Source organism: Neofelis nebulosa, chromosome 3, assembly GCF_028018385.1.
Source record: "Neofelis nebulosa isolate mNeoNeb1 chromosome 3, mNeoNeb1.pri, whole genome shotgun sequence".
NCBI lineage: Eukaryota > Metazoa > Chordata > Mammalia > Carnivora > Felidae > Neofelis > Neofelis nebulosa.
Window position 1 is genome coordinate 195,006,032 of NC_080784.1, and position 121,896 is coordinate 195,127,927.

The following is a 121,896-nucleotide window of genomic DNA, read 5'->3' on the forward strand; positions in this document are numbered from 1 at the left end:
TATGATATTTGCTTTCAGGCTTCATCTGTCATATTGGAGGAGGGAGAAATCTGGAAGAGGGGAGGAACAAGATGGGTAATTCACACTCAAACTTTTAAATAAAATTTCCTTAGACGTATCACATTTGCAGTTTAAATTGTTTTTCTGTTGCATGAGTGGTTTAACCACCCCCCTCCAAAAAAAAAAAAAACATGAGAAGGAAGACAATGAAGCAAACTGAATCATTGGTTTACAACCTACAATGACCATGACTTTAGCTGGGAGTGTATGAGAGTACTTCCTTAATTCTGCCATCTGGCAAGGTTTTCCATGTGATTAATGAGAGACCATTGCACAACATTACCAGGAGGGAAACAATTCCAATTATGCATAAAGTGAAACCATAATTACTATGCAAATGATTTCAGTAATGTAATAGAATGGGATATCTGGTCATTACAGGGCAGACAATTCACAATGCTAATTGGGGTTAGTGTGTTTTGAGAAGGTAAATAATATTAACAGTAAAATAAATCCAAACTAATATTAGGTTTGATTTTGCCTATAATCAAGGGGCATGGTCTGGCTTCTGAAATTACATGTATATTAAAAAGATAAACCATACTTGCTGTAGGCATTTTACTTCTCTCAGAAGTAAAACGACTTTGGGTTGAGACACTGGGAACAAAATGATACCGAGATGAGATTTAGCATTTGAGAGGGGGGTCAGCTGTTGAGGGTCTTTGGGCCAGAAGATCTGAATGGAAATAGACAAGCTTTCATTCTCAGAGTTGCCCAAATAGACCTGGGGCAAGAGGTGATGCTCAATCTGAAGAACAGGGGAGGACAAAGAAAAAGGAAACTGCTGATCAGTCATCCACTTGAAACCTTTTTTTTCCCCCAGTCTCTTTTCTGTTACCCAAGTATAAGTCCTACATCACCACCCACTTGTTCTGTTATGATCACTTTCAAATCAGTTTCTTCTGAGTCCCTGCTCCTCCCCATTCATGCTCACCTCTCCACCATGCCATGCTATGGCAGCTCATGAGGTCCTTTCCTTCCACTGCTGAGTCCCACACATTTTACCTCTGGGGGAAGTACCCAAAGCCTCCTTCATCAAACTTTTCTCTCCCCATTCTGCACAGCCACCAGAAGGGCACAGAACCTGAGGTTGGATAATCAGAGTCATTCCCCCAAGACTCTTACAAAATGGAGCCCATTATCCCAGCAGCAGTGCCCAAATTTTGAGCCCGTCCAGCAGCTTCCCCCGACCCTGCCTGCACAGCAAACATGACATCTGTTTGTGGCTCCTCTCATCCTTTTTGGGCCAGGTGTTTTAGCTTCACTCCCATTCCCTGATCCACATAGCGTCCTTCTAACAAATTCCCCTCCTAGATGATCCTAACCAGCACTGGTTTCTGTGGATTTCCAAAAAGGAACCATAACTGATACGCTTCTCCTGAGAAATTTAAGCTAGATCTACATGGCATTCAGTGGATGGGCATGAGAAGAAGGTCATGATCATCTTGTAAATTGGTGCTGTTTCTAGAGATTGTTTGTGGTCATTTGACATTTGGAAACATCCTGTGAGTACACGATACCATCAGAAGCAGTGGAAGCAGTGGTTGAGAACCAAGCTCTCAGCATAGACCATGTGGGTTTGAACCTCACTTCCTCCAGTTGAGAGCTTGTGTGGCCTTGGGCAAGTTGCTTACAAGGAAAATGGAGAGAGCAAGAATACATTCCTCCAAGGATTGCTGGGAGAATGAATGAGTTATACATGCGGATTTCCTAGAGCAGAGCCTGATACTGGCAAGCATTGTGAGCATGTAAAATGTGATTATTAAGATTTCCGAAAAATAGCCTATGGGGGCAGGCAAAATAAGATTTAAAGCATAATGACTCAATACACTTACTTGACATCTGTGTACAAGGATTTATGCCGCTTCCATAGTAGTTCCCCTGGGGCTACTGATATCCCATGATACTGCCATTATTCAAGTTTGGGGGGAGCTGGGGGGGGTTTTTTGGTTTTTGGTTTTATTTGCCGGTTCCACAATTTCTTTTTTAGAACTTTGTTTACAGCTGCTGTACATAGATTGTAGTGCACTTTTTCCAGTTGGAAGGGGATTCAGTTACTAAATACCAGGAGAAAGTTACTATTAGAGCAGGTAGACGGTGTGTGACCACTACTCCCAAGGTCGCCCAAGCCCTGCCAAAAACCGAAATTGCAAAAGTGAGGATACATGCCTCTTTGCTCCCATGGGCCCTACTGGCTCAGGGAACCCACGTCTTTTGGTAAAACTGCAGGCATTTGCTCGTCGGACAGCAAAGTCACTAATCCAGAACCTTAAGTGTCCTCGCTGCCCCTTATGGGGTCTCAGATGACCAGCAAGGAAGCCCAGGCCTGGGACATACTCCTGCCTCCCCTGCTCCTAGAAGGCACCAATCAGTACCTGCTTCTGCTGCTGCTACGTCTTGGTCCTTCACTCCTAGCCCTGTCCAAAACACTTATCAGGCTCTCCAGAGGTAGCCAGAGTTTGATGCATGTTAACTTGAACACTTCCCAAGAGTCAGATCCATGGGTCTAAAATTTGAGAGCTCACTGGCATCTTGGGAAATTTAATCCTCTACCCAGCTCTCAATTTGAAGATAATGCCCCCCTCGGTACTCCGAGTGAGACACTTGACCTCCCAGCTGCCAAAAACAGCAGGAAATGAGTCCCCAGGTCTCCCCCCTGGACTCCACCACACACAGTGCTTTGCATTCAGGACTCCCCGGTGCCCACAGGTGTCTTGGGTCAGGTGTGGTAGTGGAGGATATAGTCAAGGCACTGGCGTCTTTCAATGCATGTTTGATTCAGAGAAACAGTGGTGGCCGACCGGAAGCTCACCCAGTCATGTTCTGATCCCAAGTGGTGGTCTAGTCACCAAGCCCTGCAGAGGACACAAGCGGTTGGTATCATCTTCTAGGATAACTCATCTTGGTGGTGAGCAGCTGGCTCACCAGCGCTGCAGTCCCTGGGAAGGTTCTGAGTTCCACTGGCCAGTCTCTTAGAAGAACGCTCGCCTGATTCCCTACAGCCTCAGGCACCAGTTGTCTCCGACAATAGCTGCCATCAGTGACAAGTATGGCTCACTGAGTGAGAAGAGGCTTGGGAATAGAGTCATGGTTAAACCTCTCCGCAAAAGCCAGAGCCACTCAGAAGCGGGGCTACGGTTGGGGCTCTCCTATAGAAAGCACCTAACACCAGGCTAGTAAAAGGTGCCAAGTAACTGCCATTCTGAGTTCTAAGTTGGGAGCCAGATGTCGGGAGCAATTATCTTTATCTCCATAAAGTACTCACTGAGGGAGGGTCACTTCAGCAGAATGAGCACCAACACCACCTCCAACCACACATTGATGTGAAAATAGGGTAAGGATGGGACAGAGCTTAATTTGGGGCTGCAGTAGGAGAACATTTAGATGTTGCAAAGTGCCAACCTACTATCCTTTCCTTTTAAGACAGGAGCAATGTCTCTAACTAAGCATATTAGTTCCGGCACCCAAGGCAGTGTCTCTCATCCAGTAGGAGCTGAATAAATATTTGTTCAGGACCAGTCCCTCTCTGTAAAAACAATTTCCAGGCCTTCGGTGAGAGATTCTAAGAGATAGAAAGACATCTTCTTTCAGTCCTGCTAGTCCCTGTCTACTTCTGAATTGAAACAGTGACAGTCATGATCCCTTTTCTCCTTCATTTTTCCCCTAATTTTTTTCTAATCTTTTCAAGGAGATAAAATGTAGTTTAAAAACTAACAACACCAAATAGAACATAATTAAATGTCCAGTGAGCTCCGTGGAAAAGAAACATGGCTGTGCCCAGAGGTAAACAAGAATATGTGGCCAGGGTGGTTCTCCATCCATTTTCACTGTACCCAACCTAAAAAGGCCCATCTCAAACAAGACCAATGCCAAGCCTTTCCCTACACCTCTTCATCCCCAAATCTACCTCTTATCTGACTCATCAAATCTCCATGGTACAGTTTGGTTTAGCTGTTTTGGGTTTGTTTGTTTGTTTGTTTGTTTGTTTTCTGCTTTAGCTTTGGGTTTTTTTAACAATATAAAAAAATAAAATCAGTATAGAAATGTATAGAGTAAAAACTAAAAATTCCCTCAGCCCTCAAGGATTGTTTGTGTTTCTCTTATAAGATTTCTTTGCTTTCCCTTTTTACTGTAATTTTTTTTTTAATTTGACTTCCGTCCCACAATTTGGAAGTTCATAGAAGGAAAATAATGCATCTTATTCACTTCTGATCTACTTCAGAACTAGTAAAATTTGAGATTAAGTAGAACCTTAAAGCATGGATAGGTTTTAACAGGTAGGGAGGATAGGGAAAGCTATTTGAAACTGGCATGCTATCTCACACTTAGGAGAAAAGGTATGTTTGTGAAATGAATGAATGAATGAATGAATGAGAGATTTATCCTCTGTGGTAACCAAGTAATGGATTGAGATAAATTCAGGATTAATAAAATTTATGAATAAAAATTTTCCTAAACAATGTAAGAGGAGAGGGGCGCCTGGGTGGCTCAGTTGGTTGAGCCTCTGACTTCAGCGCAGGTCACGATCTCATGGTCTGTGAGTTTGAGCCCCGCATCGGGCTCTGGGCTGATGGTTCAGAGCCTGGAGCCTGCTTCCGATTCTGTGTCTCCCTCTCTCTCTGCCCCTCCCCCGTTCATACTCTGTCTCTCTCTGTCTCAAAAATAAATAAACGTTAAAAAAAATTTTAAAACAAAAAAAATCAAAAACAAATAAACATTAAAAAATTTTTTTTAATGTAAGAAGAGAGGAAGGAAAAGAAAAAAGTAAAGCAAATAGTCTTAGTGATCATGTTTTCAGCAATGTTGCTAAATTTAAGATGGTATAAATTAACAATTTTTGTTTCCCAGTTTTTGACACTGTCTCCTTCCTTAATTCCTAAATACATGCTGAATTACATGTATGAAAATTTTATTTCAAAATTTTAAAGTATATATTCTTATAGAAGTTTAGAGTTTCTCTTTTTCTCCTTGTTTTGGTTTTGAAGGGATACCAGCCTCATAAAATGAATTTAAGAGCTTTCTTTCTTTCTCTATTACTGGAACAGTCTGCATAAGTAAAACTACCTTCATGATGTGGTAGACTGAATCTTGAAAATTGATCCGTGGGAGTGAGGGAGCGTGTGTGTGTGTGTGTGTGTGTGTTTATTTTTGAAACTTGATTCAATTTCTTTGATGTTACTAGGACTCTTCAGATTTTCTATGTCCTCTTGAGTCATTTCTCAAGCTTAAAGAACTTTATTGGCATAAAGCTGTTCATGATATTCTCCTATACTCTCTTTGTATCTTTATTTGTTTGTAATCCCTTCTGTAGCTGCAGTCATGATTCCTTTTTCCTCTTAACAGCAATTAGCATTTACCACTGATATTAATGCCAATCAATATTGCTGGAAGTTTATTCTGTTAGTGTTTTCAAAGAAGTTGTTTTAATTAATGTTTATTGGTTGTCTATAATTTTTTGTTTCACATTTAATTATTTTCTGTTCTTATCTTTAATATTACCCCTTTCTCTTGTTTTGGGTTTATTCTGACACTTGTTTTCTAGCTTTATTTGTAATTTTTAAATCTTTTTTTTGTCAAATAAATGTATTAACTCCATAAATGTAAAGTATTATAATCACTAAACCCCATTATCCCTTATTTGTACTGGTTTTCTAAATATTTTATAATATTTATTACAATTTGGTCTTGCGATATACATTATTGATTACTGTGGTGGTTTTTTTCATTTTTAAAACTATGGGGACTGTCTATAGTATTGATTGCTAGTTTGATTGCCTTTTAGTAGAACAACATAGTCTATAGCGTATTTGTTTTCAGGTGTTTGCTAAGACTTTTTGTGGATTTATACATGTTTATTCTTTAATTAATGGGATCAGGGTGGTTTTATTATGCCTATTTTATTATATTGTCCAAACCTCCTAAACTCTTTAAAGATGCTGTCTGCCTTATTTATCAGATTCTAAAAAAGATATGTTAGACTCTCCAGGATTGGTAAGAATATTCCCATTTCTCCCTGAAATTCTCTCAGTGTTGGTTTAAATATTTTGAAAATAAAGCTGGTAGATGCAGACGAGTTCAGACCTATTTTAGTTTCCCAGAGAATTGCTTAATTTATTGTTCGGTGATGACTTTATCTCTTACAATGATTTTATTGCCGTGAAAAAGCTAATATTAATTATTAATGTATTTTAAGACAATATTAATAATTCATAATTACTAATGACTAGGCTCATATTGATATTGCTATGACTACTTTTTAAAAAAAATTTTTAGCTTGTATAGAAGAGTGTTACAGGAGCCAAGGAGGGTGGTTTGGGCTCACCCCCGTTCAAGCCAGCTGCCAGCCCATGAGCTCAGCATCCCCTTGCTTAGGCCACCCACTCTGGTGAGGGACAGTGGATGCATGCCCTATAATTGCAGTCATTTCTCTTCTTCCCTGCATGCCCAGGTGGAGACGAGGGCAGGGCCCACAGGCTGGGTGGATAAGACATTGCTAATAAACACACCTTCATTGGCTAAAGACCATTCCAGACACTGCAAGAGCTGAGAGTCCTTCTTCTGACCAGGGTCAGCATTCCATCTCTTCCCCATCCCAGCTCAGCCTTATCAAGGACAAGGAGCACGTCCTAGTGTCCAGGATGCTTGATGGCCATCAAGGCACTTCAAACTCAGCTCAGCTCAGTCTGGAAGAAAGCCTGAGACCAGGGGAAACCACGGCACCCATTTGGGTGTATATTTACGCTATAAAGTGAGGGAGGTACATTTTTTAAAAGTCTGAGGTCATTTCTAGTTGAGGAAAATGCTTATTGCAATAGGTGACCTGCTCTTCATACGGGGAATTTCAAATCCGAATTATGCTGAGAAATTAAACAAACAAATCCTCAGAACTGAACACAAGAAGGTTGCAGTGAAGGGAAATGATGGCAGGGGGATGGATATTAGGAAATTCTACGGTGGAGCTTGGCAGAGCAGGAACACTTTTCTTCAAACGCTGAAACCAATGACGACGTTTTTTTTCCCCCAGAAAATTCCCCTTTTTTTCTGAACTTCCACCTCTCTGGCAAATGAAACATAGCAATTTTCAAGACAAAGCAAGCTCTGTGTAAGTATAAAACATTTTAAAATATACAACATGCTTTCGAATTTTATTTTAGTCCTCCAAAAATCTAACAAAGTAACTCTTCATCTGTTTAAAAAAAAGACTGAAAGATATGTGTTATATAGACCCTCTATTTGTAGGAAATCTTTCCTATACCAGCTTTATAAAACTTAGGAGAATCCTAATACTTAACCAGAATTCAGGCGCAGAAAGCACAAAATCTGAAATCACCAGCACAGCCCCGTGGCTATTCCACTAGGGGGCAGCATATAATAACGAATAATGGTACTACAAGGGCATGAAGCGAAAAGCTACTTTCATAACAAATGTCAGTCCCACAAAGACTCTGAAAGAATATAAAAGAACTTGAGTAACTTTCAGCTTAACTTTAGAGTCCTGTGGATCTATTAGAGGCGTTATTTTACTCCACACATTCACACTTTCTACTTTAAGTACAAACTCTTGAGACTGAAGTATGATATGGGTAGAAGGGTTGGATTCTCTGACACATCTTTTCTTCATTTACATTTAAACTAAAGGAAATGAAAACCGATCTCCTAGCCAAGACAGCTTTCAACAGATACCAAGAATCAGTTGGGGTGCCTGAGTGGCTCAGTCGGTTAAGCATCCGACTTCAGCTCAGGTCATGATCTCCCGGTCCATGAGTTTGAGCCCTGCGTGGGGCTCTGTGCTGACAGCTCAGAGCCTGGAGCCTGTTTCAGATTCTGTGTCTCCCTCTCTCTCTGCCCCTCCCCTGTTCATGCTGTGTCTCTCTCTGTCTCAAAAATAAATAAAAACGTTAAAAGAAAAATTTAAAGACTCAGCTATAATAAAGCCTTTCTCAAAGTCAGATCTTGAATTTTATTTGGAATTAATGATCTAGAAAAGAAACTCAAGATTTCAGGGAAACATACCAATCCAACTGAGAAGTTTAAGGCCAAAGGTCATTCTACAAATTCGGGGCATGAACATGTTTTGCTCGGCCTGAAGTGTGTGTGTATGTGTGTGTGTGTGTGTGTGTGTGTGTGTGTTTTAAGAAGAGTCCATATTCGAATTCACACTCTTTCATACAAAACTCCAGATCCCTGGGTTATCTGGAGCATACAGAAGATCCCATATTTTCACACGCAACAAGAGGCTGGAATCAAACAGTGGCTGCTCCTTTTTGACCAAGCAAGAGCCCTTAAGTTTTTCTTATCTCCTCTGGCTCTATTATCTATTTCCTAGCTATATTTTTTTAATGTTTATTTATTTTTGAGAGAGACGGAGAGAGACAGAGTGCAGGTGCAGGAAGGGCAGAGAGAGAGACAGGGAGACACAGAATCTGAGGCAGGCTCCAAGCTCTGAGCTGTCAGCACAGAGCTCAGCGTGGGGCTCCAACTCGTGAACCGCAAGATTCGTGACCTGAGCTGAAGTCGGAAGCTTGACGGACTGAGCCGCCAGGGTGCCCCAGCTATATTTGTTTTCTATTGTTATGTAACAAATCGCCACAAACTTAGAAGCTTAAAACAACACCCACGCGTTAGCTCATGGTCCCGTGGATCAGAAATCCAGGCCTGCATTTTCTGCCCAGGGGCTTGCAAAGCCAACATCAGTGTGTTGGCCAGACTGCAACCCCATCTGGAACTTAGAATCCTCTTCCAAGCCTATGGTTGTGGCAGAATTCGGTTCTTTGCAGTTGTGGGCCTGAGCTCCCCATTTCCTTCCTGGTTCTCAGCAATTCCTATCAGCTGCCTGCGTCCCTCACCATGTGATCGCCTCCCTCTTCAAAGCCAACAAGGGAGAACTTACCACGCACTAAATCCCATTCAGGCCTCCAATCTCTCTGCAGAAGTAGCCCGGTCCCCTTTAAGAACTCAGCTAGTTAGTTCAGGCCCACCCAGGTTTCTCTCCCTTACCGAAAGTCAGTGTGCTAGAGGACACAACCTAGTCATAAGAGTGATGTCCTCCCTCAATCACAGTTCCAGAGATTGTACAGAGATTATAATGGAACATGCCACTGTGACATGAGGCAGATCTCAGAATCCGATTTACTGCACTTGGCGAAGAGTCAGTTTGTCATTTATTGTGAAACATACACTCTTCCTTTTTCAGAATAGAGTTTAAAGGAAATGGAACTATTTCTATGCAAACATTTCTATTAAATGATAAGAAAGAGAAAATGATGAGTGGAAAGGCCACATAGTTCGACAAGAAAACAAGGAAAAGATTCTTACGTGTTTCTAATGAAAATAAAAAGGACTATTTGTAGACTGAGGCCTCGTGTTTCATTTACGGTACCATCCGGTTGCTTTGGGGGTTTCCGTCTGGGACCTCTAATTTAAAGCATCTCCTGACATCCATCGCCACTAAAACCCTCTGATTCCCTCTCAAAACACACCCCATGGGACTCTTGGCCCCTCGCTCCTACTTCTCCCTTTCCTCTTGACGTTGGTGTCTTAAATCTCCCGGGTTCGCCAAGATGGAGAGTTTCCCTATTCCAGTGCTTCTCAAACTGTCTTCCGGCAAAGGAACTTTCTTCCCCCAACCCACCACAGACGGATGCTTTTGTAAATCGAAATAATGCGGTGAAAATAGAATGCGCTTACTGCTTATGTTCTTGGATGTTCGAGCAATATTAGACTGATGTTAAAGTTTCTAAACTTTATCTCACTAAAGGCTGGTAAGCCACGGCTCATGGACAGCTACCACTCCACTGACCACACAAAGCTCACGATGAACTTTCATCAAAGAAATTTTCAGTGCAAATCCTGTGTAGTATCTAATTACATATATCGCTATGGCTGTGATAGCTATCTTTTCTTGTGGAATTATTATGTGCCTCTGTCAAGTATTTTTCTCGTACTTTATTCACATTATCTCCTTTGGTCCTCAAAATCTGCTGATGAGTGAATTCTGTTATTTTATAGGTATGCAAACCAGGCACAGATAATGTAAATAACTTGGCCGCATTCACACAGTCCGTTCTCAAATACCATGCTCTGTGGCCACTCGAGTGGCCACAAGGGTTGTTAGAAATTGTACCAGAAACTAGAGCTCAAACTACAACTCCTCTGTCTCCTAGATACATGACATGGGCCAAATTATTTAACTTCTCTGAGGTTCACTGTCTTCATTGAAATGCAGTATTATAATCTGCGGCTCACTGGGAGAAAATAGGGAGAGATGGTTACACGATATAATTTGTATTAGTACTTTACAAATTGTAAAATTCTCTTCCAGCATTAATTATACACACACATATCCATTTTTTTAAGGTGATATTGGCATAGTCTCTAACCAACGTCCTTCAAAAAGCCTCTTTCAAATATGCTGTACTGGTGAGGGCTCAGCAGGGGAAGAAAACCCACTCTTCCATACAGAAACAATTGAATACCGGGAACAGAGTTGATGGAAATATTATATTTATATTATATTTTTATATATTATACAATATATTATATATGCATATATATAATATATATATACACATACATGTACCAGAGACATAAGAATATTTTGTATCTATAAATAAATATATATAATTATAAATATATTTTTACATGTAAGTAAATATAATATACGTAATACATATGAATATATAATAAATAAAATATATATGACATATATGGATTCAACACAAATAGCAAAGAATCCTCAGTCCCTCCACCTTACAAATGCTTCACATTTTAATCTTTTGTTCTCAGTTTTGTTCATCTGTTTATCTTCCTGCCACCCTCATGGCTGCACTAGTCCAAACGTACCAATATAGCTTTCATAAATACATTGATACCAATCATCTGATTTACATAAAAATGCTGTCAGCCATAAGCTTAGCATAGCAGACACTGGGACTTAAAAGCCGATCGCCATAAAATAGTTAAGTGCAGGGGACATCTCCTATTTATTTTCACCAGATGAACAAGGACCTGGAGAAGGTGGAAAGCATAGGGCCAAGCGTGGAAGCGGGGAAACTGGCCTTGGGAAGAATCCAGGAAACCAGTTCACAGAAATAGGGAGGAAGAAGGGCTAAAAAGAGAGGTGTTTTGAAGGGGGTGCTGCAGAACTGGCCTATTGTCCCTGCAGAGCAGGAGGTCAAGGGGACAGGGCGGGGTTGGGGCTTGAGGGGAGAGAAAAAACTTTGCAGTGGGCCATGGTGAGGGATTGGAAACCAGCTCACCACGGAATGGCAGTCAGTCCTAAGCCGGCTCAGGGCCAGCTGTTGGGAGAAGTCATCAGTTCCTGATGTTCCCGATGGGTCTGGAGGCAAGATCTGTCTCCTCTGAGAGTCTTGGTTCTGCTCTCCACCTTTCATATGCAGACATACTAGCATTGGGAAGATGTGTATCTTACACACACATTTTAGATCTGCAGGTGGTGAGGACCGGGAATTGTTACTTTGTGTTACTCTGTGCCTCTAACTCTTCTCCTCTCTAGTTTAGCATCTCAACCTGCAGCCGCTCCTCAACTAACACTCATTCTGCCATCTTGGCAGCTTTCTCTTGGAAATAAGATAACTCCCGACGAGAACTGGTACATCTTCAGGTTACCTTGTGGGATGGTTAAGTTTGTGTCATCTTGGCTGGGCCACAGTGCCCAGATATTTGGTCAAACGTTATTCTTGACGTTTCTGGGAGGTGTTTTGGGGGGAAAGTTTAACATTTACATCAGCGGACTCTGGGTAAAGCAGTTTGCTCTCCATAATGTGGGTGGGCCACATCCAAGCCGTTGAAGGCCTGCATAGAAAAGGACTGACTTCAGCCATGCAAGAAGGAATTCTGTCAGAAGAATGCCCTTGGATTCTAATTGCAACTGTTCACTGGGTCTTCGGACTGCTGGCCCACCCCATCAGACTTGGGGCTTGCCAAGCCTCCGTAATTACATGAGCCAATCCTTAAAATATATCTATAGATACATGATTAGATAGACATGCAGTTAGATATGAAGATTAGAGACATACAAATGATAGAGATAGAGACAGACACATCATGTCAGTTCTATTTCTTCAGAGTCCTGGCTAATACACTTTATGAAAAGTGTTTTCACATCAGCTACCCAGCAGGTGCATTATGAAAGTTATTTGTGCCAATCAGCTTATACGGGCTTTTCAAAATTCTTTCACGTGAAAAGGGATATAAACTTTTGTGATCCCTTCTCCATTTCTCTTTGCTAATTTTCAAACGCCAAAGCCCACAGCAGCTACTGAATGCTCATATCTGATATGAGTTACACAGAGGTAGGCTAAGCCTCAATTCATTAGTAGCACTTGTAAAAAAAAACAAACACACACACAATAATTAATGACCACGAGCTTGTTTATTCCCCGACTTCCCCTCTGATCTTCGAATAAGCTGCTTTTCTTCAAATAATGCAGGGTTTCTAACCTATCAGTTATAAATATTATTACAAAGTGGATTTGAAATTCAGCAGCACATCTAGAGAGAATGATGAGGATTCTGTTGGAATAAAGATGACTAATGATGTATTATCAAGAGCAGCAGCAGCTAAGGCTGGTGCAATTGGCAACTCACCCACGTAGTTCCAAAAACAGACCGCCTCGTTGAGATCCGTGATGTAATACTAGCAGCCTTCTGATGGAGAACTCTCTGGGTCTTCTCTTTGACCCAGTTCACTGACAGAGCTTTACTTTCAGGCAAACAACCCTGGGTTAGGATGAGAAGTAAATGGAGAACAGCATAGCTAAGCTGTATTCTCTCTCCTTTCGAATCTACTTTATGGAGGGCTTAGTTTGGGGGACAGAGCTGCCTCCGATCATAGGCACCAACACAGTCAACCCAGATTCTGAAATCACAAAATTGCTTGTCCTTGCTGGAAAACACCTGCTACCCTATGCAAACCCCCCGCCCCCCCAGCCCCATACCATCTCTTCCTCTCCTCTAGTCCCTGCTTGGGACTGCGCCAAGACCTTCCCACAATTTCCAAGCCAAAAGATCATGCTTGGCAGAGTGGAGGTCCTCGGAAGCCCATTTCGGAGCCATCGCTGGCATGTATTCTGATTGGCCAGTATCCCTGCGCTACTGATCTGTAAACGTGTGACGTGTTATACCTGGCTGGTAGGGAATGTTTTGAACATTCTTTTTATTTTTTTTCCCCCATACAAAGGTTTTTAACTAACCTATATTGGCTCCTGTCATTCCAAGCACCACGATCAATCTTCTCTCTCTCTCTCTCTCTCTCTCTCTCTCTCTCACACACACACACACACACACACACACACACATCCTTTACTCCTCATGACAACCTTGTGATGTAGGTGGTAACATAATAATCCCCCCACCCCCCTCAAAATCATATTAATATTAGCTAACATTCTTTGTGCTGGATGACAGGCCCTATGCTGGGCACTCTACACGGATTCGCTAATTTAATCTACAACGATGTCATGAGATATAGGCTTTTCTTTTTTATCCCCAATATCTAGATGAGTCAACTAGCACCAAAAAAATTAAGTAACATCCTCAACACTAAAGAGCCGCTAGGAACAGAGCAAGAGCACTCACCAAGGTTTTCCCACCCACTGCATTCTCCGTTCTTGCCTTACAAGTTGATGTTGGCAGAAGTATTGAGTAACAGGGCTACGGCAGTGCCTAAATGGCTTAAAAGTGGATTAAGCTCTCGCTTTCAGCTTTAGCATCGGCAACTTCTACATTTCACAGCAGAAAGGCTAGCATTCCAACGGCTAACTGATCTCTAGATGCAACTGTGCTCCTGTTGTTCATTGGCAATTCTAATCTCCAAAGGATGGGCATTTTACCATAGTGACTCTGTGTTTTTATTATACGTCGTATTTAAGGTGAAAAAAACTGTGGCTTTGACTTCCTGGGGCTATCGCAGAGCAGAGGAGTTGCTGGAGATTTTCTCTGATTCCTGCCCCCACCCCACTTTTCCCTATTCCTATCCAGAGGGGAATGCTTCACCACAAGCTCTGGGACAGGACCTATGCCTATTTCATTGGATCCCCAGCCACAAATCTAGTGCCTAGAACATGAGAAAATAGAAAACGTTGTTTTAATACAGGAATAAGTACGGATGATAGGGATGCCTGGGTGGCTCCGTGGGTTAAGTGTCTGAATCTTGATTTTGGCTTAGGTCATGATCTCACGGTTCATGAGGTTGAGCCCTGTGTTGGGCTTTGTGCTAGCAGCACAGAGATTCTCTCTAATCTCTGGTGCTTGAGATTCTCTCTCTCTCTCTCCCCCTCCCCCTGCCCTCTCTCTCTCTCTCAAAATAAATAAACTTAAAAACATTTTAAATAACATCAATGTCTCCAAAAGAGGGTGTGCCTTCAGTCATGACAATTATCGTACTTCCCACAATATATTTTCTAAGTCCCTTGGGTTAAAAAGTCACCATATCCAGTATACGACATCTGACACCTGGTTCTCTCTTCATTCTTTCATTTCAACAAGCATTTACTGAAATAATCATTCATTTATCTAACAAGTGTTTGTTGAGCACTCGTTATACACTAGGCAACGTGCTCAATTCTGGGAATACAGTGACGCATGAGAAGTAAGCAAGGTCACTTCCTCAGGCAGCATATGTTCTAGTTGGGGGAAGGAGGTGGAAATGAATGCATTCAGAAAACAACTCCGAAAGTAATACGCAATATACTTATCAATTGTATGAAGGGCTATGAAAAATAAAATAAATGAGGGGGAGAGATGGAGAAACTAGGAGTAGCAATGAGAAGATGACCTTGGGCTATCTAAAGGATGAAGATTATGTCACCGTGCAAAATGGTGGGAAAGAGCATTGTGGGCAGAGAGAAGAGTCGTACAGGTGCTTGGGCTCTTGAGAAACAGAAAGGAGGCTGATGCTGCTCCAGTCCAGTGAGAAATGGGGAGGGGCAGGAAGGAGAAGGCAGACCTTGCAAGACTTCATGGTACTGAGTTTGCCTTTTATTCTCAGAGAAATGAAAGGCCAATGGAGGGGAATGAAAAGAATTTTATGTCTACTGCAGAGAGGACTGAAGAGGGGAAAACAAAGAGAGGGAAGTGATGGTGCCTTAGCAGTAGAAATGGAAAGAGGTTGATGGGTTCAAGGCCAGCATGAACTGGGTGTATTGGATAAGGACAATCTGGCCTAAGCAACTGAGATAGGAAAGAGTGGAATAGGAACAGGTTACAATCAAGAATTTTTGCTTTGTACATATGAGCTTTCCTTCGCCTACTGAAGACCCAGGTGGGGCTATCAAGTAAGGAGTTGGATATACAAGACTTGAGTTCCAGGGAGAGAGAGAGATTAGAGCTGGAAGTAATAAATTTGGGTATCGCCAATAGATAGATGGTATTAAAACCAAAGTGATATGTACAAGGACTTGTCTCTTTAAACACCAGTTACAAACAATGCTAATCCCATGATCCTGAGCAAACACACGACTTCTTCATGCCTCCATTTCTCATCTGTAAAACAGAAATGAAAGTACCACTCTTAGGGGCATTGTGAAGATGAATAAAATAATCCATGTTCCCTCCCTAGTCCTGGATAAGCACTACATGAGTGTTAATGTAATTTTTCTCCCACAACTGACTTCACACTTGCTCTTGGTATGACTGCGTTAAGACAACTCAAGTCTGAGTGCCTTCAATGGGGTCACTTGGACATGCTTGCTCTACCAAATTCTAGTGGTCTCGGTCAGTGCCCTTCCTGCCCTTAATCTTCATCTGCCATCTCAGGCAGCTTTGGCCACCCCCACATGTTCATAATTCTTTAGGCAATAAGAAGGCATCAGTCTCGGGGGTGAGGTGTCAGTATTCCCTCCTGGCAGAGATTCCCCTTTTTTAGGTTTGCTTTGAGGACCATCCTAACTTGGCTTCAGGAATAAGCCCTCCTCTCTTCCCCCAGAGTTGGGAAGATCAGAGAAATGCCATTATGCTCTTACATCCGTGAATCCCATTTAAAGCATCTTCTCAAGCTTTTCCCTACATAGTTGAAGGTGGTTAATGGAATTGATAGTCAGAGGACCCGTTTGTTCATTTCAAAGTCCCCCACAAATGTGTCCAACGTTGCTCTTTATAATGAATTTGTCATACAATGTAACTAGTTTTGGTCATCAGCCAAAATTCCAACAGAAAACATCCCATTTCTCATCATTTATACCTTATTTTTAGTTTTTTCTTAGGATCGGATTTATTAGCTCATTATGACCTCCAGGCAAATAAATACTGGCCTGAAAGTCCAAGAAAGATTTAGGAAGAGTAACAGTATATATATTATTGTCTCTTCTTTTCTTACGCTTGTGATACTGGTTACAAATCTGCATAAGACATTATAAATATCTGTACTACAGAGCAGTTCATAGAAAGGGTCATCTGGGTGATGTTTGATTTTAAAGAAGGGTGGTAATTAATTGCTCCTTCTCCTCAGAGTTCAGAACTAATTAAGAAATGGAGTCATATGCATGGAGACCCAAACATAAGCCTTACCATTCAGAAAGACTATTGGAGAATGTTGCTTATCCTATAGCAAATGTAGGCTCCCCATCTCCCCCCCCCCCCCACCCAATTCGGCAAGGCAAGATGACAGCCTGTCTTCAGAACCCTGCCATATGCAGTCAGGGGCCAGAACTGCACGCCTGTCATTGGCCAGCAGAGCCCTGAGAGGCAAACAGGTGGCCTCTTTTGAAGGCAGGGACACACAATCACACATGCTTGCACAAGCAGACATCGGACTCCCCTGCCTTCCAAATCAGGACGGTAAGAGAGGAGAGAGATACCACAGCGTTCCTTGTGTCTCTTCCTTTCCTTCCTTCCTTTTTCCTTTCGCGAAGGAAAGGTAGGATGAGGGATAAGAAGGGCCCTTCAAGAAGCAAATGACAGAGCTAAATGCTGTGCACGTGCAGAGAGTAGAGAAAGATCACCTGGAAGTGGAGACACCCAAGGAGGACGTCATGATGTTCGTTTGCTCTGGGGCCACAAGGTGTGCATTTTTCAGGGGAAGGGGTACAGGCAGCGTTCCTGTCAGAGGCAGAGCATGAGTGAAGACGGGGGCCACAGGCAAAGGTGCTTAGGGAAAGTAGGCGGTCTAGACTGACGTGAAAACCAAGGCTTCGATGGGGACCGGAGGCAGACAGCGAAGAGGCCATCTGGAGCCAGGTTGGAGAGGATCTTGGTTACAGGCCAAGGAGTTTGTATTTTATTTGGTCAGGAATTGGAAAGCAGTCAAAGTTTTTGAGTAAGAGAGGAACATAATTATAGCAAGGCTTTAAGAAGATTAAGTGGGCAGCAGGGTTCAGAATGTATTATCTAGAGAGCGTTTGGAAGCAGGAAGATCAGTCAGAGGCTCCTGTACAGGTTGGAAGTGGAAGGAACACTCATTCGTACCATCACAGTGTGATGGGAAGGCAAATGGCTTGCATCGTGCTTTAGAGTTTACAGTTCTTGTTGCATTAATTACCTCATGTGATGTGGTAGCTGCGAAAAGTAAGTCACTCAAGGATAGACATACCCTGAGTTATCAATAACTGTTAATTGAATAAGAGCAAGGGACACTCGAAAGGACTCAGTGACTATAAACAGGAAGGAGAGCAAGTGGGCATTAAAGATGACCCACAGCCCTCAAGAACTAGGATAAGTGAATCGATAGTCAAATATTTATTGAGCTTCTACTACACTGCCAGGAATCCTTCCAGATGCTGGGCTATAACAAAGAGCCTGATAGACAAATCGTTTATCCTCAGGGAGCTTATGTGCTAGGGAAAAGAAATCATCGATAGATATGTAAAGAAACATAAAATTAAAATACCTGGGAGGAAAAGGATGAACATCAGAGTAAGTGAATTCAGGGTCAGGCAGGTGCTTTTTAAGATAATGCTATCAGAGAAGTCCTTTTTCTGGAAGTGACTTCTGAGCAAAGACCAGACGGGAGGGAGTCAGAGATCCACACAAAGTTCTGAGAGAAGCGTATTTGAGGCAGTGAGAACGGTAAAGGGAAATCCTCAAAGCAGGCAATGGTCTGGCATGTTCAAGAAGCACCCAGGAGGCCTGTGCAGGCAAAGCAGAGTCCACAAGGTGGGGGTGGTAGGAAATGAGTCTATCATAATAGAGTGATAAATGACAAATGAGGGGTAGGTCAAATCCTAAAGGGTTTTGTAAGCCAGGCTAAGGACCTCTGGCCATGGTGGAGAGTCATTTGTAGAGGGGCAAGTGTGAACATGCCGATGATTGACGATCATTGGACTAATGTGATATTGTTAGAGAAGATGAAAAACAGCCAGAATCTGTTTACAGTAGGTAAGACAAGGCTTATAAGATTCTTTATTGGATTTGATCGGAGTGGAAGAAAAAAAAAATTAAGAATGCTTCCAAGGTTTTTGCCTTGAGCAGTTTGATAAATAGCTGTGTCCCTACTGAGATAGGGAATCATGGACAAAGGAAACAGGAGCTTTGCTTAGAGCCTTTGTCTGTGATAAACCCAGAGACGTTGCAAAGATATAATTCTGGAGTTAGGAGGAGGGGTCAGGGTTAGAGATATACATTTGAGAGGGCTTTGCCGTCATCAAAAATACAAAAGCCAGGAGGGAGAAACTGGTTCTTACGCTTACCCAGGACTTACTAAGTACTTAGTATGTGTGAAACGCTTTTTTAGGCCCTAATGGGTGCGGATACCAAAGTCATAGTTCTCCTCTTCTGAGGGCTCATCATTTACAAGCAAGGAAACAACCAAATACACCGTGGTGGGAAGAGTTCTATAGCAGCAGCTTCCAGGGGGTACTGTGGGAGATTGGTGGTGGGGCACTGGATCCAAGAATTCAAGCAAGTTTTCCTAAAGAAGGTGACACCTCAGAGAAGTTTTGAGGGTTGCAGAAGGGTTGTCTGGGGAGAAAAAATCAGACTGGGGGAGAAGGGCATCTCAGGTGGGCGGAGCATAGTTAATAGCATAGAGATGCGTGGGAGCACAACACGTCTGTGCAACAACATTTAGGTAGGTAGGACCAGAAAAGAGGGGGCTTGTGGGAGAGTGGCAGGAGATGAGACTGGAAAGGTAGGCAGGGACAGGTCTTGAAGACCCCTTTAGGCCATGTTAAGGGGGCTGGTTGGATGAAAAGAGGACAAGTTCTGTTTTGGAGATGCCAAGCTTGAAATGCTAATGGTGTGTGTTTAGAAGGTAACAGAAAACAGAAGATGGGAACTCCAGGGAAGGTCAGGGCCAGATTCATACTCTTATATCTATTTATGTAAAACAGAGATATGGATATAGATAGATATAGACACAGCTATGGATATTAGATATCTATAAAATCTCAGAGTCTCCTTCATGGGGGTTATCATTGAAGCCCTAAATGCAGATTCAATAGTCATGAAATAGAAAATGCAGAGAAAGAGGGGTGTCTGGGTGGCTCAGTTGGTTGAGCATCCAACTCAGCTCAGGTCATGATGTCACAGTTCCTGAGCTCAAAGCCCACATGGGACTCTCTGCTCTCAGGGCAGAGCCCACTTTGGATCCTCCATTCCCCTCTCTCGCTCTCTGCATCTCACTGCTCATGCTCCCTCTCTCTCAAAAATAAATATTTTTTTTTTTTAAATGAAGAAAAAGGAAAAGCAGGAGAAGAAAAGTTGTAGGTAAAACCCACAGTTTGAGGACTGGAAGAGGAGGAGGTGTGAGGATGGACGTTAGGACAAGAAAGGTCAGGGACGTTTCAGAACTGGAAGAACACATTGTCATGGTAGCCAAGGAAAGGGGGAAGGTTCATGAAGGTTCCCTGCGGTTTGCAGTGTGACACGCTGAGCAAGGTTAAGGAGGGTGAAATTGGAGGGAAGGTCATCAAACGAGGTGACCAAATGGTCCCTTGGTGACCTTTGGGAGAATACATAGAAGGCTGGGGGTAAAACTTGGCAGCAGGGGTTTAGGGTGACTAGGATCCCAGCAAGAATGAAGGCAGAAAAGGCGGACTTGCAAACCTCTGTTCCCAAGCTTGTCCTATTTTTATGCCTGGCATCTGTCTTTTGTACTCAACCTTCACTTGACCCTTTTCTCCTGGCTCTCTGTCCTGTCTCTGTTATTCTCACTGTCAACTGTCCCAATGTGACGGCACCTCTTGCCAGAGGCAGTTCTAGCTTTCGGCCATCCGGCAAGCCATGACCTGAATCATCAAATACACTTTATCAGATAAGGAAATAGGTCAAAGGTTACCTTGATGAAAGACATGCTGTCATAGATTCTGTAAAACCAACAGAATTTCTCTTCCCTTTTTGTTTGCTTGTTTGTTCTGAGCGGGTGATGGATGTTGTCCACTGATTTTTCTGAATCTATTGGAATGACTGTGATTTTTTCCCTTTATTTGCTCAATTTAAATTTTTGATTTTTATTTACTTAAAAAATTTTAAATTGAGGTATAATTAACCTATAACCTTATATTAATGTCAGGTGTACAACACAATGGTTCCATATTTGTGTATGTTGTGAAATGAGTACAAAAAGTCTAGTTAAGGGGAGCATGGGTAGTTGAGTCGGTTAAGCGTCAGACTTGGGCTCAGGTCATGATCTCGCAGTCCGTGAGTGCGAACCCCATGTCAGGCTCTGTGCTAACAACTGCGAGCCTGGTCCCTGCTTCAGATTTTCTCTCTCTCTCTCTCTCTCTCTCTCTCTCTGTCCCCCTCCTGCTCCCGCTCTGTCTCTCTCTCTCTCTCTCTCTCTCAAAAACAATACAGATTAAAAACTATTTTAAGTCTAGTTAGCATTCATCACTATATATAGTTACCAATATATTTTTTTCTTGTAATGAAGACTTTTAAGATCTACTCTTTTAGCAATTTTCAAATATGAACAGTATTATTAACTATAGTCACCATGCTGAACTAGAAATCTATACCTTTTGACCCATTTTGCCCACCCCCTACTCCGGCCTCTAGCAACCACACCCTGCTCTCTGTATCTATGAGCTTGGGTTTTTGTTGGTGTTGTTTATTTCTGCCTATAAATGAGATGATACTGTATTTGTCTTTCTCCGTCTTCCTCATTTCACTCAGTGTAATGCCCTCAAGGTCCGTTCATGTTTTTGCAAATGGCAAGATTTCACTCTTTTTTATGGTTGGATATATTCCAGTGTGTGTGTGTGTGTGTGTGTGTGTGTGTGTGCATGTGTGCGTGCATATCCCCCCATTTTTTATCCATTTATCCACTGATAGACATGTAAGTTGTTTCCATATCTTGGCTGTTGTAAATAATGCTAACATGAACATGAAGTGAGTTTATCTTTTCAAATTAGTGTTTTCATTTTCTTTGGGTAAATACTCACAAGTGGAATTGCTGGAACATATCATAGTTCTATTTTTAATTCTTTGAGAAACCTCCATACCATTTTCCACAAGTACATGGCTGCACAAATTTACATAGCCACAGCCATGCACAAGGCTGCCCTGTCTCCACATTCTCAACAGCTCTTGTGATCTCTTCTCTTCTTGATAGCCATTTCCATGCGTGAGGTGACATCTCATGGTTTTGATTTGCATTTCCCTGATGATGAGTGATGTTGAGCATCTTGTCATGTACCTGTTGGTCATCTGTATGCCTTCTTTGAAAAAAATGTCCATTCAGATCCTCTTCCCATTTTTCAATTGAATTGTTTGGTTTTTGCTATTGAATTGTATGATTTTTTAAAAAATATATATTTTTGATATTGACCCCTTATCATATATATGATATTTGCAAATATTTTCTTCCATTCAGTAGGTTACCTTTTCATTTTGTTGATGACCTCCTTTGTTGTGCAGAAGCTTTTTAGTTGGATGTTTATTTGTGCTTTTGTTGCCTTTGTTTTTGGAGTCAGAGCCAAAAAATCGTCACCAAGACTGATGGCAAGGAGCTTACCACCTGTGTGTTCTTCTAAGTTTTACGGTTTTAGGACTTAATTCATGTCTTTAAGCCACTTTGAGTTTTTGTGTGTAGTATAGGACCGTAGTCTAGTTTCATTCCTTTGCATGTGTTTGTTCACTTTTCCCAGCGCCATTTATTAAAGAGATTGTTCTTTCTCCATTGTATATTCTTGGCTCCAGAATCTCTTTAAGGACACTTTCTACTAGGAAGAATGCCACCTATCTATTAACAATAGTTACCCACCCAAGTCCTGGCCAGTAGGAAGCTGTGGGAGAGGATGCTTTTGAATTTTTGCAATATACACACCATTATATTATTTTAGGTTATTATCATTGTTGTCGTTTTCCAACAAAAAGTTTGTTGGTTTTCTAATTTAAACATTTTTTTAAAAAGGCATACCCTTCATTCTTCTAATCTGCAGAGGTACTACTTGGCTAAGATCATCTATACTTTCTTTATGTTTTCCTCCCAACAATCTTTGGCAGCCAGCATTAACTCAATGGAAATGTTGGCAAACTCTCGAGTCAGACATTTGTTCCCTTTAATGTCACGACCATATCTAGATAATTGTTCTCCTACATCAATTGATACCTAGCTTTTAACGTAATTGGATTTTTGCATATCCAAACGCCACTTATGCAAATTAAAACAATGACTCCATTCAATAAACTGGAAATGATAACCACAGTCATTATGAAAGTGAGTGGAGCTAATCAAAGCCCCATCTTCATCATTTTCTTTTTAGAGACCGACAACTGAAACAAATGATCAGGAAGGGAATAATTGGCCATTTATTCCAATCCACGCTTTTTCTAATAATAATAAAGAGCATAAATAACAAACAAATTAGGCACTGGTCCCCCTGAGCCAATCAATTACCAAGTCATGATAGCTTTACCTCTTCCGGCTGGAATCTTTTCCTTTTATCACTGGTTCACCCAGGCCCTGTTCTTTTGCTCTGAAACATGTCAACAGCCTCCCAAACTCTATTCTTGCTTTTCTTAAATATGTCCTCCACATCGGTCACTGAAATGAGCTCTCTCATACAAAAACCAAGCCATTGTCTTGCTTAAAACTCTTCGGTGGCCCTTAGAGCAACATGGAATGTTTCAGCTCATTGTCACAGCACGCAAGATCAGTGGTTTCCTGGTTTCCACCTGTGGATGTTCTGAATTCAGTTTCGCAGTATGCCAGATTGAGCTTTTACTTTTGACTTGGGGTTATTGTGTGGAACTCAGATCACTGCCAGACCCCACTTTCTCTGTGACCCATTCCCCTTTGGGAAAACTTAGTGTCCTCTTTTGTCACTGTACCCAGGTGAGGATGACCACAGTCCACTGTGGCAGGTTTACCTAATTTTAACCCCGGTTGAATAGGTTGTTGACTTCCTTTCTTCCCATCCAGTGGGCTTTTAGGATCCTATGCAGACACATCCGTTCTCTTCCCAAACCTCTATGAACTAAGAAGGGTTTTGCAGCAGATTTTTTTTTTTTAAGTTTATTGTATACCATTTTCCAAAGTCAAGACATGCCTTAACTCTTATATTTGTATGAAGGGATGCAGCTCCAGTATGGCTTTCAACATTCACTCTTAAATAAAAAGTTTTACCACACCAGGGGGCGCCTGGGTGGCGCAGTCGGTTAAGCGGCCGACTTCAGCCAGGTCACGATCTCGCGGTCCGTGAGTTCGAGCCCCGCGTCGGGCTCTGTGCTGACAGCTCGGAGCCTGGAGCCTGTTTCCGATTCTGTGTCTCCCTCTCTCTCTGCCCCTCCCCCGTTCATGCTCTGTCTCTCTTTGTCCCAAAAATAAATAAAAAATGTTGAAAAAAAAATTAAAAAAAAAAAAAAAAAGTTTTACCACACCAGGCACCCTATCACACGCATATAATCGGATTTGTGTAAAATTCACCTCACTATAGATAGAAGCACACGCATATGTATGTTAAATAGATCTCTGCTCGAAATAATATCTTTCTGGAAATACTTTCAAATAATATTATTACTGTGTTCTGGGTGGCCTAACAGATCATTTCCTAACTAACATTAGAGCCTTCTATGACTTTAGCCAGAACCCAAATGACTGAACCCCTACAAGTGACTGTCCGTTATTTCTTCTGCACCAGACTTCTAAAAGAAAAAAGGAGAGAAGCTACTAATTACAGACTTGTGGGAGATTATTTTAAGGAGCTGTTGAAACACCTTCTGAATCTATAGGCCTCAACCACACATGTACACATAAAAATACAATATCTAGTTCTTAAGATCTAAAGACTCCACTTGGCTCATGTAGGCCCTTTCACCAGGTGTAACCCTCCTCTTGCAAGATCTTACTCAGGCATCTAGAAAATGGTGACTGCAGAGATAAGAATTTCCACTGAAGACCAGATAAAGAACACCTTAGAAACATAATGCTGGCCCTTCTGATGGCTGTAAAAATATCTATAGGACCCACAGATATCCAGTCAACTAACAAGCTAGGGTATTTGAAAAACCCTTAAATATATAAAACTACAAAGTTGGGGGGCACCTGGGTGGCTCAGTCTGTTAAGCGTCCGACTTCAGCTCAGGTCACGATCTCACGGTCCGTGAGTTCGAGCCCCGCGTCGGGCTCTGGGCCGATGGCTCAGAGCCTGGAGCCTGCTTGCGCTTCTGTGTCTCCCTCTCTCTCTGCCCCTCCCCCATTCATGTTCTGTCTTTCTCTGTCTCAAAAATAACTAAACATTAAAAAATTAAAAAATAAAAAAATAATAACAAAATAAAACTACAAAGTTGGTACACGTCTGTCTTCAAGTCCCCCAGCTTTCTAGGGCCATTCATTCTTAAAAGGAACTTACTTAAGGACGTTAGGCAGCTCTAGAACCTCTAGGAGGACCAAAGAGTCACGTTTGGAGCCATCTAAGGACAATGCTCCCCGTTACACAAGGAGTCCCGCCCACTTGGCTTGAGATTACTGGGAGGGGTTATTAAAGCCTTGTGTCTTTCTTCACATCATAGTTCTTTTTTTTTTCTTTTTCAAATAATAAGAACTTTATAGGCCAACACTCACCCCATTTTTGTCTAGCTCTCAGGGCGGGCAGAGCTCAAGTCAGAGCTTCCTGTAGTAACTCCCCACTGCCCTTTTGGAATGGCCTTATTTATGTGGAGTAAACTTTACAAAACCAGGTGGAAATCCCAAGTAAGGTGGACAAATGAGGCAGAAAGCATAACACGCAGCCTCAGTCAATTGCTGCCAGATCAAGGTACAAACATAGAATAGCTCTGGCCTTTTAAATAGTCCCTGGATTATCAAAAGTGAATGTCTGCTGCTTTACTTGTGTCTTCTGAGGTCATCGTTTCCTTAAATATCCTAATAACATTGTCTGGGCCCCAGTACCATATACTTCAGGAAACCCTGCGGCCATCTTCCCCTGACACAGGCACACACATACAGGCACCACAGGCACACGCTTTTCCCATCCCTGCGTCACTCTCCCCAAGGTACCCCAGGGAGCTTGCTTCTAGTGCTCAGCGCAACCTCTGACTTACCCCTTTCCCCGCTCCTCTGCTCTAAGATTGTTGGTGTCATGGATGTTATGGGTGCTCAATCAAAAGGCAGATACTTCATCCAGGAGATTAAGTTTCTCCCATCCCCCCTTCAGAGAAGGGGACAATGACTCACAGACACAAGTTTTAGAAAACCACAACTCTGCCTCAAGTGGGGACCGGCTCTATGGTGCAATTCACGCTCCGGAGCGTCCCTGTGGAATCGGCCCCAAGTTAGTCCCTGATGAAGCCATACCCCTGCCAGGCTTTCTTCTCTCATCCCTCTCTCCTGAGGACTCAATACCTCCATTCATTCCCTACATCACGTTCATGGCAATTCCTGTCTCAGGCTCTGCTTCTGGGCAACCCGACCTGACACAGTTGTGTTCAGTAGATTTTTTCCTGAAGGAGGATGATGATCCAACATAGAACAGCAACGTTTAGATTTGAATTCAGTGCCACGTTGGTAAAACAAGGACTACCAGAGTGGACAACCACAGGGCATGCCCCCCTCTTCTCTGTGTAGGACAATAGGATGATATCATATCTCTTTTGTAGTTTGAGGGGCTTTTATTCTGTCCTCTCTTAACTGCTTCCTGGGGAAGGAAATGAGCACTCAAAGAAAGGGACAGAAAATCGTTGGTGCAGGGCCCTCCCAGAGTTTGACAGGTGCATTATTTTAAATGTTTCTAAAAGCTTTTTTTTTTAATTTGTTTTTAACATGTATTCATTTTTGAGAGAGAGAGAGAGAGAGACAGAGCATGAGCAAGACAGGGGTAGGGAGAGAGGGAGACATGGAATCTGAAGTAGGCTCCAGGCTCTGAGCTGTCAGCACAGAGCCCAATGTGGGGTTCGAACTCTCATAAACAGTGAGATCATGACCTGCGCCAAAGTCGGATGCTTAACTGACTGAGCCACCCAGGCGCCGCTCTAAAAGCTCTTGAAGTAAAGACAAAACACAGGAATGAGATCATTAGACCCTTGAAAATCTGCCTTTCCCCAAACTCATTTCTCCCATTTTCTTCCCCAGCCACTTTTATCCACAAAGTAAAGAACCTTTCCCTCAATTCGTTTAGGGACCGTGGCAAGTGTTGCAAAGTGGAATGTGTGACGCTGTGAGGGAAGGCATGTTAAAAAAAATAACAACAACAACGACAACAAAATGCTGAGTGAATTTGAAGATCAAATTGGCTTTATTCAACAATTCACAAATCACGCAGCATCCCCTCTAGCAAGTAAAAAGGAACTCTGAGGAAGTGTACAAAATGGAAAGCTTTTATAGGTAGATGGGGGTAGAAATGGAAGTTTTAGTAGAGTGGACTATTTCGGCCAGGCTTCTTTTGGGGGAAGGGCGGGGGTCTATCATGCAGATCACCTCACTAGGGCTGATCCGGTAATTCCAGGTTGACTGGGTAAACATCACATTCCCGGGAGAAGCTGAAACTGCAAATTGGGGAGGTATTAAGTCTTGGTTTGTTGACGTTGGGCTTAGCCTAAGTAACTCCTTTTGGTGCCTGTTGTCTCTTTTCTTTCTTTCTTTCTTTTTTTTTTTTTTTAATTTTTTTTTTTTAACGTTTATTCATTTTTGAGACAGAGAGAGACAGAGCATGAACGGGGGAGGGGCAGAGAGAGAGAGGGAGACACAGAATCAGAGGCAGGCTCCAGGCTCCGAGCCATCAGCCCAGAGCCCGACGCGGGGCTCGAACTCACGGACTCACGGACCGCGAGATCTTGACCTGAGCTGAAGTCGGACGCTTAACCGACTGAGCCACCCAGGTGCCCCTCTTTTTTTTTTTTTTTAGTTTATTTATTTATTTTTGAGAGACAGAGACAGACAGAGAGAGAGAGAGAGAGAGAGAGAGAGAGAGGATTCCCAAGTAGGCTCCACACTGTCAGCACAGAGCCCAACGTAGGGCTGGATCCCTTGAACCATGAGATCATGAACTGAGTGGAAATCAAGAGTCAGAGACTGAACCGACTGAGTCATCACGTGCCCCTGTCTCTTTCTTTAATGGGTGTACAGGGATCTGGTCATGAGGAAATCCTGTGAGAACTGAGATACACAGGATGGGGTGATTTCCTCCTTCATGGGGCACCGGTGGTGTGGGGTGAACACGCACATTTCGAGGGCAGCTGGGTTAAGTTGGTGGGATGTATAAACTGCCCCGGGGCCCATAGACAAGGAAGCAACCAACATTACTTGAAGAGGAGGAGGGAGAGGTCAGAAGCATTTTTACAGAGTATATGACATCTGCTCTGTGCCTGGAAAGATGAGGTGGATTACCAAGGAGGAAAGGAGCAAGAGGGAAATCCCAGCAAGAGAGCCCACAAGGTACAGAGATGTGAACACAGATGGCGGTGCTGGGACCAGGTGAGCACAGAGTCCTGCAGAGACATGGCAGGAGACGACCCTGGGCAGAACCAGCTTGCGAGGGTCCAAAGCATCCTGGAAATTGTGCCCTGGAAATTGTGGCTGGTGCCTGGCTCATATATGTTATAGAGGCCAATCTGCTTAGCATGTTGGAGATAGAGAGAAATTGAGAAAGAGAAATGAGAAGGTAGTGAAACCAGTTAGGAGGCTTTTGAAATGTCTCTAGAGCTTATTGGGTATTTATGACACGCTAGGCACTGTTCCAAGCATTTTCCACATTTGATTTCACTTAATCCTCGCCATGACTGAATGTGACAAATGCTGTTGTGCGCAAATAACAGGGGGAAAGTGAAGCACAGGGGGGTTAAGTGAGTTGCCAGGGGGTTAACGCTAGTGAATACAGAGCGATGAATTAAACCCAGGGAGTCTGACTCCAGAGTCCGAAGGCCTTTCTGCTCCACTCGGCTGAAATTGTCCAGGCAAGACCCATGGAAAAACGGTCCCAGGGCAACAGAGGATGGAAGAGCTGGGGACAGAACAAGAACGTCTGCAGGGTGAATACAGGTGAGGCAAAGAAGTAAATACAAATAACTGACGTTTCTAGTTTTCAGTGAACCAAGGAAAGGGGATCGGAATTCACACGAGGAGGTGCAACAGCTTCGGGGGTGAAAATACTATCATTGCATGAGGCGTGCTACATTTGAAGAGCGTGGGAGACTTTCCGGTGAACCCCTGGGAAATGTGTGATATACTCGCAGTCTCTCCTCCCTCTGTCCGAAGATACCCTCTCTGTCTTCCACGACTGGACATCATCACACTTGCTCTGTCCTCTGCTCTGTCAAAATGTCTTCGAAAGGAAGTGCCCGCTAGAGGTGTGCAATATTGTGATTGTATAAGAAAAAATGTATTTGTTCTTCATCCTGGTTCCTGGCAGAGTTCCCAAAACCCTTGGAATTTCCTAAGGGTTGGGAATATTAAAGGTGCCTTTTATATGTAAGAGAGGTGTCTTTGGAAAGTAGCTAAGGATGGGAGCTGGCTGGGAGGGGAACAGACCATATAATTAGAGGGTTGGAACTTTCAGTCCCATCCTCTGACTTCCAGGGAGGGGAGAGGGGCTAAAGGTTGAGTCGGTCGCGAATGGCCAATGGTTTAATCAACAATGTCTATGTAACTAAGCCTCCATAAAAACCCGAAGGGACAGGGTTCAGAGAGCTTTGAGATTGGGGAACTAGAAGGCTTCCATGTGTCACTGTACCAGGCCCCAAACTCTACAGGAACAGACGCTCCTTTGTTAATGACTTTGTCCTATGTATCCCTTCATCTGGCTATTGATTTGAAACCTTTAATAGCCTTTTCATAAATTGGTAGATTAGTGAATAAACTGCTTTCCTAGGCTCTGTGAACTGCCCTAGCAATTTAGTCAAACCCAAGAGGAAGTCTTGGGAACCTCTGATTTATAGCCAGTCAGCCAGAAGCACAGGTGACAGCCTGGACTTACAACTGGCATCTGAAGTGGGGACAGCCCTGTGGGACTGAGTCCTTAACCTATGGAATCTGATTCCATCTCTGGGTAGACAGCGTCAGAATTGAGGTGATTTGTAGAACACCCAGCTGGCGTCAGAAGTTTGCTTGATATGCGGTGGGGGGGAACCCACACATTGGAATTGACACCCCAAAATCCTAAGATGCCATTTACACACTGAGGTCAGCACATGCTCTCCTACTGGTGGCTCTGAGTGAAAGGCTTACCTCTGTCAAAGGAATCAGTAACAATCAAGAGAATATGCTGGAGAGGAGGCTTCCTGGTATCTTGAGACTCTACCCTGCTTACGTGGACAAGTCAACCCTACCTACCAAGACAAACCTAAATGTCCACACAGATCAGGGTCTCCCATTAAGTAAGCCAATGGCTGTAGACCAACAGGGGTATTTCTTGGAGTCCTCTCATGGGGCACAAAAGCATAAGGAATAGGGAACACTTTGGAATGTCAGTTAACTCCCTAAAGGACATCCAGGACTTCTTTCAAAAATATTCTTGGAGCTCCTGGGTGGCTCAGTTGCTTAAGCATCCGACTTCGGCTCAGGTCATGATCTCATGGTTTGTGAGTTGGAGCCCCACATCGGGCTTTCTGCTGTCATGCAGAGTCTCCTTCAGATCTTCTGTCTCTCTCTCTCTCTGCCCCTCTTCTTCCCTCTCTCTCTCTTTCACTCTCTCTCAAAACAAACATTTAAAAACATATTCTTATTCAGGGGACTATCTTTTTAAAAACTCAAGCATCTCTTTCCTTCTCTTTTCATGTCTCCCTCTCACCTCCTTCTACCTTCCCACCTCTACTCCTATTTTTCTTTTTTATTAAAATAAAGTTAGTGACAGATACAGAAGACTATGCATTGTGCCATTATTTATCATAGCAGGTTAGAAATAATCCAAACGTTCATCAATAGAGGACTTATAAACTATGATATGTTCCCACGATTCTGTATATTGAGCCTTAAAGAAAAATGAAGTTCCCTATCTACCTGTGTATAGAAAGATAAATTGTTATGCACAAAAAGCAAGGTCCAAACTGCTAAGTCATATGCCACCTTTCATATATATATTCTTACATTCACAAAAAGAGACGCTGGAAGAATAAAGCAGTAGCAAAATTAATTCCCTGTAGACAGCTGCAGCAAACAGGGTGGAGGGTATAAAGGACGGAAACTAGAGTGCCCTGTGTCTAACTACATGATTTTGACTTTGGAGTCACATAAATGTTACAAATACTCAAAAGGCAAAATTAAATGTAAAGGAAAAAAAAAAAAGCAATGAAAATACTTCATGCAGAAATTAGGACTATTTTACAGAAGCGATTCCCATGGAGAAGTCAAACCATGGCGTTTGGCCCCCTGAATAGATTCCCAAAGTAGGGGAACCCATGAGTGCCTGGTCAAGCCTCTGCATGGCTTTCCTAGGATCGGTGTCAGATGAGAGTGAAGGACTGTGGCAGAAAGACGATGGGGAATGGACAGAGAAAGACAGTATGGCTCAGGAAGACAACGGCCAAGACAAGACGAAGGGACAAGAGGACAGGAAGGGAGGAACAGCAGGGACAAGACAGCACTTCCCCAAACCTTCTCTCCACCAGTTTGCAAACTCTCCCTCAGCCTTGCCTGAAATCTTTCTCACTCACTGCTACTTTTTTTTAAGTTAAAAATACTTTTTTCTAAATATTTAGAGAAGACTCTCTATTAGCAGTTGTGCTTGTGGGGCAGGGTGCTGTTTTATGACACTAATAGGTGACTTTCCTCTCCCGGTGAGTTCCTCCTTCTCTCCCAGTTCCCTGCTGGACTGAAGCAGGAGGCAGCTGTGGGTTCACTGCCTCGGGGAGCAGATGTGGAGGGTAGAAGATAAGGGCCTGCCTGGCTAACGTTCACTGCCCCACCCCCCACCCTAGGAACCCATGAGGAAGAAGGGGGAAATGACATCTGGGGTTCTGAGAACACGATCTATCATTCCAGGCAGGGAGGGAAACACTCGTGCCAGAAATGGTTACATGGGGCACCTCCGCGGTTCAGTCGGTTAAGTGTCTGACTTTGGCTCAGGTGGCAATCTCACAGCTTGTGAGCTGGAGCCCTACATCAGACTGTCAGCGCAGAGAGCCCACTGAGGATCCTCTGTCCCCCTCTCTGCCCCTCCCCCATTCATGCTCTCTCTCTTTCAAAAGTAAACATTAGAAAAAAAAAGAAGAAATGGTTATAGGCCCAGAAGCCTCTGGGCAGAGGGCTCCAGGGGCAGCCTAGCCAGAGTCCTGTGCTCCAGGCAAGACAGGGAAACACGGTGAGACCCATTCGATATAAAGCATTGTGCACAGGGAACTTTGGGGACTGCAAACAAAGATTAAATGGGTCCCCACCCATTGTTTGGTAGGCCGCAAGATCCAGGAACTGTGACATGTGTCAGAGAGAAAGTGCAGAAAAACCCCGGACGGAGTGAGGGTTTCCTCCCCTTTTCTTTCTCCAACGCTCTGTTCTAATGTGAGTGTAAAGTTCGTATTAAATTGGTTTAGAGATGATTTTACTGTAGTGTTCATTACACATCTCCATCTGGGGGATGAAATGTGTGCCCAAGACCTCTGATTTTTTTCTCCACCTCATCAGACATGCTTAGACCCCCAGGGGAATAGCAGCTTGGTGCACAGAAACCAAGCAGGGTGTCTCTGGCTTTCTCAGGGCTCCCCCAACCCCTTGCTGTCCTGCCTCAGTGTCCCATCCACATGCAGGGTGCCAAGTGCTCGGACCCGGAGGCAGTGGCATGTCAGTTGGGGTCAGGAAACGGCAAAGCACACAAAGGCAGAAGCTTGGAGAACTTGTCAGGGAGAGATGCAGATTGACCCCTCAGTCCACCTTTATTTTATTCATGTGCCCACAACTAAATTCCACAGAAGTCAAACAAACACACTTCACTCCAGAACAGCCAACAGGATTGTCCTGCACTTCATCCCGAAGGTTAACATCGACAATAACAGGAGAACAGGGACAGGGTGAAAGGGGATACTAGCTAAAAATATTCAAAGAGAATGCCCTTTCTTTGGAGTCCTGCAAGTTCAGGAGCTGATCTTGGTCATGACCCATGGAAACAGGTTTTCTTTATGGGAATCACCATCTTGGAACCTATCCACCTCCATAAATAAAGTTAACCTTTGGAACTGTGTGAACTGGCACATGAAATAATTACATTGGGATAAGAAGCCCACACTTCATATGTTCAATTGACCTCATAAAATTGTTACAGATTTAAAAAATAAAATAAAATTAAGTTAAGGCAACCTCCCAGTCGCTGCTTACCTAGACGAACTGGTTCTTTCCCTTGCCCGTCTGTCACACGATATTGCAACAGAGATTTGCTCACCTGCCAGGACATGAGCTCTGAGAGCACAGAGACATCGTCCCTTCATAGTTTAACCGCCACGGCTTACCACCGTGCCTGGTGCTGTTAAGTGCCCAACAATTATGAAGTGAAGAGACAGATGAATGGCTAGGTGGGCGCTCCTAGATGGACAGATGGCATGTGCCTTGGCAACTGCCCCATTATGTGGGAGGCAACCCAGGTTTTGCCGTAACTTGTGTAGTTCCACGACAAATGGAAGGAGCAGGGAACGGGCGGGGTCATGGCAAAGTGGTGTTGTTTTCTGTTTTATCTGCCCTGTGAGTGGTGGATCTGAGTAGATGTGGTAAAATGCCCAGCTCACAACTGTTGAGCGAGGATATTGCAGCATTATCTGATGCCGTGGGCAGAATGTGGCGACAGGGCATTTTCGAGGCAGTAATTTTCAAGGGTCAGGGCAGTTGATAGTATTGTGGGTTTAAGGACAATACTTAAGATCCCCTCGACTGAGGTGTGTGAGTGCCGAGCAAATGGTAATAGTTCAGGGTAGAGCTCCGAGTCCAGTCAGGATTCAGGATTATTTGGGAGACACCAAACTAGGAGCCCAGTTGGATGGGCTGATTTATGATGGTTATGTCTTCTGGGGCACATGGCCGCTGATGCCTCACTGGATATGGAGCTTTAAGGCAGCAAGACTGATGTCAGATCCCACCCCCAGACAGCAGGAGAGTTCCATCGCACTCTTTTGGGGATCCCATTCCAATTCTCATGTACGTTCATCCTCTCCCTCCAACAATCAGTGCATAACCACGCTCAAGGCTCTCTCCTACTAAAAGGAAATAAATAAACTAGTTAATAAATAAACATACTTACCTTCTTACAGCCAACAATGGCTGTACGATGGTCTCCGTCCTTCAGTTCCTTTTCACTCCTCTGACGAATATATCCAGCTGGGTATTTCTTTCTCCACTCCTGAGATGTCTCTCACTGAGCACAGTGATGATGTTGTTGCTAAATCCAAAGGACGCGTTTCAGTATGGGTCCTACATGACCTCTGCAGCATCCATCGTCACCCACCATTCCGTTCCTTGACCTGGCTTCCATGATAATGCCTCCTGCGGGCTTCTTCCTACCTCCTGCCTCTCCCTCATTTTCTCCTCTTCTAGCCATTTCTTTCCCAAATGTTGGTGCTCCTCTTAATGTTCCTGGGTGCTCTTCTCTCATGGTCTACACACACTCTTGTGAGGTATCACCTCTTCCCTTGGCCTCAACACCCAGATGAAAATGACTCTCAAATTTATTTTTGATCCCAGGTTTCTCTCCACACTCCCCCTAGCTGTCCAGAAATATCCTGTGCCTTGGACACCTCCCCTTGGCTATCCATGGGCTGAAGCGTGCCATTTCTATTCTGTCATTTTGAGTCAATTTGATCTTAAGCACCAAAATGAAACTGACAAGGGCCAAAATGATACACAGTAAAATTGGTTATAGATAAAAAGCTTACTTGAGAATCACATACTGTTGGTAAATCTGAAAACCGCAAAATTTACTTCGGGAAAATACTGGGCTTGCTAAAAAAAAAAAGTAAACTATAGCCAAGAAGAGCAAACCCAGCAAATGGTAAAAATTATTATTGCTCACAAATGAACAATTATAAATATTTTATAAAAGCTTACATGTGTAAAAAAGAAAAGGAAAAACATTCCATGCACCTGGATAGGAAGAACAAAAATTGTTAAAATGTCGATAGTACCCAAAGCAATCTACATATTCAATGCAATCCCTATCAAAATAACACCAGCATTCTTCACAGAGCTACAACAAATAATCCTAAAATTTGTATGGAACCAGAAAAGACCCCGAATAGCCAAAGCAGTCTTGAAAAAGAAAACCAAAGCAAGAGGCATCACAATCCCAGACTTCAAGCTGTGCTACAAAGCTGTAATCATCAAGACAGTATGGTACTGGCACAAGAACAGACACTCAGATCAATGGAACAGAATAGAGAACCCAGAAATGGACCCACAAACATATGGCCAACTAATCTCTGACAAAGCAGGAAAGAATACCAATGGAATAAAGACCGTCTCTTCAGCAAGTGGTGCTGGAAAAACTGGACAGCGACATGCAGAAGAATGAACCTGGACCACTTTCTTACACCAGACACAAAAAATCAAAATGGATGAAAGACCTCAATGTAAGACAGGAAGCCAACAAAATCCTCGAGGAGAAAGCAGACAAAAACCTCTTTGACTTTGGCTGCAGCAGCTTCTTACTCAACACGTCTCTAGAGGCAAGGGAAACAAGAGCAAAAATGAACTATTGGGACCTCCTCAAAATAAAAACCTTCTGCACAGCGAAGGAAACAATTAGCAAAACTAAAAGGCAATCAATGGAATGGGAGAAGATACTTGCATACGATATATCAGATAAAGGGTTAGTATCCAAAAGTCTGTAAAGAACTTATCAAACTCAACACCCAAAAAACAAAGAATCCAGCGAAGAAATGGGAAACAGACATGGATAGACACTTCTCCAAAGAAGACATCCAGATGGCCAACCGACACATGAAAAGATGTTCAACATCGCTCATCGTCAGGGAAATACAAATCAAAACCACAATGAGATACCACCTCACATCTGCCAGAATGGCTAACATTAACAACTCAGGCAACAACAGATGTTGGCGAGGATGTGGAGAAAGAGGATCTCTTTTGCACTGCTGGTGGGAATGCAAGCTGGTGCAGCCACTCTGGAAAACAGTATGGAGGTTCCTCAAAAAATTAAAAACAGAACTACTCTATGACCCAGCAATTGCACTACTAGGGACTTATCCACGGGATACAGGTGTGCTGTTTCAAAGGGGCACATGCACCCCAATGTTTATAGCAGCACTATCAACAATAGCCAAAGTATGGAAAGAGCCCAAATGTCCATCGATGGATGGATGAATGGATAAAGAAGATATATATCTATATATATACATATATATATACATATATATAGATATATATATAGATACACACACACACACACACACACAATGGCATATTACTCGGCAATCAAAATGAATGAAATCTTGCCATTTGCAACTATGTGGATGGAACTGGAGGATATTATGCTAAGCGAAATTAGTCAGAGAAAGACAAATATCATATGACCTCACTCGTATGAGGACTTTAAGATACAAAACAGATGAACATGAGGGAAGGAAGCAAAAATAATATAAAAACAGGGAGGGGGACAAAACGTAAGAGACTCTTAAAATGGAGAACAAACAGAGGGTTACTGGAGGGGTTGTGGGAGGCGGGGATGAGCTAAATGGGCAAGGGGCATTAAGGAATCTACTCCTAAAATCAATCATTGTGGCACTATATGCTAACTAATTTGGATGTAAATTTAAAAAATAAATTAAATTTTAAAAAGCTTGCATGTGTAAAATTTGACATGGTAAAAATACTAGAAATAAAAGAAAACCTATCACGGGAAAGCTATAATCTGTACAAATTTCACAAAGAGCAAGAAAAAGAAGGTGAAAAATCAATAAACTTCCTTGTAAAATGTACACAAGTAAGATTTTATCCTCATGGTAAAATAAAAATCAAAGTGGAAAAAAATGGGAACAGTTTAAATATGATATAATGGACCAAGGAATTAAATTGCCTTAATGGAATTCACTCTGCAATAAATCTTTGCCACAAAATTCATCATCAGTGTTGATATCATCCTAACATAGATGTTTATGCTCAAGAATAAAAAAACCAGCAGCGTCAGAAATGTATAGGAGCTCATAATGATGCAGTCAAAATGGGTACTCAGAGTCCAGTTTCCAGACTGGAGTCGCTTTCCCTTCCCCATACGCCCCCCATCAGTTCTCTTGTTTTCTCTCCCTTTCTTACCACCTGTCTCCCACCACATCTGACCACATCCTGCCTCTTCTGGCTCCTGAATGTCTCCCAACATACTCTCACCTCCCTATCCCCCTTTAATTCCTGCAGTGGAGGCCATCTTCACGGCTAGGCAACAGCCTGTTAAGGGGTCATGTCAATTGCTTGACCATCTCAAACCACACCACACACTGCCAAGGAAGGAGGTCTTTCTGAAAGGCAAATCTGAGTAGACGTTCTTTGCAGTTTCTCTGCCAGGTGCCTGGCTTGCAAGGCTCCTCATGGTATTTATGTCTCCAGCCTCAACCCCTCAGTCGCTACTATATTGCACCACCCTCTGGCGCAAACCCAACACGCCTGTTTCCCCTTTCGCTCCCAATCTTGCTACCTTCACCACAACCCCTAGAACCCCTGTGCTAGTGAACTTCTATTCATCCTTTAAGAATTAAATTTCAATCGTCTGTTTTCGTGTCTGTCTCTCCCACTAAATTATAAAGTTCTCGGGGCAGGATCATGCCTTATTCATCATTATATTCTTAGTACCAAGTACAGTGGCTTACGTCTGATAGGATCTCTCTATGCATCTGCTAGAGTGATGGATGGATCTTATTTTATCTTCACGACAATCCTCCATGGCAGGCCTTACTCCCCTTATTTAAAGAAGCTCAAAGAAGTTAAATAGCTTGTCCAAGTTCCTATAGCAAGAAAGAAGCATTCAAGATTTAACCTAGGGCTTTAGCTATCGAGTGCATGTTCTTTTTATTCCACAATGCGGTGCTTTTTAATTGCATGCAACCAAAATAGAGATATGGGGACACAGTTCCTACACACACAGCATTGAGTCAATAGGAGAGAATAATGCATTGAAAAAATCACTGGAACACAGCGTGTCCATGCCATTTTAGACACATGGGCTTTTTATGTATATAAAGAAAAAGAGAATGGCCGTGGGGAAGAGGAGACTAGGAAAGACTGTGAGAGGGCATTAGAACCAGGGTTTAAAGGATGAGTCAGAGCTTAACTGGCAAAGCCGGGAAGTGATTTCTCGGCAGACGTAGAAAATGAGTTCAGTTTTCTTCTACATCAGTTGCTGCATCGAATAAGCTTAAGAAATTAATATTCTCTCTGCGTGTAGTGTAGATGACGAAGCTGTTAATGCCAATATTTCAACGTTTCAAAACACACTGAAGTGATTGAATGTGTAAGAGTCTAAGTGCCAGTGAGGTGATTTCTCAGAAGTACCGAGCAGGATGCTGTGTCTCTTCTGGGCTCTGCCAGAGTCCTCAGGCAGGCCATTATGAACGTATTTCTCCATGTCTTATACCTCATCAACCTATTCTGCTGTGTTCCAAGTGCTAATTAAAATTGTATGCTGCCTGCCAAAGTAAAAGCGCTTACATTAAAATAATAAGTGTCTAAATTAAATGGCTCAAAACAGAGTCTGATTCCAAGTTGACATACAGTTCTTACTCCATAATAGTTGGGGAAGGGAGGAGAAGAATTAGAGTCAAGACATAAGATTTAATGAATAGTGCATTCTTTGTGACCTTTATAATTATTCAAACAACCTACAATTTAAAGTCTATGAAAAGTAGCTTCCAAGCCCTCATCCCATTTTATCCCTTCAATACACTGAAATGACTTAATCTGGAATGTTGAGGTGAAATGTGATAGTCTCTATGTGAAGAATACGTTCCTTATCATTATAATGTATCTGTAATTCTTTGTAAAAAGAAAATAGTTTCCTTTGCCTGATAGCCAAATATTTATTTATTTACTTACTTACTTACTTACTTATTTATTTACTTATTTATAGCAAGCGGGGAGAGGAGCAGAGAGAGGGAGAGAGAGAGAGAGAGAGAGAGAGAGAATCTTAAGCAGGTTCCATGCCCAGCATGGAGCTTGACACGGGGCTCAATCTCACGACCGTGAGATTGTGACCTGAGCCGAAATCAAGAGCCAGACGCTTAATCGAATGAGCTGCCCAGGTGCCCCAGCCAAACAAATTTTTAAAAAATGTTTGCTCTACAAATATCACACAAAGATAAATTTTTCAGGACAACAAAGTTGTTCGTGGTATTTCTTAACTAGATGTTGGAGTTGGGACTTGGAGAGTAAGACTTAATGCATGGGAAATGCTCCCCAGGCTCGGGCTAACATTCTGACAACAATTATGAGTAGCACAAGCAAATCTCAGTACATCTGAGGCTCCAAAAAGATTTGAGTTAATCTTCAACTTGGGAAGAAGGCCCAGAGGTGCTGTTATCAACCTGCTAATCCCCTATCGCCTCATTCCCCTTCAGCCATCCTGGCATGTTCTTCTGTCTTTTCAGTGCCCTGCCTCCCCCACCATTTGTTCCCCAGGATTTAGCCCTGGAAATGGAATCAACCTAGAAGTTCCACTCAAACACTAGGCCTCCCTCTTCCCTCTGTATATGCTCTTCCATTGGTCTGTAAGGCCCTTTTGTTACCTCCCTCGGCCCCATCTCCCACTTGGCAAACACATCTTCCAAGACCCATTTGTTGCCACTGCTTTCTAAGCTCTCCCGGCTCTCCGCAAGGCAGGATTACTCGGTCGCTTCTTGGGACTACCATGGCATTTCAATCGTCTACTGTGGTCCTTATTACCCTACAACATCATTACTTGTGCGCAGGAAACACATCTCATTTATCTTTGCTACTCTAGGGCTTTGCACATCCCTGGCCCATAAAAAATATTCAACAAATGTTGGTTGGATAAGCAATAATAAAGTGTGTTGATTAAAGGTTAAGCGATTTAGGGTGAACATTACAATTTAGCACGGGTGCTTGAGTTCATCAGAAGAAAATATTACAAATTAATGCCAAGTCAACATTTAACTTCAGCTTAAAATAACGAGGTACCTAAAATCTTATCATCTTAGACCTGAGAGAGAACTTCGACACCATCTCGCCCACCCTCTGCTATATGGATCAAAAGACTGAGACCTGAATCTCATCCCAGGTTTCATGCTAGTGAGCAGCAGCATAGAATCCTAACTCAGGGCTCTGGACACCAAGTTAGTAGTTTTTTCCTGTTTACTCTGCTGTTTCCATTGAAAGACCTTTGTGAGTCTTTAGTTGAGAATTTAGTGGAGACTAAATTCTAGGGTCTAGTCTCAAACAAAAGTTCTACCTACTTTGGTGCAGACACACACACACACACACACACACACACACACACACACACACCCCAGATTATTTTGAGAAAACCATCCGTTAGCTAGAAACAAATGTTTGCATGGGTGAATCCACCTGTGTGTTTCTATAGGCCCCTGAAGGATTAACGGACACTGCCTATCTCAAAATTCGGTTTAAAAAATTTTAGGCTCCGAAGAAAAATCCTTGTTGATATGTCACTTTAAAAACTATACCTTTAATACAAAGAAATTTATTTGCTTTGCTGGGTGAAGCCACTTATACTCTATATATAAAACAGAACACTGTCTATAAAACATCAGTGAAAAGATCATATCATACCAATCAGGCTTTCTCTGTAAAACATTATTAAAATGTTAGAGGTAAACAAAAGTAGAATATTTAGAGTGAACATTAAGTTGCCCAAAGTCAATGGCATCGGTTTATTTTTGTACCTTTAATTACTTAATACGAGATTGATTTTATTGTCTGCATTAGGATAAACTAGAAACTGTGAAAGAGCATACAAACCTTGTAAAAACAAAATCAAATGGCATGAAACTCAATATTGTTTAGAAAAAGGGTATCTAACCACATCGTATCATAAATTCCAGCATCATGAACATTAAAATTGATTATTTCAAAATGGTTCACAGCACCAGAAGTGAATTTTTATTTATACAATTGGTATTATGACATACTTAAGTATATGGATGAAAGATCAGAGTGAAAATAAAGAGATGACAAATAATGATCAGTTTTCTTAGCAAATATTTATGTATGAATTATACATGCCAGATTTTTAACTGCAGCATATATATCTGTCATCAGTGGGCATATGCTTACGAGAATGTGAATTAATGTCAGTGTCAGCTTAGGCAAAAGATAATTAGGAAGACAGAACTGTCCCCAGAAAATAATCGTTGCTAAAGCCACAATACATGTTTTCTTTTTATTGCTATTTTGAAAAATTAGCCACATAACTGTTCACTAAGTTATAAGAGGTAAAAGTTGTTCATTATTTGAAATTGATGCCTAATTAGAAAATGTCAGAAACAACAGAAGGATTTTACCCATAAACATAAACTTAGAACATTGAAAATCCAAGGCCTTGAACTCAGATAAACACATTTCTAAAATTTGGAAAACAGAAACCCTAAAAGGAGACTTTTCTGAGAGTCTTAAAATCTACTATGCATTTGTAATACATTTTGCTAACAAAGAAAAAAGAAGGATAAATACTTAGGTTTGTGTACGAAGAGACAAAATAGATGTTTATAAAACCCAGAAAGTCCATTTACTTTTCACTATCTTAGAAACAAAAATAAGGGAATAGAAAAAAAAAATTAAGATGGAAACAGTGATGAATGAGCAGAATGAGAGCAAATCACAAGGGCGGGATCACAGCCCAAAAGAACTTAATGGGCATGGAAGTAAAGAGAAAAATTACTCTGTTATCTTGATCCATGAGAATTAAAAATGTATCCTAAACATCTTGTAAAATCCTCTGATTACCAATGACTATTTGATAAGTGGCCAAAAGAAGCAATAAATAACTCACCACCAGGGAACAATGAAAACAAGACCTTAAAAATTCTGAAAGGCAAAATCCAAAAGGGCTAGCCAACATGAACTCAATGCTAAAATCCCCTGTGTTGGGTGAATTCTGAAGTTAAAGCCTTTGCTAGATGGAATTATAAAGAAGGATTTTGACAGTTATCAAAAAATTTACTGGGAAGTCTGAGTTCACTCTGCAGATGCTCGTTAATTAGCTAACTAAATGATTAAAACCATTCTAACATGGCATGTCTTTTTTTTTTATGGGTATAATGAAAAATGAATAATGTTCTTTCTCTTCAAAGAGAGAAATCTGGAATGCAAAGCTTGCTAAGTCATCACCGTGGTCCCTTTCACTAGTACTGTGCAATTTTCCAGAAATTTAAAATCTAAACCTTTTATCTAATCGTGAACAAAATGCCCTATTGCCTACTAAATACGGATTTGTATTCATATGCTTTGATTACATAAACATAACCTACTTTAGTTTGTCAGAACAGAGCGTTTTTTTTTTTTTGTAAATTTTTTTTTAACGTTTATTTATTTTTGAGACAGAGAGAGAGCATGAGCAGGGGAGGGTCAGAGAGAGAGGGAGACACAGAATCTGAAACGGGCTCCAGGCTCTGAGCTGTCAGCACAGAGCCCGACGCGGGGCTCGAACTCACGAACCATGAGATCATGACCTGAGCCGAAGTCGGCGGCTTAACCGACTGAGCCACCCAGGCGCCCCAGAACAGAGCATTTTTAATGGCATATCCCTTTTAACAAAATACACTTTTCAGTAGGGTCTGAAACAAATGGTTTCAGTCCTATATTCTCGTGCCACAGAAATGCTTTGAGAAATAAGATTTGGCTCATGACTATTCTGGTTAACTTGTAACAGGTACATTGGAATCAGAGGTACATTATTCAATTTGTGCTATATCTACCAGAAACAAACTGCACTGGTATCCTTTAGAAATGCATGGAATAAAGCCCAGACAGGATAAAACTTAATGAGTATTAGTCCAAAAGTGACTACCGAACATAGAAAATATTAGTACTCAAACTCGGAGATACAATAAACTCACATTAGTTTGCTGCAAGGTTTGCTCTGGGCCCGGCACTATATTTTATTTCTTTAGAACATCAGTTGCAAAGCTGTCCCAATTTTTAAAAAAATACCAACTCTTACTTTTCCCTTTGAAGACAAAATGACGAATTAAATTCAGCAACACATTTTACAAATTCGACAGGTGGCATTTATGGTTTAGAAAAAGCCACGCATTACTGAAGTAAATTTTTGACTAAGAAATACAGAATTAAAACTGCAGATCTGTCCGGTGCTTGAAGCTATACTACCAAAAGTAACTGTACAACAGTAATCGTCTCAAATACCATTTCAGTTGCTCTTAAATGCCACCTTAGAGCAGCGTTCTCAGACTTAGGTATGCCTGGGTACAATATGGGAAAGTTGTTTAATTTATTTTATTTTATTTTATTTTATTTTTTTTATTTTTTTTTTTAATATATGAAATTTACTGTCAAATTGGTTTCCATACAACACCCAGTGCTCATCCCAAAAGGTGCCCTCCTCAATACCCATCACCCACCCTGCCCTCCCTCCCATGAAAAGATGTTCAACGTCGCTCCTTATCAGGGAAATACAAATCAAAACCACACTGAGATACCACCTCACGCTGGTCAGAGTGGCTAAAATGAACAAATCAGGAGACTATAGGTGCTGGCGAGGATGTGGAGAAACGGGAACCCTCTTGCACTGTTGGTGGGAATGCAAATTGGTGCAGCCGCTCTGGAAAGCAGTGTGGAGGTTCCTCAGAAAATTAAAAATAGACCTACCCTATGACCGGGGAAAGTTGTTTAAAATGCATAAACCCTGGGGCGCCTGGGTGGCTCAGTCGGTTGAGCAACTGGCTTCGGCTTAGGTCATGATCTCGCGGTCTGTGGGTCCGAGCCCCACGTCGGGCTCTGTGCTCCCAGCACAGAGCCTGGAGCCTGCTTCGGATTCTGTGTCTCCCTCTCTCCCTGCTCCTCCCCCATTCATGTTCTGTCTCTCTCTGTCTCAGAAATAAACATTAAAATAAAATAAAATAAAATAAAATAAAATAAAATAAAATAAAATGCATAAACCCTGAGGCCTATGGTGAGGCCTGGAAAGGTCACCAAGGGCCCATCAGTTCTCATAAAGGCATGATAAACTAACCCATAGATCAGAAAGGAGGTACTTTATTTTATTTTTTTTAATTTTTTTTTTTAACATTTATTTATTTTTGAGACAGAGAGAGACAGAGCATGAACGGGGGAGGGTCAGAGAGAGAGGGAGACACAGAATCTGAAACAGGCTCCAGGCTCTGTGCTGTCAGCACAGAGCCCGACACGGGGCTCGAACTCACGAACCGTGAGATCGTGACCTTAGCCGAAGTCGGATGCTTAACCGACCGAGCCACCCAGGCGCCCCAAAAAGGAGGTACTTTAAAGACTTACATGTCTTTGATGCTTTGGCAATAAAGTAACCACATTTTAATACCCTGCATGCAGACTTTAGACCAAATTACAAAGTCATTCTGTAAATAAGGATTTCATACTTTTCTACACATCTTCATCATATAGGCATAGCGAGCTATTTTTAACCCGAGTCCAAGAATCTGAAAAAGGGTTTGCAAGGATTTTATCCCCAAATTTTGGAAGAGGCCATAAGGGTAATCTAGTCCAATATGTTATAGGGGGAAAAGGAAAATGAAGCATAGAGTGGTCACATGTGTTACCTTAGGTCAAAAGACTCTTTAACTGGAGTCAGAGAGCGTCCAGGCCTTCTCTTGATTTAGAGTCCTCACAGGCCATTAAAGTATTTGAAGTTTGGGTGCCTGGGTGGCTCAGTCAGTTGAGTGTCCGACTTCAGCTCAGGTCATGATCTCACAGTCTGTGAGTTCCAGCCCCACGTTGGGCTCTGTGCTGACAGCTCGGAGCCTGGAGCCTGCTTCGGATTCTGTGTCTACCTTTCTCTCTGCCTCTCCCCTGCTCATGCTCTGTCTCTGTCTCTCTCAAAAATAAATAAACATAAAAAAAAATAAAAAAAAATAAAGTATTTGATGTTTTTGTTACTCAGGAAAAGTATACAGAACGAATTTCAAACATATTTTAGCGGCACATATATAAAGTGCCATTGAGATAAAATGCTTTGTAGTTGAAAAGTAAAACCTATTATAAGTTTAAATGAAAGGAAACATTCAAAATTATCTGTAAAAGAGAAAGAAAAGTAGAAATAGTATTTTTTTTCAGCTCCTATTGTAGAATAGGTATTGCCCATTTACCAATGAAAAGGCACAGAGAACCAGTTTATAGACTTCATGACAGTTTTCAGGAGCTTGAATCCATGATTCATGCATAATGCATTCAATTTATTTTGTTTAGCCATAAAATCACAACTGTTAAATCTTTAATTACTAAAATATGAAGTTATACAATTTATTTTTTTAAACTGTGATACTTCTTTCCAAATTTCCATTATTTTAAAAAATGATATTTTGTGCTTTGCTATTTTCAAAATACAATAGCCACATGATAGACATTACAATTAGAAGGTACAAGAATACACACTTAATTAAAAATACATGCAACAATTTTACAAACTCTTAATTAAATTTATATCATCAAAGTTGTTACACATGTATATTAAAATGTAACTTTGAATATAGAATTCCCTTTCTTAAGAAAGGTTTTTCAGCTTGAGGTTTTCTCTTTTCTGCTGTTTACATATAAGATTCTTCCCAACTTCTTGTTCTTACTCTTCACTTTCCTCTATTAAAACTATTTCCCATCAATAATGTTATTTCTTACATCAGCAGCTAGGACAGTGACATATTAATAGCACACCAGCTCACTCTTCGTTGAACTAAGTTAAATTGCTGTAGCTGACTGTCATCCAAATCGTTTTTCTTTTAAAAATTTTTTTAATCTTTAATTAATTTTGTAAGAGAGAGAGAGAAAGAGAGAGAGAGAGACTGTGAGCAGGAGAGGGGCAGAGAGAGGGAGACACAGAATCCGAAGCAGGTTCCAGGCTCCGTGCTTTCAGCACAGAGCCGGACACGGGGCTCGAACTCACAAACCGTGAGATCATGACCTGAGCCGAAGTCGGACCCTCAACCGGCTGAGCCACCCAGGCACCCCAAAATCGTTTTTCTCTTACAGTTTAACTCAGAATGCCATCTGACGTCTCTTTAATGGTGAGAGTTGTCATGTTTTTGAAACATTCCTATTGTTTCCTAATGGTGCTATTATAAATCTAGGCCTGTATCTTTTTACACCTGATATAAAAAACGTTGTTTCTGAACTCCTAATTATTTTCCTCAGAGACCTGGTGCTTCAATGTTGTGTAACTATTTCTTACCAAGACTTAGCATATGCATTTGAAAACACCCTTTCCTGGATTCTGAATCAGTTGCAGTAAATTGAATTAACCCAAAGAAAACGAGTTTTTGTATGCAATAAGGTATTTGATTGTCTAATGACCAAAACCTATACAAGGGAAGAATAGTGTGAAATGAAAGTTTTATACTGTTTAAAAATGTTTTTCTAGTATGACTTCATAATGGGTTTGAAGTTGGGCAGTTTCACAAAGCATTAAATAAAATAACCAGCTCCAGGGAAGACCCAGCTGATGAGAAGCTGCAAGTCTCTGTTTTCCCGTCTTCACTTTGCTCCTCAGCATGTGACACCTTCGTACCTAGTCTGGACACAGCGCTCCTTTCCTCTCTGCTGACTATTTTAAATGATAGGCACAGACTTTGGAACAGTGTTTCTCCTCCGGCCTGATACAGAAAATGAGAGAAATCCATCCCTACAACTGGCTGCCTTAGAAAACAGGATTTCAGATTCCTTCCCTTCCAGCTCCTGTTGAGTTAAAGGCAGGGGCAATACGCCACTAATTGTGATGAGGCAATAAATGAGAGCTGACACAAACAAGCAATACAAGTCTACCTCCTTCTTGATGATCAGTAAACAATGGAATAGGGATGCTCTTACACTATAAAAGATCAGAGAATGATAGAATTTAAGCTATAAGGAATCTTAGAGGGCATAACATTTTCATTACCTTTTGATTTTCAAAATGACTCTGAAGTTTTGACCAGACCGTTTGTTTTTGATTAAGGTTCAGCTTTGACGAAGTGTAACACAACAGAATTTCATGAAAATGGTCACAGCAATATTTAGAATTGTGTACCTGCGAACTGTTCTATGAAAAAGGGTAAGGATGTTCCAAAGGCATTGGTTCCTCCTTTTCCGAGGCCAAGCAGGGTCAGGTGCCAGCTCTGGAGCCTTTTTAGTCCATCTTGTTCCCTCATCTGGGCTCTTACCCTGCTGTCAGACTGGCAGGTGGCTGCTCTCGGCATGCTGCCCCAGACCGTACACTGTTAAATTTGCTCAGAGTCTGGAACCAGGTCCTCGCTAGTGACAACAGGACCCTCAAGGTTCTCTGATGAATCAACATGAGCCCGATTTTGCTCTATTCATACCTGTTTATAGCTGGCTGTCAAGTTTAGATCTAGGGAAAATTCCAGACAGCTTAATGTTAGGGGAAGAATCACAGTTTTCCTTGTGCTAATCAAAAGGGCAACAGACACAGGTCAGTTCTGAAGTTGGCAAATGGACTCGCCACAGTCACCCTAAATGGAGCACGCAGCAACCACGTGGGAGGCAGGTGGCAAAGGCCCTCCCTAGGTCCCTTCACGGAGCATCTTCACTTGCACCATTCCTGAGCCTGGTGGTCTTGACGCCGCGCTCGGTGCGGAGTCACACCCCAGAGCGGCAAAGGACGGTGCGTTTAAGCAAAGTGGACGCCCAGGTGACGGAGCAAGGGCACCGCGGCGGCCAAAAGCCGTACCCCAACCCTCATCCCGAAAAACAGTGCAGTACGCCCGCGGGCGCTTGAAACGCACAAGGCACCCGGCTCCTCGGGCTTCCCCTCCGCGCCCCCACCTGTAGGCCAGCAACCCCGAGCTCCTTCTTGCTCGAGTGTTTTGGAAACTGTCAACGGAAACCCAGAGGCCAGACAATGTGACGGGAGATCATAAATATGCAGAGGAGATGAAGCCCAAATAGCGGACGTATGGAGCCAGGGCTCGCGGGGGTCGGGGATCTGGAGCCGGGCCCTCGCTGCCGCGGCCGCGCAGGCGGTGCCAAGACCGGGCAGGCGGCGCCGGCGCACTCCGGTCACCGAGCCTGCAAAAGGGGCCCCGGGCGGGCCGCCGCACACCTCGCAGACGGCGGGCAGCGGTCGCAGAGACCGCCGCCCCGGGGCTCCTCCGCCGACCCTCCGTCCGCCGCCGCGCTCGGCCCGCTGCCGCCGGGCGCCCGACCCGAGCCTCGGAGGCGGCCGCTGTCCCCGGCCGCGCGGCCCGGCTGCATGGAGCCTGGCGCGGGGTCCCGGACGGCCGAGCCCACCGCGGCGCGAGAAGCCACCGCGCGCCACGCCGAGGGCAGGAAGAAGATGGCGGCGGCGGTGGCGGCGGCGACGGCGGCGGCGGCCTCCCACGCGCCGCTGACGCCAATGGCGCGCGCCGGCCGGCGAGCCGCGGATGGCGGCGGCGGTGGCGCCGGCGGCGGCGGCCCGGGCTCCGGCGAGGGGCGGGGCGAGGCCGGGAGGGGGCCGGCCGGAGGCGGAGGCCGGGCCGGAGGCTGGAGGGAAGCGGCGGGGACAGTTTGTTGTGCTCGGAACATGGCGGGCGTCGGCGATGCGGCCGCCCCGGGAGAAGGCGGCGGTGGCGGCGCGGACGGCCCGCAGCGGGACGGCCGCGGCGAGGCGGAGCAGCCCGGAGGCGGCGGCGGCGGCGGCCACGGGCCCCCGCCGGCGCCTCAGCACACGGAGACGCTGGGCTTCTACGAGAGCGACCGGCGGCGGGAGCGGCGCCGCAGCCGCGCAGGTGAGGCGGCCGGGCGGGCGGCGCTAGGCCGCGGCTAGGGCTCCGAGGGCGGCGCGGGGTGGGGGTGGGGGCGTCGTGCGACCCCGGTCCTTGTCCCGCGGCCGCCGCTGCCTCCGGGGCCGCCCGGGCTGTGGGCGCGCGAGCCGCCGCGGCTGCCGGGGCTCCGCGGCCGCTGACAGCTCGTCGGGCGGGGTCCGCGCGCGCGGCACCGGGGTCTCCGCGGCACACGCCCGGCCAGGTGTGGCCGAGAGACCGCGCTGCGGCCCGGGAAGTTCTGTCCCGGGGGCCTTGGCCGCTTTTGCAAGGTCTTTCAGAAAGACCCCCGGGGTATCCTCACGCCCAGTTCTCGTTGGAGAGCGTCTCCCACGTCTCAGGGAGCTCAAAACTGAGAAGCTCAAGGCTGATTTCTTCATCATTTTCCTGCCAAGGTGACTTTTTCGTTGTGTATTTTAAGCGAACTTGAGCCATAGAAACCTGTTAACTTGCCCTCCAAATATGTGTTCCTCAGCCACAGCTAGCAATGTGGTAGTGACCAATGACCGTGAAGTTCAGTACTTTTCCCCAGAACAGAAATATTTAGCTGTCTTGAAAATGTTACCTGTGAACTTTTCCCAAATCGAAACTTAAGCCTCTTAAAAAAAAAAAAAAAAAATGACTCTATAGGAAAAGATGACTTTGTAAATCCTACTTTGAACGACCAATTTCAAGCATATTGTTATAATATTTTGTAAACTGTAGGATTCTTTTTTTAAATTTTAAATTGCATTTGTATTCATAGCGTAGTTGTATATTAGGCTTAAAAGAAAAAAATTTTGAGGTATATGTTTCACTGAATACAGTGATCACAACATTTAATTATTTTTGTAATTTTAAGTTTTGAACAGCTACTGAATCATAACTCCATTGAATTTCTTCCCCCCAAATTGCTTCTCATGGGCAGTAGGGGCTGCATTAGCCATCATTTCCTGCAATTCCTGCAAATAAATGTTCAGTCTTCAGGCTTACTGCATCAGTGACTGTATTTGGATATTGAAAATGTAGGAATACTCAAATATCAGACGGCTGATCAGGTGAGATCCTGTTTGATTTGTTAATTCTCTGAACTAGATGTAGGTTAGGTTTTGAAGAGATCCGTGTCTTTGAAAAATGAAGTACAGACTGTGCCTTGTTCAGTCTTTTTTAATTAACCACTTAAAAATTCTCCACTGTGTTTGGTTTAGTTGTCAGTTAAATACTTGCTTTCAAGAGTATTTGCTTTCTGAATTGGCAGGCTCTAAGTAAGACAAAGTATTAAGTCTCAGCTGTCTGTTTACTGACTTAGACTTGAACCTTAAAGACACTCTGGTGCCAATGGCAGCGAGTGTGGCCAGGTTTCACTACAATGTCTTTGAAATATTTCGGAGTTTCAGGCAAGCCAATATTATGAAAGCCTTTTTTGGTATTGTTTGCATACACGGAAAATGAAGTTGTCAGGAGCCTTTTGATGAGCACAGATGTATTAGGCTCTTGGAATAACCCCTAACATCCCTTCCTTAGCCCTTCCCAAGACGGGTCTGAATACCTGGTACCATGAACTTCCAGAGACTTCACACCCGACACACGTATTCTTCATCGGCATGAGTTTCTGAGCATGGCTTACTTAACACGTTGGAAGCTGGACTTTTAACCCATAGTTGCAGAAAGTCTATCTGAGAGACACTTCCAGCTTTAGCTGTGGGGGTAGTCCTCCTTGTCCCCCTAATTCCATCAGTCTTGTTGTGAGGGGAGATAGACGGTGGAAACCCGTGGGGATCAAGACTTCGGTAAGAATCCCAGGAATATTTCAACAGGGGTCACCAGCCAGCGTTGTACCTTGTGGACCCCTTATTTTTTCCCCCAGGTGTCTGTCCCTTCTCTGCCAGTCATACAGCTCTTGCCCTGCTGGTGTCCACCCTGTGAGTCGGATGCCACTTTGTTTGGAGCCACTCTCTGGAGATTAGCACACTTACAGCCATTCTTAGACAGCCAGGCTGCAAAGCGGCTTCTGCTTCACCTGGCTTTTCTAGCATCGCCCTTTTCTGCTGCTCTGTAACCTTTCCCTGTGTCTCCTCTAGAACTTAGAGACCTGTTCCCCAGGGGCTGGTCTGGGCCAGAGGGCCTTTGAGCGGCACCACCTGGTGTCATGTGGGAAGCGTTTCTCCCTGAATCACATGTCTTCGATGTCTTGCTGCTTGCCCTTAAGGTGTTCCTCATCCTTTGGAAAAAAATTGTTCTTGAGTGTAGTTGACACACAAGGTTGCATTCGTTTCAGGTGGACGGCATAGCGATTCAACATCTCTATAGGTTATGCTGTGCTGGCCGCAAGTATAGCTGCTGTCTGTCACCATATCCTTTTTTGTTTTGTTTTGTGCTTTTGTTTTTGTTTTTTAATTCTGATTCTGCCTCTGATCCTCTCGTCCTCCTCCCCAGTGGAGGGCAGTCTTTGTTTTGCCTTTGGAAAGGCACAATCTTAATGTCCTGGTGGCCCAACCATCAGTTAGTCCCAAAATTCTTTTTACTATTTTCCCGAGGAATTTAGAGTTTGTTGGCCTGTCCTAACAGCCTAGGATTTCCTGAATGAATACACAGGCGAGGTGCTTATCCACACTCTCCCCGTCCAAGTAAAATAATTCCAAACCTAGTGTTTGAGGTTAATATTTTTGCTTTATACCTGTCTTGGTTCACTTATATCTTTAGAAAATATATACGAATATCAGTTTGTGTATGAGCAGTTATTTGTACCACATACAGGTATCTACATCAAGTGTAAGCTTTCTTTTTTTTTTTTTCCCCTCATTTCAAACTCTTCGAATCACTTGATTTTCTGAATGCCTTCATTGACTTATACGTGGCGTGGCAGTGGGTTGAAACTTTTCTTTGGTCCTACAACTTCTACCGTAATGTAGCGTGCAAGGGATATGCCACTCACCATGCCTGTTCTCTGTCTCTCTCTCAAACGTGCATCGTATGTTCCCCTATTGCCTCATGTGGTCACTGTTCTTAGACTCCGGGTATAGTGTGGAGCTGCAGATTCATCTCTTTTGTCTTTTGTTCCTACTCTTAAAAATACGACCAACTTCTATTGTCCTTTCTGATATAAGCTCAGATAATAAGTACATGTTACCATAGTTTTGTACTCATTCCCCACTTGACTCATCCGTAAAAGTTTTGTTTGTTTGCTTGTTTTTTAAGTTTATTTATTTATTTTGAGAGAGAGGAGAGAGAGAGAATCCCAAGCAGGCTCCCCATTATCAGCACAGAGCCCGACGTGGGGTTCAAGCCCACGAACTGCGAGATCATGACCTGAGCCAAAACCAAGAGTCGGATGCTTCGCCGACAGAGCCACCCAGGTGCCTCTCATCTGTAGAAGTTCTAGGCGGGAGAGTTTCTGTATCAGCCATGTTCCCATTTAGGAATCCAGGTCCAGCACGTCAACTTTGGACTAAGAATTAGGCAATCTGTTCTTGGCTGGCTCCGGCTGTTGAGTTGCTTTGTAGACTCTGTGCTTGCTTAGACCGTTTGCCTAATTCTTTGGCTCTGTGTCATGACTCCACTACTAAATAGTTTAGTATCTGCAGCACCTAAGTTGGCTCTAGTGCCCGTGGAGACTTAACAGTAGAAGACTTGATGTAAAATAAGCCTCCCCTACTGGTGAGGAGGAAACAGTACCTATATAGTGCAGGTGCTGGAATATGCACAGGGATGGGTGTTGTCTGGAAAACAGAAAAGCTTCAAGCAAGGTTATGGTTGAATAGTATCATGTCTGATTTCAACAGTGCCGTGGGGCCCATGTTTGTCCTTTTGTTCAAATGGTGACTCTCCACTTCTAGAGCTCACACTTGTTATCCATCTGTTTTGCTGTTTTTCTCTTTCTTTTGCCCATTTTAGACCTCTTGCTTTCCCTCCATGAGGGAATGAGCAGAGGCAGGAAGAAAGCCTCAACCCAGAAAGGCCAGCTGAACTCCTTTTCACAGTTCCCGCAGAGGCCTTCGAGTGGGACAAAGTTTTTAACTGTTCATATTTTTTACGCCCTATTATTTGTGTAAATTATTACAAATAATTTATTTTTATTAAAATATCTTTTCATGGGATGCCCGAGTGGCTTACTGGGTTAAGTGTCAGACTCTTGATTCCGGCTCAGGTCATGATCTCGCAGTCGTGATACTGAGTCCCACACTGGGCTCCCAGCTGAGCGTGGGGCCTGCTTGGGATTCTCTCCCTCCCTCTCGGCCCCTCCCCTCCCCCACTCTCGTGTGTGCACACTCACACGCTCTCTCAAAATAAAGAAACATTAAAAAAATAAATAAATACCTTTTCATTTAACCGGACCTCATCTTCCACGGATGATTAAAGGCGGTTATTCTGATATTGTACTCTGGGCAATTAATTTCTCATTTACAAAAGGAAGTATTAATAACTGTAAAACTGGGAAGTAACTTGGAGTAACCACAACCCTGAGATAGGTAAGATAAAATTAGCTTCTTCACTCTGGCAAGCTACTCCTCTGCTTTTAAAACTCTCACTTGCTTTATTTAACTAGTACGTGTCAACTAAACAAGCAATGAAAAATTACTCATTTTGGTCTTTGACCAGTTCAGTATCCTCGCTTTTTAAACTGTTTAATTTCATCCTAGTTTACCCTCCAAAATGCAGCCCTGGCTGCTTATTTGTGGCCGGGTTTGAGGAATGTTTGCATGAAACAGGTCTTTGGAAAGACAGTAGTATTGACTGTCAGATTAATGACATTTTTAGTCCTTAACCCTGTAACCTTGTGACCTTTTTTCTCTGCGTCCCTATTTTCCATCTATAAATGTATAAATTTATGAGAATTCTACCTATTCTTAACGTTCCTAAATGAGACTATTTATAAGTAGTATGAGGGTCTTAAAAACTTGAATGATACTTTTACTACTATTTGACTTAGGAAGACAGAATTGCTGTGGTATTGATTTCTAGTTGGCCTTGTACAAAGATGTACCTCTGTATTTGTGTAATAAAATTACCTATAATATTTTCACATAACCTTAGTAAAGTTTATTACGGTTTTACGTTATTTAAGACTGTGGAGATTTGTATGTTTTGTAGTATTTTCCTAACAGTTAACCAATATTACTTTCCAATTTTTTAGGGGTCAGTGCTATTTTAAGAAAGATATATTTGGACATATTACTTAACATATAAATATATTTATGATTACTCATTACTTTTAATTAATACTTTTGTATCCTGGGTTCTTATTTCTAAAACAAGCTATCTCAGAAAATAATTAAACATAGTCATCTTTGAGGGATGAGGAGAGCAATTTATACTATACTTTTCCTCAATTTAAGATACTAGATCGGGGTGCCTGGGTGGCTCAGTCAATTCAGCGTCTGACTTCTGCTCAGGTCATGATCTCACGGTCTGTGAGTTTGAGCCCTGCGTTGGGCTCTGTGCTGACGGTTCAGAGCCTGGAGTCTGCTTGGGATTCTATGGCTCCCTCTCTCTCTGCCCCTCCCTAGCTCGTGCTCTGTCTTTCTCTCTCGCTCAAAAATAAATGTTAATTTTTTTTTTTTTTTTTTTTTTTTTTAAATACTGGATCACAGGGGCGCCTGGGTGTCTCAGTCGGTTAAGCTCAGGTCATGATCTTGAGGTTCGCAGTTCCTGAGTTCAAGCCCCACCTCGACCTCTGTGCTGACAGCTCAAAGCCTGGAGCTTGCTTCACATTCTGTGTCTCCCTCTCTCTCTGCCCCTCCCCGACTCACACTCTGTCTGTCTCTGCCTTTCAAAAGTAAATAAACGTAATCAAAAAAATAATTAAATACTGATCACAGAACATTTCTGTGGTGAAAGATGAATATTGATTAAAAATACTCTGGAGGAACTGATTTGCATTTATGATGGGTATTATTCTCCTTATATGAAATATTCATATATTTCAAGTGGCAAAACTTAGTTTTCTAATGTAGAAGCGGTTGTGTATATTATATGCTGACATTTCTTCTTGGTGAGAACTGGGTAAATGAACTAAAATTGGTTGGCATCTAAAAAGTTAAGTCACTGTTCAGAAAATAAACATTTGGATTATTTTAGTTTGGAAAATAATTTGCTCTTAAACTATAAAGACAGATGTTTGGCATAACGAACGAGAGTGACGTTGGCTAAGAAGGAATGAAATGCCACCACAGTATGGAAAAAGTTAAGGTATACTTAGAATTCTTGAGGGGTGGCACCCACAGGTGAAACAAGAGGCTTCTTAAGGAATTAGCCAGGCAGCTCTGCCCACTCGAACGGGACAAGTAAGCTCAGGCAAATCTGTAGAATGCTAGAGAACAATATTTAAAAGAGCAAGAAGAAAAACAGTGAAACGCAGCTATACTTGGGAACAGAAGACTAGGGAGCATCCTGCTGAGTATGTCTATGGCTACGGAAAGGCAGGAGCAGACTCACAAAACCAGGAGCCTAACTTAATTGCCCAGCTGCAGGCCAGTGTAAGCCTCTTCTCCTTCGGTAGGAATCAAAGGGCTCTTTCTGGCCAGCTGAAGCCAGGTTAGGGTGAGGTTATCTTGTGTGATTGACAGATAGGTGGATGCTAATTGTGCTGTAAGGGAGAGAGCACGTTGGACTTGGAGGTCAGAGATCTAGATTCTATTCCCTATTTGCCTCTTACCTTTCAGTGACTTCGGACAAGTCTCTTAACTTCCGCGACCCTCTGTTTCTTCATTTGTAAAACACGGACATTATCTGCTCTCTGTAGCTCTCAGGCTTGTTGTGAGAATTTTATGAAGTACCGTGTGCAAGACCTTTGCAAACTGCCTCTTGGCAGAGCGGGAGGATCCTAATCCTTAAGCCGAGCCAGTTTATGAGCAGTGAGGGAGAAGGTAAGACAAAGCTTCCAGAATATTTCACCCCATGAAGCTTGGTTCCTTTGTTAATATTGCTTTAACGCATCTTTAAAAACCATTCCCTAGGCCATCAGTCATTGTAAGCGGACACTTCCTTTAGATTCAGGACTCACTAGGGGCTAGACATCGGGAAGATCAGGGTACATGGTGCCTGCTTCCAAACAGCTCGTGAGCTGGTTAGGGAGCCGACCAGTTAACAGTGTAACATCGTAGAGGTGAACCCAGGGTGCTGTATGTGCAGACAGAAAAAGGAGAGAGTGGACGGCTCCCAGTTTTCCAGAAAGTACATACGCACTTGAGACAATGATAGGCAGAATAGTCTAGTGCCCCAAAGCCCACGCTGTGGGGATAGACTGCTTGATTTTGAATTCTGGCTTCCTGTGTGATCTTGGAGACCTCCTTACCCTCTCTGTCCCTTGGTTTCTTCATCTGCAAAATGGACGTAACAGTAGACTGTGCTCCATAGTTTTGAGAGCTGTGCACTAAAAACATGTTTTTATCATTTGATTTTGTTTAAGTGCATTGTGGAATTTAAATTCGTGTTTAAAATTCCTGCATTTCTAGAAGTAGAATCCTGACACACCACTGTTTTATATTTAGAATATAGTTAAGACACTTGTGGGTTTATATTATATGACTTGTTTACAAAAAATTAGTTATTAGGTTCTATAGTTCATTGAATATGTCTATTTGCCGCATTGCCCTTTATCCATGAAAACAAGCTTGCAGAAGTAGCATCAGTAAACGCTAGGGAACCCCAAACCAGAACTGAGTAATACCTCTCAGGTCCTTCAGTAAGAAGGAGCTCAAGACCTCGTGTCCTGCTTCTCACTGTCACGTGCTTTCATGCAAACCCTGACTGGGCCCCTTGGCCGTCCTGTGTGGACGACGCAGGTAGCAGATGGTCTACTGCAGGCCTCGGTTTTCTCTTCTGTGAAGCTACATCTATGACTTGAGCAGGGTCACAGGACTAACATGTGATAGAGAGGATGCCGGAACCCCCTTCTTCTGATCGCCAGTCCCTGCTTTTCTTATGGATCTGAACAAAACTCTTATTATGGTAAAACTCGGTCATCTGCAGTCATCAGGGAAGACGCCACTGCGGAGGATAATTTTCTCAGTAAACAGGGTACAGCTGTCTCAATCTTTTAATTTGCTGTTTTAAATGTAAGATTCTGTAATGACCTGTTTCTGTATTTCCTTACCACGGCCGACATGCCGGCAGGCTGCCCAGCTGCCCTCCCTGCCCCTGCTGTGGATGATGTGAGATCCTTGCCAGACCCCAGACCCCAGGGCACATGCTGGCTGTGCCCGCCGCCGTGGCACCCCGTCCTTTGGGGTAGAGGTTCTGATACCTGGTGGGTGACCTTTGACAGTCACTTAGACACGCACACGGCATAGAGGCTCCTTATCTTTGGTTCTGCTGCGTCCAGCGGGGTGCTGGGGCCTGTCACCCTTCCTCTGCTCACCCTCCCAGCCTCAGAAAATTCTTTCCAGTCACGGGCTGTTTTCTTGAGAATCTGGTGTTCTCTGCCTTTGCCACTTCTGTTTCTGATTCTGTTTTTGTCCTCTCTCTGCCATGCTCCTCTCCGTGATTTTGCCCCCTCCTCCTCCGATCCACGCCTGCTGAGCACCTCTGGTGTGTGTCCCATCCGGCACGGGGGATGCAAGGTGAGGGAGGGACCTGGGCAAGAAAGTGCACAGTGTGGCACGGGAAGCACAGGAAAGGGTGCGAACCGAGGAGGGAGAGGCTGCCTTGTGTTCAGGGACCTGGAGCCGTCCCCACGGAGAGGGCGTCTGTGCCTCTGTGCACTTGCCTGTGGGACACTGGAAGGGAATCTTCGCCAGCCCACCTCCCGTTTTCGAGAAAGGAGAAGCAGCCTAGTAACTAGGGGCCCAGAGATTCAGGGGAGGTGGGTGTGAGGCACAACTGAAAACAGCAGGGGGCCACATCCTAAGGGAGCTGTGTCACCACTCCTAAGGTGTAGGACACGACCCGCAGGGCCTGGCTGCCAGGGGTTAGGACGCAAGGGAGCCAAGACTGGAGGGAGGGCGCCAGTCAGGAAGCTTGTGCGGGAACTGGAGGGGGAGAGGAGGACCAGAGGAAGGTGACACAGAGAGAGGGGAAAGTTCATAAATGTTCCAGGGGAGGAATCAGTGGGACCTGGAGAGGGGGAGGGCTGGCCCCCAGCTTGTAACGTACGAATGTGTCACTGGTGGTGCAGGAACTAGAGTCAGGGCTGCAGGGGAGGGCGGGCTGAGCTGAGCGGGGAGATCCTGAGCTCTGTTTGCAGATTAAAGTGGTGGGGGTGGGCGGAGAGTGGTTCCAGGTGCAGTTGACCGGGAGGCAGCTGGGAATCAGATGTGGTGACTTTAGGACTCAGGTGGTGGTTTTAACCTTAGACTGTGCAAGGAGAGTATATATAGAGAATAAAGGAGCGAAGAGAGGGTGATCGAGGGCATGTCAGGGAATACAGCCTTGCATTACTGTTACTGTAGCTGGTGCTTTGTTAGGACACAGGGACTGGAACGCGGAATGGCAGACCTGTACGGGTCAGGAGGAGGACGAGCTGCCAAAGATGCCCAGGTCAGAAGAGTCGGGCGATCATAGAGAGGAGGGTGGCAGGCGGAATGGGGACGGGGATCCTGGGGCAGTGACCTCTGGGGCTCGCTGGTGTCGGAGGAAAGTCGTGTTAAGTTCAGTCTCTCCTGCCTTCTGAGAGGCCTGCTGCTTCTCAGTGTTCACACAAAAAGATTGATAGTTATGGTATGTTTATTGGTAAGTATCAGCTAATCAAAACATCCTCTGCTCTCTCATTGGAAAACTGAACTGAGTAAGAGTACAAATTTTGTCCTTCACTGGTTTGACTGTTCTTGTGTGCGCTTCAGAAGGCTTTTTTTTCTCCCCTTCAAACAGCCGATCTTGTTCTGGATGTACCCAGCCTACAACATATTGGAAAGTCCCTAATCAAAAGTTGTGCTCTACATGGATTTGGTGATACTAAGGCCTTCTGATCTGAACACCTGTTAATGCGTGAACAGTACTGTTCACCTCCGGTGTCCGTGGCTCATTGTACATGTACTGAAAGCATGAGGCTTGCAGCACATTTGATGACTTGGCCTGCCCTGCATGGGGCTGGAGTGGGTGGAAGTCTGCTTTTCTCTCCGTCTGTTTCAGTCCCCAGATACCTCTCATGGTATCACCACCTCTCCAGAGAGATGACGAATCTGGAATTTACAGAAGTGTGTGCACGCATGTGTATACCTTTGTGTGTAATATAACTTCTTTACATGAATAGGCCATTGACCTGATGCTGAGAACTAGCCATCCGTTCAGTCCTGGAGGAAGTAAGTTGTTTTAGGCTCACTGGGAAGACCCACTGCTTCTGGGTTTTGTCAGGGCCTTGCAGCGGTGTTTTTTGACTATATACTCTTCCCCATACCTCTAGACTTTCAATCCTAGCCCTCACAAAAGATGCAGTTCCATAAGTCAGTACTCATAAATGAAATGCACATTCCCTTTCCGTTGTTTTTTGGAGGCACCAATACTGTGTCTGGTAAAAGGACCACAAGGGCCAGTTCAGAGCAAAGAGGACAATTTGAAATCTTTGTTATCCTGACTTCCGGCAGAGGGCTTGGCCTCCTGGTGAGTAAGAATAGGAAGGTGATGTGAGTTGGGGTACTGAAAAGTCATTGAGGTGATGGGTTGTCAGGGAAGCGTAACATGTTGGAAGTGGTTGGAACCTTAGCTTCTCATCTCAAAGTCTCCAGGCACAGCCAAGGGGAAAGACTCCACCTCCTTTGGCCTTACTTTCACGTGAGACGGGATGACTCTGGGTGAATCTCTTTTGGAGGAACAGAGGGAACAGGTGGACCAATCAAAGAAAGGGAAGTCGTTCCGATCTGCTTGAGGTTCTACTTTGTATGACTTGCTGTGATTATTATCCGGTTAGTAAGCCTTCACCTAGGGAAACGGCATTATGTAGATACTTTTGCAGGATCTCCAGGGCTGAAGAAGGAAGAAGGTGCACTGATATCAGTGTAGTTCCCCCGGGGATGGTTTTTGCACTGGATCCATGCCTGTTTAGGTGACTTGACTCCCTTATAGCGTATGTAGAGTCATATACGTGTGTATGTGTGTGCATACATACATACACACGTATATATATGTATATAGTATTCATTTTATATATACTTGCTCTCGACTCATTTTACCTCCCTTATGTCCATCAGTCCAGGTCCTATATCACCTATAAGACCCAGGACTGGGCTCTTACAGACACTTTTCTAACTATTCTGATTAAGAGTAATCATTCCTTATATATGTCTGTGGCGTTTTCCCTTTGTACCACACAGAGTAGCAATTGTCAACAATTTTTACTGATCGTTTGTATGTAGCTGTTCAGTTCTGGGCACAGAATTATAGATTTTTTTAATTCTCTTTTTGTTTTATATATGTATTATCTGTGACCCCAGCGAGCATATAAGTTTCTTGATAAATACTGTTCTTTTTATTTTGTGTCATTTTCTTTTCCTGTAGAGCTTTCATTGTTGAGGTTCCTCAGTGCTGAACTAACAAGAGGGTACTTCCTTGAACATAATGAGGCCAAGTATACAGAAAGAAGAGAAAGAGTATACACTTGTATGCGAATACCAAGAGAATTGGAAAAGGTACTATTTTTTTTTCTTTTACTAGACATCATTTTGAAAGTTATGTCAACATGTTAATTATATGAAAACAAACCGTGAATACCTTGAGTTGAGTTTTTTAAATATTGGGAATAATGCGATCATAGGTAATTAAATATATTGGGGAGTAGGAATTCCCATGTAGGAAGAGGCTTTAAAACTTATATTTTTAGTGTAAGTAAGATCCAGTGTTTCTTTACTTTGCTACATATTCAACTTAACCATATTTCCACTTGTGTCCCATCCAGATCACTTCTGGGGAATTCATTTCCACCCACTCCTTAGCTCCCATCAGTTTTATTGTAGTAGGAGCAGTATTTTTCCCATTGGGCATGGGAAATTACTTAATTTCAGCCCTTTTAAAGGTTTCGGTTTCTCAGAAAGCCCTCATATCTAAAAACACATATGCCAGTCTCCTCAAGGAAAAAGACGATTCATTTCATCATTGCCACACAAAACCTCACACATCCTGGGGTGGGCATAGCCACAACAGCACTGAATGCGTGCACACCGCCTTCCCTTGATTGTGTCTCGAGTCCGTGAAGACCAGTCAGATGTGACAGGAAGGCCGCTCTTTTTCCTCTGTGTTGCTTCAGTTGGTAAGTCTGGGCACTTCCAAGATTTCTTGCTAGAAAGAAAGGATTAAGAAATAATTCAGCTTCAGCTATATTGGAATACAGTTTCATACTTTCATGGTAACCTAGAACTTACCAATGGTCTGATCACTTCCTTAGAATCATATTTTCTGGCGGAGTGGCTTTCAGAAGAGTTTTGTTGGTTAGCTTGACCAGAGTGTTCTATAAAGGGGTGCGGTCGACGGTGAGAAGTGAGGACCCTGCTGGCTTGGCTGATGGTCTTTTATTTCTGACAGTCCATCAGTGTGGTAGGGGGAAGGGAGTCAGATGTCGCGTGACAGTTTGAGAAGCGTTGCTTCACCTGGGTTCTTGGTGGCGCGTGGCAGGCTGACGTTTTAGGGAGTTCTGTGTTCGGGCGGGGAGCGGTGGGAGCGAGCGCAGACCGGAGAGAGAGCAGTCGAGACAGTGAGACGGTTGTTGCCTGTGGTCGGGATCCTGATGCCCAGTTATGATAGTGTGGCTGCTTTTCCAGGGAGTCATAGGGCCCGGTGGGTGAGACGGAGGAGGGTGGGGCGTGCTGTGCACCACTGCGTCCCCAGGGCAACGGCACCTTGATTTTGCACATTGGAATTTGTTTAAGATTTTGGCCAGGGATGGGGGGTAATGTTTCTTCTGCTTGCCAATAATAATACTAGTAATTATTATTATTAAATGTAAACATATAAATATCTATTATATTTATAATAATTATAATTGTAGGCATTATTATTATGTCTTTGTTTTCTGAGCTCACTTTTTCCTTCCAACGATAAGCCAAGGCAGGGGAGTGTGAGGACACCGCAGAGGCAGTTGGGGAGATGGTCAGCCTGTGCCTGTTTCCTCGTCCAGGACAGTGCCGGCCGTGGTCAAGGTTTATCTACCTGGTCTCTTCGAGGGAAAGTTCTTCTTCCACCTGTCTGAATGGTTGTGAATTCCCATTTTTCTCTGGGGAGAGATTTGCCTGCAATCCGCAGCCAAACTGTAGACACGCCCAGGGGGTCGCTTCAAAGCAAGAAGTGTGTGTCTGACCCCTTTTATTACCCCTCTTGTAGCAGAAACGGTGAGCAGCAGTAACAGCCCTCATGATTATTAGCTCATCAGAGGCAGGTTCAATGCACACGTCCTTCTCTCTCCTTTACCAGCTCTGTTGAAATGCCAAGCAGTTTCTGAGTAGATTTCTCGCAGAAACTTGCAAGCATTTCACATTTGTTATTGTGACTATTGTCTTCCGGGGCAAATGCCCGCAGGTCTTGGTAGGACTTCAGTATAAACCAGTGTTTTTCACACCATGGTGCATGAAGGGACCACTGACGGGTTGGCTAACCCACGTGGTAGGTTGCAATCAATTAGGACTTGTTTCTAAAGAGAAGATAGAAAAGCATCAGTGTGTGTTGCCTATAGGAGGGTATTTTCTCATGAAACTTTGGTTTTATTTGTGTGCACGTAAGATGTGTAACGTCTGGAAAGTTGAATTAACACTGCTCATGCACGACTGTAGAAATTTTCTAGCCCTGTTTCCCATCACAGAGACTTTTGCTTGAGGTCTATTTAAGAAAATTTGATTTAGTCTCTTAGAACAACACTTCAGAAGCTTTATTGCCTCAGATGTACAAGAGGATGTGCGTTTTTCGGTTTAGAGAAGTTTCTTCTTAACATCTCAGAGTAAGTGAAATGTAGAGGGAAGCAGAATCCGATTTCAGTTTAATCATCGGCATAAATATCTCTCGTAACAGTGTGAGTTCCCTCTGGTGTCTCAGAGGCCTTTATTTTCTGGGTAGGGTTTCACTTCAGGCTTTTATCACAAGAGTTGGGGGCGGGGGGGCTTTCTAGACATTCATGTCAATAAATTCATTGTCTGATATGTGCTACCTAATATGTAATACCTTTCCCTGATATAGAACACTTCTGATAGTTAACACTTTATACATTTTTTTTTTCTTGTTTTCTGGTAAATGCTGTGATATTTTCACCAACCTTTTCAGGATGAGAAACTTGATAATTAAAGAGCATTTTGCTTCTACAAGGGTTGCACATGCTATAAAACACTTAATTAATGTTTATACTTTCAAGTCAAGAGAAAGGTCAACTCAATATCTCTTACTGAACCTTTTTACTTAATATATAAAAAAAAAAAATCCCAGAATTTTTGTGTAATCTTATCAGTGGATAAACCCGTTACACTTGATATTCAGAAAAGGTGAATCGCTTATATATGTAAAATCGTATTTCTAGTGGTTGGCACTTTTTTCACATTTGAACTTCTCATTCTGATGTAAGGGGATAAAATTTTAGAGTGTTTTGTTGGCTTTGGAGAGTGTTTCTTTTTTTTTCTGCCACAAACTCCTTCCCCCTGTGCCCACACACTCCTTGGGTTCTTGTCCTGGTTTTGTTACCACAGGCACGTCTGTGTAGGGGCTGCGTTTTTCTCTTTATACAGTGGGGGACACTGAACTACACTTCGTCTGCATTCTGAACTGAGAGGCAGGATAGTGCAGTGGTCAAGGGCACGAACTCTAAAGCCAGCCTGCCTGGATTTGCATCTTGACTCCACCATTTATTAGCTGTGAGGCCAATTTACTTCTGTCCATTTGCCTCCGTTTTCTCATCTGTATATTAATTGTGTGGTATCCCCTATGTAAGTGTTTTAAACTGGTTTACAGCCCTCACTTCAGCAAGTTGGGGAATGCCCTGCCTTAGGAGAACAAGAGACATTTTGAAAGTTTTCTTGTCTTCAGGTTGCATTCCAATGGATGTTGCCTCATAGTAGGGGTAGCTGTCTACTTGGGGCCCCCTGTACAGTAGGGTATATATAGATACCGGGAGATGTCTGGTGTCCATGGTTTCCCCATGTCCCACTCTGATCTTATATGATACTTTTAATCTTCCTACTTCATTTGCTGCTAAATTTGACTTTTCTGACCCAGCAAAGGCATGATTTTCTGACTCTCTGCCTTCTTGGATTGCTGACCACAGGCAGAAGGAGCCTGTGGGAGAGAACTGTTTCTTTCCCTCTGTCTTTGTAACCAGGCGGTCTTAGAGTAAAGCATGTCTTTTTCATGAGGGATTTAGCTGATGGCCAAAAGAGGTAACACATCCCATCACCCTGACATTTTCTGTCAGGCCCTCTAGAGTCTGGCCTCAGCAGGCACATGACTAGAGTTTATGGTTAGGTCAGACCACACCGCTTTAACCAGAAGCCTTGTGAAATCAGGGCAGGGTCACCAGTTTCTTAGAAAATTCCTAGTGGGTAAGTGCTCACTGCTCCGTAGCCCCCCTTGACTTGGCCACTTACATCCCACCTCTGGCAGCTGTTTCTGTGTTAATAATAAAACAGATAGGGGCGCCTGGGTGGCTCGGTCGGTTAGGCATCCGACTTCGGCTCAGGTCATGATCTCGCTGTCCGTGAGTTCGAGCCCCGCGTCGGGCTCTGTGCTGACAGCTCAGAGCCTGGAGCCTGTTCAGATTCTGTGTCTCCCTCTCTCTCTGCCCCTCCCCTGTTCATGCTCTGTCTCTCTCTGTCTCAAAAATAAATAAACGTTAAAAAAAAATTAAAAAAAATAATAAAGCAGATAGTGGTTATCAAATAAGAATTGGGGGCCAGGCACTGTCCTAGGCACTTTAAGTGAATTAGCATTAAATCTCCCCCACAGCCACATGTGATACATGTTCTCATAAAGTCCCATTTTCTTCGTGTGCCCTGACATGGCGATCTTGCTGGTGTCTGTGCTGCACTTGGACCCCCTGGGAACAATTTATCCTGTACCACATACAAAATTAGCCCTGGGACAAGGATTCATCTGTGTGAATCCCAAACTGCAGGAACTAATAAGGAAATGCTCACGAAAGTATTCTTTAAGATTCCTTAATAGTATTTAAATGCTAATTTAAAGAGATACAGGTCACTTGTTCACTGATTTATCGGTTTTCTCAGTGTGTTTTGAGTGCTGTGTTCAGGCACACGGACGGCAGAAGCACAGGCCTCCACCCCAGACCTGTGAAGGTAATGGCAAGGTGATGAGAAAAGGAGGTGGATTTCGCACCTGCGTTTTAGGGCTGGGGGGTATGGGTGGGTATGTAGGAAGATCCAGAGGTGGGAAGTCATTAGGGACAGGAGGGACAGTGGGAGGGTAGGCCGGACCCAGGAAACTGTGAGTGGTCAGACTCAGCAGTGGAAGCTAGCTTTGGGAGGGTTTCCCAGGAATACTTTTACCTATATGTGTGGTAGACCACCTAACAGAGGCTTGGACACATTTTAAAAAAACTTTTGATGAGTCTGGAGGAAAGAGATCTCAATGGCTCCAGCCGACTAATGAAGCCAGCCTGGGTCCTTTCTCTGTCTCCATTCTGCCATCGTTGGCAAATTGGCTTCTGGTCCTCGTGCTTGTTGCCTTTTAATAGAAAGATAGCAGCCACAGCCTCAGGCGTTGCCTCTGTATTACCCTCCGAAAGGAGAGGGGGGCGACAGGTCTTCCAAGGAAGGGAGAGGCGGATGGAGAATGGCGGTTGGGTTGGCCACCGGCCAGAGCTCTGCGGCTGAAAACCGGAGAGCGGTGTTCAACGTGGATTGGCAATGAGAGAAGCAAAAGGAGCCCAAGATCCACGTACGTCATCTTCCTTCAGAGCCAAATAGATTGATTTATTTGTGTTCCCTCTTAAGGAGTGTAGTCCTTGTGTTGAATACACCTCAGGTGTAGGTTGTGATGATTACAAAGTCTTTTACCAAAATTACTTCCTCCTGTGGCTACGTATGTTTATGCGACTTTGCCTGTCATGAAAAGTAGAACTAAAATAAAAGTGTATTTTTGACCATTCTTTGTCTGGTAATTCTATGCTTTTTGGCAGTCCTTTATTTCATTGTTACCATCCTTTGTACGTTACAGTTATTTAATAACATTAAAAAAAAAAAATAGAACTCAACTGCTTGGTCTTGAATGGAACTACTTAGTTGTCTTAAGAATCTAGTAAATTCTTCTAGGCTTTAAATTTGTCAGCTGTGGGTACAGAATATTGTTGTTTTTCCACATAGGCTATTGCTGTGATTGAAAGTGAGAAAGAGTAGTGTCACACGGGATAATTTGGGGTCAGAATTCAGTAATGTTAACTTCTCTTCTCAGATCTGCAGGTGGCAGCCAAGTGGCCTGATCAAGGTGTTGAACCTCCTTTGACTTTGACTTTCTTTGTCAAAGATCAGGGGGTTGGACTAGGGCGTCCCGAGAGTCCGTGACTCTGAATGGGTTTGCATATGAGGAACAGAGGAAACAGGAGCGAATGGAAAGATTCGCAGAAAAGGAAATTTTACTAATCTAATGGAGGAACTTAGTTCTGCTTTTTGGAGGGTCCAGGGGTGTAACATTTAGAAAAAATAATTTAACACGTTGTTTTCAAAACTACGAACTTACTCAAAATATCACATAAAACCTTTTCGTTGTTTCTCCGTGTGAGTGTTCAGAAACATTAAGAAAATGTCACAGCCATTTGTGTCACCTTTATGTCAACAGAACAGTCCTGGGGTTTCATGGTGAAACGAATAGAGAGTACTTACCCAGACCCATGTTTATGGCAGCGATTTCTTGGACGTCCTGCTCAGTTTCTAATTTCATGGAAGTGTGTTTGGGGAATCACCCCACTAAGTTCTTCTCGTGATGCAGCTCTCGTTTGTGACACGACCTGACTCAGACGCCCCACCACGAGACTGCTAAGAAGCAGGAAAGCCGCGGGATCCACAGTTGTCAGAATCCAGCACCTCAGCAGCCTAGGCTGGTGCCCCTCTGGTTCAGTCTGAGGCTTGTTGCCCCTGATTGGGGTGGTGGTGACGGCAGTCCCTCACTCCTTCTGCAACGGTCTTACCTTTTTTGACTCTCTTTGAGGACAGCCAGCAGCCCCTCCAGAAGTGGGGCTCGGAGGCAGGGGAGCACCAGGCATCCAGGGCCTCTCAGGCCCTGCTACCTATTGGGCATAGGGGACGCATCCGAGAGTTCTAGTAACCAGCCAAAGACTTCACGCTTCTGCCCTGTTCACTGATGTAGTTAAAAGACAACTTGTGAAGTTGGCACCGCGGGGCTCTGTTGATCTTTTCGAATCAGTAACTTATTTCTGGAAACAATTTTAAATCTCTCCCTTCCTGTCTCTTTCCATTGGGTTTTATCACGCCTTGTGATCTCTCATTGAGACTGTTATTCTCCTTACCTGTCCCCTCGGCTTCTCTCAGCCTGCTGCAACGCTGCTGATCCCTCCCTAAGAAAGTAGATTGGAGCCAGGAAGTGGTACGGTGTTACCACCAGCCGGCAGCAGCTGCTAAGACCTGTTCCTTATCATGACTCTCCCTTGTGCGTTGCAGCCTTGTTTGTTTTTGCAGATGCCAAGTCATGGTCCCTGCCACAAGGGCTGTTGCGAGGAGTAAACAAGTTAATGTGGGTCGAGGGCTTGGAATGTAACAATATTCAACGTGACTTAAAGAGAGGCAAGAAAATCCAAGACCTTTCCACGTAGAGAGTCTTTTTACAAATGAAAACCTTCAGTTCATTTACCTCTTAAGAAATGTATTCCTCGTGTTAAAATATATGTCAGGTGTAGATTCTGATTATTATGAAGGCTTTCATCAAAATTACTTTGTTTTCCATGGTTACATATGTATATGTAATGCTGCTTCACATGAAGGTCCCAGGTTCACGGTGGTAATCCCATTGTCGGCCTTCCCCTGGAGTGCAGACTTCCCGGGGGGTGTGAATTTTTTAATTCAGGTGAATAAAAGTTATTATAGGGATGACCTTGGAGCAGTAATTGCTTTCAAAGTCAGTCATTTGTAAACTTTTTCAATTGACAACTCATTCTCATAAGAATGATAATCCATTCTTCTCATAATGGATCCCTGCATGTGGGTTCGTTGAGAACTTCTGGAATGTAGGATAAAGGTATGTGTTCCTTAGTGATTACTGGAGATGAGTTCTGTCCCTCTTGTAGAGTGATTACATCCTGGCCATGCAGGCTCCTGCTCACACTGCACCCGGGCGTGCCCTTCTCTTTCTCCAAAATTCTGTTCCTTCCTGCCGTGCCTGCCAAAATCTAGTGCCCATCGTGTCTCCCCTGTGGGAGATCCTTGCTGACTCTGTTCCTCCCTCCCCTGGGTGTACATTCCCCAGCGCCACTCCCGCACGTGCCCACCCTGCACAGACCTAATCTCTTTGCAGTGTTCCCAGAGCACATCATTCACCAGCACTTACTACCTGGCCTGCGTCCGGCTCACTCGATTGTGAATTCCCTGAGGAACGTGTCCTTCCTAATGACCTTCTATCCCCAGTGTAGAATTAAGCCAGATACGGTCTCTGCTCTTACAGGAGGAGACCCAGAGCTCTATAAATTGTGAGACCAGGGAAGAAAAGGGAAACACCGCTTCCCATTTTCCTCCTTTCCAGCTAACACTCCAGGCCAGCCACCCTCCACCTGCGGGTGCCGAGCGGTGGTTGTGGTGGAGGAGATGGTGTTCCGAATTGCCACAGGGTGGTTTGTGTCATTCAGAGAGGTGTATTCCAGAATGTGCTATTTTAGTTTTAGCCATAGAAGTTTATTTACTTTGCAATTTAAAAAGGAAGGCAGGAGATTTTTGTCAAAAGGGGACAGATTCTAAAAAGGTTAAGAAACCGTGCTCCATTCTCCATGGAGATTGGCACTTCTATTTACTTCTTTTGAGGTGAGTATTTTTCAAACGACGAAGGGCAATAGTAGTAGGTTGAAATAATCAAGCAGATTATTTCAAAATCTATTTCCATGTAAATTTTAATAAGTCTCTACTTTGAGGATGAATTTTAAGAGACATTTTCAAATTGGGGCACCTGGGTGGCTCAGTCGGTTCAGTGTCTGACTCTTGGTTTCAGCTCAGGTCATGATCTCACGGTTTGTGAGTGCTAGCCCCACGTTGGGCTCCGTGCTGTCAGCACGGAGCCTGCTTGGGATTCTCTCCTTCTCTCTCTCTGTCCTTCCCCTGCTTGCTCTGTCTGTCTCTCTCAAATAAGTAAGCTTTTAAAAAAAAAGATCTTTTCAAAGTGAATATCTGCAATTTGTCTCAGTGCTTTTCATTCATTTTTGTACAAAGAGCTTCCCAGCTTACCCCGAAACTCTCTGCCAAACTACCTGTAGCCACTTTGAACTGTCTTCACTGCCCCTGTGTCTGTCCATGAAGGGAACTGAGTTCCAACCAGCCTATCCCTGTAGGTTTCCTGTGTTTCAGAGAGTGCATTACCATCCTTCAGCGGGTTGGGAATTCAGGGAGACCAGTACTGCGTTATAAAAGGGAAGTAGAAGATATCAACCTGTATCTTATGGAATAAAAGTGAATCTTACTTTGGCAAAACTTTTCTTTTGGGTTTTTGCGTTATATGAATACGTGTGTAGTGAATCATAACAGTGTTTCTATTGGTGGATCCTGGTCAGAGTTTGATTGCTCTTCTTTGGGCAATTTGCTCCTTTACAAGACTTGACTTTTTTTTTTTCTTTTTTTTTTTTATAATGTGTATTTATTTTTGAGACAGAGAGAGACAAAGCATGAATGGGAGAGGGCCAGAGAGGGAGGGAGACACAGAATCGGAAGCAGGCTCCAGGCTCTGAGTTGTCAGCACAGAGCCCGACGCGGGGCTCAAACCCACAGACCGTGAGATCATGACCTGAGCCATAGTCGGACGCCCAACCGACTGAGCCACCCAGGCACCCCAAGACTTGACTTTTTTTTTAAGACCGACCTTAAAATAGTCGATTCAGCTATCACAGTCTCTGCCACATGAGAGCTGTTCAATATTTGTTTGATTAAGAGGAAAGGAGGAATAACTCAAAGAATGTTAGCCCTGAGAATGTTTCACACAAGACCGTGTATAGCGTTTCGTCTTCTTCCCCTGGGCAAATGCACAGAATGGAAAAGCAAAAGCCAAAAAAACAAAAAAAAAATTCCAGTGTCTGATTTCTTCTCGGAATATTTTCATCATGCTTTGGTTCTTTGCCGTATTTTCATTTTCTGCTCTTTGTTATTTATGTAGTGGTCAGTGTGAAGAGGTGATGTATTCATTCTAAGGGCTGGCCTGTAAAGGTGAGATGGGTATGAAATGAGATCCAAATCCACAAGAAGGTAAAGCGTGCTGAGCCTGGGGTGGCGGTGCTGCAGAGGGTGAGGACGATGGAGAAATGGGTGAGCCCAGCGAGGGTCCAGTGCACAAGGCATGACTGCTAGCTGATGGGACAGATTTGCACCCGGGCTGTAAAAAGAGGCACAGTCAGAAAGCCTTGTGCTGTTTAATTTCAGTTAGAACCTAGTGGGGTTTTGTTTTGTTTTGTTTTGTTTTGTTTTGTTTTGTTTTGTTTTGAGTCTGCAAGTGGCATTTAAAGGAGGGCAGGAGGCTTTTGTGTTTCTCAAAAGGGAAACAGAGCGTGGTATATGACACCAATTCCATTACAGTCATACCTTGGATATTTCGGAGGGATTTTCGTTAGGCGTTGCTTCAGACTGCTTGATCACTCTGGGTCCAAAGAGAAAGGAAATCTTAAGGGCCTATTTTACCAAGATGCCATGCAAAGTAACTGAAGGTGTGAAAGTACACATCATTCCCTTCCTAATATATACCACACCCACAGCTTTTAATTCTTAGTAACGTGTTTTCAAAGTTAGCTATAAATCTCAATATGTGAAATTTATTTGCCTTTTATAAGTTCGATTCATTAAATGTCTTATTTGCATTTTTTAATGACACTAGGTAAATTAGCAGAAGAAAAGTTAGCACAAAGAAAACCGTGTTAATCCGTAGGTCTAGTAAAAACAGGGCGGAAGTTCTTTTGGCTCTGCTCAAACTGCTTTGAACGGAGCGTGTAGGGCCTTGGGTCAGGATGACTCGGGCTTGAACGCCAGTTCCTTTACTCTGACCCGCAGCCGTGGGCGAGCATTCAGCTTCCAGAACTGGGGTTTCCTCAAGTGTCCAGGAGGGATGGTAATAACTACCTCAAAGAGCTGTCAGGAGGATGAAGTAGCAGGCTCTTACCACTGTGGCTGGCCGGTGTGAGCACGGGTGACGTTGCTGTCCAGCCCCCCCAAACTCCGGAGTGGCCGCGTGAATTAGCTGAGAAATACCCACGCGGTGAGTGTCCCGCAGGGCTCCAGGCTCACGCTGTGCCTCGCATGCTGGCTTTACCTCCTTCGAGGATGAATGGTTTTAGGATCACATCCTGTTTATTAGGAAGTTTTCTCGTAAGGAATTTAAAAGAATCTTTGCTCTCTGAGAAAGTGCAACCTCCAAACAGCAGGGACAGTAGTTGAGTCCCCTCTCCCACATTTCCAAACCCTGAAAGGCATTTGTGTTGCTTTTCTTGTGCATTGTGTGTTCTCACCACATGAGTGCTTTCTCCCCACCCAGCTGAAATTTCCTTAGACCACAGCCACTTGCCCTCCTTCCATTTTTCTGTTGCAGTCTGTTTATGTCGGCAGCTCCAGACAGTCCACGGTTAGCATACTGTGTGAGATTATTGCTTGCCCACTTGGTTTGCTGGGCTGGTTTAAAATGCAAAGAGAGGGGCACCTGGGTGGCTCAGCCGGTTAAAGGTCCGACTTCAGCTCAGGTCACGATCTCGAAGTTCCTGGGTTCAAGCCCCACATCAGGCTCTGTGCTGACAGCTCAGAGCCTGGACCCTGCTTCACATTCTGTGTTCCCTCTCTGTCTGCCCCTCTTCTGCTCGTGCTCTCTCTCTCTCTCAAAAATAAATAAACATTAAAATATATAAACAAACAAAACAAAATAAAGTCCAAAGAGAAAGGCCAGTAGACATCTGTTACTCTTGTTCACCGTGAACGATTACAAATACTAATTCCTCTAAGCCAGAGATAGGTGGCTGCACTTTTTTTATTTTTTAATTTTTTTTATTAGTTTTCTTTATTTTTGAGACGCTGAGGGAGAGAGACAGAGCGCATGTGGGGGAGGGGCAGAGAGAGAGGGAGACACAGAATCCGAAGCAGGCTCCAGGCCCTGAGCTGTCAGCACAGAGCCCGAGGCGGGGCCCGAACTCACAAACTGTGAGATCAAGACCTGAGCTGAAGTCGGTCACTCAACCGACTAAGCCACCCAGGCGCCCCTAGGTGACTGCACTTTTATTCTTTAAGAGAAAGTTACAGTCTTCATAATTTCTTTCCTCCTCTGTGCCCTTGCTCTGCTTCCTCCCTCTGGAAACTTCTTTCCCCTCCCCTCCCCGCCCTGACTTCTGCCCAGTGTATCCTCTCCGTGTGGCAGTAGCCCTCATCTTCTCACACATCTTTAAGGGTCTCCCCTGGAGTGTTTCCCACATCTCCCCAAGTTGGTTCCACCATTCTCTCTCCAGGGCTCCCCTGTTCCTAGTAAACTTGGTTCTGTTGTAGCAGCAGTCTCTGTGGGTGTCTGCGTGCTAAAATTGAATAAGTGTAGTGAGGGCAGAAATCGTATCCTGGTGTCACGCCTGGCGGGCTGAGCTCGTTACGTGGCCCATATTCACAGCTTAGGGGGTGTTGGATGAATGAGTAACGTGCTCCTCCCCAGTGTAAGGTCACGAGAAAGACGACCACTTAGTCTCCTGCCCAGTGTGCCGTCTCCTGAGTTGCATGCACACCGAAATTACCTTCTGGGATATGCAGGCTTCTAGTAGTTTCTGCCTTTGGAGGGCAACCAACGGTCCACCAGGAAACAGAGGAAGGCTTCTCGGCGACGAGAGAGCAGTAAATAAGGGCCACGAGCTTTACGTGGACCATGCTCAGTCTCCTACAACACTCCTTTGCACGCGAAACAAGGAAGCAGATGCAGGTCTGTGCTGGCAGACAGGACACCTGACTGACCAGCTGCCACGGAGGGAACCCTGGAACGTGGTTCGCAGCACATGACTCGGTCCTCCCCTTGGTGTTCGTAGTGAGCCTACGTTGTTTTAAAAAAACAGAACAGCTGTTAGGGTGTCTGTATTCTGATTAAGAAACCTCGTCCGTATATGTATATATTCTTTTGAGACATTTTGCAAAACATTAATGTGTGCTTTCTTCTCTTAAAGGTTTGCTAGGGCTTCTTTACGAGAGCACCACAGACCGGGGTGGGGCGGGGCGGGGGGGAGCTTAAACAACAGGAATTTTATTTCCCCACAATTCTAGAGGCTAGAAGTCGAGATCAGGGTGTGTGTCCGCAGGGTGCATTTCTTCTGAGGCCTCTGTCCTTGGCTTACAAGATGATGTCTTCTCCCTGTATATTTGTATCATCTTTCCTCTGTCTGTGTCTGTGTCCACATTTCCGCATCTAATAAGGACACCAGTCATACTGGATCAGGACTCACTGTAATGACTTTATGTTAACTGAATTACCTCTTTAAATATAAAGAACCTGCCTCCAAACATGGTCACCCTCTGAGGTCCTGGGCGTTAGGGGTTCAACATAGGCATTTGGGGAGGACACAGTTCTGCCCATAACATTGTGAATTTTAAACTACTTAATGTATTTACATAGGATAGTTCATTACCTCAGGTTTCATGGAGTGTTAACGTGTGAGGACATTGGGATCTCACCGTGCTTGTGTGTCAGACCCAGAAAGTCACCGCTCCTACAAGAGCAGAGTTTGGTCTCCTAGGTGTGGCTACTTCTCCAAGCCATCAAAAAACTCCACCTTCCTACAAAATATGTCATGCATTTAACAGGACAAATGCATAACATTACTAAAAAATAGGAAGGATGTGGCAAGAGAACAAGAAAGAGGAAGAGGTGCAAACGTTAGCAGCTACTCCTCCAGTTAAGAATAATGCCTTCTAGGGCACCTGGGTGGTTCAGTCAGTTGTGTCCGACTTCGGCTCAGGTCGTGATCTTGTGGTTCGTGAATTCGAGCCCTGTGTCGGGCTCCGTGCTGACAGCTTGGAGCCTGGAGCCTGCTTCGGATTCTGTGTCTCCCTCTCTCTCTCTCTGCCCCTCCCCCCACTCGTGCTCTATCTCTGTCTCTCAAAATAAATAAATGTTTAAAAAAAAAAAAAAAGAATGGTGCCTTCTGGGACACGTGGTGGCTCAGTCAGTTAAGCATCTGACTCTTGATCTAGGCTCAGGGCATGATCTTACAGTTCATGGGATCGAGCCCCACGTGGGGCTCTATGCTGGCATCGAGGTGCCTGCTTGGGATTTTGTCTCCCCACCTCTGTGCCCCTCCCCCTCTTGTGCTGTTAGTCCCTCTCTCTCAAAATAAATTAAAAAAACTTAAAAATATAATGCCTTCTAAGTACAACAAGTTTGAGTGCATGTGAAATTGTGTTAGAATTAGTAATCCCTTTACACATTTGTGACGTAAGGACAGTATTTTAGGGGCACCTGGGTGGCTCAGTTGGTGAAGTGTCCTACTTCAGCTCAGGTCATAATCTCGCAGTCCATGAGTTTGAGCTGTCAGCATGGAGCCCACCTCGGATCCAGTGTCCCCACCCTCTCTCTGCCCTGCTCCCACTTGCACTCAATCTCCCTCAAAAATAAACATAAAAAAAAAAAAAAGACCGTGTTTGAGCCCAGTATATGTCCTAGTCTTTCCCTATCCACGAAGCACTCTGATAAACAGGAGACAGCAAAATCAGAAAGAGTAAAGTTAAAGACTTTATCTGAAAGATTTTCAACAGTATCTTTAAAGTCTGAGGAGGTGCACATCAGGTGTTTCATAGTCATGGTCGAAGCAGATTGTCTTTTGAGTAATTGACTTCTCCAGGTGGTACACCAAAGGTTCTGTGGGGAGAACTACAAACCTGCACTTTGAAAAGGGATTCATCATTAAATGTGGCACATGTACAATGATTAACTTGTTATTCGCGTAGCTGAGTTATGAGTACCGAATCTCCGACCAAGTTTAGAAAGTCCTCATTTGAAATTTTCATCTACAGTTGTTTAGAGAATATTTATGTTTTGTTTTTGTTTTTTGTTTTTTGTTTTTTTTGTTTTGTTTTCTTCTCTCCTTTTAAAATCCAGCTCATGGTTTTTGGAATCTTTCTGTGCCTGGATGCATTTCTGTATGTGTTCACCCTGCTTCCTTTAAGAGTTTTCCTGGCACTATTCAGGCTCTTCACTCTGCCTTGCTATGGCTTAAGGTAAGTTTAAGATTGTGAGCTATTTTAAATGTTTAAATTATTTTTGCTACTTATAAAAGTGGTATTTTACTACTTGTAGTTGTTAAAGTAAATAATCACTTGGATAGATTTTGCAGAATAGGGATAATTGATACAGTTTTCATTTATACTTGGGCCCTTAATGCATTAACTAATTCTGTTTGTCTTATTAATGAATATTATATAATGTGTTTATATAATATTTGTACTTTTTTCGTGCACGCTTTTTTTCCAAATGGTTTTGAACTAGACATTTGCTTCGGCTCGTGCAGTAATAATAATGCAGACGGCTATGTAGGAGAGTGGGAAGGCCTGGGGGCTGAGAGCCAAGGCCCTTGTGGCCACTGTTGCCACCTTGCCCAGTACCTTTGGGTTCTTGAAGTCCCTTGACCGCCTGGGCATCATTTGTAGGGTGAGAACTGGGTTCTGGGCTGGCAGTTACCAGGATCTCCTCAGGAGCTCTTACTTCAGGGGTTTCTCATCCTCTCGTTTAAGGATCACTGTCTTAGTGGCTGTGGAGCCTTAGTTACTGACTCCTGTTGATTCTCCCTCCAATTTGTGAGAGGGGGGAACTCTCGGAGAGCATTGTCCTAGTGGGAAAGCGCAGCCCAGCCCAACGTTGATTAATTGGCGAGATGTGGGGAACTAACTTCTCTGTTCTCTAAGCCTGTTTCCACATCACAGTACAAACGGGATGTTGAGAGCCCAGCATCTTTTACCACAAAGATTGGGAGGCATACAGAGAATACCCAGCACGATGCCTGGTTCATAGTAGATCAGAACAAATACTAGTTTCCTTCCTTTCTTCTTTACCAAAACTAGGAACAGTCAGATGAAAACGTTAAGCTTACATGGATCTTAATGCTTTATTGAGGTTAGAAGTTTGGGTTTTACAGGTTTCTCTTTTTGTACAGATACACCAACATGTCTCCACTCTATGGAGTCATTCTCTATGACATCATTTTACGGTTCTTAGTAGAGTTGCCCAAGTGACGTTTCTCACATGGATCCCTTTTCTAAACACATTTCATTCTGAAAAAGTTTTAAGACACTGAAATGGACAATAATAATAAACTTCATTTAACTATAAATTAGGTAGTGATTCCATGATATATAAAAATATGATTAATAAAATTATCAGCAACTTAACCATGGAAGCTGAGGTACAAAATTAATGGTCGATATACAGAATTACGTGTTGTTTTTTTTTTTTTTTTTAATGTCTAAAGTCATGGAAGATTCTCTTTTAAAGTAGTAAATGGGCATATACTTCATACTTAGTAAGCACTGAATAACACATGTAGTCCGTTTAGAAATGAACCTTAGTCAGTTCAATAAGGAAGAAATCATTCCAGTACAAATGGGAAGAATTTATTGGTCATGATGACCATGTTGTGGAAAGAGTAAAAATTCTTTGCCACATTACATGGAGTAAAACAATGATACAAATTAAGATCGCATCACTGTTATATGTGATGCTTGACATTCTGTAACCCTACCTACCAGAACGAGAGAATTGTGTTACAAATGGAAGATTCTTTTTAGAAATTTGATCATCAGCTTTCAGAATTCAGGTTCATTCTTTACACCTTTGGGAGAATTTTTAATGCTTCATTCTTATTAGCAAACCTTTTTGAAGACATTTATAGCATGGTATTTTAACATCAGCAAAGCCTAATCTCATATAGCTTTCTTCCTTTTATCACTATTGGGGGCTCAGTAAAATTATGGTTATTTTAGTTTTCAGAAGACCAGAAAAAAGTGTCTAATGAAACATTACTGAATATAAGTCTTCATATGGACCGCATAGCCAGGATGGACACATAGAAATTCAGATAGAGCCAGGTGAAGCTACCTGACATAAAATAACTAATGCCATGTAGAGATGTTCACGTCTACACTGTGAGCTGAATTAGCTTTTTAGTTTTTCTCTGATCAGCAATGTGAGGGAAGTTCGTGTTCCAGCCATCTTTAAGTGAATGGCTTTCAAAGACATAGTGTGTTCCGTATGGCCGTTGGCATGTGATGAGATAAAACAGTAGAGGGAAATACAACTTAAAAACTCTCTTCCTTCTAGAGTGGGTCCTTCCTCGGGTATGTTAGCACACAGTGGAGGCTCACAGAATGAGTGGCAGTGGAGATTTGTCAGTGTTTTCCCGAAGGCCTTTTTTAGGTTCTGTTTGAAGACCCATCTTGTTATTGTGCGGGCATCTAGAACTGTGTCATTTCTAGTGTTTCTTGTCACTTGGGGGAAGCAGGACACCAAAATAGCATGAGAGTAGTCTTTCAGTGTGTGTTCTGAAAACTAAAAGAGGTGTTGCAGAGAGCTGGCACATTTTCGTTCCTCTCCTCCCGTTGGCTTTGTTGTGAGTGGCTGATGGTCCCTGGAGCCGACCTTTACAAGATATTTGAAGATTTTTCTTAGCACATAAAGTAGAGATGATTGCTTTTGTATATTACTTTAACATACTTTCAGTGTAAATTAATTTGAGTAACATTTCAAAATCAAATAAAAAGTGTTCTGTTTTCAAGGTTTTAGAGCTAAAATGACACTAGAGGGCAGCGCGTTACCCTACATGCAGGACTCCGTTAAGTTTCCCAGCGCAAACCCTTGCCATTTCTGCAATGTGGACCAACTAAAAAATTACATTTTATGCTCTCTCTAATAAATATTATATACATGTATACATATATATGTATCTAATGTGAAATGCAGTTAAAATTGTGTAATAGAACTTCAGCAACTTTCAGTGTTCTGTGTGAATGTAGGCCAGATTACACAGAATATGAAAATACTGCCTTACTTTGTCTTAGTACCTTAAGTATGCCTTATCCAAATTGAGTAGTTCGTACTTCCATTAGCGTGCATTCCAATTTATATTTTCTTGGAACAATTTAGAGAACAGTGTCTTTTGGGGCATTATTTTTAAAAGCACCAAAGTTGAAGTGTTTAAAACTTGAACTAGGATAAGAAAAGTATATTAACAAAGCTATTGTTAATATTATGCCTAAGACCTCTTTAATTTTTGAAGAATAGAAAAACACATTTGTTTTTACAGAATTACTATTTAGAAATAGCCAAATTCTGCCTTCTCATACCTTTTCTTCCAACATTCTCTACTTCCATTAAAGGTTGATTTGTCTTCACCAGTAGCTGTGTTATGTTCCAACTTTTTCAGCAAGCAAAAAGTGCTCTTTCCTTCAGTCTGACTTTATTTTTCAAAGGGATAAAAGGAAATTCAAAAGACCAATAAAGAATTCGATTGTGGGTTTTTTTTTTCTGTTCCCTTATTCTTATATTCCTATATGTCAGTCTCTTTTCTCTAAGAAAGTTGCTGTCTTCCTAGTCTCTTAGTTCTGTTGAATTCTTCCCCCACAAAGCGGGGAGAAGGATATTTGTCAGGGTAATCAGGATGCTGACATGAACACAGTGACTTTGTGGTCTCCAGTACTGTTTCCAGATCACGTCAGTAGTTGTGTAACGTTGTTGCCTTCTTTCCATATTGGAGATCAGCGTGTTTGCCTCCTCCGCTTGCAGAGCTTATCTCCGGCAGCGTTTGTGAGATGCTTTTGAAAGCTGACAGCCTCCCGGATTTTCTGCTTTAGAAATTTATTCTTTGAACCGAGTCCTAAATATTCTGTAAACCTCCCATGGTTTTTGGTTTGGGTTTGCTTTTTGCCTCTACTGACATCTCAGTACACGAGGACTCTGCCCTTCACTCCGGCTGAGGGCCAAGGCCATTCTCCACGCCCTCAAGAAAACCCAGCCTTCATTGCGATGGCCCCACTGGCTGGCATTTTGCCAGCTTTTGACCCTGTTTAAACATTGTTCATTTTGAGAAGTTGGCAGGGTAATTATCTTGAGGTGGTGGGTGTGTTTGTGTTGCCTACAAAGGAGGCACTGCTTCCCTAAAAAGTATAGTGATCTCAGGAATACTTACTTGACAACTTTTTGCTAATGAATTAACAGTCTTGAAAATTTTTTGCCCCCAAATGTTTTGTTGGAGACTAAAATAAAAGAAAGATATCTAGATTATTTTTAAAAATTTTTTTAATGTTTATTTATTTTTGAGCGAGAGAGAAAGAGCACGAGCTGGGGAGGGGCAGAGAGAGAGGGAGACACAGGATCCCAAGCAGGCTCCAGGCTCTGAGCTGTCAGCACAGAGCCCGACGCGGGGCTCAAACTCCTGAATCGTGCATGAGATCGTGACCTGAGCCAGAGGCAGAAGGTTAACCGACTGAGCCACCCAGGTGCCCCAGACATCCAGATTATTTAAAAGCAGATTCCTAGGTTTCTTCCCTTTTGATTGATTATGTGAACTATCTGTGTTTCTTGGAAGAATGGAAGTATTTCATTTTTTAGAAAAGTGGACTGCTCTATATTGTGCGAAAGAGGTATCAGACGTCATTTTTCCAAATTTACTTCTAGAGTAAATATAGAATAACCAATTGTGGAAGTGTTTTTAATTTACCTGACATTTTTGTGAATGCTCTTTCCTTCTCAAACTTGTGACGTCATTTTGTGTTTTAGAATTCTCCATAACACTTGAGCTAAAGTTGAGGGAGATGATAGAGAAAAACCATGCTCTCTGGTGCCAAGAACTGATTGGTATTTTTGAAAACTTTGCTGAACCATTTTAGACGGCAGTAGGTATAGAGTAGGCTTAGGTGATAAATGCCAGAGTGTTTTTCTTGTATTATCAGAGCTAATAAAATATGTGCAAGCAAATTTTCCGGCCTCACCTCGGTTTTAGAACTCTTACTTGAGGTTTCATGGACCTTTTTGTTTTTAAGAGGCAATAGTGTCTTTTTCCTCGGAGAGTTTATCCCCTAGGAAGGCATTCGTCTCTCAGAAGAATTACGAATATCAAATGCTTGAGGGTTTCTTCAGCTGTTGGGTTTCCTCTATAAGCCTTACCTCCTTCAAGATAATTCACCCCAAATTCACTTCACACACACACACACACACACACACACACACACACACACAGGACTTTTCTCTTCTTAGGCCTGAGCCTCAATTTTGCCCTGAATGGTTAATCTACCCCCTACAGCACATGGAGGGAGAGCTCTTGGTAGCTCTGTCTGGGGAAACAAGTATGTTTGTGATTTCCTCTTATCAGGGTTGATCTGCGTGGCTGATGTGTCGAGAGCAGTGTACTTGTTTAATTAGAGAGTCCTCTTAAATCGGGTTTGTTGTCCCGTCTCCTCACCATGGCACTCTGAGTAGTGTAGCGACATGACAACCTTCTCTCTCTCTTTCTCTCTCGTAAATCAGACCCAAGGGAGGAGCACTTTCACTTCCTTTATAGAATGGAATGTGGTGTCACAGGGACTCCTTGTGGTGAGTAAACCCTGATTTTTCCTTCTCTACTCTTGGCCAAATTGACATCAGTGCAAACGAATATTAATTATAACGGAAACGACAAAACGGCATAGGCAGACGTAAACGTTTGAAGATGGCCACCTGAAGAAAACATGGTTCCCTGTCCTTTGTTGGTCCTAAAGCTCTGTCCACATTTTTGCAAGCTTTGACCATGATCTCACCCAACATAGAAAAATCACCAGTAAAATGATCTTTAATTACACTTGTTCAGACTTGACAGCAATACTTTCTCCTCGATGCCACAGCAGAGTCAGCTGAGCTGCTTAGCCGCTTCCATCCAAACAGTTTTTATTTTGCGTTATTCCAGATAGTGAGCATAGCTTTATTAAACGAGTTGGGTTTTCTCCTAGGGGAGTTTGAAAGTATTTTGAAACCCAAGGAAAGACTTATAATCATTCAATTTCAGCATTTAGTCATTATTTTCCTACTGTATGTCAACAGAACTTAAGATTTAAAATACTGTTTCCTAATTAAGGAAAATATCTTTTTTAAATACAAGAAAATTTTTTAATATTTATTTATTTTTGAGAGAGAGACACAGAACGTGAGCAGGGGAGGGGCAGAGAGAGAGAGAGGGAAACACAGAATCCGAAGCAGGCTCCAGGCTCTGAGCTGTCAGCACAGAGCCCAAAGTGAGGCTTGAACCCATGAACTGCGAGATCATGACCTGAACCAAAGTCGGAGGCTTAACCAACTGAGCCACCCAGGCGCCCCAAGGAAAATATCTTAATCGCAATACTGTGTTTGAATTTACTTCTAAATTATAAAGGGACTTCTTTTTTAAAAATGGGAACCATATAACATTTTACATTTTTTAAAAATTTTGCATTCTTTTAGTTATACTACAAACAGTTAAAGCGTTCAGAGAGAAAGAAAGAAAGATTCAGTCTATGTATTTTATAATGAAATATCTCGTGCTGATAGCTCGACACCTTTCTACACCAATTTGAAAATCAACCAGGCAGGGATTATCCCATTTTTCTTGCTCATTTGTGTTACCTTTTCTTTTTTCTTGATCTTTCTGTATGCTACCAGTTTTTACTTTAGTCTCAGCACGTTCCCTTCTGCCATGGAGCGGAAGGAAGAAGCCTACCTAGAGCATCTTTGTCCACTACCTTGTTGGGTTCCCATGAATCTCTGAGCCCTTTGAAACAACGGCAGTGCTTCCATAGACAATTGCGCATGTCCAGGGGAAGCGTCTGAATGAGTAAAAGGTGAAATTTAGAAATGAGAAAATGTGGTTTCTGTATGAGTGGCTTGACGTGAAAATTTTAAAAATATTTTAAGTTCTGTTGAGTATCTTGTTTAATGTTACCCGTCTTGCAGTAACTCACAACCAAGCCTAGACTTTAGTGGGTTTTTCACTTTGTCCAGCAGCTTCCTCTGCTTATTTATGTGTCCGTGTAGGATTTTTAGCATTTGCCAAATGAATTGCCAGTAACTACCACTTCACAGACATTTTATAAGGGAGAACATGAACCTGAAAGTATTGTTTGAAAGCCCATTCCAAGTTGATTGGCAAGGCTATGGATAAGCTGCTTTTGGAGTTGGAAATGCTTATCAGATAGTCGTCTAAAAATATCTTGATGGAGAAGGAAACCTATATTGGGACTGGTTCAAGTTCTTTTAATACTGTGAACTTATTTTGAGGTTAGGTCTTTGCTTACTCAGAGATGCTGTGATAGATAAAGATACCTTTTAAGATGCCACCTTAGAAATAATTTTAATTTTTGCAACTTTCCTTTTTTACTAACAGGGATATTTATCTGAAAATAAGAGTCTGTTTCTTAGGAGGTCTGTTACTTTTATTCTTTATTTAAATGATACTCCTTCATTTTGAAAATCAAAGTTCTCTCTGGAGCAACCACTTATGATATTAGCAGTGGATATTTTCACCAGAGCAGAGAGCACACAGAAAGCAGTGGGTCCGGGAAAATATGGTCCTGTTTTTTTTCTCTTTTTAGAAATAACAAAAATGATGGATATATTTGCTGTTTAGCACAAAATTTTTCCAAATGAGATGTCAGTACAGTGATAAGTAATATGGAATTAAATTATTATGCTGAAAGAGAAAGGGTACCATTTTGTGGATTTATAAGTTCTTTTAAAGAAAAGTCTAGAATGGTAATAGAGACTACCATGGTAGTAAAGAACACGCCTTCTGGAGCCAGACTGCCAAGGTTCAAATCCCTGCTCCTCCATTGCTTGACTAGTAACTGTCCAGCTGTGGGCACATTCTTGACTGTACTTTGCCTCATTTGTAAGACTGAGATGGTGATAGTACCTTGCCCATAGGATTATTGTGAACACGGAAATGAGTATATTCCAAGTGCCTAGAACAGTGCCTGCCGCATAGTAACTGAACTGTCATATAAGGTGTTTCTACAACTTTTCTGTCGTTTTTACAACCTGGTTTAATCCTAGGCAAGATAAAGCTAAATTAAAGTTGTTTATGCTTAATTGTGAGTTATTATCATCTTTGTTCAAAATGTGTCATATTGTGTTATTTTGGGATATATTTTTCCCATGTTTGGTAGCTCTGATTCCCAACAATGACTTGTAATTAGTGATAGTATTCCTTCATAGATATAGCAACACATTGGTCCTTTGTTGTAAATGTTTATGAAGACACATAATTGTGTGTGTGTGTGTGTGTGTGTGTGTGTGTGTGTGTGTGTAAAAGCCCTTTGTCTCTTAAATAAAATGACTTTGGCTGAGATCACTTAACTAAGTAGATGTCAATCTATTACCGAAAGCTCTAAGTATAGTTTTCTTAGTTTAATTAGTAATCAAAATCACCTTGGTAATTAATGCAAATTAATTAATACTGCCCTACTTTTGGTATCTATCATTTTCTTTAATTCATAAAACATGACCTATAGTTTCTAAATACAGAGACCCACGGCTCTTGGCGATTTGTGATAGTCAGCGTATGCAGAGCTGCACCTGCGCTTCTGGGGAAGCGTTGGGAAGTGAACTCCGTACCATTGCCGGTTTGTCCCCTGGCTGTCGCAGGGGAGGCAGTCACACATAGGCCACCTGTTCAAACTCTCCTCTTCTCATTGCTTGAATTAAAAATATGTTTAGTTCCACCTCTCAACAAATGTAATGCCTCTTCTGTTTTTAATCTTGTGGAAGTAGGGGCAGGGAATTGCCTTGATAATCGAATAGGCCTTGACAGAGATCTGTGTTCTGGGCTGGGTGCTTGGGAGATGGGCCGCGGTGAGAAACAGCCAGACTCCACGTGGGAGAGAGGAACGGCACTGGAGAAAAGAGTCAGGGGGAGAGGGAAATAATGATAGATCTTCATCAGCTTTGTCCTTGAAGCAATTTTGCCCAAAACTTCAGCTGCTAAGAATAATTTCCCTTGGCGTGTCAGTTTGTAGCGCTGGTCTCAAGACCTACGGTCTGACACAGACACATTCTGACCTGTCTCCCCAGTCAGACTCCCTGCTTCAGTTCAGTGTCTTCCCATCTACTTGGAAACCTTTGTAGACCTAGTTCTCATAGAATTTGCCTCTTTTCAGGACTTTTGCAGTATCCCGTGTTCTATGAACAGATCGAATTCATATCTGGCTGAAAACACGTGTGGTGTGCATTATAGGAAATAAGAATGAGGTCCTGTATCAACTGCTCGTGGAGCTGATACCGCAAACCTCGTTTGTAAAATGATGTTTCGCTGTTTGTGTAAAACAGCGTTTCGGGTAACGGGAAGGCTTGCAGATTCCTTGCTGATCTCTGCAAGACTGTGAAAGAAAAGAGCCCCTGATCCAAGTGGGGACAGTGGTTGGGAAAGAGCCTCAGAATAGGTCAGCAGACAACACCGAATATACGGAGACCTTAGAAGGTCGAGGGCCAGCTGGAAAAGGAGCCGACCCCTTAGGCTGGTGCTAGAATGTTGTCACTGGGGCGGAAATGAAGAGATTCTGTAACTCCTGAAGAAAGTACTCAGGGCTTTTGTTGATGACACTGGGCAGAACAGCTGTGCGAACGGGAGGGGGAGCATTTCCTGTCGTGAGGAATTCGCCTGCGGACACAGAACCGCTTCCGTTCCTGTCACGGGAATTTCATAGCCACTGAAAGTAATCTTAAATTTCCTCTTTTCTGTGTGTGTGTGTGTGTGTGTGTGTGTGTGCATGTGCATCTGTGTGCGTGTGTGTGCGTGTGTGTGTGTGTTTTCCCTTGTGATTTAGTGAGATGATTCCATGCACAATTTAGGTTTAGCTCTTTATGCTGTGATCTCAGAAGGGTAGGGGAGGAAACTTTTTCTTTTTTCCTTTCTAGACTCTGGCTGATCCAATAATTAACCATAAAACAGACTAACAGGAGAAAAATTTGATTTCATATGTACAGGAGCTTATAAAAATATTTGAGACTCAAAGAAGTGACCAAGCAGGAAGCTTTTATGCCTTTAAGACAAAGAAAGAGTAAATTTGTGAAGAATTAACAAGATCCAGGTGTTCGGGCTTGGGGTAGCAAGTTAATGAAGAAGTGACAAGGGTTGCTTGTACAGCCTTCTCAGCACTGGATTTCTTATCTCTGGTGATCAGGATGCCTTCTACGTCACTCCGGGTGCAGGGAGGGTGCCATTCATGGGGGAATTTATCTCCTGTTTTCAAGGGGACAGAAGAGTTCAGAGTGTCCTTGTATCAGCTGTTTCCTCAGTCACTTTAATTCAAAATAATATGCCACATTGGCATACTTGGGGGTGGATTGCCTTGAACACCATCTGAAGTAAACAATGATTCTGCCCATATTAATTAGTAAAACAATTTGCAACTTGGGTCAAGCGAGTAAGAAAAAGATACGAGCAGAGAATTCACAGAAATGTAAATAACTGAAATATATAAAGAAATGCACTTTTCCATTGGGAAAAATCAATGGCCACTACGCTAGATGCCATTTTTCAGCAGTGGGATTGGCAGAGATCCGGAAGTTGATCTATCCCTGGATTGATGCGCTTGGGCTACAGGCTTCCTCATAAGCCACTAGTGGATATGAAAATTGGTACAGCCATCAGAGAGGGCAGTTCTGCTGCTTCTGTCCAGGGAACATGCCCTTCAAGTCCAATTTTAGGAGTTTATCCTGCAGATATACGTTAATATATGAGACGTGACATGTACATGGCGTCACGGTTTGTGGCTGCAGAAGACTGGACATTTGCCAGTGGTGTCCGGTAAATTACGGCACATCCACACAGTGGACCAGGACGCCATCATGGACGTATGAACTCCTTGTGAAGAGACAAGGAGAAACCTTCTATGCTATAGATAAAAAGTGCCGAGGGCTACCGTTGTACCGCAGGGGCTGAGCCAGCGGGCCGCAGGGCTTTGAGGTGAAAGTCTTGTGTCGAAATCATGGAAATCCATTGCTTCAAAGTCCTTTATCAGCAGATGCCCGCCCTCTGCGTTTGCTTGTTAAGAGGGCCCACTTCTAATAGTAATTCTGGTTTCACATCTTTATATTTTGTACTCGACAGAAAACTTCACACTGCTGAATAGTCAGTAGAATTCGTTAGTTCTTAAAATATCAACGTAATTCTCATTTTTATTTTTGTATGCCAGTGCATGTTCAGTAAAGATTATTTTGAGAACACATAAAATAAAACTCATGTTTTTATTACTTCTTATGCATTTCAGGGACAGACGTTTGCTTCAGCCTGCTCAGGTGTGTGACATCCTGAAGGGTGTCATTTTGGTAATCTGCTATTTCATGATGCACTACGTTGACTACTCCATGATGTATCACCTGATAAGGGGGCAGTCAGTCATCAAGCTGTACATCATCTACAATATGCTCGAGGTGAGTTAGGGCACTCACACGGTCGGTCTAGCTTCCCAGACCGTGACAGGCTTGGCTGATGCACAGACTTGGGGCCTTCTGATATGGAATACTTGCCCGCCGACTCTAGTATTAGGACTGTTGTTGGCCTTGATGTTTATAGAGTCACTTAGAGACCTTGTTAAAAATACAGATTCTGATTAAGTGGTTCTGGTCTGAGGCTGGAGAATCTCATCCTGGCGAGATGGTGCCCACTGCTGGGCCTGGGTCCCCAGGGCGTGTATTGTCCTCAGGTGGGAGAGAAGGGTGCCTGCTGCCTGGAGTTTAGTCAGAACCCCCGTGAGAATATAGGTTGTCAGTTGTTAGGGAAATTTGTTTGCAAATTCATTGGAAACCCACATATACTTCTCACTGGACCTTTAAAAATTATGGAAAAATGATAGGATTATATGTGTTTGCTATAATAGATGTATATTTTAAAGTGCTTTGGAAGTTTTTCATAGAGCAAGCAAACAGAAGTTTCCCAATTTCTCCAAGTACTTAATATTTTTAATACAATATATTTCACTTTAAAGCAGTCAACATATGAAAATCTGCTTTCGTACAAAAATAAGCAGCTACACAAAGCAAAAAAAAAAAAAAAAAAGGCTTTGCTTTAATAAATTCTTAAAATAGTAAGTAAGCTACCCTAGGTAATACAGCAAAACTTTTGAGATTCAAATGCATTTTCCTATACTACTTTTCAGGGACACAAGTAAAGTCTCCTTACCTTTTAAATGAGCCAAGAAAGGACTTTCCCTACTGAGCTGGGCAGTGGAGTGGTGTGGGGACTGCCGGCCTGTCTGCCCTGGGACTGCATTGCTGTGGTGGAGGAGGGTTCTCCGTATCGTCACGGAAGCCATGGAACTCTGGCCGGTCCTGGTTACTCCTCAGTTCATTGACCAACGTGACTTAAAACCACACCCAGCTTCCTGATTCTAGGCTCGTTGCCTGTGCTCTCGTTTCGGCCCCACCAGGCAGGATGCAGATGGAGGGAGCGGGTTTTTGAGGCAGAGTAGCCGCCCCACTCTCCCCGCCCTCTCACCTACAGAAAAGCCCGGGCTCATCTCCTTCCTTCTGCCGCGTGAGTGGCTCTTCCTGCCAGTAGCCTACCAGTTCCCTTCCCTGCCTTCCCTCATAGGGGACTGTAGGTGCCGAGGGCTTCTACCTACCCCCAAACGTAATGCGCCCCCTAGCATACGAAGCCCTCTACGGGGTGGCCTCAGTACTATTATTCGCGAATAGGCCCTAAGGAAAAGGGTCCGTAAATTGCTGATCAGAACGGCTGAAACACATACTCACTTTGCAGACTACGGTTGACGATGTGGCTTCAGCACAGTGGACAGGAGTCCAGACTCTCATCTAGAGATAAACCGTCTCTGACCGAACCCTGCTTCTTCACTTACCGCCTTGCTGTCCTGAACTTGGCTGCAGGTTGCGGAGTGTCTGTAACTCTTTCTGTCTCACCAGTGAACCGCGGGTGCTAGCGGAATTAGGAACGTTCAGTGAGGCAGTACGTAGGGCTTAGCACGGTGCCACACATGCGTTGAGACTCCCCGAACGGTGGGTAGCTCTTATGTCTTCCTTTAGCAAATATTTAATCAACAATTTCCGCATGCCAGGCACTGCCTTTAGACTCTAAAAATCCAGAGGTGAGCAAAGCCTGTTCTCATGGAGCTTATATTCTGCAGGTGGAAAAAAGACCATAAACAAGAAGATATTAGGAAATGATAAATAGCATGGTGAAAAAGAACAGAGTGATGGGTTAGAGACTGTGGGAGCCCAAGGCTGATGATCTGGGTGTGGATGCACATGATAGCTGAAGCCTGAATGACCTGTGCCCTCCTTTTTTTGTTTCTTTTGTTTTTAATTTCAGTGTGCTTCCGGTTATTTATCATACTATATTCATGGAGATCAGTCCCTGAAAATGTTTTGAGGAAGTAAATCTGCATATTATAAACTATGTAATTAATCCAAAACAAATTACAGCTACCATTGTTTACAAATATTATATTTGTCAAATTATATATTTGGCCTAAAGGATTTAAGTTCAGACCCTGAATCCGAATTTAGAGAATTAAAACTGCAGGACCCATGATTTTCATGTGCCTCTCCCTTTTATCTTTGCCCCCATGTAAGACACTCCTTGTTATAAATATAGATAATGAGTCTAAGTGTACAAGAATTTGAGCACTCACTGTATGTGAGAGAATAAAGAAACACCCCTGCATAAGTAAACAAAGATCTCTGTTCTTTTATAGCTTGCCTTCCAGCGGTATTTAAAAATCCCAACTCAGTTGGGATTGAGTTGCATCTGAGTTGTGGTAACATACTTCGGTGGAATATTAAGAAACACGTTGCAGGGGAAAAAAAAAAAAGGAAAGGAAACACCTTGCCAATAATTTTTCTCCTCAGGTAGCAGATCGTCTGTTTTCATCATTTGGACAAGATATATTAGATGCTCTCTACTGGACAGCAACAGAGCCTAAAGAAAGAAAAAGAGCCCATATCGGAGTGATTCCTCACTTTTTCATGGCCGTTCTCTATGTCTGTATCCTTTAAACTTACTGGGAATTTCAAGTCAGTGCATATTGTACATCATTTTATTTGGTTAGCTGCTTCTCAGATTTAAAGGGGGAGGAGTGTGTATCCTGAAGATTAGTGTGAAATGTCTGCTTTCTTTTGGTAAATTGGCTGTAGTAGTGATTATAAATTAAAGAGACTTGTGTATGCTTGCTCCCTATAACTGGGAAAAAGCAGCTCTCGTCTCAGTGTAACTGATTATATGGAAGAACTTGAGAATGAAGGGTTTATATTTATACATACTTTATGTGATCTGTATAACTTTCATACCCACACTGGAATTGTGTGGAAGTTATCTTTAAGCCTGTGAATTCTTTGTTAAATCCTAGGGCTTAAAATGTATACGGCTCATCTAGAGGTAGAATTTGAAATTGGTTGAGAGGAATTTTGGAGGTTTTATCTTCTCTGTTCCCCACACCCCATCTTAAAGCTTTTCTTTTGAGGAGCAAAGGCTTTACTAGATAAACTTTGTGTGCGCGTGCGTGTTTACCCATACGTACATTTGTACACACTTGTGAGTAGCTGCACTTCAGTTCCACGTGGGGTCAGGGCTCCTTCTCGGGAGTTGTACTGTCTCTGAAAGAGTGAGACTTGAAAGGATTGGATTAACACTTGGAAAATGTAGGGACTAAGTGGGAAGATTTCTGTAAGCATAAAAGTTTGTTCCAAGTATAGGAAGTAAAACAGCTACTCTTTTCATGTAAACGAACTAGTCCAAGTGTCATACAGATATCATGCCTGCAACTTGTGGATGTTTGCAAAAATGACATGTAAAGAAACTTCATTATTAGACATTTCTTATTATCTTACAGTCCCCATCCCCTGCAGAACTACAGAGGTGAGTTGCTTCCAGACTTTTACTTTGTGTGCTTTTCTGTTTAGAAGGCAAATTAGCTAAGTCTCTTTTCTCAGTATTTATCATAATTTATTCCATATATTTAACAACCTGTTTTCAAGGCCTGTTTGCCAGGCCTTGTGCCAAATACCAGAAATCCAGAAAGAACCAGACAACCATCTTCCAGGACTCAACGGTCCAAGTGAATGGATGTGCAGAGGCTCATTTCTGCTTTCGTTTCACATGGGTCCCGTACGTCTTACCTGTCAAATTCGTATCACCTATAGCTAATAAGAAAACAAAGCATGAACGCAAGACTGGATTTAGAAAGCATAACCATGCCCCCCTCCCACATTGTTCACTTTCAAAACTGTATAGTTGTATCTATTGATATGATATGAAAACGGGCTTTTTCCTTGATGTCACTGCCCACTAGTTTTGCATGCAATTCTCATCATGGTTCAAGCAACCACTCTCAACGTGGCTTTTAACTCACACAACAAGTCACTGCTCACCATCATGATGTCTAATAATGTAAGTATGAGGTTTCATTTTACATTTTTGAGGTCATACGGCACTTTAGTGGTAATATTCTGGGTGGGACAAAGTTATTTTTTTTCACGTTATCTACTCTCCAGGAAGTTTTATATGTAGCGTGTCCATTTTTTCATCTATTATCATGATAAAAGTCATGTTTTTGTTTACTATTGCAGTTTGTTGAAATTAAAGGAAGTGTTTTCAAGAAGTTTGAAAAGAACAATCTTTTTCAAATGTCTAATAGCGGTACGTACTCTTGGCTTCTACAGGCAGCTGTATGCAGTATTGTTTTGCAATTCATTCTGAAACTGGGGTGTCACATTGCCTCCGGGTTACGGTTTCCTATACTTAAGCTCTGCTTTCTCTTACTCCCTCAACATCTGCACCGAGTTTCCTATTTTCTAGGTTATTGTAATCTCAAGATATTTCACATGATAAAGGGTAAAGAATGGCATAGCACCTTACCATACTTTCAGAGTTTCCTCTTCATCCAGAAATTTCTTTGTAACAGATGATATTCCCTTTTATAGACGTGGAAACTAACACAGAAAGTAATTTGACTTCCCTAAGGTCACCCACACGGACGCTAAGAGCAGAGTTACGACGTAACCGTCAGATTGTCTCTCTGTTCTCAGCTTTTTCAGTTATGCCTTACTGCCTCCTTACTACCTTGAGAAGCCTGAAGGCACAACATCTATCCCTGGAATTATCTTTCATAGTTATGAAAATCAAAGGAGCATAGTGGCTTGGATATGAAAGTATAGCCCAGGGAACCCTGGAGGGGTATTCCTGAGACCCTGGAAGAGAGTTCACAAGTCGAGACTGTCTCATCAAGATATGAATATATGATTTATCTCTCACCACATTGACATTTTCACTGTGGTAAAAAATGGAGTTGAAAAAGCCCTAAGGAGATGCCACTGCACACACCCCAGAGTGGCTGCTCCTGTGGTGTGACAGTGCCAAATGTCGGCAGGACATGGAGTGATGGGCATTCTCAGGATTTGGTAGTGTGAGTAGGAGACGTTGCAGTTGCTCTGCAAAAACTTCTGGCAGTTTCTGACACATTGAAGTATTTGCCTGTCGTGCAACTCAGCAGTGAGAACACATTTTCACAAAAGACTTGTACCAGAAATATGGCGGCTTTATTCATAGCAGCCAGAGACTGGAAACAACCCAAATGTCTATCAGCAAGAAAGCAGATAAACAAATGGTAGTTGAGCCATTCTGTGAAACCTTCCTCAGGTATTAAAAAGAAAAAAAAAAACACTGATCTGTTCAACCATATACAAAACTGGAATTTCCATACTAGAATTAAGTCAGTGAAAGATGTAAATGCCTTACCGATGTAGCATCATTCTATATATAAAATAGTGTATTTATTTTGCAGACATTTGTACATAATAATACTTTGATTATGTTCCAACTAAAAGAAAATTATACATGCACTATATTACTATTATTTGTATGCAGTGCAGTATTTATGTTAATTTTTTTCAGATATTAAGGAACGATTCACGAATTATGTGCTTTTGCTAATCGTGTGTCTAAGAAACATGGAGCAGTTTTCTTGGAATCCAGGTATGTAACTCAACAAATATAGTGCCTTCGAATTTTACTCTTGAACCAAAAATCATTCTTTTACGTGCAATAAGATGAATATTGCAGAGAGCTTCAAAAACATCAGCCGTTCAACTCCTCGGGTATTGAAAATACCTGTTTCAATAGGAGGGATTGAGTATGTTCTCTGAGGTGTGCCAGGATGCCGCGTCATGGGAAGCAGTCTTCGGCCGGCATTCCCTGTGAATCTCACGGCGTCTCTAGAGTGGTGGACTCGGTGGTGAGCAGACCCTGCTGGGCGGACCCTGCTGGGCACTGCAGCCTCTCTGTTTATTTATTTAACGTGCTGGCGTTATCTAAACATAGCTCTTTTCCATTTACAGGGTTCACCAGAAAAACTTTTGTTCTTTATTAACATTTGTCTCTTACTCGTTCACTGCCTATTAATCGGCATTTTGAATAAGGATAAATTGAAGAAATATAATGGAAGGCAGTAAATTTGGTTACTTACACACCTTAAATCAGGGTTAACAGGAAGTTGTGAAAATTCTATGAATTTTGGGGGTACCTGCGTATCTCGGTCGGTTGAGCATCCGACTCTTGATTTCGGCTCAGGTCGTAATCCCAGGGTTGTGGATGGAGCCTCGTGTCAGGCTCTGCACTGGGTGTGGAGCCTGCCTAAAATTCTCACTCTCAGCGGGGAGTGGATAGAAGCCAGAGACAGAGGAGCGGTGCGCGATTGCTGATCGGGGAGAACAGACTTTCGATACTAGAGACTGGGTAGCTGGGTGACGCCATTTTCACCCCATCTGCACATGCGCATACACACCTACAAGTGCCACGACATCCACCTCAGTAGGCTAAGCAGCGCCATCTACAGCGCCGTTACACTAAGCCCCACCCAGCTGAGCCACCCTTGCTCTTCTGGAACACCGCTAGTCTCTCTGCCTGCTTAGTTTATGGACTATAAAGTGCTTCAGAGTTTGACTTCTAGGGGAAAATGTTGTAATTTCAGTCGTATTGCAGTCTGTTCACTAGTATTCAATTTACTTTTTTTCTTTTTTGTTGCTTCTTGAATACAGAGAGAAAAAATTTATTTTCAAGTTTTTAAAATATTTTTCTTTAATTTTTTCTATATTTTTATTATTTATAAATTTTTCAAATTGTATTTTACTTCCATCATTTCATTTTATTCTGTTTCACTGTATGCATTTTTCAAATTTTCAAACGTTTTCCTTTTTTCTTTCTTTCTTTTTTTTTTTTTTTGTTACCTTTTTTCTTTAATCTATCAAGCTCTTTTCAACAACCAGACCAAAACACACCTAGGATCTAGCATCATTTGTTTGATTTTTTGTGTGTGTTGTTTTTAATTTTTTTATTTTAATTTTTTTTACCTTCTTAATTCCTTTTCTTTCTCCAAAATGACAAAATGAAGGAATTCACCCTGAAAGAAATAGCAGGAAGAAACGACCACCAGGGACTTAATCAACACAGATATAAGCAAGATGTCTGAACCAGAATTTAGAATCACGATAATAAGAATACTAGCTGGGGTTGAAAATAGATAAGAATCCCTTTCTGAGGAGATAAAAGAAGTAAAACCTAGTCAGGATGAAATAAAAAATGTTGTAATGAGCGGCAATCTTGAATGGATTCCGTGGCGGCAAGGATGGATGAAGCAGAGCAGAGACTCAGCAATATAGAGGACAAATTTATGGACAAAAATGAAGCAGAACAAAAGAGGGAGACTAAGGCAAAAGAGCACAATTCAAGAATTAGAGAAATCAGTGACTCATTAAAAAGGAACAACATCAGAATCATAGGGGTCCCAGAAGAGGAAGAGAGAGCAATAGGGGCAGAACGGTTATGTGAGCAAATCATAGCGGAAAACTTTCCTAACCTGGAGAAAGACACAGACATCAAAACTCAGGAAGCACAGAGGACTCCCATTAGATTCAACAAAAACTGACCATCAATAAGGCATACCATAGTCAAATTCACAAAATACTCAGGCAGGGAGAGAATCATGAAAGCAGCAAGGGAAAAAAAGTCCTTATCATGCAAGGGAAGACAGATCAGGTTTGCAGCAGACCTATCCACAGAAACTTGGCAGGCCAGAAAGGAGTGGCAGGATATATTCAATGTGCTGAATCAGAAAAATCGGCCAAGAATTCTTTATCCAGCAAGGCTGTCTTTCAAAATAGAAGGAGAGATAAAAAGTTTCCCAGACAAACAAAAATTAAAGGAGTTTGTGACCACTGAACCGCCCTACCAGAAATTTTAAGGGGGACTCTCTGAGAGGAGAAGAGACGAAAAAAAGAGAGAAAGAAAAAAGACCAAAAGCAACAAAGACTAGAAAGGACCAATGAACTCTACCAGAAACTCCGTTCTACAGGCAACATTATGGCAGTAAATTCATATCTTTCAGTACTCACTCTAAACATCAGTAGACTAAATGCTCCAATCAAAAGACATAGGGTAACAGAATGGATAAGAAAACAAGATCCATCAATATGCTGTTTACAAGAGACCCACTTTAGACCTAAATACACCTTCAGATTGATAATAAGGGGATGGAGAGCCATCATGCTAATGGTCAACAAAAGAAAGCCGGAGTAGCCATAGTTATATGAGACAATCCAGGCTTTAAAATAAAGACTGTATCAAGAGATGAAGGGCATTATATCATAACTAAGAGGTCTATCCACCAAGAAGACCTAACAATTGTAAGCACTTATGCTTCAAATGTGAGAGCACCCAAATATATAAATCAAGTAATCACAAACATAAAGAAACTCATCGATTGTAATACCATAATAGTAGGGGACTTCAACACCCCACTCACAGTAATGGACAGATCATCTGAAAAGAAAATCAACAAGGAATCAATGGCTTTGAATGACACACTGGACCAGATGGACTTAACAAGATATATTGAGAACATTTCATCCTAAACCAGCAGAATTCACATTCTTCTCCAGTGCACTTGGAACATTCTCCAGAGTAGGTCACATTCTGGGGCACAAATCAGCCTTCAACAAGTACAAAAAGATCAAGATCATACCGTGCATAGTTTTAGACCACAATGCTATGAAACTCAAAATCAACCACAAGAAAAAATTTGGAAAGATAACAAATATTTGTAGACTAAAAAACATCCTACTGAAGAATGAATGGGCTAACCAAGAAGTGAAAGAGGAAATTGAAAAGTACATGGACACCAATGAAAATGATAACACCACAGCCCAAAACCTCGGAGACACAGCATAAGAGGTCATAAGAGGGAAGTATATGCAATCCAGGCCTTCCTAAAGAAGAAAGATCTCAGATACACAACCTTACCTTACACCTTAAAGAACTGGAAAAGGAACAGCAATTAAAACCTGAAACCAGCAGAAGACAGGAAATAATAAAGATTAGAGCAGAAATCAGTGCTATCAAAACCAAACAAACAGTAGAACAGATCAAGGAAACCAGAATCTGGTTCTTGGAAAGAGTTAACAAAATTGATAAACCCCTAGCCAGTTTTATCAAAAAGAAAAAGGAAAGGACCCAAATAAATAAAATCAAGAATGAAAGAGGAGGGATCACAACCAACACAGCAAAAATACAAACAATAATAGAATATTATGAACAATTATATGCCAATAAAATGGGCAATCTGGAAGAAATGGACAAATTCGTAGAAACATATACACTATCAAAACTGAAACAGGAAGAAATAGAAAATTTGAACAGACCCACAACCAGTAAAGAAATCAAATCAGTAATCAAAAATCTCCCAAAAGACAAGAGTCCAGGGCCACATGGTTTTCCAGGGGAATTCTACCAAACATTTTAGTAAGAGTTAGCACCTATTCTCTTGAAACTGTTCCAAAAAATAGAAATGGAAGGAAAACATCCAAACTCTTACTATGAAGCCAGCATTACCTTGATTTCAAAACCAGACAGAGACCACACTAAAAAGGAGAACTACAGACCAATTTCCGGGATGAACATGGATGCAAAAATCCTCAACAAGATATTAGCCAGCCGGATCCAACAATGCATTAAAAAATTATTCACCACGAGCAAGTGGGATTTATACCTGGGATACAGGGCTGGTTCAATATCCACAAAACAATTAACATGATTCATCACATCAATAAAAGAAAGGACAAGAACCACATGATACTCTCAATAGATGCAGAGAAAGCATTTGAAAAGACACAGCATCCTTTCTTGATAAATACCCTCAAGAAAGTAAGGATAGAAGAATCATACCTCGAGATCATAAAAGCCATATATGAATGACCTAATGCTAAAATCATCCTCAATGGGGAAAAACTGTGAGCTTTCCCGCTAAGATCAGGAACAAGACAGGGATGTCCACTCTTGCCACTGTTATTCAACATAGTATTGGAAGTCTTAGCCTCTGCGATCAGACAACACAAAGAAATAAAAGGCATTCAGATCGGCCAGGAGGAGGTCAAACTTTCACTCTTCGCAGATGACGTGATACTCTATATGGAAAACCCAAAAGATTCCACCAAAAACCTGCTAGAACTGATCCATGAATTCAGCAAAGTTGCAGGATATAAAATCAATGCACAGAAGTCAGTTGCATTCCTATATACCAATAATGAAGCAACAGAAAGAGAAATCAAGGAATTGATCCCATTTACAATTGCACCAAAAACTATAAAATACCTAGGAATAAATCTAACCAAAGAGGTGAAAAATCTATTCTGAAATTATAGAAAGCTTATGAAAGAAATAAGTCACACACACACGCGCGCACACACACACACACACACACACACACAGGAAAAATATTCCATGCTCCTGGATAGAAAGAACAAATATTGTTAAAATGTCAATACCACCCAAAGCAATCTACATATTCAATGCAATCCCTATCAAAATAACACCAGCATTCTTCACAGAACTAGAACAAACAATCCTAAAATTTGTATGGAACCAGAAAAGACCCCAAATAGCCAAAGCAAGCTTGGAAAAGAAAACCAGAGCAGGAGGCATCACAACCCGGACTTCAAGCTGTACTACAAAGTTGTAATCATCAAGACAGTATGGTACTGGCACAAGAACAGACACTCAGATCAATGGAACAGAATAGAGAACCAGAAATGGACCCACAAACATACGGCCAACTAGTCTTTGACAAAGCAGGAAAGAATATCCAATGGAATAAAGACAGTGTCTTCAGAAAGTGGTTCTGGGAAAACTGGACAGCGACATGCAGAAGAATGAACCTGGACCACTTTCTTACACCATACCCAAAAATAAACTCAAAATGGCTGAAAGACCTCAATGTAAGACAGGAAGCCATCAAGATCCTCAAGGAGAAAGCAGGCAAAAACCTCTTTGATCTTGGCCGCAGCAATTTCTTCCTCAACACATCTCCAGAGGCAAGGGAAACAAAAGCAAAAAGGAACTATTGGGACCTCCTCAAAATAAAAAGCTTCTGCACAGCGAAGGAAATAATCAGGAAAAATAAAAGGCAACCGACGAAGTGGGAGAAGATATTTGCAAACGACATATCAGATAAAGGGCTAGTATCCAAACTCTTTAAAGAACTTATCAAACTCAACATCCAAAAAACAAATAATCCAGTCAAGAAATGGGTAAAAGACATGAATAGACACTTCTCCAAAGAAGACATCCAGATGGCCAACCGACACATGAAAAAATGCTCTACATCACTCATCATCAGGGAAAAACAAATCAAAACCACAGTGAGATACCACCTCACACCTGTCAGAATGGCTAACATTTACAACTCAGGCAACAACAGATGTTGGCGAGGATGTGGAGAAAGAGGATCTCTTTTCCCTTGTTGGTGGGAATGCAAACTGTTGCAGCCACTCTGGAAAACTGTGTGGAGGTCCCTCAAAAAATGAAAAATAGAACTACCCTACGACCCAGCAATTGCACTACTAGGTAATTCATCCAAGGGGTACAGGTGTGCTGTTTCGAAGGGACACATGCACCCCCATGTTTATAGCAGCACAATCAACAATAGCCAAAGTATGGAAAGAGCTCAAATGGTCCATCGATGGATGAATGGATAAAGAAGATGTGGTATACATATACAGTGAAGTATTAGCAATCAAAAAGAATGAAATCTTGCCATTTGCAACTACGTGGGTGGAACTGGAGGGTATCATGCTAAGTGAAGTTAGAGAAAGACAAATATATGACTTCACTCATACGAGGACTTTAGGATACAAAACAGATGAACATAAGGGAAGGGAAGCAAAAATAATATAAAAAACAGGGAGGGGGACAAAACATAAGAGACTCTTAAATATGGAGAACAAATAGAGCATTATTAGAGGCGTTGTGGGAGGGGCGATGGGCTAAATGGGTAACGGGCATTAAGGAATCTATTCCTGAAATCGTTGTTGCACTATATGCTAACTATCCTGGATGTAAATTTAAAAAAATAAATGAAAAAAATTCTCCCTCACTCTCTCCCTCTGCTCCTTTCCCCCCACTAACATGCACCCTCTGTCTCTCTAAAATAAAATAAGATTCTATGGATTTTCATCATCCATTCATAAAGCAGACATTTACATAAGGCTGGGCACTGTGGCCCGCATAGACAGTACTGAGATATGTGTAGGACTTTCAGGCTAATAGTGAAAATAGGTAGTTAAACACAGTCTGGTAATGCTGAAGTGAGCTTGGTGGGGAAAGGATCATGTGCTCAGGTGTCTCAAGTAATTAAGAGTTTTTTTGTTTTTTTTATTTCTGACATTTTTATACAACCTTGTTCTTAAGGAACAAGCTTATTTTTTGCATTTTATTCATTACCTTCAATGCGATACACTTTCCAGGCTTTTAATAACTTCTTGTTAATTTATTTTGATTCATTGCTAGTCTAGTCTTTGGGTACCTGTGAGAAACCAGAAACAGATGTTAAGTGAGATATATGATCTTGGAAATACATTTCCAGAAGTAATTTTCTTGTGGAAAGCATAAGATGAAATATATCTTACAGTGGCTTGCGTTCCTGTCTGAATAGATCCAAAGTCTGCCTGAGTTGTGGCAGCAAAGCCGTGCTCCACACACTGGGATTTTCTCTGTGTAGCTGTGTTCTTGGTTTACAGCTACGGTAGCTAATATGGTGTCTGCATGAGGCTGGGTAGAGGGCATGTGTGGCTGGTCTCAGCAGAGCCCACATGGGATCAGAAGTCTTGAGGCAAGCTGTTGTGCCAAAGGACAGTAGTCCTAAGCCTGCTGACAGCTGGAGGTTTGAAGTCATATTCTCATTTGTCCTGGGACTTTCAGCAAATTGCTTGGGTCTTCTTTATTACTGCTATGGCAGTGTGATGAAAGGAGCACTTAATGTTGGTGAGTCATCATTCCTTCACTCTCTCTTTAGTTTCTTTTTTTAATTTCTTTTCTTAAAAAATGCCATTTACGGAAGCTTCCTGTAAGCCTGCAAGATCATGAATAACATAAGAGTAATGCTAGCTGTTTTGTGTGCCAGGCACTTTGCGCTGTCCGTCTTTATTCTCATAGTGGTGAAATACAGATGCTTTTTATTTTGTAGATTAGGAAACTGAAACTTAGGTCATGAAGAAACTTGCCAAAAGTCATGTAGCTAGTTAGTGGCAGAATTTGACGTGGAAAAAAGTTTCCTGATTCCCAAAACCTCAACGCAATGCCAGACCCACTAAAACCGTCAGCTCGGATGGCCTGAGCTGTATTCTCTCCACCCTGCCCTCCAGTGCCCAGATCCCAAACGGCCTAGGACCTTGTTGACATTTCTAACCTTTTTCTTGCTCTGTCACACTCTCACATCCTTCTTCAGGGTCTTAGGAGGTTATTTGTTTGCATTTTTTTTATCAGGTGCTTGGTACTGAATTGACACCTTAACAAATAATGGTAAAGGTGCGCAAACTTGACAGATTGCATCTGTGGGATACTGAAATAAATGATCAAAATCTTTGCATCTTAGGGAGCAAAGAGAGGAAGATCGTTCCATTGACTCCAGCACATGTCCCAACTAGCTATTTACTAGCATACTAGGCAGCTATAGAATTAAAGGGTTTTATAACAAGCCTGCTCAATTAGTCGTCCTTCCAGTGTGTTAGCTGTGTGAAGGAATTCAGGGGCTCCACTCACCTCTGTGACCTGCCCCTCAAGGGCTTGGCACAGAGAAAATACAAAATAGGTTATCTATTGAGTGTATTATCCTTTAACTTGATAAAATAGAGGTTTTTTGATAATTAATTGAATGCTAGTTTTGCCTCAGTTATCATTTATTGGCAGCATTATAGTTGAGCCATGTGGAGATTGCAGATTTCTGTAGCTGCCTGTGTGATACTATTATGGTACATGATACCCCTTTCCTATGAAGACATTCAACTGTCTCTTTTTCCCTGCACTTTCTAGATCACCTCTGGGTGTTGTTTCCAGATGTCTGTATGGTGATTGCATCAGAAACTGCTGTGGATATTGTAAAACATGCCTTTATCACCAAGTTCAATGACATTACTGCAGATGTATGTATTTTAATAAGCAATTCAGTGTTTAATGTTGACTGCTGCTGCTTAATATTATGAAGTTGTAAAATGACGAGTCCAGGTTTACTGCGTTTATAAAGATAAGAGTATTACTACTTTAAATTTAGAATTATAATTTTCAATTTCTAAAAATTATAGTACAGAAAGTATACTATTTCAATGTTGAACAGTCCTGTTCCATACTTTTGGGTGGGACTATAGTTCGGCCAATAGTTCAGGTCAGAGTAGAGTGTCACTGACTCAGAATCATTATAAACTGTTAATAGCATCATAATTTGTTTACTTAAACTTATACAAATCCCATTGTTTCTATTTAAGCATTAGACTATCAAAACTGTTCCCTCTGGCTAGGTTTTTTTTTAAGTATTTTATATTTAAAAATGGATTTTTTTTCTGTGATTATGGATTTCTGAAAAGTTCTAGAAAACAAGAGCCTTATACTTTTTGGTGAAAGCATTCGAGAGATTTGTTTTGTGTTTCAGCCAGCTGTTCTGTGGAGTTTCCAGAAATAGACATGTGCTGTAGGCTCAGGGTACAAAACCATGGGAGTTCCTAGCATCTTCCCCATTCCTGCCTCAGGCCCAAAATAAACATTAATTTCATCAGTTTCCTACATTTTATTTGGTTTATACTTTGTCTTGTTATAGTACTGTCTCAGAAGGTACTATTTCAGAAATCTAATGTGGTTGCAACTGCTACTGTGTGATGATTTGATATATATTTAAATAAGATTTTGTATTCTTTTGTAAAGCAGTGATCGAGTCATTTCACTGTTTACTCTCTTGGCTTCCTCAGTACAGAATGGAATCATCTTCTCAGCATCTGAGGTCAAAATTAATAAACTTGATTCAGTGCAGTTTTTAGTGAAATGACAGTTTACAGTCCCTTCATAACTTCTATGTTCTCTCAGTTTTATATCTTGCAGAGCATCCATTCTTTGAAGAAGGCATCATTATCGTTATATATAGACAGTCTATGTGTGTATATATATACATATATATATATATATATATATATATAGACAGTCAATAATTTTTTAAACTTTTCATTTAAAATGTCAAATTTTATATATATATATATATATATATATATATATATATATATATATATATATATTATACTACTTAAAATAGCCCCTCTTCCCCCAATTCTAAACTCTCAGTGTCATAATCATTGACTATTGCTCTTTGAAGGGAAATCTTTGAAAGGCTCATAAACATAACAGATGGGGGAATTAGGACTATTTTACCATTAGTCTAGGAAGATAGAGAAACACTACCCAGATGTCTGCTTGGTGATCAACACCTTTTTCCCGGCTAATTATTAAACATTTTCATCTACAAAGTCTGAATCTGTGCACATTGTATATTTGCACTATATTACTTAATATATCACTTTTATTTGTCTTTAGGTCTACAGTGAATATAGAGCCAGCCTTGCTTTTGACCTTGTTAGCAGCCGACAGAAAAATGTGAGCATTATAACAGAGACATAGTCTGAAATTAACAGTGGTTTAATTTAGCATGGAATATTGGTTAAGGGAAAGGTCCATAAATTTCAACTTCCTCTTAATCTCTGTTCTCTACACTGTGTTTAGTAAAATAATAATAGTCCTTAATATTAAGCAGGGTAAGATTTCTGTAGTATTGTAATAGTTATACAACTTTGGATTTAAAACTTCTTATGAACATTTAGATAATGTTCACGGTATTTTACTCAGTTACTCAATAATAGGTGCCGGCTTCTGTTTTTGTGCATAGTCTTGCCTGTTGAGAACATTTGCTGTTGATGAGTGGAAGCGAACTTTTTAAATGCCATAATCCTTCTCTGTTTTCTCTGTCCAGGCGTATACTGATTACAGTGACTCTGTGGCACGGAGGATGGGGTTCATTCCTCTCCCACTAGCTGTTTTAGTAAGTTCATACTTTTTTCCCTTTTTTTATGATGAGAGAGCCACCATTACAGAATACTAATAAGTGGATTATCATTAAGTTTATTTCAGAAGGACATGATATAAAATGGGAAGGAAATTTTAAGTTGTGGCATTATGTTTTTGGATTTTGAACTGTCCAGTAGATAATTTTAACAAACCATTTTATGTAATGGCTTTGCTAGCAATGGGAGTACTCATTTTTACTTACTCATTTGGCAAAGATTTTTCGTTTTGAATGGAGATGCCTAGTGGTAGGCATTGGCATGGCCACTGTAGCATGTATTAGCGGAAGTATAAGAAGTCGATCCAACATTTCTAAAAGGCAGTTTAACAGTATAATGCTTTGATGCAGCAATTCCAGTTCTAGGAATCTATCCTAAGAAAGTAGTCATAAAAGGCACATGATGGTTTATAGGCAAGATTATGCATTGCAGTGGCATTTATAGTAGTAAAATTTTGGAAAGAAATGAAATAGGTTAAATAAATTATGGTATGCTCAAATGAAGAAGTAGTCTTTATCCATTGTAGTCATTACTTTTTAAAATTTTTCCAAAGTTTTTACAATGAAAATTTTTACTGTTATACCCAGAAAATATCATATATATATATATATATAATTTTTCTTTTTTTTTTAAGTAATAGCACTGAAATGTATTAGATCAATCCAAGATAATGTCACCAACCTTGAATAATTTAATGAATTGCTCAGAACAGCCTTGTAGAAAGTTACTAGCCACATCGGGCTGTAATAATATTAATTAAGAAGATTTGCTGGCTGCACCTGTATTTGATTATATTCCTTGTTGGCTACCTAGTCTCACATCAAAACAAATGCAACCATCTTTTTGCCAAAGGACATCTAGAATTCTCCTGTAGATGCAAAGTGTCATGGAAGTCAGCTAAGAGATGTAAAAAGCAATTGTAAGTGATACCAACTATTTTAGACTAGTTTGCCTGACCTTTTTTTAGAGGAAGGGAGACTGATAAATTTAATGTTATGTATATTTCATTGTAACTCTCCAGACAGCCACATCCTAAATGTTTTCAATTCTGTTAGTAACTTGTTTATTATATAATAATATAGCTTTATTTTGTTTGGGAAGAGAAACTCCTAGAATTTTGGAAAAACAGGATATTTTAAAGAGTAAAATTCTTTAAAGTATAAGAGATTGATAAAATACTAAATTTTTCTACATTTATTTCCTACAACTAGAATCATAATACATGTAGTATAAGGATAAACCTAGGTTGCCTGATTTTTTGTTTCTTTTAAGGATTGGTTAAGTGATTGGATTTAAATGTGGCCCTTCGTTGCAAATAATAATTGACTAGTAACTTATTTGCCAGAAAACTCTATTCATAATTAATATAGATTTTTTTAATTTAGTATTTTTAAATTTTTCTCCAGCCTTTATTTTATTCCTTAAATGAGTTTTTATGGTTGTTATACCAAAAGATTTAAGTTTAACTACTAATTGATCAACGAAATGCTTGGGGGGTTATTTTCAGATGGGGTTATGCTGTTATGCAGGAATCCAGAGGGTTTTCTCCTCCAGCGCTTTTCTCACAGAGCTCCAGAGTGAGCCAGTAGCTTTGGCAGATAGCTAGGAGCCTTGAGGAATATTCCAGGGCCTCAGCAATCCCACACATTCTTTAACTGAGGCCCACGAGTGACAAAATTTCTCTCTAAATGCTACCTTATGTCCTAAAATGCATTTGTGTCCAGGAGAAGTAAAAGAAATTATTTATTAATGTCTTTTTTTTTTTTGCAAGTAAATTTCTTTATTTATAGTAACTGCTTTTGAAGTCTCATTTAGGCACTGTGTGGCTTCATGCATATATTTTTTTTAATATGAAATTTATTGTCAAATTGGTTTCCACACAACACCCAGTGCTCATCCCAACAGGTGCCCTCCTCCATGCCCATCACCCACCCTCCCCTCCCTCCCACGCCCCATCAACCCTCAGCTTGTTCTCAGTTTTTAAGAGTCTCTTATGGTTTGCCTCCCTCCCTTTTTTTTTTCCCTTCCCCTCCCCCATGGGTTTCTGTTAAGTTTCTCAGGATCCACATAAGAGTGAAAACATATGGTATCTTTCTCTGTATGACTTATTTCACTTAGCATAACACCCTCCAGTTCCATCCACGTTGCTACAAAAGGCCATAGTTCATTCTTTCTCATTGCCACGTAGTATTCCATTGTGTATATGAACCACAATTTCTTTATCCATTCATCAGCTGATGGACATTGAGGCTCTTTCCCTAATTTGGCTATTGTTGAAAGTGCTGCTATAAACATTGGGGTACGAGTGCCGCTATGCATTAGCACTCCGGTATCCCTTGGGTAAATTCCTAGCAGTGCTACTGCTGGGTCATCGGGTAGATCTATCCTTAATTTTTTGAGGAACTTCCACAGTGTTTTCCAGAGCGGCTGCACCAGTCTGCATTCCCACCAACAGTGCAAGAGGGTTCCCGTTTCTCCGCATCCCCGCCAGCATCTATAGTCTCCTGATTTGTTCATTTTGGCCACTCTGACTGGCGTGAGGTGGTATCTGAGTGTGGTTTTGATTTGTATTTCCCTGATGAGGAGCAACGTTGAACATCTTTTCATGTGCCTGTTGGCCATCTGGATGTCTTCTTTAGAGAAGTGTCTATTCATGTTTTCTGCCCATTTCTTCACTGGGTTATTTGTTTTTCGGGTGTGGAGTTTGGTGAGCTCTTTATAGATTTTGTTTTTTTTTTTTTGTTTTTTTTTTTTTTTTTTGAGCTCTTTATAGATTTTGGATACTAGCCCTTTGTCCGATATGTCATTTGCAAATATCTTTTCCCATTCCGTTGGTTGCCTTTTAGTGTTGTTGATTGTTCCCTTTGCTGTGCAGAAGCTTTTTATCTTCATGAGGTCCCAATACTTCACTTTTGCTTTTAATTCTCTTGCCTTTGGGATGTGTCAAGTAAGAAATTGCTGAGGCTGAGGTCAGAGAGGTTTTTTCCTGCTTTCTCCTCTAGGCTTTTGATGGTTTCCTGTTTCACATTCAGGTCCTTTTTCCATTTTGAGGGGTTTTTTTGTGAATGGTGTAAGAAAGTGGTCTAGTTTCATCCTTCTGCATGTTGCTGTCCAGTTCTCCCAGCACCATTTGTTAAAGAGCCTGTCTTTTTTCCATTGGATATTCTTTCCTGCTTTGTCAAAGATTAGTTGGCCATACTTTTGTGGGTCCAGTTCTGGAGTCTCTATTCTATTCCATTGGTCTATGTGTCTGTTTTGTGCCAATACCATGCTGTCTTGATGATTACAGCTTTGTAGTAGAGGCTAAAGTCTGGGATTGTGATAATATCACAATGGGGAAAAACTGAGAGCTTTCCCCCTGATATCAGGAACGTGACAGGGATGTCCACTCTCACCACTGTTGTTTAACATAGTGTTGGAAGTTCTAGCATCAGAAATCAGACAACAAAAGGAAATCAAAGGCATCAAAATTGGCAAAGATGAAGTCAAGCTTTCACTTTTTGCAGATGACATACATGGAAAACCCGATACTCCACACCAAAAGTCTGCTAGAACTGTTATGTGAATTCAGCAAAGTCGCAGGATACAAAATCAATGTACAGAAATCAGTTGCATTCTTATACACTAATAATGAAGCAACAGAAAGGCGAAGAAACTGATCCCATTCACAATTGCACCAAGAATCATAAAATACCTAGGAATAAACCTAACCAAACATGTAAAAGATCTGTATGCTGAAACTATAGAAAGCGTATGAAGGAAATTGAAAAAGATGTGAAGAAACAGAAAAACATTCCATGCTCATGGACTGGCAGAATAAATATTGTTCAAATGTCAATACTGCCCAAAGCTATCTACACATTCAATGCCATCCCAATCACAATTGCACCAGCATTCTTCTCGAAGCTAGAACAAGCAATCCTAAAATTTGTATGGAACCACAAAAGACCCCAAATAGACAAAGTAATATCATATTAAGGTCTTATGGAAACTAAACTTTAGACCTATGTATCTTAAAATTACCTAAGAATATATTAAATAAAAATGAAATTACTTAAGCCTTGAATGGGGCAGATGGCTTGCCTTCCGTATTCATGAGTCAAATCCTAGAGCCATCTTAACTTCCATCCCAAGTGTGTGTCCGGGGGTTGTCTCCCCGTCACAGCCTGTGTGAGAGATGGCGACTTCCATATCCGTTTTCTCCTAAGGGACCTTCACTGGGCATACTACAGTCCCTTCTGTCTGCACCCAGCTGTTCTTTTACTGAAAGCATTTGTAAATAGTGTTTAAACTGTGTCTTAGGATACTTGTTTAAGACGCTCTAGTAGACTTGATGATAACTTCACATTGCGGATATCAGTTATTTTCCTTGACTTTTCCATTTCCACGTAGCAGTCCCCCTAGACCCTGATATGTGGGTACATTATGAAGCCTGACCTGGAATGTGTAAATATTTTTTGGTGACAGATCCCACCAGATTTATTCTACACATTTCCAAGGACAGTGCTGTTTAGCCTGTATTTCTCTGAGATAAGGAAGAAAACATGTGTTTAACCATAACTATCCAAAAGAGACAGAAAATGTCCATCCTTTATAATTAATTTTGTAATACTATTCAGTTTTTTTTTTGGTAACAGTACAAAACTCCTAAGGCTCCCTTTTCTCTCTCCTCCCTGTAGGTCCCTTTGGGTTCCTAAAAAGAGTCCATGAAAGACAAAGCAAGAACAAGGGAAATGCCCACCAAGTGGTTCTAGCTCTGGTCGGGGGGATGCGCAGTAGGATGAACCCATTTGTATTTCCCAGAGTGACTTTTCATTTAAAGATCACCTGATTTGCATCTCTGTGAGGTACAACTAAATGTGTCACTCATGAACCTGGACGTAGTGCCCGACTTGACACTCACCAGCAGCTGAACGTGGCACCTTAGGTTTGCCTGAACAGACCCAAATCAGCCGCAGGAGTTGTCACAGGCAGCCAGATTGTATAGGAATTGTCAAAGCTGAAACGACATACTTGGGTTCAGGCAGGGGCCACAGGGGTGCACCTAAAGTGTTAAAATCAGCGTGAACAGGTCTTTAAATATTAACTAATAACTCTGTGATTGTGTGTTTTGTGTGTGTGTGTGTGTGTTGTTTCGGTTTGTTTCTCACTAGCTCATCAGAGTCGTCACAAGCTCCATTAAAGTGCAAGGAATCCTGTCGTATGCCTGCGTCATACTCTTCTATTTTGGGTAAGATTAACTGTTCTGGAACATGTTTTTTGGTTATAAAGCACAAATACAGGGTGTAATGGACAGTAGTATCAACCACCTCACACTGTAGCCATTCTCACTGTCCCGGGGTCCCCTTAGCAGCACCTGCCTCCAGGTGTGTCTGTGACTTGCTGAGTGAGACTCAGTTAAATGCGCTGCTATTTGGTGCTAGTATGAACAGCACTTTCGATTTTATTTTAATCTTTAGCGAAAGGAGTCTGTTAAAGCTCTTTCTGCTTAGGATTTCAGTTGTACACGTATTTCCTCTTACGATAAAATCTGCCATCACAGTCAGACATTCTCCTGTGTTAAAACATCTTTAACTCCGTTAATCCCTGGGGCTCCCCGCACCGTGGCTTTGCTCAGGTTCTAGGAGGCGGACGCCTCCACGTGGTTGTCAGGCCTCTGTCCCCGCATTGTCCCAAGCCATATCGTCAGCACCTTGATTCGTGGCTTTGCTCTGACACGAGGCACGTAAGAAACTGCGTTGAGGCAAGGGGTCCGGGGTCTGGATTTCCCCTCAGGTCCTGCCCCTTCTTCATACTGCAGGGACTGACTCCCAGAGTCTGAAGCTCAGGGGACCACACCCCTCTCTCAGTTTTTTGACATTAAAACCCTGAGCTCCTCCTCTGGTCCAGATGCTCACGCAGCCCTCCAGAGTTCTTGGCATTGTGCCTCGTTCCTCGAGTGGTGTTGCTGTCATTGCTCCCACGTTTGTTTAACAGAATATTCTTGTATTTTTCTTGTGACACAACCCAGGAAGTGAAGCATGTGTACACTACACCTAAAAACCTTCGTTTAGTGACTGTTGTTTGTGCGTAATTCACCAAAGTGGACGCGCTTCAATCCACATGACTGAAAAGTGACGACCTTCCCCCATGTTTCTCCCCCGTCTTGTCACTGTTCCCCCCGATAGCCCAGAGAGGCATACCTGCTCACTGATCTTTCCCCTCGACTGATGTGTCCTGATTCGCCTTGGATCAGGGTAGTGCCCGGACGACCCTCTCCTCCTCCAAAATCTTTCCCAAACCACCTTGTCCGTGAAGCCTTCTTTATTCCTTAACTCCACCAAGCCCAGGACTCTCCCTTGAGCACAGACCAGTCAGAATTCAGTTGACCCTCCTGGCACACAGTGCTGTGTCCCCACCCCCACCCCCTCAGTTTCAGCCTCTTTCCCTCCAGGCTTGCTATGGCCAAGCTGCAGAGGGAAGGCTCGCAGCCTCTGCCCTCCTCATCTGGGCAGCACGCCTCAGTCAGAGCCCTCTAGGCGCCAGGTACTGGTCCTGGGGTGGGACCGGTGCCCTGCCTTCATGGCACTGAAACTCTAGTGGAAAAATAGCACCCAGAAAAGCAAACCACCGTAAGACGACAGTTGGTGGTCGGCATCAGGAAGTACGAAAGAGCAGCGTGAGGAGATGCGGAATGAGGGACACGGCTGCCTACGAGCAGGCAGGGGCCTCCCTGGTGAGCCGGTGTTTTTCAGTGGAGACCAGACAGAGGGAGAGAGAGCTGGAGTGAGGGAGAGAGCCGTGCAGATGCCCGGGAGGATGGCAGACTCACAGAGGGGACGCGGGACAAGTCTGACCGCAGCGGCTGGGAGTGTGGCGGTCCCGACAGGGCACTGAGCGGCGGACCCGGCAGCCCCACCGGGCTTCCAGCTGAGGGAGGGAGGGACCCCGAAGGCTGCCAAGCAGAAGAGCGTGCCAGATCCGGCTGCCACGTGGGGAATGGGCTGGAGCGTGTGTGGCAGGAGAGGCAGACCTTAGGCCCAAGGTGACCGTGGCTGCTGCCACTGAGGTGGTCGCGGCGGAGTGGTAACGATTTGTCCGCTGGCGTGTGTTTGTTTTGACGGTGGAGCCAGACAGGACTTGCTGAGCGGTGATGGGACGTGAGGTGTAAGGGAATAAAAGGAATCCGATGTGATTCCAGAGTTTGGGGCCCAGCAGTCAGTGTAGTAGAATTACCGTGACAAGGGAGCCTGTAAGAGATACACGGGGGTGTGATTTTGTTTTGTTTTCCTTTGTTTTTTTGGAGGGTTGGATCGGAATCAAGAATTCTGGCTTGGCTTTAGTAAGTTTGGAATCCGGTTAGACTTCCCCAAGGCAGTGTCAGGGAAGCGATGGAAGGTAGGAGTAAGGAGTTCCTGACAAAGTTGGGCCTGGGGCTGAGCTGGGGAGTGTTCCGCACGTGTAGGTCCTCAGGGCCAAGGATCTGTGTGAGGCCCTCCCTCGTGGTGGCATTCTGAGCTCCTGGACTGGAGAGGCTGCGGACGGTGAAGGAAACCTGTCTGCCCCTTGCTCTGACCCCCTGCCAGGCCCCTTCTTGGCGTCACCCCCACTGACTCGCCACCTCCTGTCATTGCCACGACCTCCCCTCAGCCATAAGAGACAGCAGCTGCCTCTTCACTCGCTGGCAGTGACATCTGTGCTTCTTTGTCATTTGAAGAACGTCACGTGAGCACATATCAGCTCGAAGAGCAGGTTTTCAGATTTTTTTTGTCAGATTTGTATCAAGTACCTGAAAATGCCATGTACATTTTTTGGCCCAGAAATTCCACTTCAATAATTATAGCTATCTAGGAATTTATCTTAAGGAAATACAGATTTCACCTAAGTTTTCCTAATTAGAAACTTTTAAATAGAAACAAAATATTGGAAATAATCCAAATATCCAAAAGTTAAGGGCTTTTGGGGGCTTTGTTACACGATAACCTAAACAGTGATATTTTAAGGCCATTAAAATAATGTCACTGAGGAACATTAACTGGTAGGGAAAATAGTCATAATAATACTAAGAATATTGTTATGTAAAACAACACCAGCATCTAATGAAATAACATTGGTTGACATTTCGGTGTGCCAAGTACTGTTCTGAGCACTTAACTAGAATCATCTCTTACTACTGGGTAAGAAACTCACTCAGGTCCACACGGGTTCTAAGCAGCGCATCAGGTTTGAACTCAAGCGCTTGATGCCCAGAATCAGCTCAGCCTCCAACTCCATCCGCTTCTGCCTTGTAAAATAGCCCCAATTTCTGAACAGTGGGAAGGTACAAATTAGTATAAAGTCATAGCAAACACTACCAGGACATAATATACCAAATGTCCCAGTGAGTAGCCCTGGGGCATGGGATTCTAAGTTCTTTTTGGTTCATTTGTATTTACTACACGTACTGGTTTTGCATAAGAGAGTAAATGCTAAATAACTCGGGACCAGGTAAAACTTGTAAGTGGTACAGTTTTTCTCTTGTACTGAGGACTAAGGAATTCACCAAGTGTTTTCCCTTATGGGAAAACAGCCTCAGGAATTCGGGCTTTCACGGGAACCTCGTCCACCCCAGATGCGAGCCTCCGACCCCCAGGCCACGCTCCTACCCAGGCCCCACACCTCCTCTGCAGCTGTGGCGGGATATGGCGTTTGTGGTCATTGAGATGAATTCCAGCTGTGGTTGTTTCTTTCTTTCTGGTTCTAGGTTGATCTCCCTGAAAGTCCTTAATAGCATCGTGCTGTTGGGGAAGTCATGTCAGTATGTGAAGGAGGCCAAAATGGAAGAAAAGTTGTTCAATCCTCCTCCGGCCAGCACATCAGGCAAACCACCCCATAAGTCACAGAACAAATGTAAACCCTCTCAAGGTACGTTCTGTTCCTTTCATCACTGTGTGAATCGTTTTCTACAGAGTTAATGGTCTGAATTCTCCCTAGTGAAGAAATCCCTATTCAGTTGATGTTTGACATTGCTTTCAAGATTTGATTTCACTTTGCTGAGTTGTCTTCAATGTTTCTATTTTAGATCTCATTGCGGATACACCCCCATGCCGTGCTCTGAGTTTTTCCATGTGTTCATCATTCAGTAGATGATTTTTGAGCACCTGGTACATGACAGGCTCAGGGGATACATTGGTGGGGAAAACAGAACTGGTTCTGACCGGGAGACAGAGAGAGCCAAGGGGCGGTAGTGCTACAGAGAAAACTCCAGCGGGTCCACCAAGGGGAGTGTGAGCGGGAGTCAGGAGCTCCCCCAGCCAAGGAGACAGAGCCTTCCCGGGCTCAGTGCCAGCAGCCGGTGCGTGTGAGGGCCCAGGGCAGGAACCTGCCGGGCGTGTGGAGGGACAACAAAGGCCAGGTGGCTGGAGTGGACCCCTGCCATGAGTGAGGGACTGGAGAAGGCATCAGAGAGGCCACCCTGCTGCCTGTTGTGAAGAGCGTGGCTTTTACTGTGGGGAAGGGGCCGTTCCAGGGTTTGGAGCAGAGGAGGGACGTGATCCAGCTGTGAGCTTTGTGGAAAGTAGACTCGGGAAGAGTGAGCCCAGAGGCGGAGGTCAGTAGGGAGACTGCTTGGCTCAGAGCCGGGGTGAGTGGTGTGAGCCAGGAAAGTTGGCCAGATTCTGGAAAGGTCTGGAAGAGCACAGGATTTGCTGATGAGTTTTACAGTGTGGGAGAGAAGTGGAGGATTCCAGAGCTGCTGGCCTGGAATGTTTGGAGGAAGAAGCGGGGCCCTGCCGTCAGATTTGTCATTAGATAGCAGTTCCCGGTTCTCGTGGTACCTGTTCATAGGACTTTGCGTTCATTGACTTACCTTTAAATATACGGAGCCACTGTGTGCGGGTGATATGGGATCCTGGAGATACACAGGTAAATAAATCGTGCCGCAGGGCCTCACAGACAGAGGAGATGGTAAGAGTGGATAATCCAGATACGTGAGCGGGTTGGAGACAGGTGTGGAAGAGACAGGACGGTGTCCCTTCCTAGAGGTGGTGAAGCCTGGGCTGAGTTTTGAAGGATGAGAAGTGGGCCCAGGCGAAGATGGGTGGAGAGGGCACTTCAGAAACCTACCGGCCTGAGCCGAGTCTAGAGGCCTGAAAAGCAGCCAGGAACTAGCAGCTCAGTGTTCTGGGTGCGACGTTTGCTGTGGGAAGGGGCCAAGTCCAGGCTGAACGGAGTGCCGTGCTCATGCATGCTTTCTAGGGAGCCAGGAGGAAAGTGAAATCTTGTCCAACAACCGGAAAATAATGTTCGTCATAACAGAGAGCATGTAAATACTCTTAGTAACACGGGATTGCGTGTGTTTCGACCGGGTCAGTGCCTGCTAGGCACCTTCCGCACATTGACAGATGAGTGTCGGTCATGCAGTCGGGACTCCAGTCTGATGGGGGACGCAGGAGGTGAAACCTTTAAGTGCACACCTCAGTTCGAGGCCATTGGCTCCAGAGCCACGTACTAAGAAGTGCATTTGGGACGAGAGTGTGAGTGTCCATGTAGGGTGTTTTTGGAGGTCAGGAGACCACAGGCCAGACAGACACTGTTGAGGAAGGTGTTGTAAGTCAGGTGGCTCAGGTTCAATTCAAGGATGAAAAAAGGGGCAGCTCTCAAAACAAGTGTCGTGTTCGTCATGTTCTTAAAGAAGCAAAGGACAGCAGTGGGGGTGGGGGCGGCAGGGAGGGCAAGAAAATAGACTCCGTGTTCACGGTCGATTGTGGTGGTGGTTTCTACAGGTGTATGCGTGTATCCACACCCATCAGATTGTTCATCTTAAGTATGTTCAGCTCACGTGCTGTCATTCTTACCTTGATGGAGCTGCTCTCCTAAGGACTGAATGTGTGACGCAGAGATCGGTGGCTGCAGGCCCTGACCGAGCCGTCCCGCAAGCCGGGTTCCAGGACTCCCGTGACCCAGAGTACACATTTGGGTCTTGTCGGTCGGTCTGTTTCTCCCTGTTTTGGACTTCCCGCAGGTGGACTGCTGAGTCAAGCGAAATTTTACAGCGCCTCATTCCGCAAATTGCCCACTCTGTAATAAGAATTGACTTCTAATTGACAAGTGACAGGACTAATTTGAATTCTTCTTTGGGTCTTAATGGTGGCAAAATGTTTGATCTTTGTCCTGGGCAGGGGGGACAAAAAAAGGGCTGGTGCCGGTACCCAGGAGAGGTAGGATGTGTTAGAATCTGCTTCTCCTTGACGTCTTGAGCGTAGGAGCCAGTGGTAACTGTTGAGGCAACAATCATATTAGGACCTGGTTATGCAGGAGGGAGTTTGTCAGAGAGGAGCTCTGATACCAAAGTCAGGTGGTGGTATTATTTGTGTGATGCTATCCACATAATATCCCTCTGTGGAATTTTTTTTTAATAGGGAACTTATTGTCAAATTGATTTCCATACAACACCCAGTGCTCCTCCCAACAGGTGCCCTCCTCAGTGCCCCTCACCCACTTTCCCTCCCCCCACCCCTCCATCAACCCTCAGTTTATTCTCAGTATTTAAGAGTCTCTTAGGGTTTGCCTCCTTCCCTCTCTGTAACTTTTTTTTCCCCCTCTTCTCCTCCCCGCTAGTCTTCTGTTGAGTTTCTCAGGATCCACATAATAGCCCTTCTGTAGAATTTTATTGAGCAAACAGAAATGGCATAGCCGCTGAGTTTCGTAATGAACCACGGCCGCTGACATGCCACGTGCTATTCGGTTGTCACTCGCTCTACCTAGAAGATGAACGGGGCCACCTTTTCTCATTGCCGCTCTGTTGGTATGCTTGTATTTATTATAAATTGAGGGGAAATCCTTTTCTAACCAACGGCATCTGTTTTTCCACAGAAGAAAACTTGTCTGCTTCGGTCACCAGCCAGCCTGTTCATCCGAAAGAAAACATCATACCCTTACTTGTCACAAGCAGTTCTGATCAGTTTCTGACGACTCCAGATGGTGATGAGAAAGACATAACGCAGGAAAGCTCGGAATTAAAGCACAGATCGTCAAAGAAAGATTTGCTGGAGGTAGACAGGTTCACAATCTGTGGAAACCGAATCGACTGAGCTCTGCGGCCAAGTCCTGGGGCGGGAGACGCTCTGCTACTGGGATGGACAGATGCGAAAACTGGCACTTAAATATTTATTTAAAAACTTAAATTATTAATGGAAAGCGAATCTTAATATCTTTCTTCCGGTGACGTGGTCTGGCTGAAGGTCGGGTCACAGAACAGCAGCGACCTCCAGCCTGGACTCTGGAACCTGACGGGTGAGGAGGAGCCCCTGGCTTGGCAGAGGGCAGTCACTTCTGGGCCTCACGGGGGCCACCTCCCAATCACTTTGCCGTATCCGTCCGCGCTTCCAGAACCTCGAATTCTCCCTCGAGGCCTCTTCCATACAAGGATACACCTGGAAAACTGTGAAGCTTCTACCATGACATTACCTTTCCAGCTCATGCTGTTTTCACAAACAGGTTTCAGACTTGACTTCATCTGCCAAAGCATTAAAAAAAAAAAAAAAAAAAAGATTAAAACGTAAGTCAAGATAAATGTTCTTACCACCAGAATAATCCTTGAAGATGTATCTGAATTAATCAGAATAAAAGGCTACCTAAAATAATTCATGGTGAATAGTAGCATTTTATAGGAAGAAACCCTAAGCCAGTTTATTTACAAAATATTCATTAATGAAAGTTATGCATCACAGAGAAAACGTTTCATGATTTTTCAGTTTACTCTTTAAAGCAAAATGTGAGCTGTGTGTTGTTCAATTGCAATGGAGAGAATAGAAATACCCTTACGAAAAGGCACTTTTTATACTGAAAAAGCAGAGCAGTGTTAACTTTCGTGTATAGTTAACCAGTTTCGCTTTAAAACTAATTGCTTCACAAATTGTTACAGTTAAAAGGATCGGATGTCGAGTGGGCTGCAGGACTCTCATTGTATAAAACCCGAAGGTTTTTAAGGTGTCCACTTGAACTGAGTTTTTAAAGTGACAGTTTTAAAGTAAACATTCTAAGCGGTTTGGGCAGCATCTTGCTTGGGCTTAAAAAACACGTCAGTCTTTCTGACTGGAGTGTCCGTGGGGGTGCCCGAGCTGGGGGTACCCATGGGCTCGGGGTCTGTGGGCCACTGTCTGTGTGGGGAGACCTTTGTGTCTGGATGCTGGGAACAGCAGCCAAAGGTGCTTCTTGGTTTTGTTTGAGATCAAGATTCCATTTCTGTTTAGCTACCAGTTTGTGGCCTACAGCAGAGGACAAGTTATTCCCCACCAGTTTTAGCCCGAGGAACCTTTCTGCATTTTTATAAAAATTTTACAGCGTCTCATTTCAAAATGTCCACATGTTCTACTGTTCACTATCATTGCCTTTGACGTTTTCATTTTGAAGTTCAGCTGTTGTGCTGATATTTCAGGCATGTGACCTGCAGAAAGTAATTTTAGGGGATTTCTCTATTTCCTGGGTGAAATATAAAGCAAGCTTTAACGTTTGGCTTCTTCATGAGAAATATGGAAGTGGATTTTAATGTTTTGCATCAGCTAAGGAAATCTGAAGGTTAATGTTCACATAGGGTAGAGAAGAAAGTCCTACTGAAATACTTCGGTGAAACCAGGAAGTATTTTAAGTTAAAAGTGAAAAGACTTTTGTATTATGTTTCAATGAAGCCCCATTTTAGAATTATACTTTTTTTCTATCCCCTCTTCGCCACCAAAAGGAACAGTGTCCATGTGAATGGAATAGTTTGGGGGGGACCTTTGCCAAATGTAGCCCTGATCCGTGCAAGAATATGATTTGGGTATATCCTTCCACTCAGCTTGAATTAGCCTGTTATTATTGTGCTGTCATTTTCGGAAGATTTCATTTCCTTTGCAGGATATATTGGGAGTTGGGAATGATGTTCATTTCTTCTGCTAAAATGGCATTCAATACTAATTTTATAAGTGCATCTTGTGTGAAACTCAATAAATTCAATTTTGTAATCTTTTTTAAAAAGGTCACTGAATTTATTTTAATAAGGTTTGTTGCTATATTTGCTGGCATAAATTTCCCACTCTGTAATAAGAATTTACTTCTAATTGACAAGTGACAGGACTGTCTAATTTGAATTCTTCTTTTGGTCTTAATGGTGGCAAAATGTTTGATTTTTATGCTGAAAAAAAAAAAAAAGTCTGGTACTTGATCATAGATTGTTTAATATCTCTCAGCCGATGGAGATACTTGCATTTTGCAGGTGTTTTGAATGTCACACAATGTGTTTTTCACATCTGGGAGTAAAGTTCAAGACAGTACTTTTTTTTTTTTTTAAATTAAGACACAACATAGGTCACTCTAATGAGCTTTACCTTTAGAACAGAAGTGGAACAACCAAGGGTCATTCAGGAGCTTGTCCAAATTTTCTTTGTGCCTTGCAACTCTGTCCTTTGGCTAGCATTTAGACCTCATACCCATTATCCATGTGCTTGGAAGAAATGTCTTCTCATTAGATCCTCCAAAATGTTTCTGCCACCCTGGTAACTCAGCAGAGGAGGCTATAGATTCACAAAATAATTTAAAATAGCAACATTTTGATATGTTTCAGGTTCATTTATCTATTCTTTCAACAGAGATTTATCCACACCTTCTATGTATCAGGGACTGTTCTAGATGCTGGGATCAGCCCTGAGCAAAGCTCTTGCTCTTCTGGGAAAGGGTGAGAGCAAATGCGTCAGCGGGATAACGTCTGCTGGAGACACACGGCCTAGTGACCAGGGAGAGGATCTTTCAGGTTTAGCTCAGGTCTAAAACAAATCTAGTTCTTTAACACTTCATAGCAGTCTGACTTGTTTTCCTATTGTATTGGTGTAAAGTAAGAGAATTACGTAGCGGTTTCACAGTACTTCTATAAAACAAGAAAATACTTCTTTTTTTTTTTTTTTTTTTTTTTTTAATACTGAAGACTGCCAATTGTCCATCAGAATCTGTTCTCCATGGACACAGAGTTATAGCTGGGCACGTAGCTGGCGGCAGTTGGGGACTACAATCCCAAGTCCTTCTTGCTGTTACTTGGGGACCAGTGGCGTTCTCACCAAGGGATGTAAGTCAAGGGATATGTGCCATTATGGACTCCCCTCCACCTTCTCTTCCCTTCCCACCGACTGGAACCCAGAGAAGGTGTGACTTTGCCCCAACCAAGCAGGTCAACACGGTGCCCACAGGACGGCAGAGCCACGGGAGGGACGGATTCCGGGCCCCTGAATGCCTCTGTGGAGTAGAGCCGCCTGTCCGCTAGGAACACTCAGACCGTACATGAGAGAGAAATAAATGCCTTTGTTCCTAAGCCACTGAATCCAGAAGGTCAATGTCACAGCCCAAATTAACACACTAAGAAATCTGGAAGGGTCTATTTAGAGATCTTTACACAAATGGAGTGAGGTCTAAGGCCTCGAAAACACACACTTCGAAAACACTCTGGGTTCTCGTATGTACTCTGTTGTTTGTAGGGAAAAGATAAAGATGACTACGTCCCCCTCATTCAGAGGTGGCTCTCCCAGCACCCTTGGCCATCTCGAACTCAACTTTAAATTTGCTCATCAATTGCGAAGTCCTGTTTGCTCATATACTCTACCGAACGGATATGCGTTGTCCCTTATCTCTCAGGAAATCGTGTACAGGAAGAGTAGATGATGAGTATAGTCTAACAGCACGGAGAAGTGGAGGCAAAGGAGTGAATATATCAAGAGAGCGGCAAAAATACGATCATCTGGGGCCAGTTTGAGGCAAATGGTTCCGTGCAAGTGATTGCTCAAAATATCCCTGTGTTCTGCTTCAGCATGATGTGTGTGGCATTCATGAGTGCCGGAGACATCTGGGACGGTTTCGCTTATGTCGAATCTGATCCGGTAGAAACGTCTACAGTTGAGGCGGAAGGGGTTAAAGAAATTGGCATTCGAAGGGAGTTTTCGTGATCTGAAAAGTCTGCGTATAGGGAACACCTGATATTCAGCAGTGGGCCTTGCTGTCCTAAATTTCAGTAAGAAAATATCATTAACACATATGCACAAGTCAGTAAAACCCATGTTTTGACGTCGTGTAGTAAGGTTGTATTTGAAGTTGTTCGATATTTAATGAAAAAAAAAAAAAGGGGGGTAGGCATCCACACAACATATTTCACTGTCAGCTTGCAACTCTCTTTTTGGCAGTGGGAAGGTAAGGGTGGTGGGGGGAGGGGGGTCCTGGAGTGCATGAGGCACCTCTTAAAAAAGATTGGATCAGGAATTCTAGAATGTCTAAGCTCTTGAAGGGTGGCTTGCCTACAATCGTTTTTGAAACTGCCGTTATTTTTAATAAGCATATTCTCATTCCGTCTTAGATGTGTCTATGTAAGAATGTAAACACTGGGAAATTGCTGTAATGTCAAGGTTATTAACCAGATAAAGTGAGATAGAAGAAAAATGCATAAATATCTCATAGGGCTTGATTTAACGTATTAATTGCACAGTCACTGTGGAAAGCACAGAAGTGGATAAGCACTGATCACAGAGCTCATCGAAGGTCTAGCGGGCAGACAGATGGTTGAACTGACTTGGCAGTTACAGTCCCATGAGTCAACTGCTACCATAACCATGGGGACTGGCTGCCGCAGAGCTTCTCATTCAGATGGGGTCCCGCTGGGGCCCTAGCGTCTATCTTGTATGGTTCCCGGCACGTGCAGGTGGCCAATAAACATTGGATGAATAAACATGGGACTCTTCGTGGAGAATGTGCACTGAGACTATCTTAAAAAGAGAGAAGGAGTTAGATGGATAGGAAAGGAAGGGCAAGCCAGACACGGACGAAGGAGGAAAGCACACCATGACAGCACAGGCTGCGTCCACTCACTGGGTGCATGTCTGAGTGCCTGTCGAGCGCCAACTGTCGTGCTCAGAATACGAGAAGGAACAGCTTCGCTCCAGGGGGCAGTTGGAGAAGGAGGCAGGGGCTCGATCTGGAGAACTTTGAATGCCTTACAAAGAGTCTTGGACTTGATCCTGCAGGCAACGGGGCTTACTTGGGATCTTACACTGGATCGTGGGAATTCTCAGATGAGAGGATAAATGGGGAACAAAAAGCTACTTGTAAACCGTAAAGAGGTAACCTGTCCAAGGTCACATGCGTAGCACATATCAGAGCAGAAAGCCAAACCCCTTCCCGGAGAAGCCTGTGCCCTCTACCTCTGGGCTCTCTGCTGCTTGTGAGGGAAGAGAGAAGCAGAAACCACGAGACCCTTAAGGGGGCCACCACGGTCCTTCCTGCCAGAGGAACAGGACCTACAGGATGTAGGCTGTGGCGACCTTTGGGATGTTGGGTGTCTAGGGTGTTTGCCCCTCCAGGAAGTTCAGGGAGAGCCAACCGACTGTGTGGGGTTGGAGTCAGAGGGTTGTTTTGTGACACTGCACACCTGCTTAGCTGTCGATCGGGCTTGATAACACGCACTTCTCAGGGTCGTTGGGAGGAATGAGAGGGCGTCTGACACTCGGTTTGTAAATGATGCAGCACTGTGCGAATCGAGGCTGTTCACTGTCATCGCCCAAGTCCTCGTAGCCTAGATTATTGGCCCTCAAGATGTGGTCCCCAACCTGCAGCATCCATCACCTGGGGACATGTTAAAAATGCAGATTCTTGGGGCATCTGGGTGGCTCAGTCGGTTAAGCTTCGGCTCAGGTCATGATCTCACGGTTCGTGAGTTCGAGCCTGGTGTCGGGTCCTGTGCTGACAGCTCAGAGCCCGGAGCCTGCTTCCGATTCTGTCTCCCTCTCTCTCTGCCCCTCCCCCGCTTGTTCTCTGTCTCCCTTTCTCTCTCAAAACTAAATAAACATTAAAAAAAATGTTTTTAATAAAAGAAAAGGTGGGTTTGCTTTCTTGAAATTGGACAGTCCGGGAAGACCTCTGTGTCAGCTGCAGCCTGAGCAAGAAGGAATGTCATGGAGGCAGACAGCCACAAGTTCAAGGCTGCTGGCATCAGAGCAAGCAGCGTGTATTCTACCAGCAGAAGGAAGTTGGGCAGAGTCGGAGGCCACGGGGGGGTGGGGTCCATGCCGTCCAAGCCCAGGGACAGGAGTTAGGGTATTGCTGGTCCGAGGGCCAGGGAAGGAGTTAGGATGTTGCTTTTCTCTGACCTTGTGGAGACTGGGTCGCAGAGCAGCTAACAAGCGGAATCAGGGAGACCGGTGACAGGACTGTTTTGAAGGGAGTTCACTGGGCTCAGGCCGGCCTGGAATCACACCAGGGCCGGGCCCGGAGTCTCCCAGACTGACCTGGCCCCGTCTGCACCCGGGAAAGGCAAACCATTGGTGCCTCTGCAGGAACCTCTAAACCTCCACTGGCAATGCAGTCACAGAACAGAGGGCTCCACCTAGACCTGATCCCCTCGTTTCTTCCACGCGGACACAAAATCCACTTTTGTCTGACTTTCTCGTTGGATGGGCGTGGTGACGAGCAGCCTCCAGAGGTGCTGCTCTGTAGAAATAATTCCCCGGGGCAGGCCGGGCTGCTCCCTGGCCCGCGACAGAAACCACGTTTCCTGAAGATAGTGGAAGGAAGCAGCGAGGGCCCATGCTGAGTAGCAGGGAACTGGGCTCAGCCCTCCTGCCTTGGACCCAGGCAGGGAAGAAGCCGTTGGCAAGTGAAATAAAGCCATGCACTTTCAGATTCTGTCCATCTTTAATTGCAAAACACAGCAGGAAAGAACATGACTTTCCCTTGTGAGTATAATGGGTTTCTCCTGCACCCCTGATAGGTTGTCATCTAGCTGGGATGGGAAATACCTATAGTAAGTCTCCCATTCTGCAGATGTGGAAACCGAGGGTACGAGGCTCTTTTCTCAAGTCACCCAGCTGGAGAGGAAAGGGACTGAGATTTAAAGCCCGGCCCCTGTGACGGCAGAATGTCAGCTTGTCACCAAGGCACGGAGCCCAACACACACACGATCTTTTTTCCTTGCATCCAGGAGTTCTCTAACAAAAGCATGTGTAGTTAACGAACTTTCCACCCCCTCTGACCTCCTTTGGTTCACCTTTCCCAGACTCTCATATGATTCTAATGCTCCACAGATTGGCACGGCTGAGTGTTATTTTTAGAATTTGGATTCTGAACGGACTGTTCTGGTTCTGTTTGTTGGCGAATCACCTTTTTTCTCCCTGCTGAATCATGACGAGGCATAACAACGCGGATTTATGTGACGCCTGGCACTTTTCAAATAGTCTCTCCTTGGCTTCTTATTCACCCCTGCAAGGTGGGTACAACAGAGATCGAGATGTCCATGTGCCGACCAGGAAACCAGGGCCCTGAGTTTCCAGCTGCTTGGATGTAGTGCCTGGTCCAGACAGGAGGACTCCCCACCCAACACAGGGCACAAGGTCACTCAACACATGGTCATAACACGCCTAGCACTGCAGGCCCCAGACTAAGGAGGGAGCATTGGGAGAGCATATCCTTCCTGGCTGGGACAGTGGTGAATGCCACACATTTGAAGCTTTTATTAGTTTTGATCCTCAAGTAATACGTGTTCATTGTTGGAAAATCAGAAAGCCGCTAAGAAAAAGGTGGGGGTGAAAGGAGGAATTTCAGCATTTAATTTGATGCATATTCTTTCCAACTGTTCCTGCGACTATACACACAGGTACGGGTTTGTACACGTAAATATGTGTCAGTGACATTCTACGTGCTGATTTTTGGCATGCTTCATTTCCTTTACACGTGGTGGGAATTTTTCCGTGTCAACAGCGTACAATACTTTCAATGCGTGCATAGAATTCCACGTACGGCCATATGACAGTTTATCTGATCAATTCCTTCTTGTTGTACATGTGTCTGGTTATTTCTTTGGGATACATTCCTAGAGCTGGAATTGGGCAAAGGCTCCAAACCACCTTTGATGTGTTGCTCCAAAATCACCTTCCAGAGACACAGAGTGTATGAACGCTCTCACCAGCCCTGGGCCGGGTGACTGTCCTCACCCTGGCCAATTTGACAAGTGGCTTAAAAAGGGGACCTAGTTTTATGAGTCTGATTAGATATTTTTAATATATTTATGAAATATTTTTCATTTTAGTGATGTGCGTATTTGTATCTTTAATATTTCTTCTCAGTGGTAGCTGGAAATAGGACAAAGAAATGGGGACCTGAGAACCTATTGATTGCCCTAGA

The 121,896-nt window shown here is 43.0% G+C and overlaps 1 protein-coding gene and 1 long non-coding RNA gene across 5 annotated transcripts; one reads left to right on the forward strand and one right to left on the reverse strand.

Annotated features, from left to right (window-relative positions):
• Nucleotides 1-26,667: 26,667 nt before the first annotated feature.
• On the reverse strand, nucleotides 26,668-34,308 carry LOC131507787 (uncharacterized). 2 transcript variants are annotated; one of them, XR_009259704.1, is made up of 3 exons: nucleotides 34,240-34,308; nucleotides 33,609-33,746; nucleotides 26,668-26,940 (listed from the first exon to the last, which is right to left on the reverse strand). It is a non-coding gene; the product is annotated as an uncharacterized LOC131507787 (long non-coding RNA). The 2 variants fall into 2 exon arrangements; XR_009259703.1 differs by lacking the exon at nucleotides 34,240-34,308 and having other exon boundaries at nucleotides 33,609-34,230.
• Nucleotides 34,309-47,190: 12,882 nt separating this feature from the next.
• TAPT1 (transmembrane anterior posterior transformation 1) lies at nucleotides 47,191-115,725 on the forward strand. Of its 3 annotated transcripts, XM_058723028.1 has the most exons (14): nucleotides 47,200-48,255; nucleotides 59,698-59,828; nucleotides 74,425-74,543; nucleotides 85,587-85,749; nucleotides 88,183-88,318; nucleotides 89,622-89,719; nucleotides 89,899-89,968; nucleotides 91,223-91,303; nucleotides 99,686-99,795; nucleotides 101,228-101,287; nucleotides 101,661-101,729; nucleotides 106,905-106,981; nucleotides 110,474-110,634; nucleotides 113,584-115,725. In XM_058723028.1, the coding sequence occupies exons 1-14, from the start codon at nucleotides 47,442-47,444 to the stop codon at nucleotides 113,799-113,801; spliced, it is 2,307 nt and encodes a 768-aa protein (XP_058579011.1). In that variant the 5' UTR covers nucleotides 47,200-47,441; the 3' UTR covers nucleotides 113,802-115,725. The 3 variants fall into 3 exon arrangements, 2 of the variants coding, with proteins under 2 accessions (XP_058579012.1, XP_058579011.1); XR_009259705.1 differs by lacking the exons at nucleotides 110,474-110,634; nucleotides 113,584-115,725 and adding an exon at nucleotides 102,565-102,670 and having other exon boundaries at nucleotides 47,191-48,255; nucleotides 106,905-106,967; XM_058723029.1 differs by lacking the exons at nucleotides 106,905-106,981; nucleotides 113,584-115,725 and having other exon boundaries at nucleotides 47,192-48,255.
• The last annotated feature ends 6,171 nt before the right edge of the window (nucleotides 115,726-121,896 follow it).

Bases quoted from the DNA above. Each gene is read 5' to 3' on its own strand.
- TAPT1 (XM_058723028.1), top strand. From the start codon at position 47,442: ATGGAGCCAGGGCTCGCGGGGGTCGGGGATCTGGAGCCGGGCCCTCGC. The intron at 59,829-74,424 runs GTACTATTTTTT...TTTAAAATCCAG, and splicing joins TACCAAGAGAATTGGAAAAG to CTCATGGTTTTTGGAATCTT. The intron at 85,750-88,182 runs GTGAGTTAGGGC...TTTTCTCCTCAG, and splicing joins TCATCTACAATATGCTCGAG to GTAGCAGATCGTCTGTTTTC.